The 144,179-nt window shown below is 38.3% G+C and overlaps 1 protein-coding gene across 1 annotated transcript; it reads right to left on the reverse strand.

Annotated features, from left to right (window-relative positions):
• Window positions 1-13,943: 13,943 nt before the first annotated feature.
• Window positions 13,944-116,948, reverse strand: MDFIC2 (MyoD family inhibitor domain containing 2). The gene is made up of 5 exons (XM_019947483.2): window positions 116,636-116,948; window positions 115,970-116,057; window positions 59,697-59,735; window positions 29,523-29,744; window positions 13,944-16,868 (listed from the first exon to the last, which is right to left on the reverse strand). The coding sequence occupies exons 2-5, from the start codon at window positions 116,055-116,057 to the stop codon at window positions 16,609-16,611; spliced, it is 609 nt and encodes a 202-aa protein (XP_019803042.1). The 5' UTR covers window positions 116,636-116,948; the 3' UTR covers window positions 13,944-16,608.
• Window positions 116,949-144,179: the final 27,231 nt, after the last annotated feature.

Below are 144,179 nucleotides of genomic sequence, written 5' to 3' on the forward strand. Positions count from 1 at the left end.
CTTGCTGAAGGCCAGTATCACTAGGATCTTTGTTGACAAGCCCCGAGCTTTGCTTCTAAACAGGTCTTTACTTGTTGATGAGAATGACTGTGTCTAGGGGTTGGAAGAAAACTTAGAGTTTACTTAAGTGCCTACTGCATGTTAGGATACTTCCTGTTATAGCTGAATGGAGCCAGTAAACTTCTATGGGAGATCTTGGATTATGTCAGGCTTGCTATGTCCAGAAGTCTTTGGGGAAAAGTTCAACTCAAAAGGAAGATGTCAAAAAAAAAAAAAAAAAAAAGGAAGATGTCCTTGTTGAGCAGGTGGATGGATGTGGTAGCAGGTTGTTCATGTAGTTTTAACTGTCCTGTGGCCTTCGTTTTCCTGCTCTGTTTCTTTTTTCTCTTATCATGCGATGGGTTTTTTTGTTGTTCACTTAAGCTTGGGGGATGTGTGTTTGTGTGTGTGTGAAAAAAGAGAAAAATGGATAAAAGGGAGGGAGTTCTGATTTTTTTTCTTTGAGTTTTTGAGTGATGGAATTATGAACTGGAAGTCAATTGTCCTTGAGGATAAATGGCTTTGAATAAACTTAACTTTTAATCTTAGCTCTAAAAGAATCTTGATCAGATGTCTTAACTGTTCTAAGCCCTAATTCTTCATATGTAAAATGCAGGTATTAATACCTTTTTATGGGTTTTTTTAATGAAGCTTGAACTAAATAATACATATAAATTGTTTAGGCCAGTATCTACCACATAGCAAGTTGTCGGGCCAGTGGGAGCTACTCTAATAATAACAATAATAACAAAATTATAATAATGACAAAATAGTAATCATGTTGATAGTTACTAATATACCTGTATATTACATGTAATATACATACAGTATATATACATACTAGCATATACGTGTATGGGTGTAATATATATTTATATATAACACCTAGACCTTAGAAAATAGATATCTAAGACCTGAAACCTTTTTACAAAGCCAGGGTCTCTTTTATATACCTACGTAGTCAAGAATCTCCTTTAATCGTGTCAGTGTCCAATCCAGCACATGTTCAAGTCCTTGGCTGAACTTTCAGTGGTGCTTTTCCTTCTAGAACAGTCAGGGAGTACCAAGGTAGATTGTGCTACCCTGTATCCATTCATTCTTCCACAAAATAGTAAATCCGTGCCAACCATGTACCAGGGAATATACTAGTTATGGGGTGCACAGGGGTTTATAAAAGACATACTCCTTCTGTTCTTACTGCGGAGTTACAGATTTAATTACGTAGCATGAAGGAAAAGAAAAGTGCTAAGGGATGATGAAACGAAGGCCTCCTAATTTAAATCTAGGTTTCAGAGGGAAAGAGTAAAAATCTGTGACCTGGAGGGCTAATTGAAGCTAGTCAGCCCACGCAAATGGCCTGAGGTAGAAAAGAGCACCTTAAGTTGGGGAACTGACTGTTTTTCCGCTAAGGCTGGAAGCTTTGTGCACGGATCGTGGTGGGGAGCTTGGACTTAATCAGAGAACAGTGGGAGATCACTGGAGGAGTAAGGAAGTGACAAGTTTTAGTTCCCATTCCATTTTTCAGAGACTTCTCTTCACCGTCTCCCTACCAGCGGCTGCTCTCTTCTTGCTCCTTTCCCATCTACAGCAGCCCAGTGATGTTTCTGCCCCTCTCTACCTAGTAAAACACGCCCAGAGAAAAGGATCTAATTTTCTCACTCCTGATAAGTTCAAGTGGCTGATGAAGCTGTATATTTTGTCTTGAGAGAACACTTACATCTTAACAGAGATCCAAGTTTAAGCCAAAGGAATGAATCTCTATGTGTGATTTTCTTTGCATCAACAACTCGATAAGCTGAAAGGGCTTCTATTTCAGAGGAATGTGGCCTGCCTAACAGTGAGAGCTCAGAGGTAAAGAGACCAGGGATCAAGTCCAAGCCCTGCTTCCTAGGAGTGTGACGGGTGACTTAATCTTCTTAACCCTCTGTTTCCTTAACTGTAAATGGGGAAAATAATTCATAGGGTTGTTGAATGAACTGAAAAAATGCATGGGAATCAATACGCCATTGTGGAACTTTTTATCTTTAACACTACTGTGCAGGGTCCGAGAAGCACCTCCCTTCCCCTGAATTCTCCTTCTTTTGAAAACATTATCACAACGTTTCAGGATAATTTCAAATTGACTTTCTCATGATCTGTATCATGTCATCTATGTTTAGACATTTTCACACTTTCATCCGAAAACATTTTGGGTGTTCTTCCTTTAAGAAACATATACTTTCTTCCACACACATTTTTGCATATTACAAACTGTCTCAACGTGTAAATTATTTCCTTGAAATAATTGGCAATTTGGTGTCGGTGATGGGCAGGGGTGATTCAACTGAGAGCTCAAGAGAGAGATTTCAGGGAGGGGGCTGGGGAGGAGGTGGTCTTCAGAGTCCATGGTGATATATGATAGGATGAAATAAATGTCAAGTAGGCTCAAATGCTCAGAATTCCAGTACTAAGATTGGCTGGAGGTCCTCATTTTGCCTTCAGAGAAGGGACTGGGCAGGAAACAAGTATCCAATGGTGGTAACAAGTTTTTCAATTCCCATGGCATATGCCCTCCGAAAGCTTGCTTATCTCCCCAACCCCGCCCCATTCCACCAGCCCCCCTTCCAAAGAAAGGGGTAGGGGAGCTGCAAAACACTTGGCACAGGTGCAAGAAAGCTGAAAACGCCTGGCAGAGCTCTCAGGCGTCTTTTTCCACTCCGCACCAAATGTTTTACAGTCTTCGTGAGCCCATATAGATCCTGGCTTCTGCCCAGTCGTTTGTTTGAAACTGTAGGCTCCGAGAAAAGGCTCCACACTGCAGCTGGCCTTTAAACTGTATTTAATGGGGGAGAGCGTTCAGGGTACAGTTGGAATGAGGAGAGCTCGCCTTTGACGTTGGACGTAAAACTAACAGATTGGAGTGGGGTGGAGCTAACGCCCAGGAACCGTTGGTCTGTTCATTTTCCCAGAGAAGACTAAGCTTTTGGAAATTTCACCTCAATCACAGGGATTTCACGGGCTAATTTATAGGGAGGCCCCCCAAATGTGACTTGAGCCCAGTTTAGCTCAATTTTACCCAAACATGAATCTAATAGTTCCAAGTAATGGAGATGGCAGAATCGTTCTTAGGGATGTAAATTTCTCGCTAATTTAGGGCAACTGTGGCTTCGCTCCCACCTACATACAAGTTCATTATGAATGAACGTTTACTAGTTAACGATTCGTCTTTCTCCTTCTCTGTAGCCTTTTTTGCCTCCTTACCATGCTTATGGCTCATGATTTCAAAGGATTAATAACTAATTAGATTTTTGGTCACTATATATTAACGATGCAAAAGAAAAAGACTCCAACAGGAGGGTTAATCCAAAGTGAAATTTGAACATAAAAAGTCCCTCTTACTTAACAATTTAGGGAAAAGTAGGCGTTTGCATCCTCCTCAGACCTTTAGATTTACGTTAACTATTCTTTGTTGAATACTTGCTGTGTCAGCCACTCTCCTAAAGACAGGTAATGCACTTTTTCACTATATCTTCACTCTGAGGTCTAAGTTTGATCTCCCTGTTCTAGGTGAGGAAACTGAGGCATAGGAACTTTAAGTGACTTGCCCAAAGAAATGACTATGAATGTACATTATGGACTTATTTGTCTGGTCCTTTTAAAAAGTTTTCAGTAACTATGACGAACAAAATATTCCCAGAATAAATGTTGCACCCACTTCGCTATTGTCAATGGCTTGTGTGAAATGACTTACCCTGGCATGGAGTTAAAGAAAAATCCAATACTGCAGGAGCAGGGAGTTTCTCAGAGGTCAAGACACTTCTTTCTCAAACAGAGGAATCATGGAGTATGCAGCTGAGTCTCCGAGTTAACTAATTAGTTAATCTGGAAGTTACAGTTTCTTTATTATTTTGGGAGCAGCTTTCTCTAAAATCCAGCAGATACCCAATGTCCCCTGGGGTGCCAGAATTGTGACAAAAAGGTAGACCCTTCTTGAAATAAGCTAGTCATCACATACATGGCCTAATGTGAATCAGGGCCCCCGATATTGTGATTCTATCCTGTTCTTATGAACGACATCAATAAATAAAGGAGTATTTTCCCAGTTATCAAACTGAGAGCAGGTAAAGAAAAATAAATAATAAGAGCATGGATATCTATTTAGAGGGATGGTTAGACAGAGAAGGAGAGAGCACATCGCATACCATGAAACAAAGAGAAAGATAAGAGAGAGTGTGTCACTGCTTCCCCGTGGCAGAATCAAAATCTTCTTTTGGATGTCATGTTGAAAAGAATCCCAAATCTCAGTTCTGTAAAGCAGATGGATATTCCATGTTGGTGCAGATTCCTGTTTGAAGCAGTGTGGTTACAAAGATGGGGTGGGTCATTTGATTTTCTCTGAAGAACTGTCTTGTGCAGCTATCTAAAAGAATTATAATACCCCATGAAGTGCACCATCCATGATGCTTTTAAAAGTGTTAAATAAAGGCTTCAACCAGTGGCTCAAATCTATTTGCCCTTATTAATAGACATGATTCTTTGGCTAATATATGTTTGGGAAATGCTGAGTTCAACACATATATATAGGTGTTTTAACTGCAGGACTTCTCAGAGCCTTCAATCTGCCCTATGAGTCTCCAAGAAGGAGTAATATACCCCTTGATCTTAGAATGCTTATTCCACAAAGTATCTGCTTGAAACTACTGTGGTGCCCGACAGCCTTAGGAAATGCTGGGATACTGTCACTTCGCTAAAGAAGGGTCTGACTTTTTCATTTTTAGGGTAATTGAGGCTAAGCCCCCATCTACCTAGACATTCATTGTGAATGAGTTTTTCACAGTTAAGTCTTCCTTCTCCCTCTCTTTAGTCCTTTTTGGTTTCTTATCATGCTTGGAGCACATAATTCCTAAGGATTAATAACTAATTAGATTTTTGACAACCATAAATTGAAGATGTAAAAGAAGAAGTGAAAGCAGTAGGGTAAGTCAGAACTGAAATTTGGAGTCTTGGCTGTCACTGAATAGTTTAGCTGCAAGCCCTTGCTGGAATAACTATGTGTGTTTATGTCACCTTTATGGGGAATCCTTGGGAAGAATCCTGAAATGGAGCCCCGGGTGCCTCTTGGCACACTGTATTTTACTTCTCAAGTTGTCAGGTGAGACTAATGCATTGTGTACTGAGCTGAAGCATGATGGGTGGTTTGCTTTGCCCTTTTCCTGTAAGAAAGGACTGTCTACACCCAAAGAGAATGCTAGCGTATGCACATCCCCTGCTGAGGCCCTTTCCCATTAGGTGTGAAGTTGCTTGCCCTGTTGATGTCTAGACCTCCATCGTAGATTGCAGAAACACTTATTCTATTGGGTCCCAGACAGAAGCAATTTTTATCTTGAAGCTAATGAAACATACACTTCCAGGGTCCTCTCTTGTGCGGAGCCCCTTTCAACAGAAAACGTGAATTTACCTCCATTCCAAAGAAAGCCTTAATTGGATTTTCCCACACAAGGAAGGGCCGTATTAAAATTTCATCCACGGTCACATCTAACCTCAGGCATCATAATAAAAAGGCTCAGAACATCCCTTCCGTGTGCTGGAGTGTTCACCTGAAGCTTTCATACAGGTGCTCAGCTGTAGCTGTGAGTGTCCATTCTGTCTTTTCTCCCCCCAGTTATCGGACCATAGCAGCTTCAGGGCCTAGAACTCTTCAGTGATCGAAGTTTCCCACCAACCTCTGGGCAGAGCGTTGAAAACCTTGCAGAGAATATCCAGACATTGTATAAACTTTACAGGACAGCAGAGAGCGTGACTAACCCTTGAGTTGCCTCTGATACTTTTGGAAACTCCTTTTCATGATGAGTAAAAGAATCCAGTTTGCCAGATCCAGAACATACCACCTAAAGTCATCTAACTTCTATTTTAATCTCTTCTGTGGACATTCAAATAGGTCATGTCGTAGTCCTGACCCAGCGCTGTCAGGAGCTTGCAGTGTGACCTGCAAGACCCCTTCACTCCATTAGCACCTCAGTACTCCCACCTGAAACACAGAAAGATCATTTCCTCATCACATTATATATTACCCAGAGCATCATAGGCTCTAATAACCAGAGGATTTCTTAAAAGTAGTTTCCCCTACCTTGTGTGACCATATATTCATCCATTGGAAGAGAAAATCAAATCCTGAAAATGTTCTCCTCATATCCAATGATGGAATTTTTATTTTGGAAAATAATAACAGTGTTATTTTGAAAAAATTAACAGTTTTGTAATAGTTGGAAGGGGTTTGATTGCAGTAGCGAGTTGGAGGGTGGTTATGCAGAGGATCAGAAACTTAACCGTGTAGACCTTTCTTGGGTGAAATATGACATGATCAACACAGAAAAGCCCCCAAGAAGCTTTCATGTTGTGACTCTATTCCATGGGGTGATGAGAAATAAATGTTAACAGTATGTGTTGACCAAGCAGTACTCATGGAGTGTAGTCATAAAGGCAACTTTATATTTGTCTCTTACCATCTTTATATTTATTCAGCAAACGGAGTCCTTCCCTGGCCCTTGGATGTGAACTTAGGGAGGCCCCATGACATTCTGTTTAGTCTTCAGCAATAGACAGTCTTTAAGTCATAAACACAGCCTCAGTTCATAACTTAGCTTGAGCAATAATAGCCATAGTTCTGAATTTTATTCGGTCAATGTCTTCCGCTGCTCTAGTTGGTGACTGCCCTGTGGACTGGCTGCTGGAGGAGAGGGTGTGTGGGTCTTTTCTCTTTGTCCAGCCGCCACTTTTCCTTCTCGACTCGCTTACTCGCTCTGGTTTCTGATTCTACCAAGGTTGAACAGGTTGAGGGGAGAGAAGAAGGGTTGGGAGGGTAGAAAACAACTAATTTGATTGATACTCTCATAAGATGGTGTCACCTTTTCTGAAACTGTCATATGTGTAAGATGCCAATTTCATTAATGGTGCCTTTTGTGGGTTCTTCAGAGAACCCATCATGGAGAATGTTCTCCCACTTGCAGTTCCTTTGACCTGGGAAAGTGAGCCCTATTTCCCCAGGTCTTGGTGCTATACACCTAATTGCCTTTCTGCCGAAGTCTCATAGACACTTTGGGTGGCCCTGTGACACCGGATGTAAGGCAGTTCTTGAACCAACTCTTTCCCAGGTACCTCACCCATACGTAGTCCACCCACACAACTCCTTGCCCACATCCACTCATGTGGGGGGCTTTCTCGGGGTGAAGGCCACTCTCTTTCACTCTGTTGACAAAGCAGCTCACCCTTCTGATTTCCTGGGTGGGAGTCGACACTGTTCATCTCCTCCCAATAAAACAAGGGGGAACACATCAAGCTCTCTGAGTGGTGACATTGAAGTCCCTCTCACCAGATTAAGGAGGAGGACAGACCCTCCCACTGCCTACCTTTTGAAATTGGCCAATCTGGACTTCAGCCATGGTCTTCTTACAGCTTAAGTGGCTAACAGCATGAGCTTTGCATTCACACAGACTCCTGAGTTCAACTCTCCACTCTGCCATCATGTTCCCTTGGCATGAGACAGTTATTTAAATACTGCAAGCCTCACTTTCCTCTTCAGTAAAATTCCTCAGAGTTTGTTGAGGAGATTCAGTGAGATAATACATGAAAGGCCATTCATACGGTGCTTGGCACGTAATAAGTGCTTATTAAAGTTATCTGTTGTAATGAGTAGTATCCTAATCTTGGGAGAAAAGGGTACTGTATCATAAGAGAAGGAAAAATAAAGAGATACGGGAATTAGATACTGTGCTCGTTTCCTGGATAAGTAACCAGGGAATAATGAAAAAGATGGCATATGGCTAAGTCTCAAAAGATTGGTGTGATGTGGGCTATTACAGAAATAGAGCATAAACATCTCTCGTGTTATGAGAACAAATGAGCTGGGTAGTGCTGCTAATAATAATTAGAGCTGAAAATTTTAATGAATGTACTATGTGTACTAAATCTATACTAAAGATTTTGCTGAATTATCTCTTTTTACCCCTTACAATGACCTATGGGGTAGGTGTTTATAGCCACATTTTACTGATGTGAGACTCAGAGAGGTTTAGTTACTGATTTAATACATTTAGCCAGTAAGCAGTGGAGACAGAGCTGGTACCCATGTCTATCTTTAGACCTCAACCTTCTTATCTACTGTTACATGGCTACTTAAAGTCATTTAATAGAAGATACTTGCATTATAATTGGGCATTCTGGAGCAGGGGTGTCCTGACAGCCCAAACACCCAGGGACCAGAAGGGAGGGCCCTTGGGACGGTGAACCTTTGGGATGCTCCTCTAACTGAGTGCCTAGGTAATATTCTGAAATACATTATGGACTAGAAAAGGATCTAAGATCACTTTAAACCAAAGGATGTCCTCCATCCTCCCAACTCCCTCATCCCCTAGAAGGAGGCTTGAATTACTCATAATTGCTATGTTGGCAACAGATAACACCAGAAAAACTGACAGGGATTTTTTTTCTGCATCAGTGGTATTAGTTATAAAATTTCTGCTCTCTCTGGGCTTTCACAGGGCATCCTGGTCGTGGCATAGCTGTCTCCCTCCTGCAGAAAGCCCCAGCGAGGGCAGAGAGAACTAGATTTCAAGCCTGACTAATAATATATACCCTGGGTTCTAAGCCAATGCAAATGTGCTGAAAGTTCATCAGACGAGTTTTCACTGATTATTCCTACAGGACCAATCCAGCTCTTGAGAAGTCAGTTTCCATTATCCTTCCCCATGCGGCAGAACTTGCCAGGGGTCTGGAATACAGTTTAGGCTCTAGTCAGATGGGATTTGCACTTCGTCCAACCCTGAAAAGTCACTCCTTGGCTATTATTTTTCACTCTATTGTAAATAGAAAGAGGCAGATGAAAAAGTAAAAAATATGTTGGTTGGAAGATACTTATTCTCGCCTACCTAGGGCAATCAAAGAGGAGACATCAGCTCCAGATTTGGTAAGTAATAACTCACATTTGACTTTAATACACCGTGATAAACTTTGAGGAATATATCTTTTAGAACATAAAATGCTTTACCTCTGATTTAAAGTTTGGGGGGTTGGTCCTGTGCCGTCAGCAGGTTAGATTTAGCATCTCCGGAAATTCCAGAGCAATTTTAAACTACTCTTTTTGATCACTTGCTGCAGCTCCAGCTTTCAAAGAGAATGAGATGTTTTGGGAATGAATTGTGATGGACTTACATGAAAATTTATATGACCAAGAATTGGATTTGTTCCCCTGGAATATTATAGATTATGTTTTATGTTGGAATTACATCAGTGTGCTGAGCAGCAGAAGGCTGGCTTAATGTAGCTAAAAATATACCTTGACTTTCCACTTGGAATAAAACTCTCCCCTCCCCGACCAGTTCCTTCCCTAATGAAAATAATGGCTTTATGACTCATAGACATGATAGACAGTAGGGAATATTTGAGCCTTAAACTGAGAAGAGTTTGAGAAAGGACTAATGGTCCTTTTCTAATTTCTTTCCCATCCATCTCTTCCATCTTGTTTTTCCTGTCACCATCCTATTTCAGGCCTTCAGCACCCCATGCCTCATTGCGATGGCTCCTTTGTCAGTCTCTAGTGTCTCCTTGCTTTAATTTGTCCTGTACATTGTGTCATGGTCCATCTTCCTCCTACACCACTTTAATCATGTAACTCCCTGCCATTCTTCAGTGGCTTTTCATTTGCCCCTAAGTACATCACAAAGTAACATCCAACGCCCTTTCTAGATATGAACCTTGCCTCTTCCTCCTTTCCAAGCACTCACTTCCCAACCACCCGCCTAGTACAGGCCTCTACTAAGTCTTACCTGGAGCTGGGCAATAACCTCCCAACCGGTCACCAAATTTCTCTCATTCTTGCTTTCGTTGAACCTACTGTTGCCCAGTGTAAGTACCATTGGGGGCATGCAGGATGATTTTCGGTGCTACAGACACTTTTGTTCTCAAAAGTATTTCTAATACATGGCTAGTACATTATCGTAAAAATGTTACTAGTAGATCAAGACCATGAATTTATGCATATTATTGCTTAGAATGAGAGTCATCAAAAAAGTGAGCTAGGAGGTAACTTCATGAGGTCTGTGGATCTGTTGAGGCCCTTAGAACCCTATCTCTGCCTCATCTCTCCAAGAGCAGCTCCCCAGACTTGGCCCCTGAGCTAGGTGGTTTACTGCGTTGGCCACATGAGCAGGTATTTGATTGTAACAATGGCGGAGTGACAGCATTGGCACAATCCTACCTTCTTACCTTCCTGCCCCCTTGCAGGGGCCTGCACCTCGTATTACAAAGCTGTACAGCCGTGATTTGAAACATTCATGCAGCTTTCTGAAGAGCCCCAATTACAAATGATGAGTAGCTTATCTGCTGGGAGAATCTTGTTCAATATTCTTATTTTTTTTTAATATTTACGGGAACTTGATGTTCAGTGAAGACCCTTAGGCAGAAAGTGCTGAAAGAGGAAACAAAGAGGATGTCGGAGAGGGCTGAACCTAGTGAAAGCTCAGAATCCACAAAGTAAGTTGTGGCATTGTAAATTCACTGTAAGTGCATTTGAGGAACTATAAACCATAAAAGAGGTTACCGTGACCTTGGTTTCTGCATAGCTTTTGAGATAAAAGGTCTCAGAATCAGAATGCATTTGGTTGACATAGTGTTGTTGACTGATTAAAAACAATTCATGCTCTCATGGAATACTGATGAGGGCTGGCCTGGGTGTGTGTACAGTATGGACTCTGGAGGTAGAGATCAAAGTTGCTTTGCTAAAATGGAGCACTAAAATGTAAGCCTTCATAACCAGAGATGAATGGGGCACAGCTACTGGCATAAAGATTAAATTGCAATACATTCACTTTGCATTCATATAAAGATTAAATTGCAATACATTCATTTATTACTTATTGGGTACATATCTTAAAAGCATATAAAAAAAGCATATTGAAGATGTTTCAGATTCTCATCATTGCACAGGATAACAGCTTGGAAAACATTTACTATCAGCGAATGGGTTTCTTTGAATAGTGTCGTATTTTTCTGATTGCTTTTGCTTTAGAAGTGAATACTTGAACTTTATTTTGATTTGGTCATTTTTCATATGGACAACTTTTAGGCTTAGTGATTAAAAGCATAAACTTTGGAATGAACAGACCTGGGTTCAAGCCTTGTGACAATTGCTTATTTGGTATGGACCTTGGGCATGTTACTTAATTTCTTTAGGTCTCTGTTTTCCCTAGGAAAATAGGGATGCTAGTAGGACCTGTGTCATAGGGCTGTTGAGAGAATTGCGATAATGTATATAAAGCACTTAATCAAATATTTTCTTTTCTTTTTTTAAACATTTATTTATTTATTTTTAACAGTAGGTCCTTGTTGTTTATCTATTTTAAATATAGCAGTGTGTCAATCCCAAACTCCCAGTCTATCCTTCTTCCCTTCCCCCACCCCCAAATATTTTCTATTTGATATTTTTCTCATCCGTAAAATAAATAAGAATAATGTAGTAAAGGGAACACTTTCAGGCTCTCTGGTCTCCTCCTAACTATATACTAAGAGTGCATGGTGAAGTTCAGGTGTTAGTAGATGGTATTGCAGTCCAGGTTTAAGAAATGCCTCAATTTCACCCTCCCACTCACCCTTTTTCCCTTACTGAATTTTGGCAGAGGGAGCTGTTGATCTAGAGATACAAGCACTACTCAAGGCAGGTCTTTCTAGCCAAGACTGAATCAGAAAATATGGTTTAGATGTGAAGGTGTAAGTGAAGGCCTCTGCTTACTACTTCTTGAATCAAGATAGCTCTTGGCTAAGGTGCTTCCTCAGTTGCCAACAGAGATGTGACATGACCAGCTTAGTCCAAGACAGGAACCTTAGACAGGAGGGAAAATGAGAGTGTCCTGTTTTAGAGCTGATCTTTAAACCAGGTTCCCCGACCTAAATTACACCACCAGGTAAAATGTGGCCCAGCGAATGTCCTGGCTTCTGACCAAAGAGGTCAACAATCATTCCTCTCTTGGAGTCAGGGAGGGAGCTGAAGGATCACCATTTCCCTGCATTCCTTCTCAAAATGTGGAGTCTGTTGAACTAGGGCCGCTAGACTTAGCAAATAGAAATATAGGACAACCACTTAAATTTGAATTTCAGATAAATGAGGAATCATTTCATAGTATAAGTGTGTCACATGCAATGTTTGGCACATGCTTATACTAAAATATTTTTGTTATTTATCTGAAATTTAAAGTTAACTGGGCATCCTCTCTTTTACCTGGCAAGTCTGTTTCCAACAGTTTGGTTTTTTTTTTGCGGTACGTGGGCCTCTCACTGTTGTGGCCTCTCCTGTTGCAGAGCACAGGCTCTGGACACGCAGGCTCAGCGGCCATGGCTCACGGGCCTAGCCCTTCCGCAGCATGTGGGATCTTCCCGGACCGGGGCACGAACCCGTGTCCCCTGCATCGGCAGGCGGACTCTCAACCACTGCGCCACCAGGGAAGCCCCTCCAACAGTTTTTTTAAGGTCAGTTTGGTGATGGTTCATTGAGACTGATAGAAAGGCTCGCAGAGCTCTTTGGGGAGGTTATCCTGTGTGTTGTAGGATGTTTATTAGCATTCCTAGCTTCTAATCACTAAAGGCTAATCACATCCTTCCTCTTTCCATTGTGACAACCAAATATGTCTCCAGACATTGCCAAATGATTGCCAAATCACCCCTAATTGAGAACCACTGCTTTAGAGATAGTGGCAAAAGCGAGGCTGTGAAGCATATCAAGATGGTAGACCTGGATAAAGGTGGTACTTTCATCCAATCAAGATGGTAGGCCAGAGGAGGCACTTTTATCCAATGCTAATACATGTCCTGTCCCTTCCTCCGTTTTCATCCCTCCCCACATTCTGGACTTCTTCACAGTAATGTAAGGAGGTGTCTAGACATACGTCGAGGATCTCACTAATACAGTTTTGGTCCAGTGTTGATTATGATCACTGGAAAATTATGCTTTATTCACTCTGCCTTTCTAAACGGCTCACGTGAGGCTCTATATGGCAACTCTTCAGGTTTTAACTCAGATATGTTTTTCAGAGAACACCCAACAAACTATTAAACCAAATACTTAAATTTTATAATTTTATCACAGGTCATCAGTTTGTGTACCCTTGGTGAACTTAGCATTTGATGGGCAAAATTCTTATAGTCAAAGTGCCTCTCTTAAGTGTATGTGTTATTCTTTTGCTTCATTTTGTAGAGGGAGAAATTTAGAGGCATTGGATAATGAATTCTGTCCTTCAAACGTTTCCACCTTCACATTTATCCTTGAAAAAATGCTGATATGCCTTCATGTGATGTCTCCTATTTGTAAAGCTTCCCTGACTATGTTGTCTTACTTCTTTGGAAAAAATGGAAGCGACTTTTGCTTTATTAACTTCGATTGTCCAGCATTGATAAATAATTTTGTAGGCCTATCAGCTTATGTAGTGGGAAAATTTCATCAGCAAGTTAAATGTAACTTCTTTTTTTCATGGCTTTCCATATTTTGTAGGCTTTTAGAGAAGCAATGGTTTTATAAAAATCCATTGAGCAAAGCAAAGACAATGTACTTATCTGGTTATATTGCTGTGGGAAAAAAATTTCTCTTCTGGAATCCTTATAAAGGTTGTATGTTCTCAGATCTCTCTTATCTAGTGTGCTTCCTTAAATCAGAATATTCTTTTCCCTTAAAAACCCACCTTAAAGAACAACATTATCTTTATTTGTGATCACCGGCCTTCATCATTGCAGAGAAAAAAACCTGAGCCTTCTCAGATTCTGATATTTGTATTTAATCAATAACCACATTCCTTTTTCATCTGTCTTACCTCTGCAATTGCATTTTCCCAGCTGCGTATATTTTATTGTGTAAGAATTCAATTGAAAGAGCCATTCATGTTTGCAAAAAGGATGATGTTTTATTATTGGTGATAAAGAAAAGAAATTGCACACTTTGTATAACCGATCCTTTCTGTTAGAGCATGGAGCATGGTGAATTCTGAAAGTGAGGAGTAAGTTAACAAACCGTGGTAAGAGAGGCCACAGAAAGATCTTGTAGTATTCTGACCACAGTATAAAATAAGACCTGACAATTCTTTTCTTTTTTTTTTTTTTTTTTTTGCGGTACGCGGGCCTCTCACTGTTGTGGCCTCTCCCGTTGCGGAGCACAGGCTCCGGACACGCAGGCTCAGTGGCCATGGCTCACGGGCCCAGCCGCTCCGTGGCATGTGAGATCTTCCCGGAACGGGGCACGAACCTGGGTCCCCTGCATTAGCAGGCGGACTCTCAACCACTGCGACACCAGGGAAGCCCAAGACCTGACAATTCTTAACGTCTCTAATTGACAAGCGTTCAATTCACATTCGAAATGGACCATCTTTGCCCAATTTGAGGTTATGTAGACTAGAAAGAATAAGGGGATGATGGTCAAAATAAATAACATCGATATGACATGGCCTGATCAATGACACCAGGTACCATATTATTGGGACAGGATCCCAGAAACCCCCTGCAGGTCCAGGTGTTCTTCCTTGAGTGGCTGGATCGGGGGGAGGTGGGTGGGTGCTTGGAGAGGGGCCAGGTGGCTGGGGGTACAGGGAGAAGCCCTAAGGAGGTTCACGGTAGCAACTGTTTATGAGCCAGTCTAGTAGTAGTTTAATATTTGAACAGTTGGAGTAGCTGTACCACTGTGTAAAGCTGGACTAAGAAGTGGAGAATCCTGGGGTGGTACAGTGTCATTAGAAAATTAGACCACCGGTTTGATTTCCCAACACTGCTATTAAATCACTGTATGGTCTTGGATAAGTCAGTTCTTGGGGTCCTCTATTTTCTCTTACGAAAAATGAAAATACTGGGTAAGAACAGCTCTAAGTCCCCTTCTTAAGGGTTTATAGTTTTCCCTCATAAAGATCTACAAGTTTTATGCATAGAGAATAGAGTTGTCTCTGAGCTTCCGAAAAGCACTGAGACCAAAGTGTTTCATAAGGGGTGGGCAATCACATGCTCTGTACTTTGTGGAAAACATGATAGTCAAACAGGGATGAAGCCTGCATTAACCATGGATGCTCTGTGCCATCAGGAACAAGACAAGAGCAGTTCAGTGCCTTTTGATGGGAAGCTTAAAAATATTTTCAAAAGATTAAGGGTTTTCAGCGTTTTGACGAAATTACTGCAGAGTAGAAGAATGTGCTAGTTGACTACAGAAACAAAACAAATGTAGCTTTTGTTCAAAATTACCTAAGTCAGGCAAAGACAGGTATTTTGGAATTTGTTGTTGTTGTTTGCCTAAATCATAAAAAGTTCCCTCGACTCTCCATTTTACTTTCGTGTTCTTTGTTCGGTTATTGATATAGTGTGCTTTTTTGTATTCAGTGAAGATGTCTGTGGGAATATTTAAGCACATGTTTGTGAGCAACGCCATGCCTACAGAAAGTAAAGAAAATTCCAAAGTAACTTCAACCTGCACAAATTGTTTTAATTCGTTGGAGTTGGAAGTCACTTTCTACGTTTATATCACATCTTTAAAAAAATTTTTGTACGTGTGAGGAAGTGCTCAACATAATTATGAATCACTTGAATTATCAGAAAAAGAAAAAAAATATGGTTTGTGAAGCACGTGCTGTATTAGGAGACTTAGTGCTGCATAAGTGCCTGCACATGTATTTCTTTCAGGTGCCTACACAACTCATCGTTCAGTAAAATGAAATGGTTCTGTTTTAATATCCTGCTGCTTATTGTACCTGACAAACAGGAATGAGGAAAATGGCAAATTGATGATCTGGGGTCATTTTCTTGAAACTTGCACGTAATTCCCATTTCTGCTCATTAGAATAAAGAAAAGCCTTTCTGTAACAAATTAAGAACATGCATAACCTGTTATGACATAGTCATAGACATAATAATAATACGGTCTAGAATTACAGCACTCTCTCGAAGTACATCATATTCAAAATTCACTGGATATGTCTTGGAGACATCTGTAGTAATTATAGGAACACGGTTTCTAATTCATTTAATTCCCTTTCTACCTAAACTGAACATATAAGTGAATTTTAAGAGACTGTACAAATAAATTTTTAATTACAAAATGATGTTATGCAATGCATTATTAATAATAACCAACAATGCATAATGTTTATACATGAGTCCATTAGAAGGACAAGTTAATGTATGTCAGTTCTAAAAGAATGTGCTAATTTGTCCTGAATTTGTGAATGAAGTTGAATCCATGATGCAAGCCAGTGAGTGCAATAACAGAATGGCTTCACATGCTGTTTTACAGTTAAGAAACATCTTGTACCTATGGCATTTAAGAGGTATTTAAGATTTGTTCATCACATGTGATCAAGATCTGATTTTTCAGTGAGCCATGCGGTTGGGAAATTTGGAATAAGGCCATTGAGTTGACAATACTAGCTTTTTCCCAGACAGGTGCAGAATAAAATGGTCTGGAGCATCCAAGAAATGTATACAGTCCTTACATTTCAGCGCATAGAAATCACAGTCTCATTGTAATGGAGTTTCCCCCGGGGGCCAAAGGGTCTGCCGGGATGTGGTTCCTTTGTCGCGCTAGTGGTAACAGATTTCTGAAATCTCCATGGCCAGCTCCAGACACTCACTGGTCTCCTGGCAAGATTCAAAGAGGCTGCAGTCTATGTCACAGTTGCAGTTGCAGTCATTCCGGGAGTGGCTTTCATCTGAGGTGTGGCGATACCTGTGAGAGGGGCAGCACAAACTGGTACACACCGTTTCACACGTATCCGGGAGCATCAGGAGACAATCCAAAAACTGGCAAAACAGACAGGTGAGGATGAGGGAGGCACAGTCCTCTGTTTAAAGAAGAAGAAAGACAATTACAGGTGGCCCCTCTGGGGGCGCATATGAAGAGGAGGCATGTGCAGTGGTGTGCTTGATAACCTTATAGCCCGCTCTTAATTATTTATCCGTATTAGGGGCGATGTACACCAGTTATCCTCTCAAGCTCCCCCTCCCCCATCCACTCTACTTAATTAATTGCTTCATTAACTTCCTGAGCATTTCCTATTGATTCCACGTAATCTGGTTATTTAAAGTGCTGTCACTTTTCTAAACTCCTTTATTTACGTTGCCTGCAGAGGTGCTGGGAAGCCGCACAATTAGCTGCCTATCTGGAAACCTTGCAGTGGTCTGAAAAACAGTCCTCCCCAAGTGCAGGGAGCTTGCAGCAGCAATTAGATCTGGGGACAATGAGCGATCATACACATTTCTGGCTTCTCGTCACAAGGCTTTCTTATTTGTTTGATGTGGACTCCAGTAAATCTGTAACACCCATATTCAAATGTGAGTGAAAAGCACATTTCAAAACCTAACATAAATGACTCTTTAAATAATCATAGTTGTTTCAGGTTGTCTTTTATTTTTAATCCCTGTCTTCTTTTTCCTCCATTTATGTAAAGCCTTGATTTTATATCAACTTAAATGAAATATGTCATCGTGTACACCTCAAATGGTATAAATCTTATCAATCCTCTTTAAGAAAATTGGTTTAAAAATTTACTATGCAGACTTGTAAAAGTGTGAAAAGTATCTCTAAGGCATTGAAGGTAATTGGTAATTCTAGCCAAACAGCTGTGATGGGTTATAGATTATTGTATTTTTTGTTTCCATAAAGGGAATTAGTTAGAAGATGTAGCAGTTCTCTTGTTAAAATGATAACTTCTTAACATCTTCCTTCCTTCCTCCCTCCCTCCCTTCCTTCCTTTCTTTTTTTTAACATCTTTATTGGAGTATAATTGCTTTACACTGTGGTGTTAGTTTCTGCTTTAGAACAAAGTGAATCAGTTATACATATACATATGTTCCCATATCTCTTCCCTCTTGCGTATCCCTCCCTCCCACCCTCCCTATCCCACCCCTCTAGGTGGTCACAAAGCACCGAGCTGATCTCCCTGTGCCATGTGTCTACTTCCCACTAGCTATCTATTTTACATTTGGTAGTGTATACATGTCCATGCCACTCTCTCACTTCGTCCCAGCTTACCCTTCCCCCTCCCTGTGTCCTCAAATCCATTCTGTACATCTGTGTCTTTATTCCTCTCCTGCCCCTAGGTTCTTCAGGACTATTTTTTTTTCCTTTTAGATTCCATATATATGTGTTACCATACAGTATTTGTTTTTCTCCTTCTGACTTACTTCACTCTGTATGACAGATTCTAGGTCCATCCACCTAACTACAAATAACTCAATTTGGTTTCTTTTCACAGCTGAGTAATATTCCATTGTATATATGTGCCACATCTTCTTTATCCATTCATCTGTCGATGGACACTTAGGTTGCTTCCACGTCCTGTCTATTGTAAATAGCGCTGCAATGAACATTGTGGTACGTGACGCTTTTTTTTTTTTTTTTTCCCCCGGTATGCGGGCCTCTCACTGTTGTGGCCTCTTCCGTTGCGGAGCACAGGCTCCGGACGCACAGGCTCAGCGGCCATGGCTCACAGGCTTAGCCGCTCCGCGGCATGTGGGATCTTCCGGGACCGGGGCACGAACCCGTGTCCCCTGCATCGGCAGGTGGACTCTCAACCACTGCGCCACCAGGGAAGCCCACGTGACACTTTTTGAATTACGGTTTCCTCAGGGTATATGCCCAATAGTGGGATTGCTGGGTCGTATGGTAATTCTATTTTTAGTTTTTTAGGGAGCCTCCATACTCTTCTCCATAGTGGCTGCACCAATTTACATTCCACCAACAGTGCAAGAGGGTTCCCTTTCCTCCACACCCTCTTCAGCATTTATCGTTTGTAGACCTTTCGACGATGGCCATTCTGACTGATGTGAGGTGATACCTCACTGTAGTTTAGATTTGCATTTCTCTAATGATTAGTAATGTTGAGCATCCTTTCATGTGTTTGTTGGCAATCTGTATATCTTCTTTGGAGAAATGTCTATTTAGGTCTTCTGCCCATTTCTGGATTGGGCTGTTTGTTTTTATGATATTGAGCTGCATGAGCTGCTTGTATATTTTGGAGATTAATCCTTTGTCAGTTGCTTCATTTGCAAATATTTTCTCCCATACTGAGGGTTGTCTTTTGGTCTTGTTTATAGTTTCCTTTGCTGTGCAAAAGCTTTGAAGTTTCATTAGGTCCCATTTGTTTATTTTTGTTTTTATTTCCATTTCTCTAGGAGGTGGGTCAAAAAGGATCTTGCTGTGATTAATGTCATAGAGTGTTCTGCTTATGCTTTCCTCTAGGAGTTTGATAGTGTCTGGCCTTACATTTAGGTCGTTAATCCATTTTGAGTTTATTTTTGTGTATGGTGTTAGGGAGTGTTCTAATTTCATTCTTTTACATGTAGCTGTCCAGTTTTTCCAGCACCACTTATTGAAGACGCTGTCTTGTATATTCTTGCCTCCTTTATCAAAGATAAGGTGACCGGGCTTCCCTGGTGGCGCAGTGGTTGAGAGTCCGCCTGCCGATGCAGGGGACGTGGGTTCATGGCCCAGTCCGGGAAGATCCCACATGCCATGGAGTGGCTGGGCCCATGAGCTATGGCCGCTGAGCCTGCGCGTCTGGAGCCTGTGCTCCGCAATGGGAGAGGCCACAGCAGTGAAAGGCTCGCGTACCGCAAAAAAAATAAAATAAAAAAATAAAAGATAAGGTGACCATAGGTGTGTGGGTTTATCTGTGGGCTTTCTATCCTGTTGCATTGATCTATATTTCTGTTTTTGTGCCAGTACTATACTGTCTTGATTACTGTAGCTTTGTAGTATAGTCTGAAGACTGGGAGCCTGATTCCTGCAGCTCCATTTTTCTTTCTCAAGATTGCTTTAGCTATTAGAGGCCTTTTGTGTTACCATACAAATTGTGAAATTTTTTGTTCTAGTTCTGTGAAAAATGCCATTGGTAGTTTGATAGGGATTGCATTGAATCTGTAGATTGCTTTGGGTAGTATAGTCATTTTCACAATGTTGATTCTTCCAATCCAAGAACATGGTGTATCTCTCCGTTTGTATCATCTTTAATTTCTTTCATCAGTGTCTTATAGTTTTCTGCATACAGGTGTTTTGTCTCCTTAGGTAGGTTTATTCCTAGGTATTTTATTCTTTTTGTTGCAGTGGTAAATGGGAGTGTTTCCTTAATTTCTCTTTTAGATTTTTCATCATAAGTGTATAGGAATGCAAGAGATTTTTGTGCATTAATTTTGTATCCTGCTACTTTACCAGATTCATTGATTAGCTCTAGTAGTTTTCTGGTAGCATCTTTAGGATTCTCTCTATATGGTATCACGTCATCTGCAAAAAGTGACACTTTTACTACTTCTTTTCTGATTTGGATTCCTTTTATTTCCTTTTCTTCTCTGATTGCTGTGGCTAAAACTTCCAAAACTATGTTGAATAACAGTGGTGAGATTGGGCAGACTTGTCTTGTTCCTGATCTTAGTGGAAATGGTTTCAGTTTATCACCATTGAGAACGATGTTGGCTGTGGGTTTGTCATATATGGCCTTTATTATTATGTTGAGGTAAGTTCCCTCTATGCCTACTTTCTGGAGAGTTTTTTTTTTTTTTTTAAACATCTTTATTGGGGTATAATTGCTTTACAAGGGTGTGTTAGTTTCTGGAGAGTTTTTATCATAAGTGGGTGTTGAAGTTTGTCAGAAGCTTTTTCTGCATCTGTTGAGACGATCCTATGGTTTTTCTCCTTCAGTTTGTTAATATGGTGTATCACATTGATTGATTTGCATTTACTGAAGAATCCTTGCATTCTGGGATAAACCCCACTTGATCATGGTGTTTGATCCTTTTAATGTGCTGCTGGATTCTGTTTGCTAGTTTCTGTTTCCTTCCTTTCTTTTTCTTTCTTTTTCCTTCCTTCCCTTCCTCCCTCCCTCCCTCCTTTCTTTCTCTCCCTCCCTCCCTCCCTTCCTTCCTTACTTCCTTCCTTGCTTCCTTCCTTCCTTTCTCCCTTTTTTTTAGTTAAGAAAGTCTCAACAACATGTGAGGGTTTTGAAAAAGGGTAGGTAAGTGTCATGTGATACAGCATCTAATTAATTAAAATCAGCATCCTGAAGACTTGATGGTTGAAAGTAACATTCTAGCATGAATTGGAGAAAAATTCATTCCTCCTGATGGGCTTATCAATCAATTAACATTAGACTTTTTGTAATCTATTTTTCCCCCATTAAGAATGTTAATAACCTTTGGTTTTCAGACTTCAGTTGACTGTAACTGTACAAGCCTGCAGGAGAGATTTCGCTCTTTGCCTCACCTGTCAGAGCGATCTAAGTGTTCCTAGAGCTCCCTTCATTGAATTCAAACAATGTTTTCCAGAAAACTTTTTTCTTTTCTTATTCATATACTTCTTAGTGTTTAAGAGAAGGGAGAGCATGGAAACTTGCTCTGAAAGGGAACAAATATTTTAAAGAAAACCATTCTTATTTCTTTTAAAAACATCTATAAAGGTCTAAAGTGAGTTCTGCATATAGGTAAACAGAAATCTCCCTTCATCCCTGTGTTCCTTCCCCTCCCCCTGCCTCTCACCGTCCATTTCTTTCTTCCGCATAAGACAGTGGTAAAGAACCACACCATGACTTTTATGACCACTTGAATTGCCATATATTGTTGCAGGTGCTGTGGCCATTACTCAATATTTGTAGTTTAGGTGGACTATTCCATAGTATGTCTGTGGTGTGTGTACTCATCTCTTTGCCAGACTGGGAGTATTTTTGTTCACTCAGAGCCAGTTTCTAGCATGTGGCCAACTCACCCGTAACTCATAAGTCACTATAAATCTCCCGCAGAAATTCAGGAGTGAGTGAGTGCCATACATAGACGCTATTCTGCGTATGCATTTCTGAAGAGGGCGTGTTGGTGGTCAAAGATTTCAGGCATAAAACCTCGTCACGTGTTTTGCAATTCCAAGACTGCTGCTATAGCAGCCCCTGGCAAAGAAGTTCTCAGAAGAAAATATTCCAAGCAAATGCTCCCTGATCTTTTAGGCTAGAGACTCAAGTCCATGACCATATACAAATGATTTTCCCTCTAGATCCTGTCTTTTGTAGGTGCGAGACTGAAAGTTTGGCTTGGAAGTAAGTCAGGTTGGGTGTAGGGTGTTCTGTGGGGATGGGAGCTGGTGTTTCCTATCAGAATGTGAAAACCTGTTTGTAAAATGGCCTTATAATTTCCTGTGGGTGTATAACCGTTTGGTTCAAATCCTCTTGCCAACGTCTCCTCAAATTGGCAGACTCCAGAGGTCTCCACTTCTGATGTATACTATAGATTTTATTTATAAAAATATATATGTTGGCCTAATCCTTTGGTCAAGTTGGCATTTGTTTCCTTCCATCTCTCTATTTTGCACTTGAGAATAGAGCCCATTTTTTTCTGTTTATAAGTCAGTCCTTTTTATTTGGTTGTAAAGGGCAGAGCCTCTTGCCTAGAGAAACACGGCAACATTAATGAATTGAAAACAGATTTTTCCCCACTTTCAAGTGTGTTCCACACTGTTCCTAAAAGACATATTAAATAATTATACACGAGCAGGCAAACCTGTTTTGCATATGGCCAGTTTATGTTTGCACAAAGGTAGCGTAAGCAGTTCAGAGGAAAATTGAAAATGGCACTGTTTGAAAAGAGAGTTGGACTTTCCGTTCTCCTGAATGGGTATATTTTCCTTTGCCTGCAGTATTCCTTGGGACTTTCATGTTTAATAAACTTGATGTTCAGAGTCATAGCCTATGATTAGTTCTCCTCTCGGCCCATCCAAAACATCATCCCTGCATCCTGCTGCCTGCTTCCCATCTCTTCTGCTCTGTGCTCAGAACATCTCACACTTACCAAGGCCGCATTACATCATGGGTGTCCCTCTTTCCCGCATCCCACAAACCTGTCTCTTCCCTCGTTTTCTCTTGTGAATGGCTCCCGAACACGCAGATGAATTGGCACAAATCTGGGACTCATTCTTGTCATTTTCCCTTTCCTCATCATACCCTTCCCAGCCAGTTCTTTCCTGAGTTCTGCTGATTCTTTCTCAAATTCCTGTTTGAAACCCATCAGCCTCTATCCACCATCCTAGCTGTAGCCACCATCAGCCATCATCAGGTCAACAGAAACAGCCTCCTGTCCTGACACTGCTTCCACATGAGCCCACCTCAAATTCATCAGCCCCTGTGATATTGTTAATCATTAATTAGAACATCTCACTCTCCCTTTAGAGTCAAGTCCTAAATCCTTGGCATAGCCTGCAAGCTCCTGTGTGATCAGGTTCCTGCCTATTTCTCTGCCTTCCAGTTCCAGTGTCCTCCTTACTCACTGCACTCCAGCCACACTGGTTAAATTTCAGCTCCTGGGATGCACCTAGCTCAGGGCCTTTGTACGTGCTCTGTCTCTGGCCTGTGTTGCACACTTTCCCCTCACAACTTTACCTAACTCGTACTCAACCTTTGGGTCTTTAGCTTAAAACACCTTCCCTGTAAATCACATCCTTGCAGAAACTCTCATAGCACCCTGCTTTGTTGTTTTCTTCATAGCACTGACCACAGGATAGTATACTAATTAGTTTATTGATTAGTTCCCCCCCTACTAAAACCTAAGTCACAAGAATGGCTTATCTCTTGTTGAATGAATGAATAAATGAACAATAAGAGATAAACAACATGGTCACCACTTTTTAGATGTAAGGTAAGGCTTAGGGATTGTCACTGACTGTCCTAAAACTTTCACCCGTATGGTGGTGGAGCAAGGAATTAATCTAGCTCTGGATCCAAAATCTGTGCTCTCTCTCTCATTGTTAGATGTGTCAGCTGGTTCGTGGAAAGCAAATTTGCAGTCCTGTACACTTTACAAACATCTCACATGGGTCTTGAGATAACTCTCAATTGAGTACTACTACTGTTCTATAGATGAGGAAACTGCGACTCAGAGAATTTAAGAAATACAGGAAGTGGTGGGGCTGTCATGTGAACCTAGATTGTCTCCTCCAGAGCCCTTAACTCTGAAGCTGACCTGCCCTTCATAACACACACGCTTTCTTCTGTCACGTTCAAGCCTGGCACGAGATGCTCTAGGCCTCCTGGTGACCTGTTCTCCCTTCCATTCCCCTCTCACCCTACTCCCCTCTGTATTCACAAGACTGGTAAGGTGTGTTTTGCAGGTTCTGCCAGGTGGCTTCTGGCTAGCTCCAGCCAATAGGAGGCAGCTATAGGAAATGGGAGGGTGGGAGAAAGGAAAGCCTGGGGTATATCTCCTTCTTCCTCTCTGCTTTGCATCTTCCCTTTGGTATTATCTTTTTCCGAATGCCCTTCTCTTTGTGACTTCTGCTAATGCCACTTACTAGTGGTCTGTCTAGTAATAGTTAGTTGCTAGTGGCCAATGAGCTAATGCCAGTAGTAGTGATTTACTAGTGCCCTAGAGAGACCAAGGGAGGAGGTGGCAGAGCTTTCCTGTTGTCGGTAGTTTTCTCACGTAGCTTTTCACCTCTCCCTATACCTTTGTAACACATTCCCAAGTATTAAATTTCTTTTATTGGACTACCTGGCATCATGGCATAGGCTCTAGTTGCTGCTGTCATAGTACCCATCTCATTTCCTACTTCTTCCTTCGTTAAACCTGGATTAAAGGAGGTTTAAGATGTATCCAAGAGCTGCAGGCCATTCAGCTGGAAGTGGTATTTGCCTTTGAGCAAGAAGCCATGATAAAAACCCTCTCTGAAGTTGGTTCCATTTCCTCTTTACACCGCTAGGGTACATTGAGGATGTGGAGGCTATAATATGCTAAGTGATATCCTCACGCCCCTGAAGGACTACTGCAGCTTCTAAAGGTGCTAAATGTTAACTGGATAGTGGCTACTTATATAGTGTTTGTCTTTCTCTGTCTGATTTACTTCACTAAGCAGAATATTCTCTAGGATAATCCACGCTGCTGCAAGTGGAAGTATTTCATTCTTTTTTATGGCTGAGTAGTATTCCCTTGTATATGTATACCACATCTTAATGTGGTTACCAAAGGGGTGATGGAAGGGGGCCACAAATTAGAGGTATGGGCTTCACAGATACAAACTACTATGTATAAAATAGATAAGCAACAAGAATATACTGTACAGCATAGAGAATTATACCCATTAACTTGTAATAACCTATAATGGGATATAATCTACAAAAATATTGAATCACTATGCCGTACACCTGAAAGTAACACAATATTGTAAATCAAGTATACTTCAATTTAAAAAAGAACAAAAAAGAGGGTAATAAAGAGAGGAAGAATCTGCCTCATAAGAATGGATCATGTTTAATCATGGTGGAAAAGGTAACAGTGCGAAGGAGTTTCCACTCATATACCTGAGGTTGGCCCCACGTTCACGGTCCTGTAATCCCTGAGTTTGTCTTTCCAGCTTTCAGTGTTCTTGCCACCATGATTCCCCAGGATCAGGAGGAGGGAGGAACAAGAGGTAGCTGTAGCTGCCCTCTGCGGTCCCTGGCGCATTCCTCAACTCCAGAAACATGCTTCCTGCATCCTTGGGGATCATTTTCCAAAGTGGCAAGAACATGATTCTTCCAGAAGTGACCCCAGATAAATAACAGTCTCCCTTCCTCTCCCCCCAAAACAAAGTAAGAAAAAAAAAAGACAAGATACCCCCAGTATTCTCATACGTTAATGGTTAATGTGCTGTCCCTGAGAGAATTTGGCATAATAACAAGATTCATGACACCTGTCTCCAACTGATCACTAAAAGTTTTTGGTCAAAGAGTATCAAAATTGGGACTTCCCTGGTGGTGCAGTGATTAAGAATCCACCTGCCAATGCAGGGGACACGAGTTCGAGCCCTGGTCTGGGAAGATCCCACATGCCGCGGAGCAACTAAGCCCATGAGCCACAACTACTGAGCCTGCGCTCTAGAGCCTGTGAGCTGCAACTACTGAGCCCGCGTTCTGCAACTACTGAAGCCCGTGCACCTAGAGCCCATGCTCCGCAACAAGAGAAGCCGCCACAATGAGAAGCCCGCGCACCGCAAGGAAGAGTAGCCCCGCTCTCCGCAACTAGAGAAAGCCTGCACGCAGCAACAAAGACCCAATGCAGCCAAATAAATAAATAAATAAACCAAAAAAGTATAAAAATTGGTTCCCACTCCCCCAACATTTAGTTCTTTAAAAAAATGTAATACAGAATGGGAATAAATAAAGTGTGAATGCCTTTCTCTAGCTGGGGTATCATTCCTGATGTTATCAATTTTAATAGCTACTTAAATATGTCAAGATCCATTTAAGTTCAGACAAGCACAACTAACATTCAAGTCAGTTCTTTAGAACTAGAATGACTAGATTTGGGTGATACTTAGTAAATTTTTGCTTATGTTTTTTTCTGAGCAAATGAACTGAAATAATTATAAAATTGAAACATTTTATAAGATGACACTATTGCATTTAATTGTATGAAATTTACAGTGTAGAAAATGTAATCATTTTATTCAGTAGTCCATGGTGTAATTAAGACTGTTCTTTTGAGGTATCTTGTATTTATGATTTTCCCCTTCCACCTGGATGAGACATCTCAAATTCAAAATTATACATCAATTAGGTTTATTCTCAAGATTCTTTTTAAGGAGACTGTTTTCTCATATCATGTGTATCCCTGGTTTTATCATCCACGGGGATGCTTTTGCAATCTGAACATAGAAGCAGAAGCAGAGACACAGATAGTGCTCTGTACTTGTTCCATTTTCTTCAGGAAAGGGACCACACAGGATGAGGCACAATTTAATAATAATGTCACAGCACATAGTGTGTGATGTGCAGTAAAGATCATTTTAAATTCCCATCAGAGTACACACCATGAACTGTGCTAATGGATGTAACACATTTTACAAAATCTGCATGTGTGAGGCTTCTCCATCCTGTTTTAAGTGGGGCAATGTATATAAATAATAGATATTAGCAATTAAGCATCCATTCCTATGCACTCATTTATATATTTGAAAATAAATTAACCACAAACTACATAAAAGTGGATGCAATCTTCTCTTTTCCCTTCTGTTTCCCCTGCTGTTCCTGAAAGATATTTCTGTATTTATCTCAGCATGAACAGTGACCCCAGCTCTCAATTTCTGCATCCTTAAATTAATTACTATCAAAATTTTCCTAAAATGCAATGAGTCTGACTTAACTCTTTATTTCCTTGATGTTTGCTATCTAGGATAATGAGAGGTTCTTAGCACTATTTGTGGGCCCTAGTCTAGGTGTTTTACTCTGTTTTTTAACCAGGTACCAAAAACTCTTACCTCAGTGGGGGGATTTTTTTTTTTTTTTTTTTGCAGTGTGAGAAATGAGGATGAGCTATTACCTGTGTTGTCAGCTTAATACTGGAATTTTCTGGGTCATAATAGCCTCTGTCCAGGGCCTAAGAAAACAGTCTAATTCAATGGTCTTCATGAATCTCCTTTGCCCTTTTGAAGAAAGAGTAGTTGGTTCTTTTCCTACATGAGGCTCCTGAGCATGTGTTGCCATTTTAATGGAGTAGTCATTTTGGTCTTCCCTGAGAATACAAGGGTTCAGGTATCATGCTAGCTGCACTGGTCCTTCTCATTCTGCCAAGATACCTGATGAGACAGATCAGAGTGGTTCCGGAGGGGCACTCTCCTGTATTGTGTGGATACATATAGTGGTAATTCGTAATTCTGGGATCATTACAACCAAGGTCCATTACAAGTAAAAATCCATGCATCCCTTACATGATCTGATAAAATTCTCTATTGTCAAAATGTAGAGAACTCTCCTCTGTTGCCTGTTTTCTTTTCTTTTTTTTTTTTTTTTGCAGTACGCGGGCCTCTCACTGTTGTGGCCTCTCCCGTTGCGGAGCACAGGCTCTGGATGCGCAGGCTCAGCGGCCATGGCTCACGGGCCCAGCCGCTCCGTGGCATGTGGGATCTTCCCGGACCGGGGCACGAACCTGTGTCCCCTGCATCGGCAGGCGGACTCTCAACCACTGCGCCACCAGGGAAGCCCTTGCCTGTTTTCTTGATTAGCATCAAGCTCTAACAAAACCAGAAGCTTGGACATCATCTTGGACTCAAGGTCATACCTGGCAGCCTATTGGCCAAAGTTAGCTGAAAGCTGTGTATTGTTGGGAGTGTCTGGGGCTTCATAGAAGAAATAGAACTATTGCCAACACTTAAAAATTGGGAGATTTCCTGTAACACTCTAGTTCTGGCAGGTCTGAACCTCTTTTTCCTTCTGGCAACAATTAGCTGGAGCTGAGTAGAGGCAGTGTTCTTCTCCTTGCCACAGTCCTCACCCATCCCTATCATACATCTGGAGGTACTTCCTTATTCTCACTGTCTCCTGGCAACTGCAGGCAATTGTGTCTTCTAGTCTAAAGCCTCCATGGCAATGTTTTCACGAGATCATATATAACGTGTGTTAGAAATCTCTCCCCTTACTTTTTAAAACCATAATCATAATAAAAGCAGAAGTCACACATCTGTTCTGTGAGAGTTTGTCTACTGGATGTTTTACCCATGTTATTTCATTTGATCTTCAAAACACCCTATTGCGTGTCACTAGCTCCATTATAAAACTGAGTCTGAGATTTAGAGATGGTAAAAAACTTAATCCAGTGTTACAGTGAATAAATTTCAGAGCCAGGAATTAAACTGATGTGATTTCAAAGTTCCTGTTATGCAAAGTTTATTTCACTTTTTTATCTTATTTTAATAAAGTAAATATGAATTTAAATATGGACCAGAAACTGTACCTTTTTATGTTTTCCTTTGAGAAACTTCAAGGTTTCTTTAAATACAAATGTCAATATGGAACATTACACAATTCCTGAATGGTTTATGTCTCCTATGAAGGTCAGTGCAAAGTTAACATGAGTAAAATTCCGTATGTCTTGGTGTGGAGTCCATGACCTTGAACTTGACTGTGCTGATCATTTAGCATAAATTCAATTTGCAATTGGTTTTGCAAATGCAACATGCCTCTTATGTCATATATAGAGGTGGTTTGGTGTAGCTTTGCACTGATTCGAATGCCTAGGAGGTGATGTTACCTAGAGGAACCAACCCTTTTCCACAGGCTGCTGGTGTAAGCATCCTTGTATTTTGCTGCAGTCTATATTTATACTTTTCCAGCTTTGCAATGCTATTCCACCCTATCTTCTTCTCCTCTCAGCCTAGAGTCACGGGTTGAGTAGTCCCAGATGCAAGAAGAGAAAAAAATTGGCCATTTTTTAGTCTACTTCATAGCTCCATAGCAAGAATGATTTTACCTCACTCTAGCTATTTAAAACACTTTGCCTCAAACTCCCAGCTTTGAGAGCAAACAACCTGCCAAGCACCTCATAATTGCCAGGTGACCTTCACATGTGTCATTCATCAGAGTTTTCAAATTGAAGCCTTCCTGTTTAATATTCATGAAGACTTTTTTTTTTTTCTAACAGCATATATGTTGGTTTTCCAGGGGCTGGGGTTTGGGGAGCTTTATTTAGAGATGGGTTGATTGTGAGAAACATACCATCAGTGTCTCTTGGATGAACTGAAGGATGAGTTTGGAGGTAGGATAATTTCGTTTGGCATTCTTCAAGGGAGGTCAGTGATATGCTGGATTCTGACAGTTTTTTCTCACTGGGGGTTTCCTTGGCTGGTCCATCTGTGATTTTGAATTCGGATACTGAGTTTATGACGATGGTATTAATGGCTTTCTCGTCTGCCTGCTTTCCGTTTGTGAGTTGCGTATCTAGAGGAAAAAAGAAAACACACATACACAGACCCGCTTATAGTTGACGTGACCTCCCGATCCAAGAAGGGACGTTGGCAGAAAAATTCACATTCTAGGCTTTTATAAGATTAAAATCTTATTTAGAAGCATGAAGCATTATTGGACAGGATTATCTTGAATGAAAATATATGTAAGAATAAAAGTTCAGTAATTATAAAATCTTACCCATATTACAAGTTTCACCTATCACAGTAATTTGTACCACTTATTTCAGAAACACAGTGGTTTTTATAGTGATGGGTGGGGAGAATCAAGGCATTCATTCACTAGGATTAACAAAACCTCATAGAATGTTGTCAGCTTATTGTCATAATGTTTTATGGATCTCAGAAGTAGTAGAAATGTCTTAAATGCTGTTAAGTAATGTATGTGATCTCAGTCAAGTTGTTTTATTTCTTTGTGTCTACAAACCTCAGTTTCCTGCCCTGTATAAGAAAAGTGGTCACACATAACCATCCTTTAAGCCCATTTCTACATCTGCCCTTAAAGACTCTTACTTTGCCAGTCTTTTCTCTGCCTTGCCATTTGTTAGGTGTCTATGAAGTTGATAGTCTTTGTGGCTTTGGGGGTGTACTTCTTGGGAACAGGCTTTTATTTCCATGTAACCACCTGGCAGGGAACCTAGAGCAAAGTCCTTGACTAAGATTCTGGTTTGGAGAGGCACAGAGAAGGCTGAAAAGACCTAGGTGCTTCGTGTATTTCAGAACTCCCATACTCATTTACTGGTTCCCGCAGAATAATTGAGGGTCTGTTACATAACAAGCACTGGTCTTGAAACTGGGGATTAAGTGCTGACTAAGACAGGCATGGTCCCTGGCTTTCAGAAACATCCAGACGGGGTAGTGATGCAGGCAGTGTATAGCTTACCTACACCAATTAAATCATCCTAAGATGGAGAGAAGAGTTAACAGAAGGTATTCTCAAACCTGCATCCAGGATGACACCCAGGGACTTCTTCAGACCTAAACAAGCATCCGTCCTGGTGATGTGGCAGCACTATTGGGAGATAGTGAAGATGCCTTCTAGAGAATTGCCTTTTGCATCACTAGCGCAATGCCTGATTCAGTGATGCTCACAGAGTGACTGAAATCAATAAAGCAGTTGGCAACCTGGTTTAATTTTACTGTGCTTAGGTAGCTCTGTGCAAGAAATACATTCTTGCCAAGTCCGTTTTCCTTGTCCTTCGAGAAATTGCTTCTTAGTTTGAGGTAGATGGAAATCTCTGCTTGATCCTGCCTCCTAGGACAGTGGTAGATGTGTCTACAGGGTAGAATCATCTAGGAAACCTTCTAAAAATTTAGAATTTTTTTAAAGCTCAGGCAATCCCTCCTCCCCCTCAACAGATTAGATCACATTTCCTGAGGGATTTTCAAAGCTCCCTGAGTGATTCCAACATGCAGAAAAGTTTGGGAACCACTGCCACAGGGGCCTTCTGCTTTTGAGAGTGGAGAAAGGAGAGGACAGCCACTGATACATACATCAGTGATTTTCAGAAGCTAATCACGAGGCAGTTGCTCTCCAAAGGCTCCTAACTGGCACGAGAGCTGACAGTATTGCACGCACAGTTGTCTTAGGCCATTTTTGTTGCTTTCTGAGCCTCCAAACAGCTTTGGCTTTCAACAGTGTTTAATTTTTATTCCCTACCTCTTAGGCTGCTAGCTTTAAATCTCTTGGTTGCAGAAATAGGGGTTCAGAAAAACATCTATTGTTGATAGCAGTTAATGTAATATTGAATAGATAGAATTAGTTCAACAGATTGGGAAGCTCTTGGGTTCCTTTAACCCAAGAGAGATTCACCAAATCAATGGTATAGTGATGATAACGATGATGATGACGATGATGACAAAAATCATAGTTTATTTTTCTTGCTTGGATATCAAAGTGTCAAGTAACCAGCTTTAATCACAAATAGTCACTCAAATTATGCCTTCAGTACTTAGAGAAGCACTGATATTTGGGGCCAGGTAATTCTTTGTCACAGGGAGATTGTAGGATGTTTAGCAGCATCCCTGTCTTCTACCTGCTTGATGCCAGTAACACCAGCTGCCCTAGGACATGACAAACAAAAGGTCTGTGGATATTGCCACATTTCCTCCATGGGGCAAAACCACCAATTTTGAATATCAAACCACTGCTTTATACACACACACACACACACACACACACACACACAGCACACAGAATTGTATACCTTGTGTGTCAAGTTCTGTGTTACCACTATATACCTTATTTAATTTAAGCATCACAAAGACTCTAGGAGGTAATACTGGCAGCCTCCCAGGACAGATGGGAAATGTATAAATTGGTACCCCAAGTTAACAGATGAATGAGCGTAACCAAAGCTTAGTTTATTTAGATAAGTTCCCTGAGGCTTCTTTGTTAGTAAATGGTAGAGCTGGGATTTGAACCCAGGCCGTTTGGATTCCAAAAGCTTTGCTCTCGTCCCTGTCTCTTTATATTATTCAACATTTTCTCCAATTTGTTCTTAGCTTTTATCTCTGCTTCCTCACTATTGGGACTGCACATCAGCAAAACCCTCTTCACTCTCAATCCCGTGATGTGTCACCTACCTGCAATCAAGCCTTGCAAATAACGTTGCTTTACAGACATACCTAAGCAGTCTTGGCAAAGCTAAGACTACTTTCTTGCACACTTAGGGAATCCTGCCTCTTTAGTTACAGCTGCTGTATCCCGTACATCAAAGAGCATTTCAGGAAGAGTTGATAGATAAGAAAACCTTGATAAGTATAGAGATTACAGCAGCTATTTACTACAGAATTAATTGACAATCAGCTCAAATTATCACACATAGTCAGGCTGCATGTAATGTAAATTGCTTTTGCACAAAGTAATTCAGTAACAAAAAAAAGTTGGATAGAGGTTACTGGAATATAAGAACATGCGGAGAATACAGTATACAGCCAAGTGGTATATGATTCTCTTTTTAATTTCTCGACACTTTTAAGTATAGCATTTTGAATCTAAGTGGTGTGCTACATTAAGCAACCATTTGGAGACACTGGGCTTGTACTGAGAGAATTTTATGGAGAAGTTAAACTGCCATTCATAAAGTTATTTTAATTCTATAATCTCTGTTTATATTTTTATTTTTTTTTCATTCCCCACTGGGAACTATCTGTTACTCATTAGAAAATCATCTGACAAACACACATTTGAGAACCCAGTCTGTTCAACCCAGAATTCTGACATCTGAAATGAGTCACAATTTTTGGGTGAATGTTACTGACATCTTCCATCTTTTATAGATGGAATGCTAACAGTAATTTCCCCAGATTCCTTCTTTTGTGGTGTTATTTGACTTTGTACCCGAAGTATTATAAAGTAGCATAAGCTAAAAGGAGAAACACATAAAAAGTGGTATCACATCTTCTGCAGAGAAAACTATTTTGGAATTAAATAAGGAACTCGTGAAACTAAATTTGGGATGTTATACATAGTTCTTGACATTAACTTAGAGAAAATAATTTTTTTCAACAGGAAAAAATCACCAAAATTAGGACAAAAATTAGAAGTTCAACTGTATTTCTTGGGAAAGAAAGTGTGTACTGAAAGTTAGGGAAATAGAAAATTTCTCTTTGGGCTAGAAGTAATTGCAGAAGCAATGGGCATAAACTTAAGTAACAGAGACGAGAGACAGTAAATTAATTTTTTATTACCACTGAGCAAATGTTATTAATTTAATTCAATTAACATTTATTGAGTGCCCACATGCAATGGATGAATCAATGTGACAGGAGCTGTTAATTTATTTACTTTAAGTCATTAATGAAACATTTTAATGATTTTCATTTTTGCTCACTAAGTGTGACTTTAGAATTTTTGCATTGGTGCATCTTCTGAGTCTCTATATATATGAATTCAAATCATGAATAAGTAACATCTCTTCTCCCCCCACCCCCCCTCCTCCCATCCTATTCTTGTTTTCCCCCTCCCTTCCCTTCCCATTTCTCTGTCTGGGTTTACTTCTTTGACCTTTCCTATCTTGATTATTGGTTTCTTTTTCCCCTCCCATTCCTTCAATGTAGTTTTTTCTCAAACTTTGTTCTCTTGGCTCCTTTCTTTGTTCCTTGGTCTTAAAGTCTGTATTCGTTCACACTCACAACTTATTTTCTTTGTGCACTTGGGCCCCAAATCTCTATGCAGTTAGCCAGCCAGCCACAAAAGCTATGTGTCTAGCTGTACTAGGTGCTTGGGAATTCAAAGACTAAGAGCAAATAGTCCTCAAGAGACCCAGAGTCATCACAAATTGCAGTCTCAAACTTGCAACTGACTATTGGATGTTTTATTTGAATTACTGGCCAAATCCTTACAATTACTGTGTCTCTTTCTATTGGCCCCTCATTCTCCTCCCCAAACTTGGTAATCCTGGATATCCCTGGAGAATTCACAGTTCGATTTCTTTTCATAGTATTGTCATTTTGCCAGTTTCATGAGCTTAAAAATATTCGATTTGCCCCATCTCTCCGTTCAATGACCTTCCAGTTTTTCTTTCTTACTCCTTCTAAATATCTCACAAGTCCATCTCTGTTTTTTCATTTGAAATACTACCACTCAGGTTTAATCTTCTGTGCCCTCAAATCTGGACTCCAAGGCATACCTCAGAGATACTGTTGGTTCTGTTGCAGATGGCCACAATAAAGGAAATACTGCGATAAAGCAAGCCACACGAATTTTTTGCTCTCCCAGTGCATATAAAAGTTCTGTTTACACTATAGTGTAGTCTACTAAGTGTGCAACAGCGTTGTGTCTAAAAACACAAGGTACATACGTTACTTAAAAATGCTTCACTGCTGAAAAATGCTAACCGTCAGTGAGTTGTTGTCTTTTTGCCATAGTCATAGCAAAGATCATTGATCCCAGATCACCATGACAAATACAGTAATAATGAAAAAGTTGGAAATATTGTGAGAATTATCAAAATGTGGCACAGAGACACGAAGTGAGAAAATGCCGTTGGAAGAAATGACTCTGATAGACTTGTTTGATGCAGGGTTGCCACAAACCATCAAGTTATAAAAAACACAGTATCTGTGAAGCACTATACAGCAAAGCACAATGAAACAAGGTCAGCCTGTGTTTCAGTAATCATTGATCTCAACTGTAATAACAACTCTCCTAAGACATCTTACTCACTGTCATCAAAATGATGTCGTGAGCAGTACTCTTCTGGTCATATTACTCATGAAAAACCAAAACGAAACAAAGCAGACGCACATCATGCATACACACAAGATGTCAGCAGCTCTTTCTTTCCCATTCTCTTATTCTCAGTTAACTTATCCATTTCTACCGACAAATTGCCTTTGACAAAAGTTGCTTGTTGTTAAGTTTTTCTTGTGAACGCTAAACTCCAGAAGCCTCTATGAAAATTATTAGATAAGTTGTTAAGGCAGGGTGATTTTAATTTTAATTCTAGACCAAAATGTTTAAGGTGAGTGTGTATTTCAAATGTTTGGACCATTTTTAAAGCTGTAGTGGTGAATTATATTTTCCTTTGGATTTAAACTATAGTCTAGCTTAGAATTCAGTACTGTGATAATCCGTGGTTGAAATCAGATCAAAACAGACAAGTGACATTTCAAAGTGTAAGCTACTAAACCATTAATAAGTAAGTATGGTTAGTAAGCTGACACGGTAGAGATCAAAAAAGTTCTTTCCTTTGTATGGAAAGTTTTTAAAGTTCACACAAATGTCAGAAATGATATTTTGTTGTTATTGTTAGACTATATGGACTTTCTTCTCCACAGCTTGGTAGGTAATGACACAATACACAAAGTAGAGAAAAGCATACAACATGATCACACATGATGAAAATTATTAGAACGAGCTAGAATCATTTTCTGTATGTATAGAGCATTATTTTTCTTACATTGAGTTAAATTTGAGATTTGATAGTATGGCTAAAGACAGAACAAAATGAGGACGATGAGGGTTCCCTAGTAGTCACAAAAGCGTAATAAAAGGTAACTGATACTCAAAGAAGGTGTTTTTTTTTTTTTTTTTTTGAAAAAACCCACATTTTCTTTTTCGGAAGCTGAGTGGGGTAATTTTCTCAAGGTGAGCGTTGAAGGTGGTTTTCTCAAGGTGAGCGTTGAAGGCCCCCTAAAATGTTCTCACCTTTTGAAATGAATGGCAGTAAGTAATTCATGGAGCACTCCTTTGTTATATCCTGTTAGTTAGACTGAACAAAAACTCTTGGGTTCATTACATCTATTTTTTGATGGGGGAAGGATAAATGAACTAAGAATATTATACTGGACCTTCTTTTTCTTTAATTTTTCAAATGCCAGCTCTGGTTAGATGTCTTTTAAAGACATTCAGGTTTTTAGTTTGTTTGTTTTGTTTTTTAAGACATTCAGGTTAAAGCAGCAGTTTTACATATCATTGTTTTGCTTTGTCTTCTGCAGCACTTCAATTGAAACTCTGCTTCAAAAAACATTAGGTAAAATGTTTATCAAGGGCCGTGACAAGAGGACATTTTAAGCCTTTTCAGTCAGCCTTAGTAAATCTTGTTTTTTAGAGAGAGAAAAAGCAAAAGAATATTATTCCTCCACATGTCATAGCAATGAGTGTTCAAGGTAAAAAGGATTCAAGGAGAAGAAGGTTCTAAGAGAAAGTTGAACGTGGCCCCCTCCTCAGGCTTCCCTGATACCTGCAAAGCAACTTCAGTCTTTTGGGGCCGAAGTGGGATTTTTGGCCTAATATTTCTAGATAATTACCTGCGTTTTCTGCTTGCCACTATACTTTGCACCGGTAGGCTAAGTGATATACTTTTATAGCTTGATCTTAAACTTTAACAAGGAGCAATTCAGTCCTAGGAAGTGGTTGAATCTTCTTTAGACATGAAAACAGTTTGCAATTATGAGTCTCCATTTCATTTTCATGCAGTTAGCTTCAGTTTAACGTTAGTATAAAGTGTCTCAAGAAGCAGAGATTATGTTATCTTAGGAAAACAATAATTGGTTAGCAGTTTTTATAGCTTGATGCACTTGGATTAGTAATAGGTTAAGAGCTTTGAAAAAATAAATGAAGCCAATCAGGCTATAAACTCATGTATAATTGGTGTTGTATATAGATTTGATTTCTTTTTTTACTGTTATGTTTGAATATAAATGTTAAAAATTAAATTATAATTATTCACGATCGTCTCTATTATGTTAAAACCATCACAATCTATCATCCCAACTATTTGAATGTCACTGAAAGTCTCTTACTTGCATTATCTCATTTGACGCTCACAACAGTATTGCAAAGTATTATTATCACCATTATATGAATGAGGAAGTAGATGGAGTGTCAGAGATTTTAATGGTTTGCCCAAGATTACCCGGCTGGTAAGGGGCAGGGCTAGTACTTGAACTTATGCCTTCTAATTCCTATGACAGTCAAACTTTCACAAATTGCTTTATGGAACCAGGCACTCTGATATGAGATCAAGACACTTTTCTGAAGTATAACTCCTTTGTCCTTTCTGATTTTCCTTTCTCTAGGCTAAGCGATTTTGCTGGTGTTTGATTAGGAAGCACGTTCTGTGTTTGCTCAAAACCAGAATTCTTACAAATGATTGCATTTTCCAAACTTATCCCTCAAAGACCATTGCAAGTGTCATCTCCTAGGTGAAGCTTCCTACACTGCCCCCCACTCCAACTGAAATTGTTACCTTTGAGAGCCCCCAGAGACCTGGGTTGGTCCTCATTATAGCCTATACTTCCATTTATTGTACTGTGGCTAATTGTGGATGTATTTCTCTTCCCTTTTCTGTTGTGAGCTCCTTGAAGAAATGTGACCTGCATTCATCTTTGATTTTCCAGCACCTGGCACAGTGTCTGGCAGAAAGCAAGCGTTAAGTAAATTTCAGATGACTGATGAACTGACTGACAGATTGAACGTGGGGTGTCTCAGCTTTCAGTTGACAATTGACTCATTTTCCCTGGGACAGGTGTTTCTGAGCACATCTTCCATTGGTCTTCCTCTCCCACTCTCGCTATGCCAGTTGATCCTGGTGAAAGTCTAAAAATTCTCTCTTTTGTGCTAAAATACATATTGATTTTTATTTTGATGTGAAAGCAACATTTGCATTTGTATCTATAAAACTGTGAAGAATATAAAAAGACACAAAGAAAATAAAATCCCCTGTAATTCTACCATTATTAACACATTATTTCATTTGTTTCACAAAGAGACAATGGAAAAATCTGGTGTATATATAGCATATATATCTACATATATGTCAGATTTATAATATATAAAATATTAAAATTAGAATGTTTATCTAATTTTAATATATTATTATATATGCAGTATATGTGTATATATTATATATAGTGTTTCCAAGATGTGCCACTCACTCTTCTAGGAACTTTGCGTGTATTAACTCATTTAATACTCCCAGAAACCGTATGTGTTAAGTACTACTAGTGTCATCCCCATTTTTTGGATGAGGACCCAAAAGCACAGGGGTATAAAGTAACTTACCCAAGGTCACCCAACTAAAAAGTGATGGAGTTGGGATTATAATTAAGGCAGCCTGGCTACAGGTTTGTGCTTCTAACCATCATGCTATATTGTCTGTCTAGATAGAGGTTTAAAAGGAAAATCAATATTGCGATTTTATTGAATATATTGTATTATATATGTTACAGTTATTTCATGAATGTTTCCCTATATCCTAAAGATTATTTAAAAACATACATCTCAGCTCAAATGTTACCTCCTCAAAGAAGCCTTCCCTACACTAAATCTAAAGCAATGGTTCTCAGTTGGGGCAGATTTTGCCACCCAGGGGACAATGGCAATGGTTGGGGATGTGTTTTACTGTCATGATTGGGATGAGTGTTTTTAGTGACTCATGGCCAGGGATGCTGCTAAACATCCTGCAATGCACAGGAATCCTCCCTGCCTCCCCCCGACAGAAAAAAAAAGCCTCCACAAAGAATATGGTTTCCTCTGAATTTGAGAAATGCTTGTGTAAACTAATCTCAAGCCCTCACCACCAGCCATTTCTACTACATCACAATTTCATTGTCTTCATAGTGCTTTCCATTATTCTGAAAATGTTTTGTTTATGTATTTGTTTACTTGATTATGGAGTATATATCTCTTCTACCCTTGACTAAAATATCACCTTTATGAAAGCTTTGTCTATATTAATTAATTGCAGTCTCCTAGAAGGGTGCCTGGAACATAATAGGTACTTAATAAATAAGAAGTCAAATAATGCATAACATTTCTTGCATGACATATCATAAATTATTTAACATTCCACCATTCAATAAAACTGTAAATTGTTGCCAATTTTTGCTATTATAAATATTCTTAAATGCTATTTTCATGAATCTTTTCATATATCTATTCATTTATGCAGGTTTAATTCATAAGTAAGGACTTAATCGGATTAATGGCCAAATTTCTAAAGCTTTTCGTATAATTTACTAATTGCCTTCCAAAAGGATCATGTCAATTTATACCCACACCAGTAGTGATTGGGGGAAGTTTGCATACTCTTTTCTGGCTGACTCTAGGTTTTACCAATAAAATAATTTATTTTTATCAATTCAAACAGAACTTTGAGCCAAGTCTTCAGTTTTCTATATCTGAAAAGACCGTCTTTCACTATCATGAGAAGTGCGAGGTTTTTTTCATATCCACTGCCTTTCTGAAGAATTTTTGTTCCACAACTAGATTCATGGGTAATTCTGAGCTCTGCTGTATTATATGGAATTAGACAGTGAAAGACATTCATTTTGGGTTTATAGATCTATACGTTTTTGTTCAAAATATTTATTGGATGATTGACGTTTGGATTTCGTTTATTTAGCTGGTTCTTGCTTTTGTGTCCTGAGGGCTCTGAGGTGACATGTCTGTTGACAGATTATGCAAGATCCCTGTTGGCTTGTAGGTCTTGACAGGTTCATACCCATTCGTAACATGCCTATCTAAATGTAGGATAGGGATGAGATCTAAGCAGAGAGCCTGGAGGCTAGAAGTCAAGCCACACTAGGAGGAAGGGCAAGAGGTAACAAGATGGAGTAAGTAGAGAAGCAAAGCACGTGCTCATTTACAACTCCTTTGGCCCATTGTATGTGCCCAGTGTATTATGGCGTCTATCAGAAGCCTAACTGGGCTTTATGATCTATTTTCCTGGTGGCCCATCTGGTGGAAGTGTACTCCAATGGTCTCCCTCCTAGGGAAGGTACAAGTCTATCCAATGCGGGTTAGAGCAGCTACTGACTTTTTTTTTAAGAAAATTATCATATAATAGTTATTTTGGTATATTTTATAACATACATAGCAGTTCATGTGGCAACTTATATATCCATTGCATGTGCACGTGTGTGTGTGTGTGTGTGTGTGTGTGTGTGTGTGTGTGTGTATGTATACACATACCTACCTAAAGTGGGCCTTGCTGTTTTCCCCCCTTTTTTTACTAATAAAGGTTTACAAGAAAAACTTTGGAGACCGCTGGTCTAAGTAATAGACTGAGGTCAGCCCTCTACATCCCTCTCCACCTGAAGGAAAATCCATTTTCTTAGGCTTCCTTCTGGTACCGAGGGTGTGGCACACTGGAAGACTGACAGCCACAGCAGCTGCAGTAGTGGCCTGAGTAGACTTTTCCTCTGAGTTTCTATAGTGGTAACAGGATTAACAGACTCTATTCTGGAAGTACTTGGGTGGCATAACACCTCCCAGCAGAACTATTCCTGACAAGGACGTGCAGATGGAAATGCATATTTATGTCACTTAAAGCCTACCAGAGACACAAGGATTTCAGCTATAACAATAAATAGAAAAAAAAAATTCTCCAGAGTTTTTGGTAACCCATACTCAAGTGCACTGACGGTGCTTGGCGAAAGACCTACGGTTTGCTCCTTGTCCGAGCGTAAAATATTCAGTATTCCAGCATGTGAAGGTAGACTATTCTGAATATATTTTAGAATGCTTAAAGCAGGCTAGCACAAACTGAGGTTACATTTTCAGGTCTTAAAAATAACAGAACAATTCTATGAAGTGTTTGAACCATTTCAAGGAAAAAACAAGTCTCCTTTAAAAAAGTATCCACTTATTCCATGCATTAATCATGATAGGTTTTAAAAAGTTATTTCCACAGGCCTAATAGTCACTGTAGTCACAGCTTCCAAGTTTAAAATATTGTCTTTATAGAAATCCTTGACAAAATTTCTCCTAGCTTCCTTCTTAAACACCTCTGACAATATGGAAAAAGAAAAATGCTCACGTCCACAAAATATGGGTTTGCTTGTTCTGGGAAGAATTAACACAACATATCTACTCATTAGAATTGAACTAAAGAATCCAATCCGTCTGGCGCTTCGGCTAGCTCAGCTGAGAGGGCAGTGCACAACCTCTGTCTCCCCACCGTGCCCCAACACCTTGCCTGGTCCAGTAATGAATATTCTGTATCATTTGGAAAATTGAGCTGCCCTCTCCTTTGAAGAGCTGTGCTTTTTGATCTGACCAGCGAGCTGTAGTTCTTTGTCACTCTAACCAATCCAGGTATGATTTTTTACAATAAACAGAAAATTTTCAAAAATTGAGATTCTGATTAGATTGCCTGAAGAAATCTGTGAAGAAAAGAGAAGAAAATATTAAGGAGCAAACAAATGGAGGTGAAAAGCCTGCAGGATAGATCCAGAGGGACACAGTGAATTAAGAGATTCTGAAGAAGTCAAGATTATAATGACAGAATTGAAATCTGCGTTCTGGGCAGTAAAACAGAGAATTGACCCTACAGAGAATATCAGTAGTCATGTAGAGAGTAAATATGAACAGCTTTCCCATAGTTTAAAAGTAAAGGATAAAGGACTGAACTTATGATGATAAACATGGTGTTAGATACAGAGGTCAGAGCACATAGATCTCACCCAAGCGTTAATAGCTTCCTAAAGAAGAAACCAAAACAATTTAAATATAAGCTTTGTTTAAAGATAATCTTGATGTGTATGTCTTCAGTAGAAACAGTTTATGAGTGTGTACCTCACTGTCTAAAATTTAGTAAAAAAGAGACCAATAATCCTACAAAGTATTTTAAATTATAAAAATAAAGATATTTGGGCTTCCCTGGTGGCACAGTGGTGGAGAGTCCGCCTGCTGATGCAGGGGACATGGGTTCGTGCCCCGGTCCGGGAAGATCCCACATGCCACTGGGGCTGGGCCCGTGAGCCATGGCCGCTGAGCCTGCGCGTCCGGAGCCTGTGCTCCACAACAGGAGAGGCCACAACAGTGAGAGGCCCTCGTACGGCAAAAAAAAAAAAAAAAAAAAAGATATTTTTCAAGCACCCAGACAAGAAAACTGGATCATATAAGAAAGAATTGTTCTGAGGTTGTCCCCAAATCATTTTTGCCAAAGCTACGTGCCAAAAAACAGTGGTGCAACATTTCTTAAATTTTGAGGAGAGATTAGGCCTTGACAGTTTTATCCTCAATCAGTTTGTCTTTTCTGTGGGAAGGTATGCTAAGGTATTCTCCTAATACATTATCAGAAGAAAATATTCTACTCTAAAGAAAACTAACAAAACCTTTTCTGAAAACATTATTTAAAGTTATATTTTCACTTCCAGAGAAAGCAAAAGCAAAGGTAGGAACTCAGGTTTTGAGATGCTGAGGCAAGGAAAGAATGACAGTTGTCTTGAGGAACGATCAATGGTTATTACAAAGCTAAAATTACAATGAAAATATTGAGGTGAATGTCCTTATTCAAAACTAGCACTGATTGGAGGTGACAGAGCCACAAACCAGGAAGTGTGTAGAACTCTTTGGTCTCCTTATCAGATGGTATCTGGGTGTAATTATAAAGCAACCTTTGCAGGATTCATTTTTATTCTTCATTATGGCAGTTACCTGGAAATTATACGTAAGAAAGATTCTCAGATAAAACCTCCACTCACAAAAGTGTTTTCTGAATTTTCCAAATGCCTGTAACGAGCATGAGTTTTCCAAAGTTTCAGAATCTTTCACGTTTTCTTAAATGAGCATTTTGACACAAAAGGCCTTTGTAAAAACTAAGAAAAATATATTTCTTCATTGAAAAAATATTCCTTTTCAAAATGACCAATTGAAAATGGGGAACTTTAAAATGAATGCTATAAAATACTGATGCAACGATATGGATTAGAAACCAAGATAGTCAAATAGAAATGTTAGTGTCTGGAGTGGTCAGTTGTGTACATGTCAATAATTTTATTCTTTGGAAAGTATTAGTATAAGTATTTCCTTTGTTTAATGAAAGGAATGATGAAGGCAAGTATTATACGTCTTTATTCTTTAGTGATTCTCTAAAATATTTTTATAAAGAAAGGCGGAAGAGAGAATTCGGGCATTTTGGAGAAGATCCTGGAGCTAGTGAATGTTGAGATGAGGAACCCATCTCAGAACCCTATGGGATGCCAAAAAGGTCAGAATCAGGGCAGCAAGCAGCACAGTAGTAATGCAGCTGTCGGGGGCTTTCAATTCACGCAGTGTGTTCACAGCCACTGTCTCTTTTTTCTTTTTTTCCCACTGTCTCTTTTGATCTGCAGATCCTTTCCTCCCAACAGCATCCTCTCCACACATAGACATTTGTGACTCCCAATTTTGCGAATGCCCTTTACAAGTGCCATTCTCTCTGCTTAGAGTTCCCTTCCCTCCTTCCCCACCTTACTCAGCGCCTCATTCCTCAGACCTGGAGGACATGGTACTTATTTATTTAACAGCTATCTGTCATCTGCTCCTGTACTTAGAAACCCTGCCAGATACAGGGAATATGGGGATTAATGAAACCCATTTCCCATCCTCAGTGGGCATTTCACCTTCTCTGAAGCCTTTCTTGACTTGTGACAAAGGTTCTTTCTGTGCTTCCAAGACATTCTGTTATGCATGTGTCTTTCTTTTCTGTGAGGAAAGGGGTCCATGCCTTGGTATTCCTGACCTTAGCAGAGCATTTGGCATAAAGGTTGCATGAATGTAGATCAGTATCTGCTTACTAAGTGGTAGGCAATGAAATGTTTAAATTCTTGTTCCCCTGGCCTCTAGTCTCTTTCTCTTTCCGCTATATTATATTGCATCCAAAACAGGTACAATAATAGCCAGGACAGGTGACATATTTTCAGGTAAGTTTTCAGATATGAAATTCTTTGGAAACTGAGTCAAATTATAGAATTTTAGATGTTGGATAAATCATAGATGTCAGTTTCATCTTCCAGACACCAATTCATCCATCCATTCATTCACTTAGCACCTGCTGTAATAATGAAAATAAGGACACCTAATAGTCGCTCCACACCGTGAGAAGCTTTGGCTAAGTGCTTTAAATGAATTCTCCTTTAATCCTCACAATAACCCAATGAGGAGGTTATTATAAGTACAGTTTTCCTAGCGAGGAAAATGCAGTTTAGAGGGGAAGGGGGCTGTGCTTTATTCATTGGTGTGTTCCTAAGCTAGTAGAGATTGGAGTAGGAATTTGAATTTAGGCATTTGGAAGCTACGGTCCTTCCTCTTAACAAAGATGCAGGAGGCACAAAGATGAATGTGGCATGGTTGTGCCTTTGGGGTCTTTATGGTCTATTTATAGGAGGCAAACTTGTCAACAGATAGATTGCCCACAGGTATCCCTTCTCTGCCATCTGTAACCTGCTTTTTGTACCAGTGAAATTCCCCTTAATGACTAATAGCTGGTCAGAAATCCCCAGTGAGGCCAAGGTTCAAATGAAGGGGCAGAAAGGACAATGTATGATGGAAGATAAGGCAGTTTGGCTCTTGTCCCACTCCCTGGGACTCTGATGCATGTGATCATGTTTGGCTATCATTGTTAAGGAGAGCTTGCATATTTACAGGACATTACGAAATTAGATGATGAGTGTTGGGCCTCATCCTATCAGTTGGGTAGATTAATCTCCTGATTCTCTTTAAGAGCCTCTATCAATTAGGTTGTCATAGAAAAAGAACCCCTGAGCCTGGTGGAAATCCTTTGTGTCTAGCAGGTGAGCGCTCTGACTCTCACTTAGAAAATAACAGTAGTATTAACCATGATGTCATCCACCCTTTATGCTTTAGATCGCTGTAGGTGCTTTTATGGTCCACCCACTCCCCCCAAGTTTATAGGACAAAGAAGCACTGCCGGTCTCTTTCTTTGGAAATCTAAGAACTCAAGTAGGGGAACAGTCATAGCCATGGAGAGTTGGAGGTTTGGGTAAAATTTGAGTTGTTCTTGGTTACTGGAGATGAAGACTCTTCGAGATTCTAGGTCCTCAGCATCTGAAATGCTTTTATGTTTCCATAAAGATAAAACTAGGCATTGTAGCTGTTTGTTAAGAGCGCATCGGCATTTGTATTTTTGTCAAATGAGTTATATGAAACTATGCATTTTAAATCACTTTAAAGAATTGATACTTGTGGATTTGTTTGTGTCTGTGTGCTTATAATTTAGTACTTTGGATGGGTAGGCTTTCAACAAAGCAGTTCTTCACTAGTACTACTACTACTACTAGTACTACTACATCTGTTTTGGATTAATCTCACTTTAATTGAACGCCAAATACATTTGCAAGAGCTCAAAAGGTTGAAAACGGTAACAGAAACTCTGAAGGAATAATACTTTAGGTGGAACCACAGGGCCTCCTGGGTTACGTGAACTTCCTTACAGCTTAGCTAATGGGATATTTAAACCTGAAATGAGTCAGCTATACTTTGAGGTTGTCCCTTGGTGATACACAAACAGGTATAAATATACAAGGTGTTTCCAATTCAATAATTGTGGCAGACTGGAATGAGGATTTTTTGTTTCTCTAGGAGAGCTCTGTAAGTCATCAGAAGATACTGCTGAACGAGGATTTTTTGTTTCTCTAGGAGAGCTCTGTAAGTCATCAGAAGATACTGCTGATGCTTTAAAGGAAGTACCTTTGCTCCTGTCAAGGTTGCTCTGAAAGGAATACCTTTATAGGTGATCACCTTGTTGAGTCCAGCTGGTAACTGTGCAGTAGTTTATACATCATGTTAGCGTGAGCCCACCTAGATCTTGTTTTCTAATACCTAGGAGAGTGGTCCCCAAAATTTTTGTGTAGCTATTATGAGCCCCAAGGCAACTGAAATTCAGAGAGATGAAGCAACTTGTCCAAGGTCACACAGCCAAGGCTCAAACCCAGTTTGTTCTGATTCCAAAGTCCTCTCTCTTGTTACCATCTATCTCTGCACAGATCCCTGCAGATCAGCTGAGATGAGTGCAGAGTGCCGATAATAAACGCTCGCATCCAATACTTCGGGCACACATATGCTTAAGAAGATGTTTGAGTTAGAATTAGAAATGATCCTCTCTTTTCCTTTCCGAGCAAAAGTTACTTTTGTAGATTTCAAAGAGACTAGTTGCCATGCATCAATTAGGAAAGATTGAAATTCTCTTCTAGAGAATGAGTAATCTATTAAATTCTCGTACTGTCCGAATGAGACTTAAAGGCCGGTGCCCTGTCCTAGGTTCATCACCAGAACTTAACTCTGAGGTGTTTCTTTTCCCAACCTACTACCCAATTTTAAGAGCATCCTAGGACAGAACCAGGTCAACATGATTACAGGCAGTCAATTTAATTCACATACAAATGAGCAGATGACGCTGGGCTTCTTTGGGTTCTTTTGGTGGTGTTTTTCTTTTTTTCTTCTCAGAGGTGAATTTACTTTTATCACTTTTTGGGACCTAATCTTTAACCCTCTTTTACTGTGCTCTTTCTGTGGTACCCGTTAGTCTATCTGACTTTTGTAACTTCTCCCCCCGGCCCCCCTCCACAGTCCTTGTGGTGTCCTTTCTTTCTTGACTTGGCTGATATGCTCTCTGCGTTGGATATGTACAAGAGTGCAATATCTCTAGTCGTTATATATTTCCTCGTGTATCTTAATCTTTATTATTTATCACAACAGGCATTGTAGAAAACCCCAGGTTCATGTAAAAGCCAAATCCTCATGTGTATCCTTATCACTAACAAGCAGAGGGAAAATATTGAGTGTGGATGAAATGGGATTAGTAAACTGCAAGAAATAGCCAAACTATGTTTTCTTCTAAGTTTGTAAGTGGGCTTCTTGCTTACTGGTTCAATGGGCCTTGAGTTGAACTCTACATGGACCAGATACCCTGCGTTCTTCCTTGGTCTCACGAGTATTTATGATGGTGGATGAATAACCCTGGTACGTGTGCAGAAATGACTCTAGCCCTCAATGGCTGAGGTGTTTTGCTTTATTACGTTCTTGCATCTATTCTGGAGGCCCTTTGGATGGGCTCCAGATGTTTCATAAAAGGTGGCACTTTTTCTAAAGACAAACGCTTAGTTTTCTCGTTGGCAGCATTTCATGAGTGTTCTCTGAAGATAGGAAAGCACCCTGCAGAGGATGCATTTAACACAACGCTATAATTTCCAGGATGCTCACTCAGGGTCTGACTTTACAACTGCCCCTTTGCCTTCCCAGTGCCCAAGGCAGTAATGGGGTCAGTTAGAGAGCTTCCTTCAACACTTGGGAGTCTTCCCTCTGAGACTTCAGTGGAGATAAACACCAGGAGAAAATTCATCCCTGTGGGTTTTTTTTTTTTTTCCATTCATTTAGAGGTTCACTCAGCAAAATGCCATTTCCAATTCTGTTCTCTATTGAAACACTGCGGTTGATAACATCACTGTAATTTTTGTAGTATTTTTTTCCCCTCTTACACCATCCAACAAAGAAAGGAGATGGATGAAAATGTATGTTAAGTGAAAACATAATATTATATCTTCTTTGACTTTCGCAAAGGGTGTTAAAACAGATTCATTAGTTTTGCCTAAATGTGAAGTTTCCATGAAGATTTTGGATAAGTGACATGACAGAGTTGATACGTGCGCTCAAGACAATGGAGGTTAAAACTGTTTTGAAAATGTATTTCTCTAATATATCTCGCATGTTGAGCAAGTTACAGAATAAATACATGGTAGATAGTTTTCAACGTAAGAAGAGAATTTTCAAGGCAGGTCTCTCTTTTCATGAGATGCCTTTAGTGCCATGATGAGCTAGCCAACAAAAGAATTCTGGGGAGGAGGTCAATAAGAGAAAGTAATTTATAATACTAATATGTCAATATGTGTTTCAATAAATTTTTCCCCAGATTTTCTTGAATTCTCGTCATTGTAAGAATTATAATTATATGTCTTCCTCCCACTTTCAAAGTGGCACAAGGCGCCCGTATGCAGTTCTGCTGTCTTTGTCACTAGAATAGAAATGTCAGGACTCAGTTAACAATGCTTTATTATTCACATGGATCTTTTTTTTTTTACAGTGTTCTTTATCTCAGAAACATTGTAAATCAGATATCTACCTCCCACTCTTTTGTTCACTTGCAAATTTGTATTATTCTAGTTGAAGAAAGCAATGGTGTGTCAGGAGTCAATGTGTACTGTTTATGTTCTTCCTGCTTCAAAATCCTGTTCTCCACAAAAAGGGAAGATGCCAGAAGCATGCCTAATTCTAACTTCTTTATACATGTTTGTAAGAAAACTTTCTCTTGTGGATCAAACGAAGTTTGGTGTTTCTGTAATCCATGAAGATGAAACAATGGAAGGAAAATATATTTATCATAGAAAGAAAAAAGTACTTTAGATGTATGTCTTTTAAAAATATGTCATTTGCTTCTATCTCAGTGTCTCCCTTTGGAGCTATGTATGTGGCTTTTACTGCAGCACTGCTGTGTTCAGTTCAAGATGTATGGTGGTGCTTTTATCGAAATAACTTCAAACTGTCCCTTTTAGACAAAAGTTACTAGTGGAAAGAGTGTTGGCCTCCTAGGACTTAAAAATCATGCTATCAAATCTTTGTTTCATCACCAACTGTCAAGGTTTTTTTTTTTTTTTTTTTTTGATACGATACTTAACACGATTTAAAACAATTTAAGGAGTGTGAAACATAGCACCTTATTCCTGAATTCAGAACTATGGTATTTATGTGGATTAACCACACGGATTAAAAAAAAAGATCCCTCAGAAAATGTCACGCAATATCCACCTAACAGATGAATTTGAAGCAAGACAACAATCAGTAATTCACTCATTCATCTGTGAAACATTTATGGATTCTTTACGTAGTACTTAGCAGTATGCTCACTGCTGGTAGATACACAAAGGTAAATAAGACCTGCTCCCTGTCTTCTGAGTTTACCCTTCAGTGTGGTGATAGGCGCTCAGATGACTTCAATAGCATATGATAAACGGATAATAAGGTTCGGTGGTACATAGTTCTCTGGGTGTGAAATTCAGGAATTTCTAATAATGCTTGGTGTATTGTAGCAGATAGAAGTCTAAAAAGAGATGACGTTTTCACTGGATCTCAAAAAATTAGTATTCAGCTGCCAGGTGGCCACTGATATTCAAGAAAGAAGAAAAAGTTTGTAAAACATGGAAGTGTGAAAAACAGTACTTAGTAGAGCATGGGGGGAAAAGGGAAAAGAGAGAAGAAGGACTGTGAGAGTTAAGGTGGAGTTTTTTATGTATGTCTGTGGATTTTAGACTTTCCATTGGGGCAGTGGTTCTTGATTTAGGGGGAATGGACCCCAAGGAAGTATATGAACTCTTTCCTTGGAAAAATGCACCATACGCAAACATATAATACAGACTACTGACCCCTCGCCCCCCCCAACACGCAAACTATATCCAAGTTCCCTTAACTTGTTTAAGAGCCTGAAAGAAATGTTTTAAGCAGAAATAAAACAAGATCATATATTTGTCTTAGAAAGTCCAATATGGAGGATGAACTATAGAGAAAGTAAACTGGAGTCCAGGATTCTAGCTATTCTTATTTGACTACTTTCCATCACATTACCTGTAAGCCAATTACAACCTTTTCCTTACACTATTTTTTTCTGGGGCCAAAACTATAATATCAGTCTCTCTGAATTTTTCTGTGCCTCTTCTTGCCCAAGAGATGAGAACATTTCCGAAAAATGTGTGATTAAAAGGGCAAATGTTGTAAAGAAGGCAAGGATACTTCAGGATGGAAAACAAACTGCTGAGTTTGGTAATTCGGTGACAATTTGCTAGAGGAATTTCAATAGGTGGGTGAAGCTAGAAGACAGATTAAAGTAGGATGAATGGGGGAAAACAGAAATAAGAAATTTAGAAAAATGGAACATACAGTACTCTCTCAGTAAGTAATAATAGCTAAATATTTCTAGAGGCTTTTGATGTGCCAGAAGATGTTCTAAGACTTTTCATGTGTAAGCTTATATGATCCTCACCAACCCTATGGGCTAAGGACTATTACTATCCACATTTTATATATGAGGAGGCTGAGGCACAGATAGGTAATATAAGTTATGAATTGTAATTGCAGATAGTGAATGGCAGCGCTGGGACTTATACTCAGGAAGTCTGGTTCCAGAAAAGAAGATGAGCTTTTAATTATCATGGTGCCCTGCCTATGATAAAGTAGACTTAATAGGCAAGAAATAACATTCTTAGTATGTATAATAGAATAAGTAATATTGATAATCTAGTGGTATTATAATGGTAATAGAATATGCAGTATACATTAAATGCAAAGGAGAAACTTTAATGATATCAGTTTGAATAGGTCACCACAATTATTAGGATTTAGTGTGCAATATTTTAATATTTGGCATGAATAAGGTGGTAACAGTAGTCTTTCCTACCCTTAAGTTTAAGAAGTTTTGTTATAAAGAAAGACATTTTTTAGAGGTGAATATTTATAATAAGATGTAAAATAGACAATAATGCAAAAATACTGAAGAAAATGTAACACTATATATTTTCACAGTGAATGAATGGAAAAACCTTGATAAAAAATCTTGTAATCAAAGTTTAACTTGAAAAGTCACCCACCTTTAGCATAAGTATTTTTCTTGTATCTTAGAAGGAACTATTTGTCTTGTAATTATATTAGGCTGCCGAAAGAAAAGTTTCACTAATAGAGATTCAGAGATGGCCTTTTTTTTTTCTTTTTTTAACATAGCTTGCAAGTTTTGGGAGAAGGCTCTTTGATAGGCTTGTTCTAAGTTGTCTTTTCTCTTCAAGTGATAGTATATGAATACATGAAGGAAAGAAAAATATTTCCAAAGTCAATTTACTGGAAACTGGTACAACATTCAAGATTGTTTGCTTTTTAAAAGGTATAGTGTTAAATGTTGAAAATTGAAAAAAAAAGATTTTTATACCTTTATAAAGGTAAATATATTCCTCCCGTTTATTTTTTTCATGACTCATTTTTTCTTTGATAGCAGTGAAGTTCCATTTGTATTTTGGTTTTCTTTATTGACTAAGATGTACAGATGGATTTACCTCGAAATTCCTTAATTCATTCAGTGAATGGTATTGTCTGCTCTGTGGTAGATACTATTATACTAGGGGAGGAGAAACTCAGATAAAAGACATAAGTCAGTTTTCAAATCACTTCCAAGGAGCAGACTCCGCTGAGGAGACACTGAGAATTCCATGTAACAAATGCTCTGACAGGGGTTACAGGGCTGCTGGTGAGGGGCACCCAGCTCAGTCTCCATCATAGAAGAGGTCTTCCCAGAGAAGGTGAGTCAAGAGCGGAATCTGAGGAAGAGTAGGAAGAATACACATTTTCTTTTGTTAAAAAAAGAAAAAGAAGAAAAAAAAAAGTAAAACTTTTTATGAAAAAAGAGTTCAGTTATCAGCATTCTGGTACATATGTTAGACAGGGAATCAGCAAGGAAGAGTGAGGAGGAATAGTCAGAGGGTAGAAGAAAAACCCAGAGGCAGCCAAGGAAGGTGAGTGTATAAAAGAATTTAGTGGTCAACAGCGCCAGTGCGTCTAAGAAGGACATTATATATTCAGAAAGCTCCTAATTTGCATAAATTGGCATGCGCAGTGCTTCAAATATGGCTAAGGAAACTACTCTCAATTATACTGACTTTAGCTAATAAAGATTTATGTTGGTGACAGAGACTGGCTGTCTACTGAGCCAAATCTTCTTCTTCTTTCTGGATACACAGTAAACGTACATTTTTTGGCCTCCTTGCATCTAGGTGGGATCAGGTACATAGTTCTGTGCAAAGGAATGCGGCCAGAAATACTGTGCCTCACTTCCAGTTTATCCCCTAAAATACGCCCTGTGATTCTCCACGTTTTGTTCTTTACTTCTCGGACAGAGATAAGCAAAGAATACAGTAGAAAACTCTGAGGGGGCTTCTAGGGATGGCAGAGCCACAAGAGAAAAAATGCTTAGATATCTGAGTCACCATGTGGTGGGAGACAACTGAGAAGTGTTTATCTGCATTGAACTTCGGGTGGCCACGAGTGAACGTTTATTAAGTTAGGCCATGGAAACTTGGGGGTTGTTTACAGCAGCTGCTGTTAATCAGTCTGGTTAATAACGTGTTAATTTGGAATACAACTCATAAGTAATCAATAAATATGTTTCAGTAATTATTATAGAATAATAACGATTTACTATTTATAGGGTTACAGGATTGATACAAAATACAATATATTTATTACTTAATTTTCAACTATAAGAAATGTACTTAGTAGATACTGTAGCAGTAGTACTATGTAGTTGTATAATAGTAGGTACTATTACTGCCCTCACACAGTAATGGTTAAGAAACTGAGAGTTGGAGACATTTTACTTAAGATCATAGAATTAACAATATCGTGGCCAGGATTTGAATCCATACTGTCAGATATGGGAGCTGTCCTCTTAACTGTATATTGTCTCCCATTGGTAGATACCGTAATACATGTTGAGCAACTAATATCACCTATTCTTTCTTTCCTGAAGGGGAACATAGTTTAATGACACCCAGTTCCCTTTATCCTGCAGAATAATGCAGAAGATCCATTTCACCCTTAGGATGACAACAGAAATTCTTCTCACCAGTATGTCCCTTCATAAAAATATGTATTTATTTGTGGGCTAGTATCAAAATCTTTATTTTTGACCACTAGAACTATTATTTGGTTCTCAAAATCTCTGTCAACTTATTACTGTTATGCAAATAATAGATGATTCATATATATATATATTTTAAACTCTAGCCAAATGGATGTTTGAATGACAACAGAAATCTCTCTAGAAATTGGCTGATAGACGTTCTCTATTGATTATTTATTATTTAATATCTGGTTTCATTTAACGAAACAAACCTGAGCTGTGATCACAGCAAACTATAGTTTATAACTCGAGGATTCTAGTTTTTGGGTGAAAATCTCTTTTAATTGGAGGTTTATCTATGGAACAATTCATCTTGCTTGAGTTTTAAAGACAGTGCTCCACGGTGAATCCAAGGGCCAAATATATATTCAAATATAAGGATGCTGCACGCCCGCCACCCACCTGGCTTGTGTTACCATCCAAGAGGATCTGAACAAACAAAGGTCTTTATTAGAAAGGTGAACTTCACTATGGAGAACAGTATGGAGGTTCCTTAAAAAACTAAGAATAGAACTACCATATGACCCAGCAATCCCACTACTGGGCATATATCCAGAGAAAACCATAATTCAAAAAGAGTCATGTACCACAATGTTCATTGCAGCTCTGTTCACAATAGCCAGGACATGGAAGTAACCTAAGTGTCCATCAACAGATGAATGGATAAAGAAGATGTGACACATATATACAATGAAATATTACTCAGCCATAAAAAGAAATGAAGTTGAGTTATTTGTAGTGAGGTGGATGGACCTAGAGTCTGTCATATAGAGTGAAGTAAGTCAGAAAGAGAGAGACAAATACTGTATGCCAACACATATATATGGAATCTAAAAAAAAAAAAAAAGGGCCTGAAGAACCTAGGGGCAGGACAGGAGTAAAGACACAGATGTAGAGAATGGACTTGAGGACACGGAGAGGGGAAGGGTAAGCTGGGACGAAGTGAGAGAGTGGCGTGGACATATATATACACTACCAAATGTAAAAGAGATAGCTAGTGGGAAGCAGCTGCATAGCACAGGGAGATCAGCTCGGTGCTTTGTGACCACCTAGAGGGGTGGGATAGGGACGGTGAGAGGGAGACACAAGAGGGAGGAGATATGGGGATATGTGTATATGTATAGCTGATTCACTTTGTTCTAAAGCAGAAACTAACACACCATTGTAAAGCAATTATACTCTAATAAAGATGTTAAAAAGAATTGAGCATTGAGGATGAAATGTAAGATCTTTTTATTTCTTCACATTTCTGCTCTTATAAGAGTCATCTAAAGTGAGTATTTCTACAAGTCTCCATTCTGACCGGGGCATGTATTCTGGATAATGTCTCTATACATATATCTACTATATAGTTGTATAACTTACAATTGATTTAGCATTTATTTAAATGTAAGCAATAAAGTACTTTAAATTGTTATAGACAAAAGAAAATCAATAAGTAATCACCAAAGAAGAATATGTTCTACTCCATGAAACAATATATTGTCTATAAAATGTATTTATGTTAGGAAAAAAAAAGGTGAATTTCAATTTGAATAAAAAGACCACACCCTGATCACATTTTGCTCCTTTTCCCTGCTCTCCGGCAGCTGGATTGACACTTAGGAGGGACCAGCAGCCACCACGCACGGCAACACTGGTCCAATCCTGTCTTGCCATTGCTCTGCATTTGTAACAAATACTTTTCTTTTACCTTTCCTGACAAAACAGCCCTATTGTTACCAACTGTAAATGTATTAAAAGCTCACAAGGGCATTTTAGTAAGTGTATCACGCCTGAAAAATACTATTGCCTGACAGGTTCCCATTGGCAAGTGAAAAGAGGTTTTATTGAAGGAAACAGCAGTAGCAAACAGCGAGCAGTGCACAGGAAGGTAATTGTTCTTTTAATATTGGAGGCGCACGTTCACTTAAGACGAGGGCTCCTACCCGTGCCTCATGCACACCCAGAGGACCCGCCAGACAAGCAGCCCCGCAGCCTCTCTCTGGGATCAAGCTGTCAATGCAAACTTGCATTCTTTCCCTTTTTCTGAGCTAAGTAAGCTCTACCCCCAGAGCTCCCGATGCCTTCCTGAGTGAAAGCTCTGAAAGAGCTCCCTTCTAAATTGCATCACTCGCCCAGCGCTCTTCAAACTGACAGAACAAAAGAGCCAAATTCCAAAAGTCTGGTCTGAGTGACTTGTTAGTTGCGTTGGTTGATTACCTCTTAATGGGCTCTGAGAATGGGCTGTGGTCGTTTTGACGCTGCTTAAGGAAACCTTGCAGAGTTCTTTTCTACTTAGTTCCTAATTAAGGTCGATTTGCTTAATCAGCAAAACACACACTAAGCGGGGAGAGAGAGAGAGAGAGACGCCAGAAGGAAGTTCTTAGTACCATCCCCCTCCCCTTCCAATCAGTGGCAATAAAATTACTTGGACCAGGAGTTACAAAAATAAATTCTCATTGGAAAGGACTAAACAGGACTGCTGTGATGTGTGATGTCTGTGTGTGTGTGTGTGTGTGTGTGTGTGTGTGTGTGTGTGTATATATCTTTTTCCCTTCCAGAACTGATGCAACACCAAATAATAGTGTTTCCTTGCCGGCTATTTAGCGCTGTGAGTTCCCAGAGCCTTATTGTCTGCTCCTTCCCCCTGCTTCCCACCCCCCACCCCCAGCCATTAATGAATACATTCAGCCAGCCGGGGTCACTTTATTATTCTGACACATTGAACTGGGGATGTGATTTCCAAGGTCTGAGGCTGACACTGGCAGGGTGAAACTTTCACCTCGAGGTTCCGCAACTGTATACTTGACACACTTGGAAGCATAAATATTGATCTCCTTTCCGAGGATGTGTGGCCATGTGAAATGTTAATGCTTTTAAACGGCTTTGGACATACAAAGCAGCTATTATTACCACTATTATTATAAGGTATAAAATCTCAGAGAGTATCTCATCTTTACCCTTTATCCTCATGATTAGTGCGTCTGTGTTGAGTGCCCGCTGTATTCACATCACTGCTCATGTGACTGGATACGATGATGATGACATTCACAGACAAAGACACTAATTTTGAGATGCCCCAATAAGGAAGGTAAGGATTATTCTCAACAGTAATGTGTATACGTATTCCATGGACTTCCAATGACGAATGTTTATTCCCTCACGGGGCCTCATTTATTATTGGGTTGGGGATTTTCCATTTGTCTTCCCAGGATGATTCATTCTTTTGTATGGAAGGAAGGAAAAGGCCATTTAAAATCATAATTGGCTATGAAAGTTTGGGGCCCTAAAAAGGTTGGGGTTAATATCTAACCTTTGGTTTGGCAAAAGCACTTCTGGGAAAGTTTAGGTACTAAAAGTGGGATCCCCCCAAGCCTCGGTGTAGGAGATAGTCATAGTGAAACTGCTCTGCATAAGAAAAGGTGAAATTTGTGGTTTGGGTGGTACTGGTGAAGCTTGACGGAAATAAGAGTGCAGCAAGATGGCAGGAGGCAAGGGCTCAGCATGGAATAAGGGCCAATGAGAAAGGCCAAGTGACATAGTTAACACTGTGGCTGTCTAATAGCTAATTTTAAATTGCTTGCTGGCTGGTGTTTTGCTGATAAAGCCCTCCTCCCCATTGTTTTCTCACTTTTGTAAAACTTTAGTAAAAATCGATTACCCACATAACCTATTGTTGATGGCATTAAGAATAAAGAGGTTGAAATCATATCCCCTGAAACCAGCTGAGGCCCCATGTAGATCTGAGATGTGAGAAGTATTTGCAGTGAGTGGCTTGGGATTGCGTATGAGACGATTCCACCGTTCTCAAGGATTCTAGATACTTGAAGAGAGGGCTGGGCTGCCACCTGAGTTATACATTTGTTTTTTTATTAAGTTATTCATTCAACTAATGTTTATTGAGTATCCACTGTATGCCAGGGACTCCGATGCAGATTGATTGGGAATGCAAAAGAGAGTAGTACTGTTAAGACCCGTGCTTAGTACAGTTTATGGTCATAAGTAATGGGACGCACGTGTATCTACTTTGCAGCAATTTGGAAATTTATAAGGATCCTTTGTCATCTCCCCACATACTAATGTTTCTATTTTCTTGCCCACTTCTTCCTTCCTTCCTTCCTTTATTTTAGGCAAATTCATTTCTTTATTGGATCCTAGTTTTTCATTTTACTCAAGTGGTTATCACATGTAACCTCCCCCCTAGTCACACCTCGCCAAGTCCTCTTTACAGCCTTGGATATCCTCAGCCTGAAGAAACCTCACATTTTTCTGATTTAATTGGACTGGAGTTCAGTCGAAGCATCACAGTTTGTAACAACTGCCAAGATGATTCTAGTGTGTAGCCAGGGTCGAGAACCAATGTCTAGAAGTGTGCACATAAAACCTTATTGGTACAGTTTCCTATGATTGCATTTTGCAGCAGCATTTCTCAGTTCCTTTATATTTTCTTCTATCCCCTATCAGAGGAAAAGGGACCCTTCTCCTTTTAAAGATAACCTTCTGCCTCAGGAGTTTGCGTCTCCTTCTCTTTCTCCATCCATAGGAAGCATCTGTATTCACCATCATCCTCTTTCCCTGTATTTTCACTCTCTCTACTGACTCCATCCTGCCTCTGCGTGCTTGCTTAGGTACACCATAGCCTGAAAATCCTTCTTAAGCTAATTTTTCCATCACCCAATTCCTCAGAGGAGTCCTTAACGCAAGCGATTTTACCATCTACTCATTCCTTAATCCTTCACAATTGACTTCCATCCCCACAGAAGTAAAACTGATCTTTCAAAGCCCATGAGGTAATACATGCTGGCTGCTTAATACATATTGGTTGAGTGAATAAATGAATGAATATATGACTTTCTAACCATCAAATCAGTGATCTTGCATCAGTTTCCCTCCTCCTTGATAACATGGCTTAGCAGGCCCATGACTCTGTCCCTGTCTTCTTTAGCATAGAATGCTGTTGTTTTTTTTTCTTTTTCTGTTCTCATGTTTCTTCTATGACCCATTGGTTGGCCACTTTGCAGCGTTACACAGGCTTATGAGTTGTGGTGGTAGATAAACTTGGCGTTCAAATCAAGTCCCTGCCACTTCATAGCTGTATGACTTGGGACACATTGCCCACCTCACTAAGCCTCATGTCTTCATCCATAGAGAGGAGATGGTAATAACATTGTTTTAAGGTTGATGTGATACTTCAGTGACATTGCAAAGTCACGAAGCGTTCAGTTAATGTTAGTGGGTGTTCTCATTCCAGTGGTTATAAGTCCCTCTGGGCAGTCACCATGCCATTTTTTCCACCGCTCTATTCTGTCCTGAAAACCTACAGTGTTTGGCTCAGGGTCTTTGAAAAAAATTAGTTGTGAATGAATGAGCCAGTGCATTGCTTCCCTTCTCTTAATGGATGATCCTTCTCAAAGCTTTGCCTTAGGCTCTCTTTACTCTTTCCCTTGCTGACCTCATTTATTCCCTGATGACCTTTGACCTCATTCATTACTTCACTTCTCGTCTTCATGTAGATGACTGCCACATCTCACCTGAAATCCGACTCTGCTTGTTGTGCTCTCCATAGCCAGATGTGTTGTCTTTAAGACACTTTGCAAGCAAACATCCGTAAAGGCATGTCTTTGGTATCTTAAAATCCCTTACTCAGAAAAGAACTTGTCTTTCTTCTCTCTCCCTAACTCTTATTGTTCATTTATATATATTCATTATTATGTATGTTCATTATATGTATTTGGAATAACCTCCTATATAAAATATATTTATTTAGGCTATATATTTGTTTAATTTATATATACATATACACCTACAAAATATATGTATTTATCTATGTAACGACCTCCAAAGAGTTCTACCTGCCTATTTGTTTATTGGCTTAAAGATAATCCCACCTGCAAAATGTTATTCTTCCTAACGTCTCGCTCAGGGTATTGGCTCTCTACCCCACTGACAACCAAAAATAACAAGAACATTAATTTTTAAAAGTTCACACTCCTTATCCTGCCAGTGTTATTTTGGTCCTTATTTTGATCAAAAACTTCCTTCTATGTAAACAGTATTTATTTATTAGGCAAGCAACATGTAGATAAAATTTTATTGTGGAAAAAAAAGAGCTTAAGTGATACGGAAGTGTAAAAGCAAAGGAAAATTCCTACCTCACTCCTGCTGCTTGCTTCATTCTGACTACTCTTTATGGAGGCTGTTCCTATCTTCAGTTTGGGATAACTCATTTCTAGACCTTTTATCTACATTAACGAACATATGCACGTCTGATTTTTACTTAATGTAAATGGGCCGTACTGTATTTGTCAATGTGACACTGGATTTTTTTTTCCCCCTCATTAATGCGTCTTGCTCATTTAGCCCTGCCTCTTCCTGAAGAACTGGGGCACAGTATTGCCTCCTACCGGAGAACCATGACATATTTAGGCAGACTTTCATTGCTGAATGCTTAAAAGCTACCTTGCTATTTATTCCCCATTCTTCTGTGTCATCTTTTCACTAAGCGAGAAAGCACATTTCAACTTTTCTGTCTTGGCCTCTTTGCACATGCCTAACAGTGAAACTTCTACTTATGCCCCCAAACCCAGCTCAGATGTTAATTATACATGGAGTCCTCTTTGCAGATTCCAGCTTCAAGTGATATCTTTGAGAGATTCCTTGGTCCTTCGAGGACAGAGACTGAGGTTTTTGTCATCCCTCAAAGCTGAACATAGGGTCCTAAACATAGACTCTGAATCCATGTATTGTATAAATGAATACATGATTTTTAAACTTTTGTGACCTAACATGTATGCAGAGATAGGGTATAAGCACCTTCAAGGTAGAAACTGATTGCAGTATGCCTTGAATAATGCAGATGTGTGATGATGTGTGTGCCGGTGCTGTGGCCACTATACTGTGGATGTAGACAAAGATGGAGTCCTTCCCTTATCATATTGCACCAAAAGTACCCATTAGCCAGTATAGGAAGCTATTACAAAGAAATAAAATGAACCTACCAGGGTCTTCCAGAGGATTTTGAATTGAGCTGGATGGTCCTAAAAGAAGGGAAATTAAAAATAATTATTTGAGTGGATATCCATTTTTTTGCCTTTCCAGGCTCCCTTTACTCCCTTTTTCAGGAAAGAGAAACCCACTTTCCAACGGAGGACCTATTCCATGTAGCTTGAGTGGAATGGTCTTGTCCATCAGTGTTCCATGTACAGAGACATAGTAACCCATGTCCTCTGTTTCCCAGCCATAGAGGTTTGTGGTGGGATGGCTCTAAGAACCAGGCAGTACCAATCAGGTTGCTCCCTGAGACTTGAGATTAGCCTGCTGGAAGTGAGGGTTCTCTCCTCCTTTGTGGGGTAGAAAGATAATGTAGGCTTGTGACTGACAGAAGCCATCTTTCCTGCCTTGTGTAAAAAGCCTGAGAATAAAGCCAAAACAGGGAGCCAAACAGCCAAGAAAAAGTAAAGGCAAGGTACCGAATTCATCATTTGGGTCCCTGGATTCACTTACATCTGAAGCTCATCTACTCCTGGACATCCTAGATACGTGAGTCTACAAATTCCCTTTACCTATGCTAGTTGGCTTTCTGTGTTCTATAATGGAAAGAGGCCCACGACATTATATAGGAGGCTTTATTCATTTTGAATATTTCTTCTGACTGTTGTTTCCTTCCCATCTCTCTTTAGAGGATGTATGCTGATGAAATTCTCTAAATTCAATTGTTTAATCTCTGCTTTCTAACTCCCAAAACGTTCACAGAGTAGAAATGTTAAATTATGTGGAGGTATGCCAAAAATGACCTACGAAAATGGATTAAAATTGGAGGCTGGATCTTATGCTAAAATAACTGGTAAGAAATAAACTGAGGTGTGGTTTCTGCTAACCTGATCTTTCAATCAGGTCTGTTCAATTTATATGTGTGAGAAGAGGGGACAAAAATTTATGTGTATTGAGTTTCTACTCAATTTCTTTCATGAAATTTACCCCTTTCATGTAGATAGTGTGATCCTGACTTGGAAGATTTTTTTAAAATCCAGATGATTTTCAGAGTTTCATTCTTCTCCAAGGTCACTAGTTAGTTAGGCATGGTCGATTTAAGGTTAGGATCCAGTTGGGTCTGACCTCTGAGCCCTCCCTCTCCACCATCGGGAATGCCGTACAATTAGGAAGAATGTTGACCCTTTGATCTCAAAGCATATTTCCAACAAGTCAACTGCTTTGACATTCATGGCTTGGCATTATTGTTTTCGGGAAAATTATGTTCTGGGGAGGAGTATATTGCTGTATAGGGAGTTTGAGATTTGAATTTGGAGACATGAATTCTAGTCCTGTGATTTTTTTCCAGTAAAGAGCTCTGGGATTATGCAACTCAATCTTTTTAGATCTTAGTTTCCTCCTCTGTCAAATAAAAGATATGAGGGCTGATCATCTCTCAAGTCTATCCTAGTCCACTTGTACTGGTAAGCGCTTCCCAGAACCCTATACTTCCAATAGGAGAGATGGTAACACCTTGCGTTATGATTATATGCTATATGCAGTGATGTCTTGTTTAGTTCAGTATTTCCCAGCAATGAGCCCAGCGTATGGCAAATAATAGAGGATCAATAAATATCTGTTGAATAAATAAATGAGGGAAGGAAGTCTATTTGTGTACAGAATACTACTTTTTATATATTTTTTTCAACTGACCAAAGGAGTGATCTTTGAAATTGCAGAAAATACCTCTAATTTTGCTGGTGAGAAGTAAAAATAAGCTAATGGTAGATTTGAGTACTACAACGTTCGATCCATCACTGTGGATTTTAAAGAGGACTTTCCTTTAATTCAAAGCTCAAGATAAGCAAAGAGTTAACTGAAATTTTTCAAATGGAGATATACTTTAAAGTATAGAATGGTCATTTTAGGTGGCCATTGTAATTCAGCTTTTAAGGCTTGGTAACTGAGCCATCTTGGTGAACCTTCTGTGTGAGTGAAGTTTTCCTTAATCGGCTTTTCCTATATTATTTCATCCTGGGAAAGAAAAGCAGTAGCTGAGCCAGAAACAAGCAGGATAACAAAAAAAGGAGTCTGTGGCCAAAGCAACAGAACTACTTTTCTTTTCTTTTCTCTCTCTCTCTCTCTCTTTTTTTTTTCCTTTCACTTGTGTTTATAAAGGAGAAGTAAGAAACATAATTTTTTGTCTTTGTTTAGACATTGGACAATACAAATCACAAGAACATTTATTTTTGGCATCCTATTTTTTAGGTGTTCTTTGGGATTTGGACCCTAATTAAAAAATATGTGTTTCCTAGCCCTTCTTACTGTGAAAATCCTTGGCAATGTAAACAGATGCACTGGTTGGCTTTTAATTCTGACACCAGACTGTCTGAAATAATAGCTCTAAGAAAGTGTGAATTCTTTCATTCCTCAATCTTTAATTATAAGTACTTAATTTGTTTCTCTTTCTACTGCTGACTATCATACCAATCTGGTTTATTTTTTATCTGGCTAAACATGGTACACCTTAGAAGCCCCTCATTTTGAAAAGTTTATTCTGCATGGGAAGACAAAAACAAGCTAAAAGTTTGAGTTATTTTCATATTCCAGGTCACATCACTGTGACAACTAAGATGTTAAGTGGTGTTCTAAAATTTTGAGTAATATAGGCCTTTAAGATGACAGAATTAGGAACTTGATAAGCAGTTTGAAAACACTGAATGTTTCTCATAAAAATTGACTCATCATTTGAAAAATGAGCCAAGTTAATAGCTTACTAACTCATCTTGACCTTTCACAGTCAAAGATATTCTTCATTTTTGTGTTCACCATTTTTTACATCTTATAACCAATTTGCTGTCACATCATTTTTAGCCATGGGACTGACTGTGGTGATACTGACTTCTGTAATTAGATGAGGTACCATATATGGCACATTAGCCAAAAAAGTCATCAGTTGCTGGAAGTGGGAGCATTTTTGAAGAATTGCTAGGTCTGAGCTTTCTGAATATTGTCATATTTCCACTTTGAAAAGTTCACTGTGTTGAGATGTGTTTTTATTTTTCTAAGGGCAAAAATAAGATCAAAGAAAGACAGATCCTTGCTGGAACTCATGATAAACATAATGAAGAAAGTCTTATGTTGTTCCTCCAGTTGGTTTCTTTCCAAGTTTATCTCTATATATGCATTTACATTTTGAGATACTTTCATCATTTATTTTGGAGCCTAATACTAAAGATGTTAAATCTCCTTTGTAAATATGATGGAAAGAATGATTATGGTTAAAATGTAATGTGCTTTAATTTAGGTTAGGAATTGTCAAGCCATTATTATTATTATGTCACTTTCATTCTCGTAACAATCCTGTAAGTTATTATTATTACTATCCTCATTTTAGAGGTGAGGAAACTGAGATTTTATCCAAGTTCACAGAGCCAGGAAGCTGTGGAAGCAGAGATTTGAACCCAGGAAGGGTTCCTGCTGCTGCTAGACTTTACTACTATTAATTTACCTAATGTTTTACACACATGGCCCCATTTAATTCTTCCCCAAAACCATTAATATAAGGACTATTATACACCCATTTTATGGATGGAGAAAGTGAAACTCTGATAACGGAATTTGCTCAGAGTCACTCAGTTTGCCCATCTCACTAAGTAGGCGAGATCAGCTTGGAAGTGAGGTGTGCCTGATTGCAATAAGCCTGTGCTCAAAACCTTTATTCTAAATTGCATAATAACGTTTATCTAGGGCTTCAGAGTTTACTATCTAAATCTAGTAGAAAGCACCAAAAAATTCTTTGGTGTGCAATGATTGAGGTAAACTATTTTAGGTGCCAGAAAGACTTTAAGATAAAGGTAAGGGCCAGTGAAGTAATTGCTGTTTTTGATTTTTTTATTTTATTTATTTATTTTTTAACAGTGATGAGAAGGAGTCTTGGGGGATACGTATTTCCGGTGGTAAAAGCAGAGGCTGGGGATTTGGGCTCCTGGGTTATCTTCCTAATTCCCTTTCACATGACACATCATCTAATTCATTTGCCTCCAATTTATCTCCCCTAAAATCAAGTTGGTCATGATAACATCTCTTCAGGAACTGTGGGAAAAAATGATGGTGACGTTCTCTTGACCTTTTTGCGAAAAATGCAACCACTCTTTTGTCCATTTTTTACTTTTTTCCCATGAGTCAAAAATTTGTTTATGTGGAATTAGAGTTTTGAGAATATGAAGTCTCAGTGGCCATTGGGTTCATGACCATGCTTTAGGGCAATAGCTTGCACAGCCATGATAGCTTCTAAGTTGTTTCCTGTTTTTCTTGGTCTTACTGCAATCCTTGCCAAAGCTTCCCTTCTCCTCTGCTGCATTAGTAATGCAAAATGAAATTCATTGTGCCCATTATATCTGTTAAATGGTTTCCATTTTAACTTGAGAAAAATGTATTGACGTTCATGTGTTTGGCATGGAAAGTGTGTATATCTATCGAAGATAGCAACTTGTCTGTTGGAATTACAGTGCATTATGTATAATGCTGCTTTTAGCTGTGCATGTACATTTCCTGGAATCTTATTGTGTCAGAGCTTGGAAAGTTTACACAAGCATTGGTAATCTAATTTTTGTCTGGTGGGTGGCTGTGGAAATATGGAGTATTTAAAAAAGCAAATGTCTTGGCCATCTGTGCCAGGCAGGGGTGTCTAGTCAGGTGGGGTAAAAGCACTCATCAAAAAAAGGTTTTAAAAATATTGCCCCAGGTCTAACCTAAATATTAATTTCCCAAGAGCAGAAAGATGTAACAGTTACTGTAACATGGTTTTGAGCATATTTCTGGTTATTCTTTTTAGGCGTTCTAATTGTAAGGTGGAGGAATCCGTTTTATCTTTCTCCTGCCTCTTAACAATAATCCTTCTCTAGACTGTATTGTTTCCTATGTCTTTTGTCTTCTGCAGACATGAGCCTTTGGCTCATGAACATCTTGTTAAGGTCTGTTGAGGATTAGGGGCTGTGATACAATTTTCTTGCGGAGTCTTTTGATTGGAGATTTTTCAGTTGGTTTGTCTTGGAGGTCTTTGAAATGTCTTCTCTCAAGCCATGATTTTCATTTTTCTTTGTTCTCCTCAAAATTGGGGTTGTATTTTGCTCCACTGTTCCTGGGGTCTAGGTAAATGAATTGTATTATTTAATAGGCGAGTGTGAAATCCTGTGTGTAGTCGCTGGACTGCTCTCTGCCTCTCAGAGTTGCTAAAATCCTGCTCACTGCACTGCTGCTGTACTGTGATGTAGTTTTTGTTTTTTAGCTTTACGTGTATTTCAGTCAGCCATCTAAAGCCGGGTTTCTTAACTTCGGCACTATTGTCATTTGGGGTGGGTAGCTCTCTGTCGTGGAGGGTGTCTTGTGCACAGTGGATTGTGTAGCAGCATAGCTGGCCTCTACTCACCAGGTGATAGTAACACCTTCCCCCAATGCCTGCAGGTATTTCTGATGTCCCCTGGGGGGCGTGAAATCACCCCATTTGAGAATCACTGATCTGAAGCAAGGTTGAAAGACAAGGCTGGCGTGATGTAAAGGAATTTCCATAAAAAGCACTGAACTCAGGCAACGCAGTGACAATGCTGAGAGAGCTTTGTGTCTTGGAGGATATGTGGAGAAACTGTATCACACATCCCTGGAGAAAATACTGTAATAATTGTCTATAGTTTCTTAGACTGAGTAACAGAGGAGGTAAGGGTCACCTTTTAAACTGCTTTGCTTCTGATCTGCTAATTATCTCCTCACCCTGTGATGCCTTTTATCTCCTCTCTAAGCAACTTGACTCACACAAGGAAGATTCTAATTCTTTGCAGATTTTCACCTTAACTACTTTTCTACCCTAACCTCCCTGCTCTTCTGTTTCCCCCACTGGTTTTCTTTGGCTCCAGTGGGAACATGGTGCCCATTTATTTCTTTAATCCACTTCACCACCTAATAGTACATTCTCTTCTGAGGATGAATTTTAACAAGATGCTTTTTACTCCATAATACACTCCAGTAAAGAACTAATGTTTACCGCAATGAGTATCCTCTATTCCAACTGAAAAGCGGAGATGCCGCCGACCACTGCCGTTGTTCACTTTTTTCTCCCGTTTAACTTTTTCTCAATGCCGCTTTGAGTGAGTTACATCTGTTATATTTAATGGCAATCTTATGGGCTTGTCCAAAGGGCATCTATTTGCTACTGAAATAGCACTGAAGATAACATGCGAACGAATGAAGTCATCAGATGTATCTGATGATAATATCGAGGTTATTTTTTTATTTTTTTAAATGCTGTGAAAGCTGTGGAGGGATGCTAACAAATCTATTTGATCAATATATGGGATGTGAAAAAGAAGAGGAGACAAGATTGACTGATGAATAAAATGAAACTGACACAAACAGGCTGACAGCCAGCTGTAAGTCTCTTTAGGGCAAATGCAATTAACTTAGAATAATAGACTCAAATTTGATGGTTAGAAATGCATTTTTATTAACAATCACAGGCTGAATCATTATGCTCTTATGAATAAAATGGTACTTACATTTCGTGCATGTGTGTGCGTGCATATATAAATATATATACATATGTCTCTCTACGTATATATCCATGCCTCTCACATTCCTGTGTGCTCTGCTTACAATTTGGGTGGAAAAGTTGATTTTTAGAATAATGTACTTTAAAAAGGAAATTCATTCATAAATTGTCTCCGGGACTATAAATTCTGAATATTCTCCCAAATTACATATATAAAAATCATGCTACTTATCTGGTGCTATTAGACATAAAGCCAGTGAGCCCTGGTCCCAGAACTGCTGGTCCTTTGGGGATTTGGAATTGCAATCAGGGATTTACAGATTTCATTTTGAAGAGGAGAAGTCATTACTAGAAACCTAAGCTCATTTCCTCTCCTTTAATAGCTATTTTAAATCATTCATTTAGAAAATACATTAACTATTTAGGGTACTTGCAATGCGTTTCTCTTGGCATTGTCTGCATTTTTTAAAGAGTTTTTTTTTTTTTCTAAAATTATTTCAAAAAAAGATGAGAATTAGAAGAAAAAGACCAAATGACTTTTGGGTGATATAAAATTACTTTTGCATAATATTTCCCTCTCTCATTGCCTAAGAGGAAACAACTTTAACAAAATATTAGAATATTATAAGCAAACTTTTTAATGCCATAGAGATGAAAAAAAGGTGTGTGATCCTTGGAAACTTACAAACTGGATTTTAAATATGGTTAAGGAATGGCATATGGTTGATGGCCTCTTTAAATGAACTTGTTAATTTAAATTAAAAACAGCTTTAATTCTGTACTACTTGCTTAATATTGATTCCCACCTTAACTAGGAAGTGGATAAAAACTGACATGAGATTACAGGAAAAAATAAGGGACCTTAATTTCTACAAAGAATTCAGAATGTGGAGTCTTGCATAACCCTGCAAACTCCTTTAGATACATATTTTTTCAAATGCAAAATAAAGCTCCCTGAGTTATGTAATTGCTATTCTTCAAAAGGACATCATGAAGGTTGACAATTTAAAATGTACTCTTCCTGTCACCATCCAATTTTGTAAAATGTCTACTGATGGTGTAAAAAACAATCTCTGCAGAAGAGGGCTGCCACTGCCAGTTTAGGACACTGGCTTTGTTATTAGCGTAGGCATATTAGATCATCCTCTTGCTCTTCCTGCCTGCTTTGTTCTTTTGATATGGCAGGGAACTGAAATTGACAACAGCCTACATTTATATAACAATAACTCGCATTGTTAAATATATATGTGTAGATAGACAGATAGAGAGTTCTTTTATTCCCCAAAGATATCAAAGTTCACTACACACCATGAAGAAAACCACAGAAATATGCAGATGCTTCTGGGGTGAACCATGGCAACTATTTAAAAGCATAAAGTATTGACAGCCTCAAGATTCTGGAATAGTTCATAGTCTTTTTTAATTTCGGCTATTTTTACCCCTTTAGAAAATTTCTGTTTTCTTCAGGAGAAGAGAAGGATAAAGGTCACATTTTGTTACTTGTGTGATAAACCAGAAATAGTTTAGGAAAGTGAGCTGGGAACTCAGCTGTCCAAGCCTGCAGGCTTGAGAAACAATGTTGTGGTAAACACAAGGCCGAGGAGACTGCTTTGTATCTCAGTCACTGTGTGATCCACTGCGTTCGTTAAGACCACATACAGTGCACTCCAAGTGGGGAGTCTGAAGATTGGATGGGCACCCCTATAAATAGGGTTACCATGTTAAATTAAAAAATACCAAATAAAAATACAGGATGGCCAGTGAAATTTGCATTTCTGGTAGATGATGCAAAAATTTTAGGAGAAGGAGGTCCCACGCAATATGTGGGACATACTTAATACTAAAACCTTATGCATCATTTAGCTGAAATTTAAATTTAACTAGGCATCCTGCATTTAATCTGGCTATCTTCACCATAAAAGCAAGGCTTCGTGTACTGTTTAGAAAGCAGATTATAATTGGGGAAAGAAGGCTTTAGAGAAAAACCGGTAGAACTTTAACTTTTTCTTATCCTTACAACAGCCTTACCATCTTAAAGACGGTAAATCTCTTTCCTCCTCACAGAATAGTAATGCACAATGTTATGTTGAGACATGACTCTCCGCTCAAAAATTTATAATTATAGGTCCTGGACAGAATATTCTTGAACAATGTAAGGCTTAGGTCCTATCATAATAATTGGTGTCTGTCTGTCTCCCTAACTGCCATAAAGGATAGATAATTTTTTTTAAAATGTGTTTTCCTGGGTACCAAACATGGAGTCAAGCAAATCGTAGGAGTTTAATCCACACTGCTTGAACGAATTTATTCCCTCACCATTGAATTGATTTTCTCTCTCCTTCTAATTTTTTGTCATTTCCCTCCTTTTTCAGACATAATGATAATATTTCCTCTATAGTTGAATTTCCATTTTGAGATATCCTTTAGCCTGCATAGGGTGAAATGTCATACCATCTTAGCAGTAGGGTATAGGCAATATTTCTTACAAGGATGGAACTAGATTAGATCTGGAAGGTTGAGGGTGACTTTCATGGTGATGGGAGACTTAGTGAAGTAATTTTTTAAGGCCACCAGGAAAGTTGTATTATAGAAACAGTTAAGTTCAGATATTCAACTATACTCTTGGGCACTTCATACGTATTCTTTATTACGTAAAGTATATTATCTGTTGTATGAATGAATGAAGAATTTTCTTAGAGGACTTTTTTTTTTTGATGTGGACCATTTTTAAAGTCTTTATTGAATTTGTTACAATATCACTTCTGTTTTATGTGTTTTGTTTTTTTGGCCACAAGGCATCTTAGCTCCTCGACCAGGGATGGAACCCACACCCCCTGCATTGGAAAGCGAAGGCTTAACCACTGGACCTCCAGGGAAGTTCCTCTTAGGGGACTTCAAGTATATAGAATTTTTATCTTAGGCACTGTACCAAGTTCTGAACCACAGACTCAAGCAGCAACTCCATTGTATCAGAATTTTGATATATGACATTATGTCTCTTTTAAAACTCAGAATTTTGTGACTCTTTAATAGCAAAAGGTAAATCTTTTTATCCCCATCATCATTATCATTGGTTTTGTTCCTATTATATACACGCCATGGGCTCTTGCCAAGGAAGTATAAAGTGAAAGAAGTGTAGGGTGAGGGAAGCAAGAAGTAGAATGAGTTAGAGCCTTAAGAAAGATTCAAGGTCACAAGCATGCAAAATGGAATTATGCTCATCAAGAAAACAGAAACTGGAAGTTCAGCAAGAACAAAAATGACATCATCGACATCGACATCAACATTTTTTTTTCTTAAATGTAAGTTTCCATCTATTTTCTGTGATAAAGAGATGCTTACTCGTCTTTTAGATTAGGTTAGACATTACATTAACAAATAAAGTAGAATTTTCAGTTAACTTCTTCAAAATAAAAGTCCAAACAAGCCAGTTTAATCCATCTTTATACTATTTGAAGGGTAGGGAGGAGAGTGCTAGAGGACATAGGCTAACATTTACTAACATCTACTGCATGCAGGCACTGTCCCAGGCAGTGGGAATGCTAAACCATAATCTCTGACCTCAGGACTCTAACTCATGATCTAGTGGCAGAGATACCCAAGGAAGTGAATGATTGCAGTGCACCGTAATTAAGTGCTATAAAGACAGAGTATATTGTACAGACATGGTTCCGTGTAGAATCTTATCAACCTTCTAAAGCAATTGCAGGAATGTCTTCACTGGGGAGATAATGCTTGAGATGGGTTCTGAAGAATTACCAACTGGCCAAAAAAAGTGAGAAGACATTTTATGTAGAGGGCACAACAGTTGCCAAAGTGTTGAGTCTGAAGCAGCATTAGAAGCAGACTGGTTTCACTGGAGTATAGAAGTAATTCCAGGAAATGAGACTTAAGAAATAGGCATAACTCAGAACTTGGAGGCCCCATAAAGTTTAATATGGTCAAATTTAGAAAGAGAGTGCTGGCCGCAGATTGGAAGAGACAAGGTTAGGTTAGAAGAGCAGTGTTTGAGCTCTCACAGTCAGTAGTTCAGGTGAGAGGTAATGAGGGCTTAAATAAGATGTCAGTTTCTAACTGGAGATGCACAAGATGTAACAAGCCAAAGAACTAAACAGCTGCACATTCTGAGGAGTGGAGATTACCCTGCTCAGCATCAAACAGGATTACATTGAGTAGGCTGCCATATGTGATAAGTTTGCTGATGGTGGCCTATATGACTCAGAGGAAACGATACCAAGAGAAGGAAAGTGAGTCTCCTTTGTTGATGGTAAAATCAGTCACCTTTAAAGGAAATGGGATAGGTAGCTTTACATGCATTATTCTAAGTGACAACTTCACAGCCATCTTTTTTTCCCCCCTCTGGAGTTTTATCCCATTTCGCTGAAGAAGAACCTGAAGCTCAGAGATGTTAGATGTAATATTGTAAATTCACAGAGCTAGGAAATGATGGTGTGGAGCTCCCTGCTCAAGTCCATCCAATCACAAAGTCCCTGCTCTCTCCTTTCAATTGCACAGCCTCGGGTTCACTTCAGAGTGATGCGCGTGTTTGGACCACGTTGAACAAGCATTTAATTCTGCATCAGAGACACTTTAAGTAATCTCTGCAGGAGTTTGAAGTGGTTTCAAGAGGTTTGTGTCTCTACTATTTCCTAACCAGTTGGAGAGGCCAGAAATGGATTCATTCATTCTTTCACTCTATTTATTGAGTGCCTTCTTTCTTATTTTAAGTCATAATTCGGAGCTACCTCAGGCTTTAGTGTCTAAGGGAAGGAACTGCTCATACTGTGCACATATGAGCATTGGTTTGGATACAGTTGAGGAGATGCCACCATTGTTGTGACCCCCAAGTTCCAGGAGAAAAGGGAACAGAAAATAATTACATTTCACATTTTCCCTTCGTATCTTTCTTTTTGGATGAATCATCCTTTTCCCCTCCCTCTTTCATGACTGCCCCTTTAGGTCTTAGTGAAATTTCCCCTAAAATATAGTATTGTAGGTGCCCCTGCTGTGAAAATGTAAAGAAATGTAGTGTTTTTGGCGATGGGAGAGTTGCCAAGTCCAGAGTACCAGCACGGTGAGAGTCATCCTCTGTTGATTTCCCCCTTCGCGTTTTTTGGATGGTGATGAGACACTCGTGTGGCATGAAGCCTGTTTGCTCCTTGCTGTATTTATTTTGTTAAGATTAGAGTTGCTAAGATACGGTAGTCATTTCAAATTGTAACTGCTGATGCCAGTGGTCATAAGATAAAGAACTAAAATTCCTTTATTTGCTAAGCCTAATAAAAAACATTCTTGAGGGGGTGAAGGAGTTTTCTGGCAAAAAAGTGAGCAGTATGCCAAGTGGCCTAAGTTTTAGCACATAAAATTAGATCTTCTAGTCCAGCTGATGTTGAGCTATTTCCATCAGAAATCAAGAGAGAACTTCTGCCTTCGAGTTGTTTATTAAATTATTGTTTTTAAACGAAGGAATGGTCAGGTTGTGCACATTTTGTGTCCCCTCTTCTATTTAGTGGTTTGAGCCAAGGGATTTCTTTTTCAGGCTGTTGGTAGTTATTCTTCTCTGTTCAATAAATACCTTGAGGGATTTGAAGTTTCAACATTTTCTCGCAACTTCTTGAGTTGGGCCCCTTAATTCTTCTCATTTCGTGTAGCTAACGCCCTAAATCTCTCTTATTGTATTTATTAATTCTGCTCTCGTAGTACATAATTTATAAGTCGCTTGTAGCTTTATTGTTGTCAATGACATTATTTAGGTAAGTGAGAAGATACCACACCCTGTGTTTCAGATTTAATCATTATTGACAAGAAAGCATTCTGTGTTTTTCTTCATAATGAATAATTTTTTTAAAAACTCAGAATGTTTTCCAACCGAATTCAGTCAATTCTGGGACATTCCTCTGAGCTTCTAGGTAAATATTTTCAACTAATACTTAAAAGAAAAACCATTAAACTATTTGGGTGGAAAAATAGTCTCAGAGCAGCCAATTTGGCTAGGTTTATTCTATGAATGTGTGTAATTTCAAATTACTGTATGTTTTTATTTCACAAAAATTTCCAGCTTCCCCAGAACACTTCAAATGCTAATATCCAGAGTTTCCACTGGCAATCCTTTGTTTGTCCTGGAAGCATCTTGCAATTTGGGACCAAGAAAATACTGTGTTCCCTTTGGATTTATAGACATAAACATATGTATTTCCTCTTCAGCACACAGTTCTTTTCAGGGGAAGCCAGGTTTAATGGGCAGGTTGTCAAATAATAAGGATTCACCAAAACTACATAGCACGTTTGGCTGAAGAAGTGATCTTTGATAAAATTTAATCTATTTAGAGAAAGATAAACTATAAAATAGTGACTCATCCCGATGTGATTTGATTAAAAGTAATATTTTGTGAAATCACCATTTAAATGCCTTTCCAGAGAGACCTAGAAACTCTGTTGTGTACTGTGGAATTGTATTCATTAGGCCGAACTTCTAATACCCAGTGGAGCCTTATTCCACAACAAGCCTGTGGTTAATTGTAATTCCATTAGAGAAATTGCAGAAAGGTGGTTTCTGCCCACATCTTTGGAGACGGACTGACTCTTCAGGTTCTGTGGTTATTGCTGTCTCTGGATTTTGAGATGCCAGCCCTTTGTAGTTTCAGTTCTAACATCTGAGTTCTTAGAACTTAATGTCCAGAAGGTAAAGTCATTTACCACAGTCTTCAGCCTTCATATTCTAAGTTGGTGGCTCATCTTTGCCATAATAAGGGCACCACCTGAAATTTTATTTTATCTATGTATACTGAGGTCTCAGATTATAGATATACCGTGTCTCTACTTTCATATAATAGTGGGTGTATTTAGATTGATTTATCGGTCTAAAATTTTCACTCCCCTAAAAAAGTATTTTACCTGCAGAACGTTGCTCTGGCTCACGATGGGTGGTGGAGTGTACCTCGAGAGTTTAGTACTGTGACTTGACTGGGCAAAGATAAGGAATGAGATGTGAGCAGCGTGCTTGCAAATGCGGGCTCCTGCCTTTTGCATTGAGAATAACATGCCTAAAAGTTGCTGGTCCACGAGTGATGAGAGGCATGTGGGGCAAAACGGGACCCAGCGTACAGCTTTGAGCTAAGCCCTACTGTACCCAGCCTACATTAGCCAAACTGTAGCTGACTCATAGATACACAAGCAAGAAATAAATGCTCATTGACATTTGACCCTGATATGTGGGGTAGTTTGTTACATAGTATTATTATGGCAGTGTCTGACTGAGACACTATGTCCGATTATAGTTCCTTAACCTGTGTCTTCAAAACAACATTCTGCATAGGTGACCAGGTGAAGGAAGACATCTACTCTTTTCTTAAGTCTTTTGGTTCTGTGCTACCTTTAAAGCTGTTTGACTTTAGCTCCATACAGATTTGAAACATTTCAATAAATTTATGAGTTATGTGTAAGTGATCAATGCCCAAACCTCTTTCTTGGTGAAATAGAACAAAATAGAAGATTTTTACAGGCTCAAAATAATTTTTGAAATGGAGGTACACACAGTCTGGGTGTAATTCTTACCCAGTGTATCACGTAGGTTTAAAGTATATGCTGTAATTGTCCACTGGATTATGGTGGCACGTACCAGTGGTCCATAAGCCTTTCACAGGTGCTGCTACTTCATTTGCATGAACGTGTGACCTTTTTTTTTAATGGGTAGTAGAGGAGGGGACAAGTCTTAACTGAGGGTGTAAGCTATTATAGTAATAGCTGGCAAATGGGTTATTGAACTAAGTAGTTCGCTTAAGGTAGATTAGAGAGTAATAGGTTAGAAGTATAATTCAAGTGTTTCAATCTCAAAACTTAAGCAAAGACAGGCAAAGAACATAAATCAATAAAGTGGGCCAGGTGATAGGAATGGGACGTGCCTGGTAAACTGGAGAACATGTACCCCATTTATAGGAGGTGGGTATTTGGCTCTAACTAGTTTTGTCATGCAGGCACTGCGTTGTCTTTGAACACCTACTATGTGTCCAAAACTATTCTAGATTCTACAGATACAATAGTAAACAAAACAAACAGAAATCTTCATGGGATTAATATTCTGGTTCATGAAACAGACCATAAAAAATTAAATAAGTAAAATGAAAAATATTTTGGATGGGTATAAGTGCTAAGGAGAAAAAAAAAAAAACAGCAGAAAAGTGAGGTAACATAAAACATCCAACAACACTATGCCATAACCCATTTTAGAGAAATTTGAAATTCTCGCATCAAATAAACCTAAAAGGAAACATTCTGTTCCATGAGATGAAAATATTTAAATATATTAAAATGCACAATCACATCTAAAAACAAAACAAAATCCAGAAGCTTTTCTGTTTTGCTCATTGGTAAAATGGAGCTAGTTCAGTAGAATTAAAGAAGAGGGTTAACAAATACAGAGGTAAGATTCATTATGAATCTGTATAGTTTGATTCAAATAGCAGGAATTTAGTAGGCATGTTTATATTTTTAATATTCTTTTCAGAACATTAAAATTTTTTGGTAATTATACGTAACAAAACCTAGTTCCAATTACACACAAAAAATTGTATGCTAAATAGTAATGATAAAACATTAGTGTCAATTGCATGATTTTAACAGCTGTAATGCCTGTTTTTGAATTCTCTTGGATTTAATGGATAAATTAAAGTCATATTTTAAGACTACTTAAAAGAATCCTTTTTAAAAAAGCTCAACCCCAAACATTCAAAAATTGCTTATTTTTATTCAGTCTGTGCAATTATTCTCAATTATTATTTTGTTTTATACAAGTTTTACATTATTATAAACAGATGTGAGTATGATCTGAAATAATATAATCCATCTTAGATACAAAGGATATAGAAGAAAAATAACTCTTTTGGGGCTTTCCTTCTGCTAAACATTGGAGAAAATTAATTTTCACGTAGAAGTCTTTGGAACAATAAATACAAGTCTATTTTCCCCAATGGTGAAGTGGCAAAGGTAGTTGCACTTAAAAACCAAAATGTGGAATGCAATTTTCTTCTATGAAATCAGTAATTACAAAGAAGTTCATTACTTAAGTTTATCACAGTGATAGAAAAAGATAGTCTGTTTTTTGAGATTACAAAGTGAAAATTAGAAGTCCTATCATCACTCAATCACTCTACCCCAATGGAGATGTTCAGTCACTTCCCGCCCCATAGTAGTTAAGTTGTGGGTAGTTTCTTGTGTTTTTCTTTACATGATTTCTGCATATATAGCAGTTCCCTTTTTTTTTTTTTTTTTTTTTGGTACGCGGGCCCCTCACTGCTGTGGCGTCTCCCATTGCGGAGAACAGGCTCCGGACGCGCAGGCCCAGCGGCCATGGCCCACAGACCCAGCCGCTCCGCGACACGCGGGATCCCCCCCAACCCCGGACCGGGGCATGAACCCGCGCTCCCTGCATCGGCAGGCGGACTCTCAACCACTGGGCCACCAGGGAAGCCCTAGCACTTCCCATTTTTATTTTATTTTATTATTTATTTATTTACTTATAAATTAATTTATTTTTGGCTGTGTTGGGTCTTTGTTGCTATGCGCGGGCTTTTCTCTAGTTGCGGTGAGCGGGGGCTACTCTTCGTTTCAGTACACGGACTTCTTGTTGCGGTGGCTTCTCTTGTTGCGGAGCACGGGCTCTAGGTGCGTGGGCTTCAGTAGTTGTGGCTCAGCTCGCGGGCTCTAGAGTGCAGGCTTAGTAGTTGTGGCACATGGGCTTAGTTGCTCCGCGGCATGTGGGATCTTCCTGGAACAGGGCTCGAACCTGTGTGCCTTGTATAGGCAGGCGGATTCTCAACCACTGCGCCACCAGGGAAGCCCTCATTTTTATTTTAAAAATGAGAGCTTATTATATGCAGTGGTCTTTATTTTACCCTTTTTCTACTTTAACATTTTCTTTAATGATTTTATAATATTCCTCTGCATTTGACCAGTAATATGGCATTTAGCTTGTTTCCTATAGTTTTATAATACAGTCAGCCCTCTGTATTTATGAGTTTCGCATCTTCAGACTCAAACAGCCGTGAGTTGGAAATATTTGGAAAAAAAAATTCCAGAACTTTTCAAAAAGCAAAACTTGAATTATGTAGAGTTTACACTGTATTTACAACTATTTACATAGCATTTACATTGTGTTAGGTATTATAAGTAATCTAGACATGATTTAAAGTATATGGGAGGACGCACATAGGTTGGTTGTATGCAAATACTATGCCATTTTATATAAGGGACGTTAGCATTGGCAGGTTTTGGTGTCTGCCGGGTCCCTGAAACCAATCCCCTGTTAATACTGAGGGAGGACTGTAGTAATTTTTGGAATGATTGGGGAACCAGCTTGAAGAAGAAAGAAGTGCAGATGAAAGTAATGGAGCAATTAAAGGGAAATAGTTCAATTAACAAAATAGTAAACTGGTTCTTAAACCATGCTGCGTCTTTGGTATCAAGGAAGTTATTTTGAGATATGTCATTACAAGAAAAGTAAAAGAAATTTAAAAATTTTACTAAACTACAGGATAAAGAGTCGATTATACTAATGACTGATACATTTTTTTATAAAACAAAACTATGAAAAATACTTTGTGATTTTATGGGTGTCACCAGGCACACAAATAAAAGGGCCATAGATGAGTCTAAGCTGTTCTTGACATTTGGTTCATAATAAGCAGATATGGAACAAGTGTGTTGGTTCTGTGATTCAGGAGTAAATAAGCAGTCCTATTCCTCAACTTGCCTTAGGTACCCTTTGAACACTGGGAACTGGGACAAACACACACCAATTGGCGGAAGCCTCTGTCGCTTTGGGAATTGCTTTAACTCCTTGGTTATGTGTAAATTGTGGATCCTGAACATGTTGTGGAAAAAAAATCTTAGTTACATGGAGAATTGGTAAAAATTGTAAATATGTGATTTAAAATCAGGATCTATCCCTTTCTCTCCCCATTAGAATTGAACCAATTTACAGGTAATAATACCACCCGGAATTCATTTTTAGTGCAAATAGTAATGAGAATTCAGGGTTCTAGGTGATGGGGCAAGAACCAACAAGGTCAAAGAAATTTATCTATTAGTTTCCCCTAGTGTAAGGAACAACTTTTTGAGGCGGGTCCTTGTAATTCAGATGGCAGTGTTAAAGCAATTATATTATAAACTGTTTGCTGCTGGTAAAAATAAAGCCACTTTCTGGGAATCAAGATAACATGTGTCAAGGAGGCAAGGATATACAATGGAGAAAAGACAGTCTCTTCCATAAGTGGTGCTGGGAAAACTGGACAGTTACGTGTAAAGGAATGAAATTAGAACAGTCCCTAACACCATACATGAAAATAAACTCAAAATGGATTCAAGACCTAAATGTAAGACCGGAGACTATAAAACTCTTAGAGCAAAACACAGGAAGAATGCTCTTTGACATAAATCACGGCAAGATCTTTTTTGACCCACCTCCTAGAGTCATGGAAATAAAAACAAAAATAAATAAATGGGACCTAATGAAACTTAAAAGCTTTTGCACAGTAAGGGAAACTATAAACAAGATGAAAAAACAAGCCCCAGAATGGGAGAAAATATTTGCAAACGAATCAATGGACAAAAGATTAATCTCCAAAATACATAAACAGCTCATGCAGCTCAATATTAAAGAAACAAACAACGCAATCCAAAAATGGGCAGAAGACCTAAATAGACATTTCTCCAAAGAGGACATACAGATGGCCAAGAAGCACATGAAAAGCTGCTCAGCATCACTAATTATTAGAGAAACGCAAATCAAAACTACAATGAGGTATCACCTCACACCAGTTAGAATGGGCATCATCAGAAAATCTACAAACAACAAATGCTGAAGAGGGTGTGGAGAAAAGGGAACCCTCTTGCACTCTTGGTGAGAATGTAAGTTGATACAGCCACTGTGGAGAACAGTATGGAGGTTCCTTAAAAAACTAAAAATAGAGCTACCACATGACCCAGCAATCCCACTATTGGGCGTATACCCAGAGAAAACCATAATTCAAAAAGACACATGCACCCCAATGTTCATTGCAGCACTATTTACAATAGCCAGGACATGGAAGCAACCTAAATGCCCATTGACAGATGAATGGATAAAGAAGATGTGGTACATGTATACAATGGAATATTACGCAGCCATAAAAAGGAACGAAATTGGGTCCTTTGTAGAGACGTGGATGGACATAGAGACTGTCATGCAGAGTGAAGTCAGAAAGAGAAAAACAAATATCGTATATTAGCGCATATATGTGGAATCTAGAAAAGTGGTACAGAGGAAGCGGTTTGCAAGGCAGAAATAGAGATGCAGATGCAGAGAGCAAATGTATGGACACCAATCGGGGAAAGTGGCAGGAGGGGGATGGGAGTGGTGGTGGGATGAATTGGGAGATTAGGATTGACATATATACACTAATATGTATAAAATAGATAACTAATAAGAACCTGATGTATAAAAAAATAAATGAAATTCAAAAAAAAGAAAAAGGATAACATGTATCTCTGTTACAGTTTCTCTGAGTCATATAGAAATGTGCTCATCGTTTGAGAGACATGGTTTGGACTTCTTATTAACCCTCTCTATAATGATCCAGTGTATAAACTAATCTCTAAGGTTTTTTTAAGATAGGATACTGGACTTCCTTGGTGGCGCAGTGGTGAAGAATCTGCTTACCAATGCAGGGGACACGGGTTCGAGCCCTGGTCCGGGAAGATCCCACATGCCGCGGAGCAGCTAAGCCCGTGCACCACAACTACTGAGGCTGCGCTCTAGAGCCCACGAGCCACAACTACCGAGCCCGCGTGCCACAACTACTGAAGCCCGTGCACCTAGAGCCCGTGCTCCACAACAAGAGAAGCCACTGCAATGAGAAGCCCACGCACCGCAACAAAGAGTAGCTCCCGCTCGCTGCAACTAGAGAAAGCCTGCTTGCAGCAACGAGGACCCAACGCAGCCAAAAAAAATAAATAAATTTATTTAAAAAAAAAAAAAAGAGTGCCCATCATCGGATGAATGGATAAAGAAGATGTGGCACATATATACAATGGAATATTACTCAGCCATAAAAAGCAACGAAATTGAGCTATTTGTAATGAGGTGGATAGACCTAGAGTCTGTCATACAGAGTGAAGTAAGTCAGAAAGAAAAAGACAAATACCGTATGCTAACACATATATATGGAATTTAAGAAAAAAAAAATGTCATGAAGAACCTAGGGGTAAGGCAGGAATAAAGACACAGACCTCCTAGAGAACGGACTTGAGGTTTTGGGGAGGGGGAAGGGTGAGCTGTGACAGGGCGAGAGAGAGTCATGGACATATACACACTAACAAACGTAGTAAGGTAGTTAGCTAGTGGGAAGCAGCCGCATGGCACAGGGATATTGGCTCGGTGCTTTGTGACAGCCTGGAGAGGTGGGATAGGGAGGGTGGGAGGGAGGGAGACGCAAGAGGGAAGACATATGGGGACATATGTTTATGTATGACTGATTCACTTTGTTATAAAGCAGAAACGAACACACCATTGTAAAGCAATTATACCCCAATAAAGATGTTAAAAAAAAAAAAAAGGATGCTGATGGTAAACTGTAACTATTAAAAGCTTGTAATCCCAATTCTAATTTAGGGTGGTATACTCACTCTTTGAGGGTCTCAGGACCCCATTGTTCAATTAGTTCTTCTAAATGTTGGAAACCTAGTGACTAATGAAATTAATATAACATTGGAAAAGTGCTGCCATTTTCTGGTCCATCAGTAAAGTAAATTATGCCTTATTCAGTAGGGCCTAAAGTTGTGAAATATGTCCCTCCTTTTCCAGAAGTAGGGGGAAGCAATGGAAAGGGTGGAATGATATTATTGGTATTGGTCCTCTAGTTTATTCTGACTGTGAGAAATTTCCCTATTAATCACTTACTTTCAAGTTGAGAGCTTCTAAACATGTTTTATCACACTGACACTGCAATTCAGAGTAGATAGGCTATTTCCCCTATGTTGGCAACTGGAAACTTAAATGAACTTCTGTAGATGGATACTTGGAATTTAGCAGTTGCTTTCAGTTCCTTGGGAAATGGATTAAAGTTTGTCCCCACTGTGAAGCCCAAGGAAAAGCCAGACTTTGTGACTAAGCAAATGAGAGAAGGACATGGCCAGTGGTGGGGAGAGTATCTGGTCAGTATTATAAAATTCACAGATATGTTGGTGAAAAATCAACATTAAAGCATAGAATGAAAAAGGAAAGAGGATATTTGTACAGTGTTTATGGTAGGGTAAACCAGCACAACTTTCCTTGAAGGTAATTTGATAACATACGTTATGATTATTGTTAGGAATTGGTTAACTCTGCTTTTTGTCTTCTGAATACCCCTCCCCCCGTGCCCCCGCCCACTCAGTATTGGAAAGGGGTTTCCTTGGCAGACTCTTCCTAATCTCTTAAAACCTGTTGCGTTTGGTCACTCAGGGCAGTTCAAGAATAGACTTCCTGGGGAATTTCTTGATGGAATCAACAGGGAAGAATCTTTTCCTTTGGGACCATGACCTTTAAGGAATTAGGTTTAGCAATGCCAGTGGCCATTTTCCCTCCTAGAGAGAACCTGTTTGTGGCAGGAGAGAGTATCGCTAAGAGGAAAAAGGAATCGTAGACGAGCTGTAAAATGGAGGTAGGGAGGTAGAGGCAGAGCGGGGGGAGAGAGAAGGAAGGAGTGGAGAGAGAGAGAGAATTGGAAAATGAATATGAAGAAAATACCACTTACAATAGCATCAAAAACCATAGAATACTGAGGAATGAAGTTAAGGACATATGTGTATGACCTGTACACTAAAATCTACAAAACAATAGATTTTTGATAATAATTTTAGACTATCAAAACAATCTATTGTTTTGATAATCTAAACAATAGATTTTAGTTCAACTTCTGAAAAGTAGACTTGGGAATTTGAGCTTTGGTTCTAATTTCTAAGCATTCTTTTTCAAACGATTAAATTCTCAGTGTCTGTCCCAGCTCCTCTGCAGCCAATTGAAAAACAAAGTTATTGATTCTAGTAACTCCTTTAGAGAATATCTCAATGTAGTATCCACTTTACATGTGATAATTTGCTTCAGAAATGTTTTTCTCTCATTTACCAAAGAAATTAAGGTATTATTACCAAATATTTAGTATCAGTGAATTTATAAACTCTCAATATATGAGAATTATTTTTTTCTGAAGCACATATCATGTATGCCTACTATTAATAATTTACGATGGAAGTGATTAAAACATGGTGCTCTCTTTTGAACCAGAAGAAGACTTCAACTTCCTGTGTATTACAAAGCTCAAAGATAAAGAGAAATTGAGAAAAATACTTTTATAGTGGGAGATCGTAATATCCTTTTATCAGTCTGTCACAGGTTAAAAAATACATATATTTTTGCATAAAAAGGAAATAAAGGATGGAGTAATAAAACTTACGTATTCTTTTTAAACATTTGTGGAATATTTGTTTGAAATATCCACATTCGGTATTTCAAAAAATTAAAAGGTAGTCCCCTATCACATGGTAGGTCATAAGAAAATACCAATAGATTCCTCAAGTAGAAAACATACAGGTCATATTTTACTATAGTGAAATAAAATTAGGAATTAATGACAATTTTAAAAAGATATGCCTAGTCAATTGGAAGTTTAAATATTATTCTCCAAATTGTTATTAGGACAAAGAAGAAATCAAAACACAATTATATTGTGTTCAGAAACAAAGGCAGTGATACTAAATATCCCAGTTTAAAGCATGAGTCAAATATAAACTTAAGGAAAATTACTACGCTTAAGTGACAGTTACTTATGTAAGTATACAACTCAAGACAATTTAAAAAGAAAATGATCCTAAGGGAAAGAGAAGAAACGGGAAACAGGTTGAATGAGAAATAAGAATTGGACAAGAATGCAAGGATAAATGAATCCGAGAGTTTATTTTTCCTCCAGGGAAGGAAAGACACCGAGAACACAAATTTCTGAGAAATACAGTAATGCAAACCACACAGTTATACAAATAAATTAGAAATTTTAGATTATTTTAAAATTTGGAAAACATAGACAAACAGAATAGACTAAGAGCTTTGGAAAAAGTGGTTGAAGTCTCAACTATTAGTTGATTTTAAGGATGATTCCTTTCAAATTTCTAAGGTACAACTATTAATTCCAGCACTTTATAAAATATTTAAAGCAGGGAAAATAAATAAGCACAGCTTCCAATAATTTTATAAAGAATATATAGTCCTAAAAAAAAAAAAAAAGAATATATAGTCCTGAACCCCAAATGATAAATTAAACAAGAAAACAAACCAAAAAAGGAAAAACGCAGAGCAGTCCCATATGAATGCAGGATCTGTTTCAGGGCTAAATGTTTGTTTCAGTCACTAGTAGATCAGTGGCTGATTATCATACTGTAGGTCTTGGGCTGTTTTAATTATTGAAACTTTCTCTGGTACATGTAGGCTGCTACCTTAGTCCTACTCCAGTGTTTGGAAAAGGTTGCCTGGAATTTCACAGCTTGTGAATGTTTTCTCTTTGTGTATACCTGAGTGAGTGGCTTTGCAGGGCTAATTTTTCATACATTGCAATTTTATTCCTAAAATTAGATCGTAGGTCATTTCTCAGAGCTGGGAAGTTGTTCACACCTTGAGGGCACCAGTTATTCATCATTAATCTAGCTTAGGATTTCCAAACTCACCATGACCAGGGGACATGAAAAGGGCCTGGGAGAAGGCAAGGCGAACTGGAGAGTATTACGCATGGCTAAATGGAGTTGTGGTTAATCCTTTCCAGCTAACTGGTGCCGTTTGGGGTGCAGATTAAGTGTCATCAGATACTTGCTTTTCAAAGAAGCCAGAAGTCTGAACTTTCTATGAAAAGTTTCTGATGTTTAAATATTGGTAATTAATTCAAATATTTAACAAGAATTACACTGCAAAAATTACATTGCACTGGACCTGCAAATTTGATCAAATGTGGCCCATAGCCCATCATTTTGCAAATTCTGGCCTAGTCCATTACCTTCATTTTACAGCTGAGAAAACTGAGACCTTTGTAAGTAACTGACCCATCTAAGGAGGCCTCACAGAGAGTTGGGGGCAGGGGTGACCCTTGAATCTCAGCCTCTTGACTCACACTCGCCGAAGCTGTGTTGTAGTGAGAATCCTATCAAAAGGCACAAAAGAGTGCCATGCTACCTCTGCACGACATTGGTTAAAATTGTAATGGTTTGATCACATTTTTTAAAGGAAGAATGACAATCCCCATCACAAGCCAAGGGTTGTTCAGCACATTTATTTTGGTCAAGTTTGTTTAAGTATAATTTACATGTAATACAGGGTACCTCTTCTATGTGTGTGTTGGGATCTTGGCAAGTGAAAACACCGCCATGATCAAGATGCAGAACATTTCCACCTCCCCCAAAGCTCCCCCATTCCCCTTTGTAGTTCCGTGCCCCCCACCAGCCAGCCCCAGGGAACCACTAATCTGTTTTCTGTCCGTATAGATTAAATCTGCCTTTTCTTGAACTTAATGTAAGTGGAGCCGTACAGTGTGTACTCTTTTGTGGCTGTTTTCTTTTGCTCACCATAATGTTTCTGAGATTGATCCATTTTGCTGAGTTCATTCATTTGTAATGCTGAGGTGTGTAGTCCATTGTATGAATAAACCACAATTCATTTATCTATTCTACTCTGATGGTCACTTGAATGTTTCCTGTTTGGAGCTAATATGAAGAAAGTTACTGTGAACACTCATGTGCAGGCCTTTCTGTGGGCATATATCTTCATTTCTTCTCTTGGGTAAATATCTAGGGGTGGAATTGCTGGGTTGTATGGTGAGTTTATGTTCAACTTTGTAAAAAAACTTCTCAGCACATTGTGAGTTTAGATAGACTATGTAGCAATGCTGAAATACCAAAACCCTATTATCCTTCCTCTAAATTCTTCCATGCTTTCCTCCAAGTTTTCACTGAAAAGCACAAATGAATGTTTCCTGGGTCACCGGGTTAGAATTTTCTTTCAGCAAGATTTTGGGAAGGAAAGGAAATGCAAAAGAGATCAGAGGAGATCACTCAAATAAATAACTAAAAGAGACAGCCAGCAGGTAACATTCTGCAATAGCTCTCCAAAGCGCCCTTCCTGCTCACGTGCCTTCTAATTGGTGCCATGAAGGCCTCCATCCAGGTCACATAATAACCTCCCTCCTCATTTAGCTTCATAGATTCTTTGTCACACTCTTGGCTCCCTTTTGCCAAAGGGAGTCCAGCCTGAGTTTTGTATGAGAAAGGTTATGTGTAAAAGGAAGATGAATAAAATCCTAAGAGAACTGGCAAATCTAAGATTTACCCTGGTGATCAGGGAGACATGAAAGGTATGCATGAGGTTTCATGCAGATGTGAATGCTTGTCCCAGAGGTAGAATAACAAGTGTGCTAAACCCAGCGAGTTCATTAAAACTTACTCGACTCCACAATTTCTCTGAAGATTACTCTCAAGAAAATATGTGTTTATATAGTACTCATCACCTCGCTTTTCTTCTTAAAGATGAGATGCTAAGACCTTTAATCCGAAGGGAAGTCTTAAAAGCTTCAGGATGAGATCACAGAATTGTTTCTCTCCAGGAGTATTTTAGGATGATTGCCATCACCCGGGAGATGCTCCAGAAAAATCCTCCCTAAAACAGCGAACTCCAGATAATACAATAGTATCATCTAATTGGGAAAAAGTCAATCCTTGTGTAAAGTCTGTGTTAGGAGGATCTTTTTTTTTTTTAAAAAGAAGTGAGGTGTCTTGTTTTTGGTTATAAGAGCATTTTGCTAGTGTCAGGGGAGAAAGGCAAGCCTTAGAAATACTTGGCACACATACGTTGCCATTCTCCATTTATTGTGCCAATGGCAGGCATTATGAATTGATCATAGTTTTTTTTTTTTTTTTTTTTTTATCATAGTTTTTTAAAGGGTAGCTTTTTCAGAGTTGGTTAGTAGTCACATTTGCAGAGCGGTCCAGAATTTGCTTTTTGATACCAAAATTTATTGGCCTTTTCAGAGCAAGAGGTTGGTATAAATATTATAATTAAAATGAAGAAATAGCTGCATGTGGGGTGTGTATACGTGTGTAGTGAGAGAGAGAGAGAGAGCTGATTATTTAAATCTCAGGGAGTTCAATTAGGCAATTCGGGTTATAATATTTTGGTGCTTTTGATTGCAGATAAATTATGATCGATGAAAGTGAAACAAGGTTTAGAGTCATCATATTCAACAAAATAAATTTAACTCTTGGAAAACAGTGAATATCTGACAGAAATGAGCATTGATATATAATTTTTCAATGAGATTATTCATCAGCTTGGTGTTATAAGATACATTTGCAAAGTATTTTCTGGAAATAATTAATGTTAAACTGAGTAAAGAACTTAGGAACTTCCAAATTGAATATGCATTAAGGAATGTTATAAAAATTATTAGACGTTGCTAGTGATTTAACTTTAAAACCCAATTATTTTTTACTATTCCTCCTGTAAGCTCTGGGTTAGTTTCGTTCAAGATTTTTGCCTGTTCTGCAATATAAGTTATATAAAAAGGGAGAATAAAATCTATTACCATTTGTCTGTAAGGAGGAAGAGTCTCAGTACTTTGTCTTCCAAAGCAAACTGCAAAAATAAGCTGCCTCTTCAGGGTGATATAAGTCTGCAGCTGTCACTCATAACTTCCAAACAAAAATTCCCATAGTTAACAGAAATGCCTCATCATTCTAACTGATCTTATTATATCAATGTTAGAAATTTTAACTTACAAAGAAAGTGGATATTAAAAAAATTATTACTTATTTTATATATTGCGTTTCCAAATAGTATTCATGATGATTAAAACTACAGGCCTTGGAATGGTACAGGCTGCGTTTAAACCCTGGCCTTGCCATTGGTTAGTTTTGTGACCTTGGGTAAGTCGCTTACCCCACCTCCCATACGTCAGTGTCCTTATCTGTCAATTAGGGATAATAATAATACTTACCTCATAGGGTTGTTACAAGGATTAAATAAGTTTATATTTGTGAAGTACCTAGAGCAGTGTCTAGCATAAGATATGTATGTGTGTGTGTATATATACATATATATGCACGCTATATGAGGGCTTGGTGAATAAAATAAATTTCTTTCAAAATAGGTACTTTTCTGCTAAAAAATTCTAGAAGTTATGTCTTACCCCATCAGTGTTTAATTAGGCAATAATTACTTGAAATCAGATTATTTATTATTGATACCATTCATGTTAAGTAATCAACTTTGTTTAGTATTCTTAATCAAAATGTCATAGATAAAATTACTCAGGAGTTTATTCCCTGACAATTAATTTCTAAAAATATTTTGATGAAGAACATTTCAAACTTAAAAATATTATATGTACTTTTTTTTGATAGTACAACCATACTTATTTAAGATAATATGTCCTCTATGTGGACAGGATTTTTGCTGGTTTTGCTCCTCTCGTATTTCAGTGTCTAGAATAGTGTTTGGTATATAGTAGGTGTTCAATAAATATTTAATGAAAAATACTTTTTTCTAATAAATTTTTTTACTTCATGCATTTGAAGATATTTAAAAAATGTTAAATATTGTTCTTCCAAATCATCATTTTTAATGAGTAATTAACATTCCATCTTATTAATATACATATTTTTCCATCCACTCCCCTATTATTGGTTATTTGTGTTATTCTGTTATCTTGTTATTGTAAACAAATATTGTGACAAGTACGCATAGCAAAATACTTATACTCACCTCTGATTATTTTCTTAGGGTAATGTCTAGAGGTGGTTGGTGAATGAATTATATGGAATTTTAAGGCTTATGATTCATTCAATATTTATTTAGTAAATATTTACCAAATATCTAATTTGTGCTCTTCTCAACACCCACTTGGAGATACTATGGTGAATAAAGCAGGTTTAGCCCTATGACAGGGATCTTACAGTCTAGTGCAGAGGTTGGTAAACTATGGACCAGGGGTCAAATGCAACCTCTTTTTTTTTTTTAAATAAAGTTTTATTGGAACATGGTGACACTAATTTATATATTGTCTATGCTGTCACACTATAATGGCAGTTGAATAGCTGTGACATAGACTGTATGGTCTGCAAATTTGAAAATATTGACTGTCTGGCCCATTACGGAAAAATTTCACCAACCCCTGATCCGGTAGATGGTAATTTTGTCAAATTATCCTCCAGAAAGTTTATGTCCTCAACTGTAATCCAGAAGTTCTCACATGAACAAGCTAAACATAGCTTGGTTTTTACTGGACTTATTTATTTTCTCTTAAGAAACTCCTTAGAAGCAAGCTATTTTGAGCATAGCATGCGTGAATAATCACCAAATCTGAAATTTAGTGGAATCAGAAATATTGAAATTTACTTAAAATGAGACGTGAGAAATATTGGCTGAGCCACTGTGACTGACTGAGCCCTCAGCAGTTTTATTGAACTTCCTTCTGTCCTCATAAGGCCTGAGAAGGCTTCAACAACTTAAGTAGCCCATGTCTTCAAGTGCCTGGAAATAAGATTTTTAAAAATACTGGAATTGTTGAAAGCAGTGGTATATGACTTTACATATGAAATCCATTTTGTTTATTCCGAAACTAATCAAAATTACCTTAATGACTTCTGTAAACGGGAATGTCAGTTGCTGACTTTTTTCCCTCAGTCCTGGCCTCACACAAGCACGCTGATGATTATTTGTCAGATTGCTTACAAGGTATGAAGGCTTTTTAGACACTGTAATGGCGGCTCTTGATTCACTTGATAATATTTAGAATAAGCCATAAGAGCTGATCTCGGAACGAACAGACCGCTTTTATCAGCTTTTAGTGCTATTACTGCTGTCATAAGTGGAAAATTGGCCTAATGCAAGCAATACTGCTGTGTCATACTGCAAAACTGCTGCTTGGTTTTATGGTTTATTTCTTCTAATGAAGGTATGGCCAGGTTTGGGGATTGGTCCCACCACCTCCTGAGCTGCAGAGCGTGATGCCACCACAGTCTGTGGTTTAGCTGAGGAACGAGAGGGATGTACTTAATGGTGGGTGGGAACTTGCCTATTGCCCTAGGCATGTGCTCACTTGTTACATAAATGCTTGTTGAGTTCTACTACTGTGTGCCAGGTGTAGGGGATGAAAGGGTGAGACAGATCTGATTAATACAGAACTGGTTTTGATCAGAGGTTGATGATTGAGGGCCTGCTGGCTGGTTTCATTGGCCTCCTTAATGTTTTAAATTAAAATTTCATTGAGATATAACTTGTATAGAATAAAGTACACAAATCTTCAGTGTACAGATTGTTTTAAGTTTTTATGTACACCCATGTAACCACTGTCCATCAAGATAAAGAACACTTTCAGCACCCTAGACAGTTCCCATGTGACCCACTCCCAGTTGGCACCTTTGCCCCCAAGAGTAACTGTTATCCTGACTTCTGTCACCATAGATTACTTTTGCCTGTTCTACCTATAAATGGGATTATGTGATGTATATTCTTCTATACCTAACTTTATTTGCTCACCATCCTGTTTGGTAAGATTCATTCATGTTTTTATGTGTACAAGCAGTTCATTCTTTTTGCTGATGTGTAGTGTTCCATTGCAGGACTACACCAGAATTTATTTACCCACGTTATTGTTGGGGGACTTGGAGGCTATTCCAAGTGATTGGTTGTTTTGAATAAAGCTGCTTTGAACACTCTTGTGTATTATTTTGGTGGACGTAAACACTCAGTTCTACTGGTTATAAATCTAGGAGTAGAGTTGCTACGTTGTAGAATGAGCATATTTTTAGCTTTAGGTAAATAAAGCTTAGCAGTTTTCCTAAAATAGTTCCAGTTTGTACATCCGTCAGCGGCATATGAGAATGCTAGTTGCTCTGTGTTGTTGTCAGTACTTGATATTGTCAGTTGCAATATTTTAATAGATGTGAATGCCTTTATATGCTGCATGTGTAGAAAATTCAAGAAAAAATATACTTGGCTTGGGAATATGTTTTCTAAGTATACTTGAGCATGTGTGCGGAATATCATGGGGCATGGGGGAGGTGGTAAGAACACCAGTTTTGGGATCAGAGGAATTTAGGTTGACATCTTTGTCTCTACCTATTTATAAATGAGTGGCTGGGGTAAAATAACTTATGTTCCCTATGCCTCAGATTTCTTTTTTTGTAAAGCATAGCAAAACACCCTAAATCAAAGGGTTGTCATGAAGACAAGTGAAATAACACATGTAAAGTAGTGAGATAGTGCCCGACACATAGCTGGGGCTCAATGAATAGTTCCTTTCCCCTCTTCTTAGTGGTCTGGGTGGTCAAGCAAAACAGTGAAGCTGCTCCAGGAAGATCCATCTGTATATAGCTGTCTGTCAGCTTCTCATTTTCTACCTTGTCAAGCTTTCTCCCCTCCCTAATATCCTCAGTTGCCCAAGCCAGACTCCTGAATGTCCTCCTATATTCTTTCCTCTGCCTCACTCACTCCATGCAATAATGACAACGAGTATCATTCCACTTTTTACTTTACCAAGTGCTTTGTGCCAAACCCTGTGATAAATGCTTTACACATTTTGCTTCATTAGAACCTTGCATAGTGCATATTATTCTTTCCATTTCACAGATGGGAAGAAACTGAGAGTTTGAAAGATCGAATTATCCTTAATAATTTGAGTAGGTGGTAGAACTAGGATTTGAAACCATATCTCCTTGACTCAGATGCTCATTTGATTAACTACAATTCAATATAGCAAACTAGTTAGAAAGTCCTCTTGACTGTATCTACAACACATCCCCGAATATATAATTTCATCTTTATACCCCTTATCCCGTGCAGATTTTGTACACATTCTCAGCTTCCGTTGACAATGTTCTTCTTGCCACATGAGTCACCGTGCCGTCACCTTTACTGGTACCGCCTGCTGAGCTCCCAATTCAGACAGAATCAGAGTTGGAGGCTGAGATTTGCATGGGTCTCTTGCACCGCATGCTGAGTCCTATTTACATTAAGCAGCTCTTCTGTTTCTGCATTTACATGAAATGCACACCATGAGGTGTGGAATGGGGGTTTCCAAATAGTTGTCAACGGGCTAGATTATGCATACAGGCAGATAAATTCCTCACCCTTTGTCCTTTAGTGGGCTGCTCTGGAGTATTGTTTCTCCTTGTATACCTTCTCCAGAAGTCCCTGGGCTGTATGGCAACCCGCCTGTTACGACATGATGTGGTTGTTTGTGAAGTGGTGACCAGCATAGTAAGGCATCGTAATACATCACACTGCCTTGCATCCCTTCTTTCCTTGCTTACTGGATTAGTTTCCTAGGGCTGCTATAACAAATTACAACCTTGGTGGCTTAAAACCACAGAAATTTATTCCCTCCTCGTTCTTGAGGCCAGAAGTCTGAAATCAGTTTCACTGCAACAGAGTTGGGTCAGCATGGTTTTACTCCCTCTGGAGGCTCTAGGGGAGCATCAGTTTATTGCCTCTTTCAGCTTGTGGTGGCTGACTGTAGCCCTTAACTTGTGACTGCTTCACTCCCATCTCTGTCTCTGTGGTTGCATCCCCTCCTTCTCTTCTGCATGTGTCACATCTCCCTCTGCCTGTCTCTTATAAAGACACTTATGATTGAGTTTAGGGCCCACTCAGGTAATCCAAGATAATCTCTACTGGTTAATATCCTTAACTTAATCACATCTGAAAATATCCTTTTTTCCTTACAAGGTAACATTTACAAGGTTTCAGGGATTAGGATCTGATATTGTTGGGTGGTCATTATTCAGTCTCCTACACTTACCTTATTTCTTCACCTTCACCACCATAGGTATGCACCTCTCAAGTAAGCCATCAGCACTTTACCCTTGCCTCAAGCTCTGATTTCTAGAGCATTTGAGTGAAGGCATTATCTTTGCCATTAACTTGATTCCAGCCATCACTACTTCTTGCCTATATTCTTGCTGCCAAAGATCACACGCCAAAACTCACATCTGATTACATCATTCCCTTGCATAAATTTCTTCAAGGCGACCCTCCATGGATTTTGTGTCAACATTCAAACACTTTGGCTTATTATACAAAGGCATTCACGGACATCCTGATCTGTTCTATTATCTCTCATACTTTGTTATTTGAGTCTCCCCAGTCTAATGGCTAAGATCACATGCTTCAGTTAAACATCATTTGCCTCAATTCTGCCTTTCCCATTTACTAACTGAGTAATCTTGAATAGGTCCATTCATTTCTCTGGTTCTCACTTTTCTTAAAGTTCCTTTCATGGTGATTGGGGTCATAAAATGAGATCACATATATGCCTGGCACAGGATAAATGTTGAAAAAAAGTTGCTTTGGTTATGTCATATTGCATGTGGGAATCTAAAAGTCAGATAATATTTTATGTATCTAGGTATTTATTCATAATGGTTTCTCTCCCTGAGGGATCCTGACCACCATTGCTCTCTGCCCCTCCCCCATAAATTAACTCTTTCTTGTTTTTGGAACTCAGTTCAAGAATCATCTTCTCTGCCAAGCTTTCCCTGACCCCATTAGCTTTCCAAAATTCTCGTATATGTAAGCCACTAAGGTACCTTGTTTGAAATGCAGATTCTTTAGCCCTGGCCACAGAAATTCTGGTTCATCATATCTGAGCTAGCCTCATGGAATCTTCAATTTTATAAAGCACTTTGGTTGATTTCACCGTGTGTGGCTCCTTGACCTACTTTAACACCCTGTGTACCACACATGGCGAGTCCCAGCTTGTGTGGAAGCCCTCTTGGACAGACACACCATTCAAGAAGATGTGTCCAACCCCGTGGAATCCGTTATGTTCTCCCACCAAATTCCGAAATGCCCACGTCCTATCCTGACAACCGAAGTTTTATAAGTCAGATCATGATACTTATACATACTAATGATTGCTCATTCTTTTTGAGCTAAAATTTAAAGGCTGCTATGATCTGACCTCTGATCCTCTCTGACCTTAGCTCTTAGCACTCAGCCTGGCTCACCCTACTTCACTGGCCTTGAACACGTTGAGAATTCTCTTGACTCAGAGACTTTGCACTTGTTATTTACCATGATGGAAATTCTTTTCCTCCAAATACAAATGTGGCTCTTGCCCTCATTTCATTCTAGTCCCTGCTGGGGTGTTACCTAATCAGAGAGTCCTTCCTTGACTACTCTATTTATACCCTACCTGCTTCTACTCCTTAACCATTTTATCACCAGAAATACCATATACTTGTTTGCTTATTGTCTGCCATTCTCCACTAAAATACAAACATCATGACTATTTTGTTTGTTCCTTCCACAGTGCCTAGAATAGTGTCAGGGAAATGGAGGGCATTCAGTAAATATTTGTAAAATAAATGAACCTGCCAACATTGTCTCACCAGTACAAAATAGGGAAAGGGGGAATTAGAAGATGAGTCTTATAACAATTGGGTGTTCAGGACAGGCCTGTTGACAAGACTAATTCTGGTAACAAGACAGAATGGAGCAGGAGATGGAAGAAACAGTTGACTGTATCCTGATCATCAAAGCTTTTGAGGTTCATGGCTTGGGAACCTCGGTAGAATTCTCTCCACCAGTGGCTTTTGGGGTGATTAATAATCAAGGAATAGAATCCATTTTGCCTGGCACAGAGAGTAGCACTAGATGGCTGGGAGCATAAGTGATCCTGTGGCAGGAGATGCCCGTGAATCCCAGCTTTATTAAGGAAGGAAGACACTGGAATAGATTTGCAGAAGCCTTGTAAAATCAGCAGTGCTCTGACTGATTCTTTTTTGGTTGGCCTGCGTTTTTAATCCACTGTGCCTGGAGCATAGTAAATGCTCAATAACCACAGTATAAATAGGCCTAGATTTGGCAGAAGCTGGGACGGAATGGTTACTGTTGAGACTGATGGATATCATTATTATCCCTGGGAACTGTAGGCACATGCAAAGAATAGGGACCTTGAAGACAGTCAGAGCTCAGTTCAAATCCCACATGTGTCACTTACTAGCTAGCAAATCTCAGTCTCTCCTATTGCTGGTTACCTCTTCTGTACGATGGACATGATTGTGTCACCCATCTCCATGGTGTTTGCACGGGATTGATGCTTGGGTTAGACCTTTTGTAGCTATGATCATAATAAAAGTTAGGGTTTGAATGTCTGAATCTCCAGGGGGATTCAAGTTAGAATCCTGATTTCATACAGAGTAAGAGAGATTAAAGAGTATGTGGTACTTAGTTTTTAAAAGAAAAAAGAAAAAGGGTCTGAGGCAGAGATGGCCATAAGTTAACATCTGTTCAGTCTGGGTGGTGAGTAAATAATATCTTTTTAAGAGAATGTGTAAAATGTCAAAAATCAAGTAGTTAATATACGTGCTGTTAATAATCTTACATGATGATTCCAAGATTAACAAGTCTGCTTCTGATCCCTGATCTGTAGTCTTCCTACCCTCATACAAAAGGCCTTTACATGTTTTTGGGTGGCAGTGATACTGGCTAGTGGCTTTTTAAAATCCTGAATAAAACTTGGATTTAAAGCCCAATTAGACTGGTTTTCATGAGTCTGACTCTTAAAACTGTTACCTTGTTCTTGTTAAAGTTCCATGAAAGCTAGAGTCATGTTGTGCTTCATTTATAGTTTTTATTTCATTAGACAGGCTTAATGAACATTAAGCAGCAGGAAAAGTGACAAGGCCAGGATATCTGTACTTGTTAATCCCTGTGATTTATTTCCGTAATCCTGCCCTACAATTTTATAGAATTTTATAGAGTTGTATTTGGAATTTGCAATTCCAGTTGGTAAACTATCAGAATCGGTATTTGACTTTTCGTCTGTTTCCTTGCAAAAGTCTGTTAACCTATGTGAAAACAAAAGCAAAAACAAACAAAAAAAGAATTCCTTGAAGAGTGACAAACATCAAGAGTTAATGAATTGGTATAGCTGATCCATGTTTTTGAAGTTTCATTGACAGTGTTAAGTGGGTTAAACTTAAATCACTGTGGTTCCAAATTACTTGCTTCTTACTAAGGAAAAGAATATCCTTGAAGTAATTTTACTTATCTCTGGAGGAAACACACCCAGTGCCAAAAAAAAAAGTATTTTTCACATATTTTAATGGGTAACGTCTTGGGCTCCGGACCATGTGAGGTTTGCACTCCGGTTCCCCACCTACCATGTATTGATCTTAGGCAGGTTAATTATATTATCTAGAGTTCAGTTTTTCTCAACTGTTTCTCAGTTTTTTGCGGATAATAATAGCAGCCATCTCACATGAATTTTGAGAGAATTTGGTGACTTAAGACATGTAAGTAGTTAGTACAGTGCTGGACAGATTGTTCGCTTGCAATATATTACACTGTTATTGTTATTATAACTAATAAATCAAGTTACTAATAACTACAGGCAGAACTCCTATCTCCCTTTTTGGGACTGACGTAGAATCTTGAACATAGATCTGTTCCTGCACTTGTCAGAGTGTCCTGTGCTTTTTCTCTTTCTTTGAGCTTATCTCCCGCTACACTCTGAGATTCTCCTGAGAAAGGACAGTTCCCTTAGCACAGTATCACAACATCAGTAGCCAGGAATGGCAAATCGTTGGCAAGCATCCTGTCATTCTCCCCTCCTCCAGTACAGCGTTGCTACCCTTACCCCACTCAGAATGCTCTTCAGCACAGCCCTCCTAGGAGTTACTGGCAGCCGATTAGAACCAAAGAGTTCAAGATCAATGTATTTGTTACCCGTATAGTAGATGCTCATCAGATATTAAATAATACGTAATATTTCCTTTGTCTGTTTATTTATTCATTGTTTATTGTGGAAAAAAAATGTAAAGAGACTTTTTTAGAGCAGTTTTAGGTTCACAACAAAATTGAGAGGGCGCACAGAGATTTCCCGCCTACCCCTGTCCCTCCGCATGCATAGCTTGCTCCGTTACAAACCTCACTCACTAGAATAGTACCTTTTTTCTGTTTTTTGACCGAAGGTGAACGTAACCTTCTTCCAAAATGTACAGTTGGCAGATCTTGTCTTTGGCTTCCTGGCAGAATGTAGGAGTGTAATACTTTGTGTTCTCCCATTCTTTACCTCTTAAATTTTGTCCAGTGATTTATTTTTATTGTCATTCAGTTAAGTTTTACCTATCACGTACAAGACATGATGGTTTCAAAGCTGAATAAATAATCACTGTGTTCCTTCAGAAAGCTAAACACCACTGTAATATAAAGCTATTACTCTACAATTAAATTTGTATGTTTCAGCCTCTCCTGTTACGCTTGTATCTTTGTGGCCCCCTTTTGACATGGGGAAAGTTACTCCACGTCTCTGAATTTAAGCTTCTTTTCATGAAATGAAGATAATAATAACCTATCTCACAGAGTTGTTGTAAGAATTAAGTGAGATAATACACAATATGATTTTCCTTCATAATATTAACAATTGTATTTAACCGATTATTTACATTACATAATACCTGCCTTACTAAACCAGAGTCTCTCGGTGTAGTCACTGTGCCTGCCTTGTTTCCTTTTATAGCTACAGTTTGAACTAGTGTGCCTGACACCTTGTAAATGCAATTACTCTTACTTTACTGTTAATCACTATTAACTATAATAAGGGTGAATCTGGAAGCAATTGCAGAGATGGAGTTCAAGCTATGTTTGCCTGGCTCCTTTAATTTGAGAGACATTGAGAAAAGAAAGTTCACAAACTTGCGATTTCTTTTTTATGTAGGAGTCTTTCATATCTGTTATGTATTTTTATGTATTTTTTATGTAGGAATATCTTGTATTGGGATGACTTTTCTTCTCTTTGAGCAATAGCACTTTTAAACCACCTTAAAATTTGACAAAATCAAAATTCATTTCCAGTATTTTCGCCTATGAAATGTCCTCTTTAATGATGTGCAAACGTTTAAAAGTACATATTTGATGATGTATATACTACAGATATATCTACATATAGATATATGTATTATCTATCTATAATTTGCAGATAAAAAACCATTACTTTCCTTTCCGTGGTTACACATTGGAATTGTAATTTAAAAATAGAAGTTTTGGGCTTCCCTGGTGGCGCAGTGGTTGAGTGTCCGCCTGCCGATGCAGGGGATGCGGGTTCGTGCCCCGGTCCGGGAAGATCCCACATGCCACGGAGTGGCTAGGCCCGTGAGCCATGGCCGCTGAGCCTGTGCGTCCGGAGCCTGTGCTCCACAACGGGAGAGGCCACAATAGTGAGAGGCCCAGGTACCGCAAAAGAAAATAATAATAATAAATAAATAAAAATAGAAGTTTTGTTCAAAAATTTTCTTTTGAAGGTAGAATTACCCTGGTGGGTATAAGTCTGATATAATTAACTTTTCCAAAATAAGCTTAGAATATTTTTGATTCAAAATTATCAAACATATGCAGGAGAAACATATGCACAATTGATTTCTGAAAATTTAAGAATTTATCTTTTTGAAATAAGTAAAAGCTGTTTGTGGAAAGTGTAGTCGACTTTGATTTTTGTTGTTTGAGAAGAAATAAGTAGCATATTGTATGATGGGAGGGGCAGAGGTTCAGTCTTAGCTGATTCTGCTTCCACCCCCTTTACTTCTTAGATTTCTGGAAGTGTTCTGCTCATTTGCATTTCCTTAGTTCAGGGGTCCTTAACATTTTTTTTTGAGCCATGGAAGTCTGGTGAAGGCTATAAACCACTTCTCAGAGTCATGTTTTAAATGCATCAAAATAAAATCCATAGGATTATAAGGAAATCAATTACATATAGTTATCAAAATATTTAAAAATTGTTGATATAGTAATAGATGTGCATCTTTATCACATAAATTCAATAAGTACAGAAATCGAATAACTAATGATGGGATAAAAATAAACAACATTTTGAGATATCAGTTACAATTGTAAGGTGATGTGAAAATATCCATGATTTCTGTTGTTCACATAATCACAGTTGTTGCCAATTATTGTGATGTTGCCTTTATGATTGAAGGGAATTCTAAAGTTTAGTTAGAGGTTAGTGAAAACAAAACACTTCTGCTTTAGTTGGCTGTTACAGTGATATAAAACTGTGTTAGCTTGGGATTTGTCCCCAGATAAGATTTTTCTGGTAGGCTTGATCCTTTTCTTCCCATTTTCTCTTTTCAGCACAACACTAGACTTCACTAGAAGTTAACAGGATTTCTTTTTTTATCACATTAATATTCATCCAGAAAGTCTTAAGAAAGAAAAAAAGATGAATGAATATCTGACTCTTACTGAAAAGAGGGGGAAAAAAGGCCTCCTTATGAGCTTGCTTATATTTGCTAATTGGTAAAATTAACTGTGCTGTTTTGTATTTCGTCACTTTATTTACTTTTGTGTTACACATTGAGGCCTAAAGAGACTCTTGGAGCCAGAAAGGAAGAGTGGAGTTATCTGATGAAAGAGGGAGCATAAAAACATAAAAAGCACAAGCTATCACTCAGGAATATGAATATAAGATCAAGGATGGTACTTCGGGCAACAGTTGAATGAGTCTTTAATATTTATCAATTTTTATTAAGAGTACGGCTTGGTTTTACAAAGACATTGTCATGTTTTAAGTTTTCTCATCTGAGTTTCTTTTTCTCGGTGCTTTAGAAATGTCACTTGTTCAAAATAGTATTGCTCTAGCATTTGAAACTTGGTTCATGGAAATTTATATTTTCTCTTTAGAATGAAAAATATATCATTCTTTAGAATAAAAAGTACATTGATGTTTCTCATACTGTTCTTTATAAAATACACCCTCTTTTGCTGATGAAATCTGTCTACTCTAGTTCATTAATAGACCCTACAGTACAATGTGTGAAAATGCTTTGATTCAATTCTATTTCATTTTGACAATATTTGTAAGCAGTTACTGTTGATAAACACTGTTGTAGGTATGTAGGGGAATATAGAAAGGAATAAGAAACTACACATTCCCTGATGGTTTCCATAGGGTCAAGAAAAGGGAGAAAAAGACCTAAAAAGTGACTATGAGAAAAAAAGGTTAAAGTAATAATGACAGTAGTTATTATTGGGTGCTCAGTACTTTTCATTCATTATTATTCATTCTGCAAAGTAGCCTTCAGCTGCAAATAACAGAAAATTCCAACTAAAACTTGCCTAAAAAAAGGTAATTTATTTCTCACATATCAATTTCAGAGGTAGGTTGGCTCAAGGGTTGATTAAATCAACTGCTTGACAACACTCATAAGATTTTTGTTTCCTTTTTTTCCCCTGTGTTAATTTATTAGGTCAGATGCATGACTTTATTATTAGGCTAACTTCCCTTTAGGACCATAAGGTGGCTTCCCACTTTCAGGCGTCACATAAAGACTCGACAGCGTCCAAAAGTGGAAAGAACTTTACTTGTAAACTTCCTTAGGATCCCCCAAAACCTAAAACCTAAATAAAAGTGAATAAATAAATAAACAAATAAATAAAGCAATCAACTCACCTTTCCTTATACAAAATAAAACAAAACGAAAACCTGTACCAAAAGTCTCCAGCAGATTCACATCTCATTGTCCTGAATTATTTCACAAACTTGTCTAAAACGATTACCGGTAAGGGCAATTGGAACCACCATGATTGGGTTAAACCAATCAGAATTCATTTCACGCCTGGGACTGTTGATGGAGCCAGCCTCCCTGGAAATGCATGGCTGTAATGAAATAGGTTGGGTTTATGAACAAAATTGAGGTTCCTTAAGACCAAGGGGAAAAACGGATGTTGGGTAGGCAATCCACTGTATATGCAGCCTTTATTATTTTTGATTTATAGCTTTGGAAACTGAAGCTCAAGGATGTTAAGTGATTTGGCTAAGATTACTGTTTAATTAGGAGTAGAACCAGATTTTAAATACAGGTCAGTGTGGTTCCAAGGACTTGGCTCTTGACAGTATCATTCCCAATGGTATAAATACTGCAATGGAAATATTTTAAAGTGCTGTATTTTTGATCCATGATACCTCTTGATTCATGTTGGATATCTCAGTTGTTGCATTTTTGTTGTTGATATGGGCCTTACTGAATGAAACTGAAGTATGGTTTGATAAAAGAACACATGCCCCCTATTTATTTTCTCTTTGCTTCTCATGCCTGCTCCTTATATTCTTTCACCTTTATGGAAACAACAAAGGTAAATTATGTGTAAAAATACAAACAAGCTTGATTTGCAAACCTCACAGCCTCTGTGTACCCCGTTTAAGACTGTGTTTAATGTGTGAATCACCTTGTTGAAGACATCAGCAGAATTCTAGGTCTGTTTTACATGTTACATTTCATTCCAAGCAGCAGTATTTTTACTCGTGGGGAAAGGGTGAAAGCCTTGTTTATCAAAACATTTTCTTTACTTTGTAATAAGGTGAAGAGAAAATGAATGAGTCGTTTATACCTACTACGAACCTTAGATTTCCTTGCCCCATAAGCCCCCAAACAACTTGAAATTTAAAACATAAAAGGCCATGAAGCTTCATTTAAACCCTATGCTTGTTTTCCCTCTCCAGATCTTCAGCTTACTGTCTCCCTAAGAGACTGAAAGAACTCTGAATATGCTGCTTCCTCCCTATTAACTTCTGCACCCAGAACCCACCAGAAAATATGATGGAATTCATGTTAGTTAACCGAAGTCCAAGAAATACTCAACTCCAATTTCTAGAACCCAGCACTTCTAACACCTCCACATTGGTTGACATCCTTCTTCAATTAAGGTAATTAAAAAAAAACCCAAAGCCATTTAGTTATGTAACTCACAGCAAGTGAAGGATACACTACAGTTCCTGTGTTTCCACCTGAGCAAAGAGCTTGGTAATTGACCCAGCAAGTTGCATTCTGTCTTTGACATCTGTCTCCTTCATCCCCAGAACCAAGTTACCAGGAAGTCCTGACAATTGTAGATTTCAACGAATCCTCACATTTTCTCTTCTCATTCATATTGTCATTTAAAAAATTTCTCCTTCGGCTACTGCAGAACCCTTCTATCTGCTTTCCGCCTCTCCCATCCACACTGCTGCCAGAGTGGTCTTTAAAAAAGGCGAATCTAATAATGGTCTCTCTGTGTTTAAGGCCGTTTAATGTTTTCCATTGCCCTTCAAGTAACTTCTTTCACATGGTTAATAAGTACACTATGATCTGCCTCTCTGGTCTAGCCTATTGCCAGGCTTTGGTCCAATACCCTCCTCTCCAACCCCTACCCCCCCCCCCAGTATATTATGGTTTTGCCAATGATTTTTGATTGACTAATTAGTGTATATATTATTCCTTATGGAAATCTGAAATGATACAAACCTATTTCTCTCTGATCTCTGCTTATTTTAAAAAAGAGAACAAATAAAATTTACATTTAAGCACAGTTCTCTCCTTGTTGAATTTAATATTGGACAATTTAAATAATTGTGCAAATTATTTTGTCTGACTCTGAGTAATTGGTTATTGTAAAATGAGTCCTTACAGAAACAAAGCAAAAGAACCAAAGAGCCAACCTGTTTACTTGAATATGGTAGGCAAAGTTTAGATAAAGGTTGTAAGAAAATTGCTTCAGACCACAGAGACTAGATGTCTTGGTGAAAATGAACAGTTTAGATATTTGAGCCACTAGAGGGCTGTAATTAGACTCTACTTCTGTTTAACCCTCAAGTTATTCATTTAGCTTCTCTTATTACTAATGCCAATTTCATATAATCACTGTAGTTTCAATTGGTTAGACAGAAATAGGAATGCTTTTCATTGCGTATGTCTGGGTGCCTTGTGGAGCAGTAAGTGTATTTGTGTAATCAGAATTCTTGGAGTTGCATTAAACCTCTTAGAGGGTGGAAAAATATTTGACTCACTTTCCTCCATTATGTGAAATGAGAAATTAAAATTCTCCCCTAAGCATTTTGTTATTGTTGTTGTTTTCCGTTGGTGGGGTAGATGGTAAGAATTCAGGTAATTTGTTAAGTGTCATTTGATTACCTAAAAAAATGGCTTTATTTATAATTTTAACTAAAAATATTATTATTGTAAACTAGCAGGCTTCTGATCACCAAAGTACAATTGAATTTAATTTATGGTTGAAAAATACAATGGATGAAGTATCCATCATGTCTGCAATACGTTGTGTTTGTTTCTGGCTTCAAGCTTTTACAGAATGGTGTCTTTTATTCTTTGCTAAATCCTACTATTTAAAGATTTAAGGGGACAAATTTTTTTAAGCTCTGAATATAACAAGGAAAATTAAGGTCACGTCTAAGGTTGACCGTGGGATGCTACTTGCTGAATATGAGAAAGCAGGGCTATGTGTAATGTAATTTTCTTGCTGGAGAGATGGTAAGACCAGATAAGGCTATATGAAAATTAAAGTTAGATTTGGCATCCAAATATCCTTAGGTCTGCAGGTTTTTGATCTGTTTATTAGCCATGCAAAAATATATTGCTGTTTCTTAATCTGATCATGGTTGATTCTGCCGCTGGAGTTATTTTTCCCCCACACTTTGATGTGATATGTTTTATTTTCAAGTGCTCGTTTCAGAAAGATCAGCAAACAAAATAAGATTCCCACTTCCCTCCTCCATCAGCCATATTTTTTCTTTAGTTAGCCAACATCAGTGGGAAGATATTAACATGATTAACTCTCTTGTGTCTTAAATGACTGGCTATTATGGGAACTGAACTCCAACTTTTATCTCTTAAATATGAATGCAGCAATATTACAATGTTGTAATTCATTCTGAACTATTTAATCACTACAATCTGTAGATAAGTTGGCTTCTGAATCTTTGCCTAATGTCATAACTAAGTCCTCTTTCCCACTTAAATCACCACGTCTTTGCTGAAGACAGGTGTTTAGAGAATCCAACTACATGAATTAGAGGTTTAAAGATGCATTATCGGGCTTCCCTGGTGGCACAGTGGTTAAGAATCTGCCTGCCAATGCAGGGCACACGGGTTCGAGCCCTGTTCCAGGAAGATCCCACATGCCGTGGAGCAACTAAGCCCGTGTGCCACAACTACTGAGCCTGCGCTCTAGAGCCCATGAGCCACAATTACTGAGCCCGTGTGCCACGACTACTGAAGGCCGCGCGCCTAGAGCCTGTGCTCCACAAGAAGAGAAGCCACTGCAGTGAGAAGCCCATGCCCCACAACGAAGAGTAGCCCCCGCTCACCGCAACTAGAGAAAGCCCGCGCGCAGCGAAGACCCAACGCAGCCAAAAATAAAATAAATAAAAATAAAATAAATAAGTTTAAAAAATAAATATACATTATCCACAAGGCTTCCCCAAACTTTTTCAGTTTCCTTTAATTTTATTTGTCATAATGAGTGCAGGTGAGGGGTTATTGGTTATCTACCTTCAAGTATATTTCAGAGCAGAGTCTAGGGTGAACAGGCCGTGGATTTAGGATCAGCATGCCTGGCTTGAGATCTGGTTCTGTGATCTGTTACCTGTGTGACTTTAGACCTCATTTTTAAAATTTCTCTGACCTTTACTTTCTTCCTGAGCATGGCTGTTATGAACATAAAGTGAAGCACTGATGTGCAGTACGTTGCATACGGTTCCCTGACAACCAAAGATAAGGTGTGAGGATGCACAAGGTGCTTCTGGTTAATCCGTTTGAAAGGAAATCGCAATAGATGCTGTAGTGTATTCTTTTGAGATTTCAAAGCAAGAAATTGGAAACAACCTAAATATCCGAAAGTAAGGAAATGTTGACATATATTTTATGACTTCAGTAGTGGAGTACTGTGTGTATAGCCATTGACATGGTGCTATAAATCTGTATTTGTTAAGCTGAAAAGGTATTGACATTCATTTATGAGTAAGAAAAGCACATTATTAATTATATTGCATAATCAAATTTCATTAAATTTACTAGTGTGTGTATATACACTTTGGTACACATATAAGGAAAGATGTACAGTGACTACCCCTAAGTGTTAAGATTTGGAGTAATTTTTTGCCATTTGCGTTTTCTAATTTTCTGAAACAGATTATTTACATAAGGGGACACACACACACACACACACACACACACACACACACACACAGAGGCATTCCAGTTTCAACCCTGAGGTTTTCTAGAATCTCTGACAACTCCTCCTCTTACCCTCTACCATCTAGTCCATGGCCAAGGCGTTGGGGCCAGCACTCTCTTGGGTGCCAGCCCCTTTGTTCCCATTGTCCTGGCAACCAGTAGCCCAATGCAGAAGTCATTCTTTCTCATCTGTGGATGCAACACTCTGTTTCTACCCTTCCCCTCAATTTATATGCTTCTAATCCATTTAAATAAAGATGCTCAAATCACAAATGTTTTCTAAAGCACAGAGTTTTCTGCCATCTTTAGGTCCTGTCCGCCTTCCCAACCCCCAGCCCAGATACATTTGATAGCTTCTCTTTGTCCTAGAACTTTCCAAATATGCTCTTCAGCCTAGTATTAACAGTCCTTCATGATAGAGCCAATGTTTATTTCCTACTGTCACACACATACCCTTTACCCAGGAAAACATAACTACTGTTCTCTGAACACCCCAGACTTCTCTGTCTCCACTTTAGACCACAGTATTCCAGCAGTTTGTAATGCTACTGCCTACTCTACTTATGATTTATAGCCCAGCCACATCCCCGATTTTTCTGAATTGTAGATGTGTTCTTTCTTATATCATATATCACTTCTGAATATCATATCATCTTTGGAATTTACTTACGTATTCTTTCATTTATTCATATCATTTTTGAGCATCTGCTCTGTTCCAGGGGCTATCTGGATGCTCAAATATAGAAGTAAGTAAGCTGGATACACCCATGCCCTTGAGCAATTAGCAATCTAATACTTAACATTTCTGCTTTATTAAATCTGGTGGCTTATGGTGAAGTTTCCTTAACTACTACCGGCCTCTGCAATATCCCATATACACTGATTGTGGGCACCTAGAGTGTTATTTATGTCTGATTCTCTCCTAAGAAGCTACTATGTTGTCTTACAAAGAGAAGAAAGTCAATAAATGTATTGTTAGAAGGCCAGAGAGAAGGATGGAATAAAATATTTTGTTCCATATACATATGTGTTATATATAACTATGTATATTATATGTATGTAATATATAATTATATATATAATTTTTAGCCATGTAACTTTTCCCTGTTCAGGGTTTTTACAAATTAAATTCGATTTCCAATTAGCATTGTTAACCTGTGAAGTGAGGAGAACAAGTTATTTCTCCTAGCTGCTAGGGGACTACAAGACAAGAGTGATGTCCTTAAGTAAAACTGAAGCAACGAGTACATTCTTCTATTAGAGAGGAAGTGATGAATTGAGTTTAGAACTCAGACTTGGTAATTTGTCCTAGAATCCAGAGGCCTGAGGGTAGCTTCTTAATTAATGGTTGTTGGCCTACAGAATTTAGAGGTTTAACAGTATATTGGACACCCCAGTGTATTCATGACCTATGAATATATTTTGCCTCCAAGTTGTGTTGTTATTTTTTCTTTTAAAGTCCTTAATGCAGTTTTCCCTCTTCACTAAATAAGTCATTCACATTAGAATTTTCCCTGGAAAAATGAACTCCCTTACTATTTATTAAGTATCTTTATCTCTTCATGTTATAGTTTTTCCTCATTTTAAAATATGGACATCAGTTGTTTTTCTTTTCTTTTTTCTTTTAAGAAAAAAGGCTGGGTAATAAATTAAAGAATATTTACAAAAAGTTCTTTTCTTTTAAGAGGTTATGTAAGAAATCTAAGTTAATATTTTTAAATGAATCCTGTTTTCAAGGGAATCTTTAGTGCAGTTGTTTTAGCTGAAATCTGCTAAATCCATTAAAAATATAGCAAACCAACAAGCTCTGTTTTAATCTTAAGAGAAATCTTTATCTAAGGAATTAGGTATACCCGTATGGTTTGGTGTGTGAGAGATTGATACTGAAAAGTTCCATCCAAATTGGTTGTGCACATTGTACTATATTTCATATAAAGTTGAAAAGCTTGCTCTTGTCTGAGTCCTCTGGCACACAGGATGTGTTGTTGATATTTTGTTTCTCCAACTGAATTATAAGTTCCTTGGGCACAAGAATCATGACATATTATTTGTGTTAAGTCTTTGCGTTTCAGGAAATCAAAACATTCGTTGATTTGGTTTACTTAATTGTATATTATTGTATAAAACAAATGCCTCTTTTATGGTATGAATACTTTGTCTTATCAATCTGAGTTTTCATATAGTGGTCTAAGAAATTAGTTTTAAGACACTGTAGAGTGGAATCTTTCTTTTTTTTGTTGAATGTAGATGGAATATAATTTTTGATGAATTTTTTCTTCAAAGAGTTTATTTATAGAAACTTTACATATTTTAATGAAATTTACATTCAGGATGTTTTAGTGTTGACATATATCTTTTGTCAACTCTGGGAGAAATTTGGTTTCCAGTCTATAATGCTGAATATTCTAAATATAATAAAGAAAATAAAATCAGCAAATGAAGGAGGTAAAATGCAGATTTTCCTCTCCTATTGTCAGTTGTTTGAGAGTAGACATCATGAAGCACCTTTCTTACCTTCTGCAAGGTAGCTGTTTCTTTTCAAATCCATAGTAGTGTGGAAATTCAGCTCAAGAGGAGAAATTGCCTGATGCCTTATTTAATTCTACACCTCTAGGAGTTATCCCTTCTCTTTTTTCTTGAAGTTATACGCTGGCAAAACTACTGTCATTGCCCTTGCTTTTTGTCTTTGCTGCTCATTTACATTTTGACAGGCTTAAATAATGGCTAAAATGGTTGAAGTGATTTATGTCTGTAGACTGACGTCTTCATTTCCTCTCTTCACATTCCTTTTTGTACTAATGGTCTGGTGCACACCTAGCGCAGGTACGTTTTATTAGAGAGTATATTCCCTCTAAATGCTGTTCCTGAGCTGAAAGAAATGGGCCATAATCATATAAAAATAAAGTATCTCTTTGTGGAATCTACAAGAAATGGAATGTCCTTATTCCTGAGCCATAGAACATAGGGGACTTTTTCTCTCCCTATAAGATTTCTCTTTATACTAATGTTGATTAAGTGAATCACACCAACAGCTGTGACATAGAGGAAAAGGAGTCTCCTGAAAAATCTCAGTTGAAACAAGTAAATCTCTTGAACTTTCTAGTTAGCTACAACTTTCATTTTCCTGTTGAGACAGGAAAGATTGGTTCACAGTTTCTACAGATGGCTTCACTCCTAGTTCATAAAATTGCAGTTAATAATGGTGAGCTAAGATCATTCTGGATTTGATGTACTGCCCTATCATCATTGAAAGAGAGTGTTTAAATCTGCTATTTAATAACTTATAGGGACTTTGCACTGATTAATTCATCTGGTTATAGTCTCAAGGCTGACATGGCATCTTGTAGGCCTTCCATTCCATTGGGATCAACATCATCATTTTATAAGAAATGAACTTACCACTTTATAGGCTTAGTTGGAAAGAAAGTTCAACCGTCAGCTGTAGGATGTGCCGTGTGAATTTAATTTGTTGACCTGTGAGAACACAGATCTCATCTTTTACTGGACCTTCTCAACATAAAAGAAGGTTATCAGAGAAACAAAATGATTCTGACTTTTGAACTTCGGTAGAAGGCCAATACATTTAAAGTAAATACTCTCCTTCCTGAAATGTTCAGTGTTCCATCAGCAGCACATGTCAGGTTCTTAAGAAAATACTATCCCTGTGGAGCAAAGCACTGAAAATCGTGGGTACTGTCTCTTAGAGTAGACATTATTTGGAAGCCACACAGCATCTGTTCTCCTTTCATTCTGGTGCTAGCATACTGAATTTCATCCGAAGAAGCATCTCTCCCCCATTACGCGTAGCCTTGAGGTGCTGTCAGTCACGGTTTCCTGCCCTACCTAGCCAGGATGGGGACTCATGGACAAATCTGTTGAGCTTTCTTCCTTGAGATTTGGAGTCTTGAGTACAGGGGGATGAGAGGACATAAAAATTGTGTGGAGATAATGTTTTAGGAGTGGTGACCTGAATGTATTGTTAAATCTTGCTATCTGGATCACCAGAGCTAGATTACTTCCTGTCCATCCTGGACCTGAATTTTCCTTGTAGACTGCAAACTGACTCCCAGCCTTCCAATAAATACCACTTATCATTAATTTAACTAGAAAAATTATCTATTACTTTCCTCTCAAAAACTATGTGATGATTAATTTTATGTGTCAACTTGGCTGGGCTAAGGGATATCCAGGGAGCTGGTAGAACATTATTTATGGGTGTGTACATGAAGTTATTTCAGGGAATAGGTGGGCCCTTGAATTGATAGTCTGATTAGAGAATATCTCTTTCCAGAGTGGGTTAAGGGATAAGTAGAGCAAAAAGAAAGAGGAAGGGCATATTTTCTGTCTCCACTGGAGCTAGGACATCCATCTCCTGCCCTTGGACATCTGCACCCGTAGTTCTCTGAACTTGTTACTTGGACCAGGATTTACACCACTGGGTCTCAGAACTTGGGGCTTGGCCTGAAACTACTCCACCTGCTTTCCTGAGCCTCCAGCTTCCAGACAGCAGATCGTGGGACTGCTCAGCCTCCATAATTGTATAAACAAGTGCCTCATAATAAATCCTTTATTATCTATCCATCCATTCACCTTTCTTCTATCTGTCTATCTATCAACCTAGCCTATTGGTTCTGATTCTCTGGAGAACTAATACAAACTATTAAAGCTTCATTTTATCATTGTTAGATCTTGAAAGTAGTATGTTATCCTTTCATAGTCCTTTACCTAATTTTTTTTGAGAATAAAATGCAGTGGGTATATTTTACTACAAGATAAAATATATCTCTAGTAGGCATTTCCAGGGTAAAGAGTTCATTGGAATCCAAGACGCTGACTGACCAAGGTCTCTGAAAGGCTTGAAGCTCGGTTCCTGGGCAAACTCCCCACACTCATCAAATGCCAACCTTCCTTTGGGTCAAGATGCTCCAGCCCTTCTTGTTTTTGTTCACTTCCTGGAACATGACGTGTTCTTTCCTGCCTTGAAAGAAATTGTGTTTCTACTTGAAATTGTATCTCATTTCCTGTGCTCTCCCATCGGTAGATGCTTTCTCAATCTTCGGGTCTAAAGCAAAATCTCTAGCCAGCTTTCCCTGTCAGCGTTACTTAAACTGGGCACTGATCTCATATATCCTCTTGCCCAATTGATAATCTTCATGGGGATTATCTTCAGCATTTCACACTTAACTTGACCCACCCAGATCTTCTGATTCTCCCATCTCCAGCCAGTTTTTCTCTTATTCTTCATGCAGCATTACCATCATGCAGTGTCTCAAGCCAGGAGTCAGCCTTGCCTCCTTTCTTTCTGTCGGCCCACACCAGGGCACCAGCCAGTTCAGTTGGCTCTACCTCCAAAATAGGTCCCGAATCCTATTCTACCTCTCTCACCTTCACAGTTTTATCCTATCCCACTTACTATCTTTTGCTTGGTTAACTGCAGTGTCTTCTGTTTTATTTCCGAGTACACTCTTTACCACATCCAATATAAATGAGTCCTTTTATTCCCCTGCTTACAATCTGCAGTGGCTTCTAATTCAAATTAAGGAAAAACACCTGAATTCCTGACTGCGACCAGCAAGGTTCTACATTATTTGCAACTTGAGCCCTTTTTTTCCCCCTTTCCCTTCCTTACTCCCTCATTTCCTTTTTTTCTTCCTTCCCTTTCTTCCTCCTTCCTTCCTTCCCATCCAGCCATTCTGAGCCATACTGTCTTTAAACAGGATCTTTTTCCTGCCGGAATGCTCTTCCCAGATTTTTGCACAGCTGGCTTCTTCTTGTCAATTAAGTCTCCACTCAAATCTCTCTCCTTCAGAACTTTTCTGACCACTGATTCTCAAGGACAGTTCCCCACAGCAATTTCTATCACATCATCTTGTTTTAAAGCTTCAAAACAATTACCCTGTGAAATTATCTTGTGCTTATTTTACTTCTTTATATGACTTGCAGGGACATATTTTCACATATAATTTCTCCTTTCAGCTCTGGTTAAAAACAGCACAACACTCTATTTGACTATTACCTTCTCCTTACCTGTATTTTGGTTATTAGGTAACACATTTTCACAAGTTCATGGAGACCTCAGAAACAAGAGCTAATGATTCTGTTTCCTGTGTGTACATAGTAAAAGGAAACTAAGATATGCTATTGGTGGAAATTAACAATTTAAAATAGGCGTTAATGTGGCTTAATTTTTAAGCTAGACACAAAAAAGTAGCCCTTCTAAAAATGAAAATTATCTGAATGAGCGAATTAGCATGGATTAATATTTAGTCATTATAATAAAGCACTGAAATACATGAGTTCCTTGAGTGCAAAACCTGTGGCGTTTTCATTTTTTTGACATCTTTGTTTCTTCGCCTAATATGTTATCTGTGAGTTCAAGAGGAGCCTCATCAAAAGCTTGTGGAATTGTATAAAGTATGCATTTTGGAATTGTCTTAATGCTCAAGATCTGAAATTATTTTTCTGAGCAAATGAAGTGAACTGTCTTCACTTGGAATTAAGGGAAGTTGCGTGAATTTATGAATGTCAATAAATGTAAGATTTATACTTTCTCTATCTCATTTGCAAACAAACCTTAATCAAGAATGAACTGGGGGCTTCCCTGGTGGCGCAGTGGTTGAGGGTCCGCCTGCCGATGCAGGGGACACGGGTTCGTGCCCCGGTCCGGGAAGATCCCACATGCCGCGGAGCAGCTGGGCCCGTGAGCCATGGCCGCTGAGCCTGCGCGTCCGGAGCCTATTGCTCCGCGGCGGGAGAGGCCACAGCAGTGAGAGGCCCACGTACCGCAAAAAAAAATTAAAAAAAAGAGTGAGCTGGGATTTTTGTGTTATGGATTTGAGGTTTTGCATTATATTGAGAAGGAAATTTGTGTAACATGGCTTTTTGGACCTCTCGGATGTTTTCCAGTATCTTGGAATATTAGTCTCTAATACTGCTGAATTTTGATTAAATAATAACCACTGTATTCAAGATGCCAACTCATTGGTGACTTGACTCCTCTACATCAATACTAAATAAGTTTAGGGAAGTTTCCTTTAAAATATCTCTAAATAATAATTTTGAAATCACCAAAGACGGTAGTCACCATGTGACTGCTTACAGAAAAGGATCTGTAGTTTGTTCAGAGTTACTACAGAATTCTCATCTCCCAGGCTCTTTTCTTCCTGGCATTTTTGGAAAGTGAGAGAAAGCTTATTCATTGCCCTCTCCCTGTGCCCAGCCCCTGGCCATTTTTTAAAAATCAAGTATTTTCTATAATATGAATTTTCCCTCTGGGGCCCACCCAGTGTAGCAGGTATGGGACCGAGTCAGCATCAGGTTAGAAGATTATAAAACTATGCTTCATACATTGAGGGCACACTTGTAACTTGGGATAATTTTATTCTTCCCTCTATTTATTACACTCATAAAGAGACTGCTCCACTAAAACCGTTACAGAGAGCTAGTCTTCTGAAGGGCAAACAGTTTTATTTCGATCTTCTTAACTTCACATTTTGTAGGTCACACCATTGTTTTGACTTTGTGTGTATATATATATATATATTTATGGAAAATCAGTTTTTAGGAAATTGTACTAGATTTTGTTAAGAGATACAAGCTCTTAGAACAGAAGTTACACACTGGTAGCCCATGGGCTGAAATAGACTCACAGAACCTGGTTTCATTTGTTCTGCATGGCTCTTTCTTGAAAGTGTTGTTTGTTGTTGTTAATTGTTATTATTTAACCTTTAGAAATCAGGAGATTTCATATAGAAATCCACTTTCTCCTGAAAATTCAGGAGACACTCTAAGAAATCGTGTGCAGCTCAAACACTGGTGATGCTGTGATTTTTAAACTGCAAATGGCAACAATTTAAAGGCTTCCATCCCTTCATTCTGATGTTTCTCTTCTCCATCAAATAGTGTAAGGAACGAGCACTGAAATGCTTACCCAGAATGCTCCCTGGTTTAATGGGGTGTTACATGCCATCTTACTCCACCTGTAATTTCCCCCCCAGTTTCTATGTTATATCAGTTTTTCCTTTGTAACCTTTTTCACGTTTGGGCCTATTTTCTTCTCCTTGTTATGACTTTCATGCTGGTCGTGTTGTCCTCACTTCAGGGCTACTGAATGCATTGCTCTCTTAGCCATCAACATCCCCCTTGCCTTAAAGTTTCCTCTGCCTGCCTCATCCCACTTTGCACTCCAGTTACAGATTTAAATGACACTTCAGTATATTAGTCCCTGACCTCAGACCTGCAGTGACAACTTAGAACCCATGTCCAACTAACTACTTAACTTATAGTTGGAACTCAGTCTCTCTGTCCTCCTTGTTTTGTGTTAATCCATACACAGGTAACTAGCCCAAATGCCCGTTTCCCTAGCGCCAAAGCGGGCATCACGCAGCCTGTGATTTGCACCCAGCATTACTCCTCTTCACCTGTGCAAATAGAGGATGACCACCTTCAAGACTGGCCTTTCTAGACCACTTTGGTGCACAGTTACACAGTACAGTTCATCTTGCCTGGTGCATGTTTCACAATCATATTTTGTTTCTCTGATTGTCTTAAAACAGGGTTTCCCCAAGTATGGTCCCTGAACATGTTACTTCATGTTAACTTGCTCTTAAGCATTTGTTTGTGGCCTCCACCTATATCCTCCTGAATTCCTTAAGTTGGGACCCAGGAATTTGATCAATCTAAAATTTGAGAAGTCAGGAATTTAAAGGCAAGATGACGAATAATGGTACAAGATTGCCAGGTAGTTTGATAGAAGGTAAAATAGGATTCAGTTAACTTGACTCCGAGTGCATTTTCAGGTTTATTGGTGTGTTTCTTAAACGCTATTTACCCTAATTGTTAATAAAAGCTCTGGATGTTGCTTTAAGCAGCTCTTTGACACCATTGCCGAGGCCATCAGGCCCATGGTGCATAGGAGAGAAAGTAGAAGGCAAATAAGAACCTCTTCACCTTTCAGGGGAAAGCAGGACAATTAGATAAAATTCCTGAGTGCAGGACTGTGTTTCTGTCCTTCTTTCATTTTTTAAAATTGTTCTGTGTTATGCTCATGCCTTGTCTCCAGTGATACCGCTGTTAATAAATGTTGACTCGAACTGGATAAATTGAATGTTTGAAGATGAGAAGTTAGAGTATCAGTACTCAGGTTGGCAGTGAAGGTGCTAACTCCTGTTGGTCCCATGCTCACTCTGAGGTCAGGTGCTGTGCTCAGTGGTTTATGTAGATTATGCCAGTGAGTGCTTGCTGCAACCCTAATAGGGCAGTGCTGTGATTCCCTATGTTTTAAACATGGCCAGTATTCAGCTGGAATTGCAGAGGGAGGCAAGAGGCACTGTGATGGGAGAAGCAATTACTTTTGCTATTCCTGAAAAAACCTTTTGAACCACTTTCAAGTGTCTTCAGTCAGTCCTCCCTATCTATGGGTTCTGCAGCTGTGGATACAGGGGGCTGACTGTACCGTGCCATTTTGTGTAAGAGACTTGAGCATCCTTGGATTTTGGTATCTGCAAAAGGTCCTGGAACCAATCCTCCTGCAGATACCGAGGGATGACTGTATTTCTTTTTCTTTTTTAAGGGGGATGGGGTTTGATAAATTTCAAATACCGATAACTGTTGGAGAAGGCATTGTGACAAAGTGGTTTAAGGCAAAGAACAGAATTTGGAAGATTTGGGTTCAAGGTTCAGTTTGCCACTTAACAGCTCTGTCAGTTTGAGCAAGATCTAGTTTCTCTGAGCCTCGGTCTTTTAATCTGTAAAATGAGACAATACTACTGCACACCAAATGGTTGTAGGGACCATGGGAAGGAATTTATATAAAATGCTGTGAGAGAAACAATGGCAGGAATGACTGAAGTGTCACGAAGGACCTCCGTGTTTGCTGTCCATGCTGAACTTCGGCTGAACACTCAAAAATAAAGCTGCTGAGTAGTTGCTGAATTGCCAAAAGGAAACAGTAATGCTGAGACCTGGACTTTCTTTGGACTAAGGAAACCCTACCTTTCCCTAGTAAGGGATGAGACGTGCTTGATAACCCAGTTGTATATATGGAACATATTTACCCTCCAATCCAAATCTTTGGTAAACAACTTGCCTAAGCCTGCATGAACTTCCTCCTTTTTTCCATAAAACCCCCTGCCTGTTTTCCTCTGTTGAGACACTATTCTGGGTTCCTCCGGAAACTGTGATTCCCCAAATTGCAATTCTAAGATCCCAAATAAACTGCCTCTTTGCGTCTTTATAGAGGTCCTTTCTGTTGACAAAGCTATTAAAATATACAGTGCTGGTACTAGTGCAGATTGTTCCAAGTGTGAACCAGGATCTCAAAAAAAACATTATATTATTTTGAATCATGCTTTAAAGAGGAAGAAAAGACACAACAGTAATGAGATCTCTCTCCCGTAATTTCACAAGTAGGTGTTACAGTCCTTGGCTGGGGAATCTGCAGCTCGGAGAGGTTGAGCAACACGGCACAGCCAAACAGCCAGTAAACAGCCGAGCTGAAGTTTTAAACCTTCACCTGCCTGACTTTAAATCCTCTGCTCTTTCCATTGCACCAGGTTGCTTTAAAAAGAAAAAAAGGGCTTCCCTGGTGGCGCAGTGGTTGAGAGTCTGCCTGCCGATGCAGGGGACACAGGTTCGTGCCTCGGTCCGGGAAGATCCCACGTGCCACGGAGCGGCTGGGCCCGTGAGCCATGGCCAATGAGCCTGCGCATCCGGAGCCTGTGCTCCACAACGGGAGAGGCCACAACAGTGAGAGGCCCGCGTACCCCCCAAAAAAAAGAAAAAAAAGCCAACGTAGATCCTTTTTCTTAACATTAAAACAAACAAAAAAAGTTAGTTTTATGTTCAAAAACTAACTCATCCTGGTAATTCCCAATTAAGATGTTGTCATCTTGCATCTGGCTGGAATCCCTTTTATGATACAGTAAACATAATTTGAGTGTAGCTTAAGTGAAGTGTCCAGATGGGCTAAAACAGGTCACCTAGGAAGTTAGATTTTGTAGATTATAAAAATTTAATCCTAAATTGTACTTAATGGAGACAATTTTTTAAAATGGAAATTCTTCAGGAAGCAAATGACTGGTATATCAATTTTTGTCATTATTTCTCTATGAGACATCTATAGCATGGGCAATTGAAGCAAAAGAAATAAGATAAACGACACTCTAAGTCACAGTGAAGAACTTCTCTGTCTTTGCGGGCTTGGTCTTCTCAAGAAAAACACAGAGGGATCTTTGGCCTGAGTTCAGTTTTTTTACTTCTATATTGTTTTTTTAAAGATTCTATTTAAAAGATTGTTTAATAAAAAGAAGTTAGAGAATTTCTTAGCTCTGTGGCTTTTTGAAGGGAATGATTCTGAGAATACATGTCTGTACCCACTTTTATCCTGAAATAAAGTCTTCACTGGAGATGAGTTCCAGCTATTAAATTTGATTATGGGGCCCTGGGGCAGAAGGATAATCTTTTTTTAAAAAAGTGAACAGTTAAAAAACGAGGATGGGGGTAAAGCAGGATTAAGAATAAGAGTGGATAGAAGAGTACGTGTGAAGGTGGAGGTGTTGATTTAAACACTTTAGGAAAACTTTCTGAGCACAGATCATGTCCTGACAAGTAACTTAAACATCTTTTCTATGAAACAGTGTGTAAGGTGGTAGTTCAGTTTATATGCTATGGAGTCACATAGTCTGGGATCAAATCCCCGCTCTGTTACTTCCTAATTTTGTAATTTTAGGCAATTTACTTAAACTCTTTGAGGCTCTATTTTCTTACCTGAATATTAGGAGCGATTAATGCTTCCTAGGGTTGTTGTGATGATTCAGCATAATCACTAATGCACATTGTCATCGTGTTTGATGTCATGATTATTATTATTATTATTGGTGTTGTAGAACTTACTTGACATATATATTAAAGTCTCCTGTGACCTTAGAAAACAATTTTGAGGCATGGCAACTACTTAAGAGCCGTCTTTTAACAACAGAATAGATTCAGGAAATGAAGTAAAAGACACAACTTATCTATTTAGATAGAATATCAAGTTGGTTTCCTTTTAAAGATGTTCATAAGAAGATTAAAGACATTAAAGATGTTCATAAAAGGAAAAGATTATGAAACCAAACCTTCTAGTAAATAATCATGAGTTTACACGTATTTTAGAAAGTTCACATATTTGTACTTCTCCTAGGAGGACATATCGATTTGTGTGTGTATTTCAAGCAAGCATCTTAAGCACGTCGTGCTTGTGGCTGACAGTGCTCTCCCGGGGGAAGGTGGCTTCTGTAATTGCAGTGAATGGCAATTCTATTTGTAGACATGACTTCCTACAGCCTGCACTCCTTTCTGTGATTATTATTTAAAAAATACTTGTCCTCAAATTATTTCATCTTCCTGGCTACAAGGGAGAAAATTCTCCAGCACAACAAGAACCTCACAGGTAACGTGTATTTGAATTGAAAATGTATATCCTCTTACCCATAAAGTCATCTGAGTGACCTCTGCAGTCTAAGGAATACAAAAAGCATTTCAATACTAAACACCCTCAAACTACCACTTAGGTCAAAAAAAGAAAGAAAGAAAGAAAGAAAATCAGAAGTATTAATGTCATTTGAAATGCTGGGACATTTTTCTTCTTTCTTCCACACTCTTTTTTGCTTATAAACAAAAGCACAATTCTCACATTGATAGAAAATCAACAGCAAGAGGACTTACCTTCCTTCAACCAAGAAATGTTATTTTTGTCATTTTCAAAATGCTCAGCTGTTCTGACTTTTATCTTTTCCAGCTCAGTTTCTGACATCTAAGTGGAAACAGAATTGGTTATATAAAAAATTCATTAAGAGCCCAAATTTATAACATGGAGCCTTATATTTAGAGACAACTCTCATATTATAGGAACATTTTATCTCTGTAGTTTTTCAGCTCCCTGTCTAACGTTAAGTCTTACATTTTATCCATGTATAGTATTTTACAACACTGACATTGAAAACGAAACTTTAGATGATATTTCACTTTTCAGCAGTCTAGCTTGCTGTGAGCTCTGATTTCTGAATACGAAAGAAAAACAGATGAACAAGTAGCCCCAGATTTGTCAAAACCCAAACATTCAGTGGCTGTTTTAATGCATTTCTTAATAGCCTAGAGAAAAGCATGCTGCAAGGTGACGTGCAAAGCTAGAAAGACTAATAAACACCAAAGGACTTTTCAGCAATGTGCTGGGTAGAATGAGAACCTTATGACCTCAGCCAGGCCAAGCTGAGCTTCCTGAAGGTGTTGAGACCTATTAGGTATTCTCAGTACATTGCACTTGACTTCCTCCATGGCTTCGTTGCAGTGAGCTAGGATGCCCCACTTGCATCAGCACCTCGATGTACTTACCTGTTTGTTCCTAAGGGAGGAGGCCCAAGGCGTGGGACGGGGGAGCAGCGTGCCGATGCTCTGGGCAGCCTCCCTTCTTGTCTCTCAATGTCCAGCATTCCTCTGCCCTGCCAGAAGTGAGCGAAGAAGCAAATACGCTCCCTCCCTGGGTGGTGCTAGATTTGTATTGCTGCCAGAAGCATCCAACTTGCGGCTGAGAGGGTTTTTTTTTTTAAGGTAATGTAAAGCCTGTGGTTCAAAACAATAAAAACCTTCTCCAGGCCAGCACTTATTTAAAATGACACTCTGCAAGATAGGGTGAGAAGAATGAACTCTTTTCAAATGGACGGAGTTTCTCCAGTCTCCTTCTTTCCACACCCGCCATTCATCACTTACAGTTAATATTAAGGATGTGGAAAGAAGAGATTGAAAAATATACGTAGGCTATTTGTGTTAAAAGAAAAGGAAGAGAAACCTCTCAGGGTTTATTTTCTAGAAGTTCACCCTGCAGCTGCTGTTTCAAAAGGCAAGTTTTTCTAACGTTTTATAGACAACAAGAAAACATTTAACGTTCTTTTGAGAGTCTGCAGGTATTCCCAAAAGAATTTGGAATCACATTCCAAAGAGGATTTGTCATTAGATTCTTAGGCAAAGATAGTACTGTTTTCAACAGAAGGTTAACAGCAGAGAGCATAACCCATAACCCTTAGGAATGCATGATAATAAATAGTCCAACATTCCTAAATGTTGTTTTTTATTTTATTTTATTTTTATTGGAGTACAGTTGCTTTACAATGTTGTGTTAGTTTCTACTGTAAAGCCAAGTGAATCAGCTATACCTATACACATATCCCCTCTTTTCATCATAAAAAATAATCTTTATTTTTTAACCCAAAGTGTTTTGCCTCCTCCAATGTCTTTACCTGGAAACTGTCTGTTATCTGATCGACTTGTATCCATTTCACCTCTTTGCCCAACTTCATTCCTTCTTCTACTTTGCTCCCAGTTTCGCGTGAAAGTTGACTGATCAACGTAGTTTTTAAAAACAATAAAACTGGGAGCAAAAGATAAATTTCAGATTCCTTAAATAGCCAAGGAAGACCTTGACTGGTCAGAATCTATAGCATCATTTTCAAACTGTGGCTTAAAGTTTTAAGATTTCTCCGAGGTGCCTATCCTTTCCCTTTAACCTAATTGCAATGCTGCTGTTCTTGAACTCACCTGCTTTTGTTATGAACGTTTCAGAATGTTGCCTCAAAATCCCACCTCCACCCCCATCTTGAAGCCTTCTTAATGTCTAGAAACAATCATTCCCTTCTCTGGTCCCCCTTGGGACTCCTGGCATCATCATCTCCATTGTGGTCTTCTGTAAACCTGTCTTATCTTCCTGGCAAGGTTAGAAACACCTCCACCCCAACCCCCCAGGGCTCTACCTCTGTCTCTGCATTTTCTGCATCTTGCTCAGTGTAAGACATGATCACCTACAGATTAACAATGGTTGGATAAACAAAACCAGTATATCAAAAACCAGTGGTGTTTTCCTTGTCCCAAAGTCATAGGCAACACCTGATTACGATGTTTCCTTAGGTTGTCTCTTTTCTCTAGTTATAGCACTTTATGTCCCTGCATCATAAATTGGAGACTTAATCTAATGCCTTTAAGAGTTCGGGCATTGTCCTTTGGAAAAGCAAATTATCTAAATTTTATGTATTCCTGGGGTCAGGAAGATGTTTGGTAAATGACAATCACAGTGATCTTAAAACAATAGAGACATCATCCGAGCTAAAGAAACCTAAGATGCAAACACTGTCCAGATGAGAAGAAGTAGTCAAGTGTTCAGGCGAGAATGAGTGAGCTGGAACACTGCTGATCATATTATTCCTCCTAGTTTATTTTCAGTTGTATTTTAATCATAGACCATATGAGTATCCATGTTATTCCTCAACAGAAACTATTTTTTTTAAGATTCAAAATGGTTTTAGTTCTCTGTAAGTTTACAAATTGTATAACCTGTTCTTCCGTGCAATTTCTAAGGCAGAGAATCCATTCCTACCTTGAGTGTGTGATGATGAAGCCTCTCCTTGGATTCTGTGATTATGTTTACATATTTTATTTATGTTCAACTAAACTAGTTTCTAATTATCTGTCCCCAGAGCAACGTATAACTCAAATCCTGTCCACATTTCTTACTTTGGAGGTTATGGTTTACTCTTGATTTTTCTTGATTTATGCTTTGATTTTTCTTGATTTATACATATTTTTCCGCTTGTTTTATACATATTTTTCTACTTGTTTTACTTTTGAAATTACTGTGATACACTTATTTGTATTTGTTAAGTAAATTGCAAACTTTAAAATCCTTTGAAGAATAGTTCTGAGGGAATTTTTATGAGGATAACATTCATTTCTAATTTGGAAATATTATCCAGTTTTGACTGATATATTTTATTTTATTTATTTATTTTACATCTTTATTGGAGTATAATTGCTTTACAATGTTGTGTTAGTTTCTGCTTTATAACAAAGTGAATCAGCTATACATATACCCCAATATCCCCTCCCTCTTGCATCTCCCTCCCACCCTCTCTATCCCACCCCTCTAGGTGGTCACAAAGCACCACCGAGCTGATCTCCCTGTGCTATGCGGCTTCTTCCCACTAGCTATCTATTTTATGTTTGGTAGTGTATATATGTCCATGCCACTCTCTCACTTTGTCACAGCTTACCCTTCCCCCTCCCCGTGTCCTCAAGTCCATTCTCTAGTAGGTGTGTGTATTTATTCCCGTCTCACCCCCAGGTTCTTCATGACCTTTTTTTTTTTTTTTCTTAGATTCCATATATATATGTTAGCATATGGTATTTGTTTTTCTCTTTTTGACTTACTTCACTCTGTATGACAGACTCTGGGTCCATCCACCTCACTACAAATAACTCAATTTTGTTTCTTTTTATGGCTGAGTAATATTCCATTGTATATTTGTGCCACATCTTCTTTATCCATTCATCTGATGGTGGACACTTAGGTTGCTTCCATCTCCTGGCTATTGTAAATAGAGCTGCAATGAACATTTTGGTACATGACTCTTGTTGAATTATGGTTTTCTCAGGGTATATGCCCAGTAGTGGGATTGCTGGGTCATATGGTAGTTCTATTTGTAGTTTTTTAAGGAACCTCCATACTGTTCTCCATAGTGGCTGTACCAATTCACATTCCCACCAGCAGTGCGAGAGTGTTCCCTTTTCTCCACACCCTCTCCAGCATTTATTGTTTCTAGATTTTTTGATGATGGCCATTGTGACTGGTGTGAGATGATATCTCATTGTAGTTTTGATTTGCATTTCTCTAATGATGTTGAGCATTCTTTCATGTGTTTGTTGGCAATCTGTATATCTTCTTTGGAGACTGACTGATATATTTTAAACATGTCCTAACAGTTAAAATTTTTCTGTTGTTCTATTTTATCATTTTTCTCTGCTTAGACTTTCACTGCCCTTTGATTTCACTTTTGCTCTTTGAATTGGCTTTTGTCTTGAAGAGTGGGTGACGTTATTTGAATTTTCTATATGGAATTTTTATTTTCATTTTGAAGATGCCATTTTTTGAAGTTAGACAACTCATTTTAAATTCCTTTCCTGTCTTTGTTTTAGCAATCATTTAAAATGAGAACTGTAGACATTAATAAGCATGGTATTTGCATTTTTTCTTCTACTTCATCAGGAAAGATGATAAAAGTAAGCATCAAGTACTTTATCCTGAACCAGTTGTATATCACTAGTGTCCCTGTTGGTTGGACATTGCAGTAAGGGTATTCCATACTGATGCCAACCTTTAAATCATTCATTCACCCACCTAGAGATGTACTTGGGTCACAGAATTCTCCATTTGGGTGATGGAGTCTGATTTGGACTGGGTTTTAGTCTCTTGAGCTAGACTGGGACTTGGGATGAAAAAGATAAACCACAGTGGATGATAGGAAGTAAAAAGGAGTTAAGTCCAGTGGGTCCCAGGCAGAGCAGACTTGGAAATACATGGTTCAAAATAAAGCCCAGAAGTGACTGGCGAGCCTCAGAGGTCAGACTGGTCTGACTAAGCTCCAAGGAGAATAAACATGTTATTGAAAGGATCCCCTGTCCAAATTATGTTTGTTGTGCTCATTTCAAATAGCGAGCTAAATAATTCAGACCCAGGAATGTGGTCTCCAGGCTCAAGTTTTCTTTTTAAATTCTTTTTTTGTTTTCTTTTCTAAAAGGAGATAATTTGAATTACCCATTTCCCTTTATTTTGACTCATGCGGCAGTAATAATTCCGTTCCCTTTATTTTGACTCATGCAGCAGTATTTCTAGTTCCTAATCAAAATCCTATCCAGAAATAGAATCTTTAAGGGCACACTATCCAGCATAAAGCTATCTTTGCCAAAAAAAAAAAAAAAAATCCCTGCAAGATCGTCATATGTTTCATCTTCTTGTTTCTTTTAAAATAAAATTGAATGTGTGAAACTAGAGCCTTCTTTAACAAATAATTATGTGCTATCACATTAGTCTTTTGTGATTGTCTTCAAAATCATTGCATTGTCCCTTGCCATTGTTTGTATAACAGTGACATTATATGTATAATGCACAAAATGGTATTAATCAGTGTGTAGAGAAGTCACCAACTTGGATTATTGGATTTGAGGACTCTTGTAGAGTACATCTTTCTGAAGGATTGGTGGATTGGGTCCAGATGGAAACGGTATAGGATGAGTGCTTACCCTTCAAAAGTATGTTTTCTCCTACAGAATGGAATCTCTATATTATTTAGTATAGTTAATGAAAAAGTTTTCAGTAGCCATTCTAATGACCAATGTATGCCATCACGTTTTTTTACATTTTAAAATTCTCTTTGAGATTATGTGGCCTTGATACAAAAATACACATGGAGTAAATAAACATTGGTCTAAAGTATCCGTGGTAAAGACAAATAAAACAAGAAGAAAATTCCTTATTTGTAACACAGGCTCTCCCAGCGGAAAGTTACAGCTAACACCACAAGGCATACCAATTCAAGGATTTAATAGATGTTAGATCTCATCAAAAGTTTAGGTTTAAGAAATAGCACTCAGGGATATAAAATGCATTAAGTTTTATCCATGTTTCATGCCAAACCATTAAAAAAGCTGTTTACCTTGACCAAATTATTTTTATACCTTACAGAGTTTCTGTTACTGACATAGACCTTGGTTGGCACTGAGAAAAGATATAAGAATAAACATGTGAATAAGAATAACATGCTATAAGAATATACATGCTATAAGAATAAACATGCTAGTGGGTTATGAAGATTTTTGTTTCCTCGGGATTACAGTATAAATCCTTTAATTTACTACTGTCCCATTAGTGTAAATATTGTTCCACTTCATGTTAAATTAGTAACTTTATAACTATATAATGCAATTAACACACTCACCTTTGTACTATTATTTCTATGTGCTGTACATTTAAAATGTTATAATCTGATGGGCAGTGTTCCTGTGTGTATGTGTGTGCATGTGTGTGTGAGTGTGTGTATTTAAATAGTCAACTGTCTTTTAAATAAATTAGGAGAAGAAAAAATAGATATTTTAAAAAACATTTACCCACACAGTTGCCATTTCTGGTTTTCTTCAATTCCTTCTAGTAGACCTGAATTTTCATTTGATTTCATTCCTCTTCAGCCTAAAGAACTTTCTTTACCATTTCTTGAAGTTCGGGTCTGCTGGTGACAAACTCTTTCAGCTTTTGTTTTTCTAAAAATGTCTTGAGTTCATTCTCCTTAGTAAAGGATATTTACCCTGAGTGTAGAATTCTTGTTTGCTAGTTTCCTTCTCTCCTTCCCTCGTCCTTTCCTCCCTTCCTCCCTCCCTCCCTCCCTCCCTCCATTTCTCCCTCCCTTCCTTCCTTCATTTTAATTTTGACATCCTTCCTGTTATTGTACCCCTATATCTAACATGCCTTTTTCCCTGTCTGATCACTTTAATTTTATTTTTTAATCTTTGGTTTTCAACAGCTTGTCTATGATGTGTTTAGATGTAGTTTAAAAAAAAAATGTTTTCTTCTTAGATTTTGCTGAGATTCTAGATTCTGCGAGTTGACGTTTTTCTCCAAGTTCAAGACATTTGGGGCCATCATTTCTTCAAATATGTTTTCTCTTCCCTTCTCTGTCTTCTCTTCCAACAGCATTACAATTACACATGCGTTAGACCACTTAATATTTTCACAAAGGTCACAGAGGCCCGACTTATTTTTTCCCCAGCCTCTTGTCTCTCTTCTTCAGATTGAATAATCTTTGTAGAATTGCTTTTTTTTTTTGCGGTACACGGGCCTCTCACTGTTGTGGCCTCTCTCCCGTTGCGGAGCACAGGCTCCAGACGCGCAGGCTCAGCGGCCATGGCTCACGGGCCCAGACGCTCCGCGGCATGTGGGATCTTCCCGGACCGGGGCACGAACCTGTGTCCCCTGCATCGGCAGACGGACTCTCAACCACTGCACCACCAGGGAAGCCCTAGAATTGCTTTTGCTGTGACTAGCCTTTTCTTCTATACTCCCCAATCTACTACTACTAAAGCAATCTTGTATATTTTTCATTTTAAACATACTTTAAGTTCTAGAATTTACATTATATTTGGTTCTTTCTAATAGTTCCTACTTTTTTGCTGATAATACTCATTTATTATCACCATTTTTTCCTTTAATTTCTTGATCATATTAGCTTAAAGTCAGCATTTGGTAACCCCAACATTTGGATCTTCTATTGACTGCTTGCTTTCTTGGTTATTCAAATGGCTGATAATCTTTTATTGTATATTAAATACTTTGGATGATACATTATGGAGATTCTGGGCAACACCGCATTCTTTTAAAGGGTAATGAATTTTGTTCTAGCTAACAGTTAAACTACTGGTATATACTTTGGATCCTGTCAGGCTTGGTTTTATGTTTTGTTAGGGTTGAGTCAATTTCAGTTTTTTTCTTAGTGTTACTATGTAGCTCAGGCTAAAATATCTGGTTATTATGGCTGAGGCATGTCCTTTTTCAGGGCTCAGTTAAATGCCCAGGTGCTCAGTGAGATATCTCTAGTCTAGTTGGACCAGAGTGTGCTCTAACACTGTATTAACCCTCATACATGCATTCATTGCTCAGTCCCGCAGAAGCTAATTTTTGCGAGATACTTCAAGTCTCTTCCTATGCATGCACAACCCAGCCCCTAGCCAGGAATGCTAGGGTGAACTCTGCCCCTTACCTTCTTCGTGCAGCTCCCTCTTCTCCAGAACCCTGCACTGAACATTCTAGCCACTTCAATAGCCCAGACTCCGGTCTGTGCCTCTTCACTTCAACAACTTTGCTACTCTACTTTGGCCCCATCTGTTCAGTACTCGCACTTTGGTAGGGAAAGGGTTGCCAAGTCAAGAGCTGGAGCAAATATGTAGTTCGTCTTTTGTTTTTACCTACTCTCAAGAATTATCAGGTTTTATAACTATAAATGAAGACATGCAAGTCCAGTATCATTTATTCCATTGAGACCAAAAGTTAAAGAAATTTTGCACATTCCTTTTTCCCTATCCTTCCAGTCAATCAGACATCAGAGACAGGTTTCAACATCCCCTGGTGTGGGGCAGATGAGTCTAGAACAAAGGGTGGCTCCTTTTTGAGATTCAAATTTCATTTTATTTTAACTTCATAGAAGAATCAGTAGTTTTGAAAGCAAGTCCTTTTTATGATAAGTACCAAAGAACTGAGATCACATTTAAACCATAAATCATATGTTAGGTAAGACTACAAAATTGCTTTAAAGTTTAGTGTTTGAGCTAATCACCCCACCCAATTAAATTTTGACAAGTGAGTAGGAAGGGAATTTGAAGGGGATGTGTGACTGTGGTTTAGATGCTGGATGTTCGTTAAATAGGAGTTTGGTGCATTATTGTTTTAGTTAATTCTTGAAAGATTGGGACAGTAGGATCCCTGGATAATCTGGGGATTACTAGGGCAGAATAGTTCTTTGCCCAGTTTCCTAGAAGTACCTTAGTAGTTTTCAAGACTTAGAGAAAAATCTTTGCATCCAGCATGACATCTAAATATCAATAGCAGATGGAAAGACTAGGTGAAAAGATTTGAGTATTTCCATTAATACAGTGTATTCTGAGAACACCTGGGGAGAATTCCAAACTTCGTCCAAGTTTGAGAGAAGTGCTGAGGGCCAGTAAACAGAAACAAGGCTCTTGGTCTCAATAAGAGATGCCATTCATGGGTGCTGCATAGTAGACAATCCATGCTAGCAGCAATGGAAGGGTTATGGATTTGGGGAGAAGAAATTGTGGGGAAAGAGATGATCCCCAAAGGCTATCAGGAAGTGTTCTCTCTAAGTGAAGACCAGCAATGACAGAGGATTATCATGTATTAGATTTGCTATCCAAGGGGAAGTTAAGGGGGGATTGTATATAGCCTGAAAGCCTCTCTTTGAAGCTGGAAGAGATTGAATTAACTTGAATTTGTAAGTTTTTTTCAACTATCAGTAGGAATGTTGGCACAAATGCTAAGTTAATATCAGTTAAAGAGAAATAAAAACACCGTATGTTTTGTTGATCTGAAGACATAGCCTTGCTTTATACTTCCATTCCCACTACTCTCCCGAGATCTCTAAAGATGAGTTCACCAATGTAGGCAACATTTAGAAGTGCTTTTTAGGAGTCTGTTTAGAAAGGCTTCCTTCTTAGATAATGGCCACCATCACTCACAGAGGTGGGTCCAGCACCCTATTCCTTGGCCATAACAGGTGGTATCAGAAATAGGTGGTTCAAGCTGACCAATCCAATATCCTCTCTCCCAAAATTTGGAATTGGGATCCAGTCGTTAGGGATTGGGATCCAATCGTTAGGATTTAACACAGGATGTCCTGTTTGGGTTGTGAGAAAGTGGAAAAATGGGGCAATCAGGAGAGCAAAGTGGGCAACTTACTTGTTCCAGTTTCTTCATCTTTAAAGTAGATGTAATAATTATGGTATCTACTTTGAAGTTGTTGGGGGGGGTGGTTAAATATTAATGAATGTAAAGAGCTTGGAAAAGAGCCTGAACATACATTAAACACTCAGTAAAGACTTAGAAATTCTGTTTATTATGAGTGAATTATTTTTCAACTCCATTGAGGTATAGTTGAAGCGCAAAAAGTGACACATATTTAAAGCATGTGGTTTGGTCAGATTTGACATGTGTATGAACCCATTAAACAATCACTGTAATCAAGATAACAAACATCCCCATCACTCCAAAAGTCTCCTCATCCCTTGGTAATCCAACCTTCTCTCCACCCACATTCTCAGACAAATACAAATCCTCTTTTTGTTACTCTCTATAGATTAGTTTGCATTTTCTAGAATTAAATCTAAATGGAATCATATACTATGATTTGTGTGTTTTTTTTTTTTTTGGTTTGTTTTGCTAGATTTTTGAATTCAGCACAATGATCTTGAGATTCATCTATATTGTTGTGTCAGTAGTGCACTTTTATTGCATTCCATTGTGTGGGCATACCATAATTTGTTTATCTATTCACCTGTTGATGGGTGTTTGAGTAGTTTCCTATTACAGCTATTACAAATAAAACTGTTGTAAACACTTATGTATCGATACAAGTCTGTGGTTTTACTTTTTGTTTGGTTTTAGTATTTATCAAATTAAAAACTTTTAAGGGGAAAATGAGAAAACCCCTCAATAAATAAAATTGTGATTAGAAAATACAGTTTTAAAAATAGCGTTCATTAGCTTGCAAATTAATTTTACCCTAGAATATACAACTTTACTTTTAAGAGACTAGTTGACATCCAAATGGAGTTTACAACTGTCTCATCTTTATATTTGACTACTGTGAGGTCTTTGTTGAACTACCATCTGCTAGGAAACCTTCTAAGAGGAAAAAGGTGGCTTATAAAATTGAAGACAATAAGACCAGACACTGCCCCTTAACCTCTCAAAATTGCATTATAGAAATGAAGAGGCGTATTGTCTTCCCAGAAATGTGCACTATTGTTTTTTAAAAAGATAATTGAACTTTTCATACAGTTAGAACATTTAGTGCAATTTATTTTAAAAGTAAATTGCAGAAATAGCAACTTTGCTTTCTCACTGGAAACCTAGATATTTTGAAATATTTGGCTGATAGCGATTACAGCCATATAGAACATTGCTTACTGAGTTTGTATTACAAATTACTTAAAAATTATTTATTAATGAGAAGGGATTGATTTATTGGATTCTTACATTACAGTACCTTTTTCTAAATTCTTAATAATTATTTTAAATAATTATGTAAACTAGTGGATATTATTGGTGGAGATATGATAATGCTTAAAACAAAGTCCTCTTTAATCAGTACATTATGTCATTCAAATGTACTCTTGAAATGTTAACATCTGGAAATTTCTGTCTCTTTGAGGGAGAGACATTTCTTGACTACATGTAGTTATTTCCCTCCTATTTGAGTCTCGTCACTGTCAAGTTCTTTGTCATATTCTTGGTTGTGTCTTGGCTTTTTTAGTTCCAAGATCTCCTTTGGAGATGGTGGTCATTATTAAGTAGGATGGACAACCGTGATTTCTTTCATACAGTACCTGGTTTTCTATCTACATCAGTGAGGAATACTGTTTTTTTTTTGTAATCCTTGGAGAGAAAGAAAAAAATATGTTATCTTGATCAGTCTTTTCTCCAGACCACCTCTCATGGGTCAGTCTTAAAGCAGGACATTTAAATAAATTGAACTTCAAATACAATCCCAGTTTAATAGGACTTCTGGATTCAAAGAGAAATTCTAACATTTGATCAGCTATTCACAAATGATGTCTTTGTATCCTTTAAAGAACTATAAAGCAAATAAAAAGTTGTAAGCTGTTTTATTTGATGTTATCTGAGATAAAATAATTCTTTGAAGAGCTGTAGAGACTAATTGGAAAAGAATATCAGTATATCCCTAAATTATGAACTTAATAAAGTTAAAACCACACAAGACCTACATAGGTAAGCCACAGTGATCTAAGAATACACAATTGTTAATGTTCTAGAAGCTCTAAGGGGAAAAAATGAGTTTTCTTGGAGAAGAGATGAGAAAGTTTTAGTGGACAGAGATTAAAAAGAAGGAATGATTGAAAAAGGGAAAGGAGTAGGGTACAGATAATAAAAGGGGAAATTCTCCTTCCACAAATTAGATGGAATTTATCCAGCTTCTCTGCAGGGTATCTACTTCCTCAGAGTTGGAGCTAGTGACAACCAACGCAGTTTCCAATCCAAACTCATGGCTTCCAGCTCAAGCTCATGGGTGTCAGTTTATCCTTTTTATCCTCTGCTTTACATACCTTCTTGTCTTCCTGATAACCTGCTCCACCCACTTGAAACTCAGGCATCAGAAGCAAAACTACAACTTTATAGAGACTAATTGACTTCGCAAATTGTGTAAGATCAAATCCCTGTTAACAGATCCCTTACTATATAAACCTGCCAGCGGTTCTGCTTTTCTGATTGAACTCTGACTGATAAAGTGCTCCATTCACATTGCGCCATGTAAATGGCGCCAACTGCTATAGTCCTGTAGTGTACTGCCTAGGGGCCGAATCAGCAGCTCTGAAAGTCTGTATTCCCATAGCTTAAGTGGCTTATTAAAGACTAGAATCACTTGTTTCTCATTTATTGCTCCAGTAATAGGTGGGAAAATTGACTTCGTAGCCAAATACATTTGAAAAACACTGAACTCATTCCTCACCACTGTACTGAGATCCTACCACCTTCACACAGTAAAGGCTCTGTAAATCCACGCACTAAAGTAATTTGTTCAGTCCATCCTTCTCCAAAGTTATTTGACCATGGAATCATTTTCCAAGTAGCTCCTGTTAACATAACCCTGCAACCAGTGGTTACAAAACACACTTTGAGAAATATTGGAATACATTCTGATAAGCTCAGTCATTTAACATTTGACTCATCATTTCTAAGTGCTATCTAAGAACAGAATTAATATAACTTAAAATCCCACTTAGGCAGTCAAAATTCAATGCATCCAGGGGATGTGATCATAAGAATGCAATGGAGAACAATGCCTGCTGATATGCAATGTAACTCCTTCCAGCCCTTTTCAGGAGATCTTGAACCACAGGAGAAAGGCTGGTGGCAGAAAATGCATGCTGGTGTAGGAAAGGCACAGTGCACTGCACCGTGACAACAAAAAGAGGTCATAGAGGGAATACTTCTTCTCCTCTCTCCATTCTTTTTCCCTCTTAATGTTGAGTTAGAAGATGAATATGTGAATGGCAAAAAAAGGCAATGAGATAATGAACAGAAGGCATGGAATATTGAAAGCTGAAACCAGGTTAGCCTTGAGTGAAATGGAGGAAAGTCAGGCTCAGAGCAGACCACACACTTCATTTGTATCTTAACTCAGCTGTTTACATGTAGATGAGACATTTCCATGGCACCCTAGTTGCTGCAAGGCCAGCAAGGCAAAACTGTAAAATAGACAAGGTTAGTTTTTGATGCACTTGTTTTCTCTCGGTGAAGCAAGCAAGTGGTTCGCAAAAGGAGTCCTTTGGGTGCCTGGAATGACTAGGGAACGTCACTGGCATATCAAGGACAGGAACCTTGGATGCTGAACATCCTGTTATGTAAGGAGGATCCCGCACAATAAAGAAATGACCTCCCCAAAATGAGTTGCCTCTCTGTTGACATACATGGAAAGTACTTCATCTGGTCTATCTCCTTTCCTATTTCAGCAATTTCACTATGTGTGTATCTCAACTAGGTGTGGAGATCCACACCTAGCTGATTAGCTGATAAAAGTTATTGCAGGAAGATTGAATAAGACTCAACTTTCAAGTGTTCATTTACATTTCAAAAGAGGAAATAATCAACTACAAAGAGTCTCTAACTAATTGATGCTGCGAGAGGGAAAAATATATTACAATATTTTATTGGAATAGTAATGTAGTCCTCTTATAGGGAGAGCAATTTTGAGACACTTCCTTCCTTTGCAATTTGCTCATTTCCAATTCTACTCTCTCTCTTTATCGTTCTATTCACAATACTCCCTTTCCAAGAAATCATTTGTGAGTGGCTGATGTTGCGCCTGTACGACATCAGCCTATAACCTTTGTAAATACATGTTTATGAAAACAAACAGCCAGTACTTGGAGAGAACTGGTAGGTATATCATATTATAAAACATGTCTCTGTCCAAGTAAAGGAAGTCTTGTCTGAACTATTAAACTCTCTATGAAAAATAGGTAATGAGACAAAGTGGCAGTTTCTGATTTTTCCTTCTTGCCTACACATGACCAAAACAAAAATATTTCGTGTTCCTGCTTGGTTATTGGTGTAATAGTCCCTTTATGCATTATTATTTTGTATCTTGGACTAAGAGCTCCAAAGATAGAAGAATAGGAGTAGCTGATGAGTTATAGCACTAGCCCTATGTATCTAAGGAAGCTCTGCACTCTGAAATGTGCCATTATCTCCACCCTAAAGATAAAACCTGAGGCTCAGAAGGCTGAAATATCTACTGCGATTAATGCTGAGAATTAGTGGAAGTCAGAATTGACCCCAGGTCATCTTAGTATCTAAACTTATACTTTATTACTATACCCTACAGTGTACAGGTGTTTTTAGTTTGCCTCATAGGCTGTCCTACATAAGTATGCATGTTCTAGATAGCTTTGAATATAACCAGTTATTTAAGGGAAGGATATGTAATTTAAGGGAAGGATATGCAATCTAAGGGAAGTACATGTAATCCCTACCATCAGGGAGGTTTCACTCTAGTTGGAGGGATGTCACATGTACAGTGACACATACATATGGAAAGGTAGAGACTAAAACATGGCATGATATTAATTAGTGCCAGCTGAGATGCACATTCAGTAACTGTAGGATTTTAGCAGGGAAGAACTCACTAGGAACTGAGATAATCGTGTTTCCGTAGTGTAGTGGTTAACATATTCATCTCACTGAGTTGAGGTAGTCAAGGAAGAAAACAAGGCTGGTTTTCAGACCTGAAGTGTTACTAATAATAGCCATAATGTATTCATTAAAAAAAGTGTGATGAGCATTTATTATGTGTAGACCTGAACTAGGCTCTGGGAATACAGTGATGAAAGGGGTGGAAAGAGACCTTGCCTGTCGTGTGACCCCTTTCTCTCCAGGCCCCAACATTTCTTATGCCTACAGAATGACCTGGGCATCCTGTTGAAATGTAATTTTTGATTCAGGAGGTCTGGAATAGACCTGAGATTCTGTATTTCTAGCAAGGTCCCAGGTAATGGACATGCTGCTGCTCTACAAACCATACTTTCGAGTAGTCAGACTCTAGAGGACATGGTGGATGAGTGAATGGTGGGCATATAACTTTAGCAAAAATAACTGAAGGTCCACCAAGAGCATGTAACCATCTACTCTAGCTTTCAGGTCCTGTCTCCACAAAAAGACCAGGCTACCATTGCTGCCTTGTCATAGCCTGCATAGGCCTAAAGTATGGGATCAGTCACTTTGGTTTACTTTCTTCTAGATCTATATAGAGATTTTCCTTTCTGTTGAATTGTTTTCCCTCACCTATTTACAGTCCAGTTGATTGTAGCACATTTTTTTTCTTTTTTTTGTATATCACCTTTTCACTCTTACTTTCCTGGTAACTTTCTCCGTATCCTAGCAGAATTGATTTGATTTCAGCACAACCCTGATATTCTTGGGATCAGTACAGTTGAAGAGCATTTCTGAATTCTGTGAATTTGTGATCTTATTTCTAATGTGTGCTCTCTCTCCTCCCTCCCTCTTTCTTCTTTTCCATCTCCCTCCCTCCCTCCCTTCCATAGCTTCTGTTGTTTTTTTCTGTCATTTTGTGTTTCTTATCTACCCTCAGACTGGAACATTTTCAAATTAGTGGGGATTCTTAATATAGCCCCAAAATGATGAGTTTCACATCCCAGATATGCCACTTATTAGTTATCTGACTTTGGGTAAGTTATTCAACCACTCTGCTTTGCACTCTCCTCATCTTTTAACTGGTTAATAACAGTATGTATCTCACAGTGTCCTTGTGGGTTAAATGATTATTAAATGTTAAGTGCTTAGAACAATTACTAGAACTTAGTAAATACTATATAAATGTTGGTGGCTATTGTTATGTAAACTTCTCGTTCTCCTTGGGGGGGCAACAAACTTTCTTTTGGTTTGACAGTACAGACGTCCATGGCACTTAGTCACGAAGTTCATTGCAGTTGTTGTCTCTCATGTTCTGAGGAGACACTTGGAAGGGCTAAAGAGTTGTACCAGAGTTTTTATCCTTCCATTCCTTCTTCTTCCATGTCTTATCAAATTTTGAACAGTTTTTCCATTTGATATATATTATCTTTCATTTATTCTCATTATTCAGTTACCCCATAAATATGTATTTCATGTACATGTAGTTTATGTCATGATGGCAAGACAGTTACGGATGAAAGCTGTTTTACTAATTTTTGGCATCATTGTACATATTTGATGATGATGATTACCACTAATACTAGTATTACCCCATCAAATATATTACAAAGGACTTCTGATTCTAGCCATAATGGAATAAGAAGAACCAGAGTTACCCTTCCACTTTAAACAGCTGAAAAAAATATTTAGACAAACATAAGGAACAACAATTAGATACTGAACAACAGGAAATGCAGGACAGTGATCCTTGACAGAAAGAAAATGAACAAGATGAGCCTAATGATTGTCCTAGCTTGCTTCTTAGAAGGATTTTAAAAGTTCATTGCAGGGTGAGGAAACCTAAACAGAGCCTGGAAGTCTCTCAGAGTTTAGGAGACAGAGTTCAGAGATGAAGAAAGCCAAAACAAATAGAATGCCTATGGCAGAGTCCTGGGGAGAAGAGAGCTACACACAGAGTGAATGATTCCTGTCAAGAATTCAGCTAAATATGGCTCAGTGCCTACCTGTGAGAAAACCATGAGAGTCCAGGAAGAATTACCAGAAAGAAACAGGCAGAACAATACCTGGAGCTCACACAGGGCCACAAAGAGTTTATGTTCCCACCAGGCAGAGTAAAAAGACCTAAAACATTGAGCGTTGAGTAAGTCTTCAGCATAACAAAGTGTAGAGGCAAGCCAAAAAAGAATCAAGTTGTTTCCAAATAACTTAGTTGTGTCCGAGAACAAAAATGAAAAATATTTCTAGAAATAAAGACTCGTCCAGCACTCAACAATGTAAAAGACAATGTCTGACATCCAATAAAAAATTATCAGGCACACAAAGGAGCAAGAAAAGACAATTGATAATAAATAGGAAAAAATCAGTCATTAGAAATAGACCCAGAATTGCCACAAATAACAGAAACAGTAGACAAGAACATCAAGACAGCTAGTAAATCTATACTCTCTTGTTCTAAAAGGTTGAGGAAAGCATGCACATAAAAAGAGACAGGGAAGATCTAAAAAAGAACAAATTTGAACTTTCAGAGATGAACAAAATTATACTGAATGGGATTAAAAGTATATTAAACACTGAAGAAGAAAAGATTAATGACCCTGAAGACATAGCAATAGATATTATCAAAAATAAAACAGAGAAAAAAATAACTGGGGAAAAAACAACAGAGCATCATTTGAGTTGTGGAACAATTTAATCAGTATAATTTATGTAGAACTGAGGCTCAGAAAAAGTAGGGAGACAGAAGAAAATATATATTTGAAGAAATATGGCTAGAAATCCAATTTTTTGGAAATTTCCAAATTTGATTAAAAGTATAAACCCATGTGTTAAAGAAGTTCAGTGAATTTCAAGCACAAGAAACAGAAAGAAAAGTACACCAAAGCACATCAAATTACTTAAAACTAGTGTTACGAGAAAAATCTTAAAAGTGCCTGGGAGAAAAGACACATTACAAATAGGGTACAATAGATAAATGACAGCAGACAACAGACATCTAAAATAATGCAAGAGGGAAAACAGTGGTGCAACTATTTTAAATATTGAGAGGAGAAACAATCAACCTCAAATTCTATTCCTAGCAAAAATCTCTTTCAAAAATAAAGGTGAAATAAAGAGTTTTTTCAGACATAAAAAGCTGAGAGAATTCAAGACTGGCAGACCATCATTACAAATATGCAAAGCAGCAATGTGCTAAGCATTTTATGTGCTTTTCCTCATCTAATACTTTTCCAAAACTTAAAGATATATACTATTGACATCCTTACTTCATGGAGTAGGGAATTAAGCTTGTGAGATCTCAAAGAAACACAGCCATGGTGTAGCCAGACGATAGAGCTTGCAATAATGTACTTCAAGCCAATATAAAAAGGCTATATATTGTATGATTCCAACTATATGACATTCTTGAAAAGGCAAAACTATAGAGACAGTAAAAAGATCAGCAGTTGTAAGGGGATAGGAGTGGAAACATCAACAGGTAGACCACAGAGGATTTTTAGGTCAGTGAAAGTACTCTGTATTATACTATAATGATAAATACATGTTCTTATATATTTGTCCAAAGTCATAGAATGTACAACACTAAGAGTGAACCCTAATGTAAACTATAGATTTTGGATGATTATGTGTCAGTGTAGGTTCGTCATTTGCAACAAATATACCACTCTGGAGGGGGATGTTTGTAATAAGGAAGGTTATGCATGTATGGGGGCAGAGGTTATATAGGAAATATCTGTGTGTTCTCCTCAGTTTTATATATATATATATATATTTTAATTTTATTTTTTGACTGCGTTGGGTCTTCGTTGCTGCGTGCGGGCTTTCTCTAGTTGCAGTGAGCAGGGGCTACTCTTCATTTTGGTGCACAGGCTTCTCATTGCAGTGGCCTCTCTTGTTGTGGAGCATGGGCTCTAGGCACGAGGGCTCAGTAGTTGCGACACGCAGGTCCCAGAGGGCACGGGCTTCAGTAATTGTGGCACATGGGCTCAGTAGTTGTGGCTCACGGGCTCTAGAGTGCAGGCTCAGTAGTTGTTGTGCACGGGCTTAGTTGCTCTGCGGCATGTGGGATCTTCCCGGACCAGGGATTGAACCCGTGTCCCCTGCATTGGCAGGTGGGTTCCCAACCGCTGCGTCACCAGGGAAGTCCCCTCCTCAGTTTTAATGTGAACCTAAACCTGCTCTAAAAAATTTCTTTGTATTTGTTTCACTAGGCTAAGTCCCAGTCTATAGCTAGGGAATAGTGCTTTTTGGCATTTGGAAGGAGGTGGGTCTGTCTCAATTGAAATCATGTGTCCAATAAATATTTCTGACAATTAAGCTATTAATGTTATTATCATTTTAAAGAGGGATCGTACTTACTAATGATGTTTTGTTGCAAGAAAAATTTAAAGGAATTACGTTCTTAGTTATATTTTAGACAGAAAAGGTCCAGTGCAAATTTTAGGCAACACACACAAAATTTTAGATAATCAATTATTTCATATATTCAATCATAGTCATTCATCTTTAATAATAATAGCAGTAAACTTCTGAAGTAATTAGAATTAAAGAAGAAAAAGACTTATAAAAGTCTTTAAGCTTTTCAGTAGCTTAATAAAAGTGAAGGATTAACCTTATATCTTTGATAAATTATTAAATTTTAAAGGCTCTCTTAACATTTGCCTTTATTTTTTCATTCAAAAAATTCTAAAAATGCTATTTGTGAGCAAGTTAATGGTTAAGCTGTTTTATTGTTATTTTGCTCAATTTTTCTAAAGACTATTGAATTGGGAGTACTTGAGATTTCTAACTCAATTTATGTCTGGCTGTATTAATCAACTGGTAGTAACTTGATTCTACACACTGAATCTCGGTAAAGATTTGTGCAAAATTATTGTTGAAGTATTACATCATAGAAAAAAGCCATGGGCTTATACCACTGAAAATGTAACTTCCATGCGAAAAGTTTTCTGTTTTAATGACAAATTTTCGAGTGATTCTGATATGCTAGAGAAACCAGAAAACACTGCCTATGAGAAAAAAATATGAAATTTAGCATGTTTCAGAAAACTCATTTGTAGATGTATTATCTGACATACAAGGAAAATCACATGATTGAAAGAATTCTAAAGATTTTACTTTATTTAAAATTTTGAAGGAACAAGTAAGATTATTTGCTTACTTGAAGGTTCTCAAAAATTCATTGGAGTAAAAGGTTTAATCGAATAACAAGACATATTTTGAGTAGAGACTTTCATCTTTGTATTTTGAAAATTATCAAAAAACACCTAGATATACTTCATACACCTATGAAGTATTGGTGGAAACTGAAATAATTTTATATGCAATATAAAGTCACTAGATATTTACATTTTAAAAATTCAGGAAAAACATAGTCTAAGTTTACATAAGAAGACAGCTATAATGCTTGATACCAAGGTGAAAAAGGACTGCTAACTCTGTTGAAACAGAATGAATAACCTCTAAATAACTATATAAATTTCTTAATAATAACTGATCATAACCCTAATTCAGAAAGAATATATAAACTTCAAGAGAAACTTAAAAAGTGATCCAAGGAATAACTAATAATATTAACATGTTTAAATGTGTTTTTATATTTTAAAAAGTCAAATCATTTTAAAATCTTAATGATGAACTAATCTAAATCTTTCAAAACCCACATACCTTTTTCTATAATTAGTTATAGAACTTTGAGAACTTATCAGTAATCTGATGTACATGAAAAGTGAAATGAACAATTAACATTAAATAGCATATTCAGACAAGCTATCTTTATCTTCATGGTATATCTATATTTGTCTTTATATAATACCATTGAATACAGCATTTAGATTTCCTAAGGTCTTTTATAGGTAAGAGAGAATACCAGAAGATAATCAAAGGAGGGGGAAAAACCCAGTATTCATTGTTTTTCTGTATTACAGCATTTGTTTATTTATTAATGCAATCATTATTTCATGTATAATATTTTCAGACCATTTAAAAACAGTTGTTTATGTGCTGTACTTGATAATTATGATTGATACTACGCTCTTTGAGTCAGTACTGCTTGTTTAAAACTAGGTCAATTATAAATGAAGGATGTTTTGGGTTTTAATTAAATATAAAAATAATAGTAGATTATAGTGAGTGGTTGATTTAATGCTATAATATTCTCACATCTCAATAAAACATTCCAAATACAATAAAAAATCATTTATATTTGTATCAAAAATTCTATAAAAAGACATTATTGTATAGAATCTGAATGATTGGAGTGATAGAAAATGAATTACAGGCAATTCATTATATATGATTTCATACACTTGAAAGTGGAAATAAAACAATTCCTTTTAGATTAGGCTGCGTTAAAATTTTACATATCTTAATTTAGTTCTATTTCTATTGATAACAATGTGCGTAACTATCCTATGGGGATATGAAACTTGGGAAAATTAAGATCCCCAAACTGAAGCTTTTTTCCTCTTAGACAAAGCACAGATACTTCAGAGCAAGAACTCTGAAGACTGTTTAAATGTACGTAGGATATCTCATCCTACATGTTGGGAATAGCTTCTATAGCCTTATGTTTATTTCCATTGCTCTTCTATATTTTTTTCTCTCCATTGCATGATTTTCTGCTCCTGTGAACCCTCCTACTTGGCCCAATCAAAACTTCGTCCCATGAAGTAATTGGTCCTGGTGGATGGGTGATCTCATATTGTGGACGGCTAGAGCTTATGTGCAGCTTATCTCATTGTGGTACTCCAGGGAGAGAAATGTGTGTTTTCTGTTTCCTTCTTATCAGAATGAGACTTGGGGCCACCTGCTATCAGACCCTAGATTTTACCTCAACCACAAATCCAATTTATTCAATCTATTTTAGACTTAAGCATTCCACATAGCCCTTGACGTCTTACTGGACTTTATGATAGATAAGGTAGAAAATTCAAGGTGCTGTTGATGAAAGTAAAACAACAAAGTCTGCACACACACATCTTGCCAGAGAAGTGCCTTTAACTATTTTTAAATATAAAATTCACTTAAACTTTTCCAAGCAGCTTGTATATATAAATGGTAGAATAAAGTGCCCTTGTTTTTGTTTCTAAAAAATTGTCAGATAATTTGCATCCCTGCCCTTTATCTTTACTGTTATTGAAGTCTTAGCGGAATAAAGTTCCATTTGCTTCTACTCACAGAAGACTGTCATATTCAGATAATGGCACAATGTAGAATTTATCAAGTGCCAGGAGATTATAAAAGTTAATGGAACAAAATGGTATTAGTATGAGATTTGGGGAAAATCTCATGAGATTTGGTACAGTAACTTCACAATTAAATTACTATTTCACTACTGTCTGTGCAGACAAAGGGAAGTGTGGCACTTGTGAATTCAGTATTGATAGGTCTTAGGAATGATCTAGAAATGCAAAGCTCCTTTGTTTAGGTCAGTGTGAATCTTTTCAGAGAGTCGCTTTCTCTTCTCTGTACAAATATTCCAAATGAAGGACACAGTGATGTAAGTCAACTAAACAGACATTTTAGGATGGCTTTCTTTAATTCAAAACACACAGCAATCAAAAGAGAAAAGATGTGTTTGGGGAGGGAAGGGCTTTGACCAGGAGCTCACTTCAGATTGGTGGTTTGTTTTCTTTTCACTAAAACTCTCTCATGAATAGTCTGACTCTTGTAGAAGGTCTCCGTGGTGCTGAAATGACTCTGTTTCCCTCCTTAGCACTACAGGCTAGCTGGCCTTCCCTAGGTTAAGCTTCTTCTGAATGCCTCGTAGGCACTGCCCTGCAGTCCCCATCCTGGTGGCAAGCGAGACACAGCTGCTGTCTTCATGTTCCTCTTGGGTGTCCAGGTATCATCTCAGATCTAGTATCCTCCAAACTGAGCTCATTACCTTCTCTGGGAAGAATTTACATAAAATATTTCGTCACAAGGATTCAAGTGAGGATTAAATGAGACCACGAGGGTTTTAGCACAGTGCTTGGCACTGTGTAAGTTCCTAGTTGTTGCTATGATGAGCAGTAATATTCTTGGATATGGTGGGTCCTTCTGTGTGCTCTATTGTATCCATGTTATTATCTTTCCTTGACTTCTCAGCCTCAAAAACTGGGAGTCATTTTTCTTCCTGTGTCATCCTCACTCAGGCTGTCCTCCTAGGTCACAAATTTCTCTACACTCTATCCTTTGGGAATTTCTTTTCTCATGTCACTGTGCTTCAGACACTGCTCAACTAGTAGTCCCCACTCCTTCCTTGTACACACAGAGCGTGTTTCCCACTTTGGAGACTGAAATGCCATACATAGGCATTCCTTGGAGATATTTCATGTTTGGTTCTAGACGACTCCGGTAAAGCCAATATCACATGAAAGCGAGTCACATGAATTTTTTGGTTGCTCAGTTCATATAAAAGTTATGTTTACAGTATACTCTAGCCTATTAAGTGTGCAATAACCTTATGTCAAAAAAATGATGTATTGTACGTACCTTAACAAATATTTTATTGGTAAAAAATGCTAACCATCATCTGAGCTTTCAGAGAGTTATCAGAGTAACGTCAAAGATCACTGATTACAGATCACCATAACAAGTATAATAATCAAGAAAAAGTCTGCAATATGGCGAGAATTACCAAAATGTGACCCAGAGACACAAACTGAACAAATGCTGCTGGAAAAATTGCACTGACAGACTTGCTTGATGCAGGGTTGCCACAAACCTTCAACCTGTAAAGAAAAAAAACAATGCAGTATCTGCAGAGTGTGGTAAAGTGAAGAAGGGTAAAACGAGGTCCACCTGTACTCACATTCCCACTGGGCCTAGAAGAGAGTCATGGGACGCAATCCTGCCTCTGAGATGTGTGGGAGATTTCTAGGAAAGGTATTCTTCTCTTTAAAAATTAAATTTAAAAATAAGTACAATAAAAAACAAATAAAATAAAATAATGTAAAATACCTGAATCATGAGAAACTATATAAAAAAAGACCTGTAAGTAGAAACCTAATTTTAAAAAGACTTATAAGTAGAAACTTCCATTGTTTTTCTCACTGGAAGTTGTCATATCTATTGGGTTGGCCAAAATGTTCCTTCAGTTTTTAAGTAAAAATAAAAAACGTATTTTTCATTTTCACCAAGAACTTTGGTGAAATTTGGAAATTTCACTTTGGAAAGCAGTTTAGAAGTTCCTCAAAATGCTAACATTGAGTTACCCGATAATCCAGCAATTCCACTCATGGGTGTCTACCCAAGAGAAATGACAACAGCGTATATGCCCACACAAAAACTTATGTTGATGTCCACCCGGAACTGCCACAGTCATCCTGATACTAGGCAAGAAATACTATACAGGATGACTGGGGGATAGATGGATGCCATCTGGGTCTTGACTTTTTTTTTTTTTTTTTTTGGCAATACGCAGGCCTCTCATTGTTGTGGCCTCTCCCGTTGCGGAGCACAGGCTCCGGACGCGCAGGCTCAACAGCCATGGCTCACGGGTCCAGCCGCTCCGCGGCATGTGGGATCTTTCCGGACCTGGGTACGAACCCGTGTCGCCTACATCGGCAGGCGGACTCTCAACCACTGTGCCACCAGGGAAGCCCTTGACTTTTTTTTTTTGACATCTTTGTTAGAGTATAATTGCTTTACACTAGTTTCTGCTTTAGAACAAAGTGAATCAGCTATACATATACATATATCCCCATATCCCCTTCCTCTTGCTTCTCCCTCCCACCCTCGCTATCCCACCCCTCTAGGTGGTCAAAAAGCACCGAGCTGATCTCCCTGTGCTATGCGGCTGCTTCCCACTAGCTATCTGTTTTACATATGGTAGTGTATATATGTCATGCCACTTTCTCACTTTGTCCTGGCTTACCCTTCCCCCTCCCTGTGTCCTCAAGTCCATTCTCTACGTCTGCATCTTTGTTCCTGTCCTGCCCCTAGGTTCTTCAGAACCATTTTTTTGTTTAGATTCCACGTACATGTGTTAGCATACAGTATTTATTTTTCTCTTTCTGACTTACTTCACTCTGTATGACAGTCTGTAGGTCCATCCACCTCACTGCAAATAACTCAATTTCGTTCCTTTTTATGGCTGAGTAATATTCCATTGTATATGTGCCACATCTTCTTTATCCATTCATCTCTTGTTGGACACTTAAGTTGACTTTCTTTTATTTGTCAAACTTTTATATAGAGCCTGGAGTCTAAATTGGTTTTCTCACTGGTCTGCTTGTTTCTTCTTTCATCCTTCCAAACTACCCTGCACATTGCTGCTAAATAGTGCGCTTCACCCCCCGCCCCCCTGCTTTTTTATGTCTCAGTCCTTTTAAACATCTTTAACAGTTTTCAGTTTCCATAGTAGTGATATCCAAGTGGAAGGATGTGGGCAGGATAGCCCAGTGGAGCACATGAATAAACTATTAGAAATTGTATATCAATGAGAAATTAAACATAACTAATATTTTATATATCAACTGTCAATGGCTTTCTCACTGGATCATTTATCTGATGGTCACCTATCACTCAAGGTGGGAATTGTACACAGGGGGGTCTATAGACGAGGCACCCTCACTGGTTCACTTGCTTTCAGAATATTTTGAGCTACTGAAGGATATTGGAGTTTTGTTAAGTAGATTTATAGATTATATAATTTAGTTTTTTCTAAACTATAAAAAGCGACATCGAGAGATCTCTAAGCCACAGTACTTGACGGTAGTATCGTTATGTAAGCATCCTTCTGCTCTTTGGGGTACAAGCTCTTTGTCAGCCTCACTGTAAGACATGAATAATAATAAACAATAATACACATATTCAATATGAATTAGTCCAAAAAATTCAGAATTATCAAGTAGACAATTTAAAATGTGGATTTACATTCAGTATTATTAATGATGACATGACCTCTTGGGAAGAGAATGCCTTGAGATATTCGCCCATGACAGAAGCATATGTATGCAATATAAAAATAACTTCATGTGCATTGGGGGTATAAGCTCGAATCTGTATTTCACTAATGCTGATTTCAATGAAAATAAATTGAATACCTGTGACCTATAGGATAATATATTCCTTTTGCTACTTAGCTAAATCCTGCTCCTACTTCAAAAATGATTATAAATAAGTGCTCCTATCTACTGAATGCTTAATTGTATGCCTGGCAGTGGGGTAAGCTCTATGCATGATACCGTTTATTTTGTTCAATATCCCTTGTAAACAACCTTGTAAATTATTTTTCTCTCATTTTTATAGATGAAGAAACAGATTTGAAAAGTCTCAGAGTTCTCCTGCTAATGAATTAAAGAACTGAGATTGAGGTTACATTTTAGCCTTAAATACTACTTTAAACTCTCTCTTTTATCTTATCACGACTCTTATGTCCCCCTGGGAGTGGCAACAAATGAACCAACAAACGTAAATAGATAAGGGAATTCCCTGGTGGTCCAGTGGTTGAGACTCCACCCTTCCAATGCAAGGGGCGTGGGTTCGATCCCTGGTTGGGGAACTAAGTTCCCACATGCTGCACAGTGTGGCCAAAAAAAAAAAAAAAGTAAATAAAACTAAGTATATAGTGTGTATTAGAGAGCATGCTAGGTATTTGTAACATTTTCTAATTTAACATTTTCAGTAACCCTGTCAGCCAGCTGGCACTCTTCCCTGTGTATTTCTGATGAAGAGACTGCAGTGCCTTCTATCCCACTGTAATCTTTCTTCCTTCTGAAATTTTTGCACGAACAGTATGTACTATTTCTTTGGAACTTAATAGTATCCTTCCTTGTGACATATTTTTAGTACCTGATTTTACTCATCAGAACCAGTGTGATACAATGGAGAAAATTGGATTTGGTTCCAGGCTGACTTAGAATCTAATCTTGGTGCCTTACCCATAAATGAATCACTTTAGGTGAAAAAAACCACAGTTCCTTCATGTTTAGAATGGGCATAAAAGACATTCTTCAGATAAGTAAACATCTAACCCAGTGAACACACATGAACATTCCATTACAGTTATTTTCTTACCTGGTGGGTATATCTCACTTCCAACTAGAGTGCAAATTCCTTGAGGGTGAAGTGTGGATGTTTCACTGTTTTGTTTCTTTCAGAATATTATGTACATGGTAAATACAGTACATGTTTTTTTCTTTTTTTTGAGATATTTATTTATCGGAGTATAATTGCTTTACAGTGTTGTGTTAGTTTCTGCTGTACAATGAAATGAATCAGCTGTATGTATACCTATCTCCCCTCCCTCTTGGAACTCCCTCCCACCCCTGCCTCATCCCACCCATCCAGGTCTTCACAGACCATCAAGCTGAACTTCCTGTGCTATACAGCAGGTTCGTGCTAGCTATCTATTTTACACATGGTGGTGTATACATGTCAATCCTGATTTCCGAATTCGTCCCACCCTCCCCTTTCCCTCCTGTGTACACATGTCCATTGTCTACATCTACGTCTCTATTCCTGCCCTGCAGTAGGTTCATCTGTACCATTTTTCTAGATTCCACATATATGCATTAATGTATGCTATTTGCTTTTCTCTTTCTGGCTTACTTCACTCTGTATGACAGACTCTAGGACAGAGTCTAGGTCTATCCACATCTCTACAAATGACCCAGTTTAGTTTCTTTTTATGGCTGAGTAATATTCCATTGTATATATGTACCACATCTTTATCCATTCCTCTCTTGATGGACATTTAGGTTGCTTCCATGACCTGGCTATTGTAAATAGTGTTGCAGTGAACATTGTGGTACATGTCTCTTTTTGAATTTTGGTTTTCTCAGGGTATATGCCCAGTAGTGGGATTGCTGGGTCATATGGTAGTTCTATTTTTAGTTTTTCAAGGAACCTCCATACTGTTCTCCATAGTGACTGTATCAATTTACACGTCCACCAACAGTGCAAAGAGGGTTCCCTTTTCTCCACACCCTCTTCAGCATTTATTTGTAGGTTTTTTTTTTTTTTTTTTTTTTTTTTTGCGGTACGCGGGCCTCTCACTGCCACGGCCTCTCCCAATGCGGAGCACAGGCTCCAGACGCGCAGGCTCAGTGGCCATGGCTCACGGGCCCAGCCGCTCCGCGGCATGTGGAATCCTCCCAAACCGGGGCACGAACTCGTGTTCCCTGCATCGGCAGGCGGACTCTCAACCACTGCGCCACCAGGGAAGCCCCCTATTTGTAGGTCTTTTGATGACGGCCATTCTAACCGGTGTGAGGTGATACCTCATTGCAGTTTTGATTTGCATTTCTGTAATAATTAGCAATGTTGAGCATCTTTTCACGTGCCTCTTGGTTATTGTTGCTAGCTCCTGGATTCCTCAAATCTCCAAACATTGTTTTGGTTTGTTTTGTTGTGTTGTGCTTGAGGATGGTTGTGGTAAGCAGAACAAAATATGTATGCTCAGCTTCTGTCCCTTTGACCAGTACGTGATCATATTTCTCAAGGTTTTCATCAAAATTTTATCTATGTATTTTTTCTTAATACCACACAAAATATTTCTATGAGAGAAAGAGCTCAGTTAGAATTGACCATTCTGAGATTTAATAACTAAAGTAGCTGCTTTGAAATAAAGACTGTGGGACTGTCCAGTGTTATAATCCTGAGTGGCATTGA

The sequence above is a fragment of the Tursiops truncatus genome, chromosome 10 (genome assembly GCF_011762595.2).
Source record: "Tursiops truncatus isolate mTurTru1 chromosome 10, mTurTru1.mat.Y, whole genome shotgun sequence".
Lineage (NCBI taxonomy): Eukaryota > Metazoa > Chordata > Mammalia > Artiodactyla > Delphinidae > Tursiops > Tursiops truncatus.

Excerpts from the sequence above, each read along its gene's own strand:
- MDFIC2 (XM_019947483.2), bottom strand. The coding sequence starts at position 116,057 with ATGTCAGAAACTGAGCTGGAAAAGATAAAAGTCAGAACAGCTGAGCAT. Across the intron at positions 59,736-115,969 it reads CATTTCTTGGTTGAAGGAAG|GACCATCCAGCTCAATTCAA; the intron begins GTAAGTCCTCTT and ends CCCTTCTTTTAG. Across the intron at positions 16,869-29,522 it reads TCATCCAAGAGACACTGATG|AGGACTGTGCCTCCCTCATC; the intron begins GTATGTTTCTCA and ends TTCTTTAAACAG.